General features: G+C 38.8%; 2 protein-coding genes and 2 pseudogenes across 8 annotated transcripts; all 4 read right to left on the reverse strand.

Annotated features, from left to right (window-relative positions):
- Nucleotides 1-11,448: 11,448 nt before the first annotated feature.
- On the reverse strand, nucleotides 11,449-20,034 carry AKAP5 (A-kinase anchoring protein 5). The gene is made up of 2 exons (XM_077122395.1): nucleotides 19,923-20,034; nucleotides 11,449-17,293 (listed from the first exon to the last, which is right to left on the reverse strand). The coding sequence occupies exon 2, from the start codon at nucleotides 17,061-17,063 to the stop codon at nucleotides 15,756-15,758; it is 1,308 nt and encodes a 435-aa protein (XP_076978510.1). The 5' UTR covers nucleotides 17,064-17,293; nucleotides 19,923-20,034; the 3' UTR covers nucleotides 11,449-15,755.
- Nucleotides 20,035-26,031: 5,997 nt separating this feature from the next.
- On the reverse strand, nucleotides 26,032-105,664 carry MTHFD1 (methylenetetrahydrofolate dehydrogenase, cyclohydrolase and formyltetrahydrofolate synthetase 1). 4 transcript variants are annotated; one of them, XM_077122397.1, is made up of 28 exons: nucleotides 105,513-105,664; nucleotides 95,898-95,982; nucleotides 79,601-79,660; nucleotides 78,520-78,573; nucleotides 77,477-77,613; nucleotides 76,917-77,017; nucleotides 74,981-75,117; nucleotides 68,280-68,391; nucleotides 62,146-62,273; nucleotides 61,572-61,669; nucleotides 61,215-61,388; nucleotides 60,518-60,654; nucleotides 58,896-58,942; nucleotides 58,057-58,164; nucleotides 57,851-57,925; nucleotides 54,439-54,541; nucleotides 51,356-51,432; nucleotides 50,609-50,749; nucleotides 49,134-49,202; nucleotides 48,740-48,851; nucleotides 48,504-48,643; nucleotides 46,089-46,130; nucleotides 43,727-43,827; nucleotides 37,794-37,971; nucleotides 33,425-33,532; nucleotides 32,666-32,818; nucleotides 27,699-27,792; nucleotides 26,032-26,286 (listed from the first exon to the last, which is right to left on the reverse strand). In XM_077122397.1, the coding sequence occupies exons 1-27, from the start codon at nucleotides 105,551-105,553 to the stop codon at nucleotides 27,703-27,705; spliced, it is 2,808 nt and encodes a 935-aa protein (XP_076978512.1). In that variant the 5' UTR covers nucleotides 105,554-105,664; the 3' UTR covers nucleotides 26,032-26,286; nucleotides 27,699-27,702. The 4 variants fall into 4 exon arrangements, 3 of the variants coding, with proteins under 3 accessions (XP_076978512.1, XP_076978511.1, XP_076978513.1); XM_077122396.1 differs by lacking the exon at nucleotides 105,513-105,664 and adding an exon at nucleotides 99,307-99,440; XR_013160146.1 differs by lacking the exons at nucleotides 37,794-37,971; nucleotides 105,513-105,664 and adding an exon at nucleotides 99,307-99,443.
- Nucleotides 79,667-95,884, reverse strand: LOC143651697 (ubiquitin-conjugating enzyme E2 E2 pseudogene; annotated as a pseudogene). Of its 3 annotated transcripts, none has more exons than XR_013160149.1 (3): nucleotides 94,711-95,884; nucleotides 92,011-94,468; nucleotides 79,667-91,794 (listed from the first exon to the last, which is right to left on the reverse strand). The product of XR_013160149.1 is annotated as a ubiquitin-conjugating enzyme E2 E2 pseudogene, transcript variant X3 (transcript). The 3 variants fall into 3 exon arrangements; XR_013160148.1 differs by having other exon boundaries at nucleotides 79,667-91,895; XR_013160147.1 differs by having other exon boundaries at nucleotides 79,667-94,468.
- Nucleotides 105,665-123,529: 17,865 nt separating the features above from the next.
- LOC143652719 (pre-mRNA-splicing factor SLU7 pseudogene) lies at nucleotides 123,530-124,520 on the reverse strand (annotated as a pseudogene).
- Nucleotides 124,521-131,543: the final 7,023 nt, after the last annotated feature.

The raw sequence follows: 131,543 nt of genomic DNA on the forward strand, positions 1-131,543 counted from the left end.
CCTAACCCTAACCCTAACCCTAACCCTAACCCTAACCCTAACCCTAACCCTAACCCTAACCCTAACCCTAACCCTAACCCTAACCCTAACCCTAACCCTAACCCTAACCCTAACCCTAACCCTAACCCTAACCCTAACCCTAACCCTAACCCTAACCCTAACCCTAACCCTAACCCTAACCCTAACCCTAACCCTAACCCTAACCCTAACCCTAACCCTAACCCTAACCCTAACCCTAACCCTAACCCTAACCCTAACCCTAACCCTAACCCTAACCCTAACCCTAACCCTAACCCTAACCCTAACCCTAACCCTAACCCTAACCCTAACCCTAACCCTAACCCTAACCCTAACCCTAACCCTAACCCTAACCCTAACCCTAACCCTAACCCTAACCCTAACCCTAACCCTAACCCTAACCCTAACCCTAACCCTAACCCTAACCCTAACCCTAACCCTAACCCTAACCCTAACCCTAACCCTAACCCTAACCCTAACCCTAACCCTAACCCTAACCCTAACCCTAACCCTAACCCTAACCCTAACCCTAACCCTAACCCTAACCCTAACCCTAACCCTAACCCTAACCCTAACCCTAACCCTAACCCTAACCCTAACCCTAACCCTAACCCTAACCCTAACCCTAACCCTAACCCTAACCCTAACCCTAACCCTAACCCTAACCCTAACCCTAACCCTAACCCTAACCCTAACCCTAACCCTAACCCTAACCCTAACCCTAACCCTAACCCTAACCCTAACCCTAACCCTAACCCTAACCCTAACCCTAACCCTAACCCTAACCCTAACCCTAACCCTAACCCTAACCCTAACCCTAACCCTAACCCTAACCCTAACCCTAACCCTAACCCTAACCCTAACCCTAACCCTAACCCTAACCCTAACCCTAACCCTAACCCTAACCCTAACCCTAACCCTAACCCTAACCCTAACCCTAACCCTAACCCTAACCCTAACCCTAACCCTAACCCTAACCCTAACCCTAACCCTAACCCTAACCCTAACCCTAACCCTAACCCTAACCCTAACCCTAACCCTAACCCTAACCCTAACCCTAACCCTAACCCTAACCCTAACCCTAACCCTAACCCTAACCCTAACCCTAACCCTAACCCTAACCCTAACCCTAACCCTAACCCTAACCCTAACCCTAACCCTAACCCTAACCCTAACCCTAACCCTAACCCTAACCCTAACCCTAACCCTAACCCTAACCCTAACCCTAACCCTAACCCTAACCCTAACCCTAACCCTAACCCTAACCCTAACCCTAACCCTAACCCTAACCCTAACCCTAACCCTAACCCTAACCCTAACCCTAACCCTAACCCCTAACCCCTAACCCTAACCCTAACCCTAACCCTAACCCTAACCCTAACCCTAACCCTAACCCTAACCCCTAACCCTAACCCCTAACCCCTAACCCTAACCCTAACCCTAACCCCTAACCCCTAACCCCTAACCCTAACCCCTAACCCTAACCCTAACCCTAACCCTAACCCTAACCCTAACCCCAACCGACATTAGAGAATAAACTTGAAATATGTCATTGGTAACAGAGACCATCAGGAGTTAGAAACAGGGTAAGATATTGGGTAATCGCAACTGAAGGGATACAGACTGTGCAACAGGACTAGATACAAAAACTCAAAAATGGACAGCACAATACTACGTAATTGTAATGTAATTATGTTAAAACACTGAATGAAGCTGCATCTGAGCTATAGTTTTGTTTGTTTGTTTGCTTGTTTTTTATATATATTTTTTGTATTTTTTTATTTTTTTCTCTATATTATCATTTTATTTCTTTTTCTGTTGTCTTGCTATTTCTTTTTCTAAATCGATGCAAATGTACTAAGAAATGATCATCATACATCTATGTGATGATATTAAGAATTACTGATTGCATATGTAGAATGGAATGATTTCTAAATGTTGTGTTAGTTAAATTTTTTTAATTAATAAAAAAAACAAAAAAAAACACACATTTACACACTCTTCTCATATTTTCCTGGAAACATTACTTTGCAATACTGTTTTCCATTAAAAATACATGGAAATGTGTGGAGATATTATGATTACTCAGTTTTTGAAACCAATGATGTTAATATTATTGTTAGGCTCAGCATTAGTTTTTGGGTTAATGTAGGTTTAACTTTAGTGGTAGGTTGTGGGTGAGGGTTAGGTGTAGGCTAGGGTTATGATGTGAATTATGCTTAGGGTGGGATTAAGACTGGTGTGAACTTTGGTTTGTTTTGGGTTTGTTGCTGGTTTTGAGGCTGTTGTAGGTTTACCGGTAGTGTTAGTGTTAGGTTTGGGTTAGGTTTAGGTTAATGATAGTGTTTTCTGAAGAAAGTAATTTCAGTCCAAAAGTGCATGTAAGTGAAGGGTTCCAATAAATCTCCTTGCCTTTGAAACAGGATTACTTAAGGGATTTGCATAGCAATTGTTGAGTTTCCTGTGAAAATGCTACTAGTGACTCAAGACATACATCAAAATGAATGGAGCCAGTGTGTCACTCAGTTCTCAAAACACATTTACAGATTTTTTCAACTAGAATTTGGTGAGATTTGTGGGACAATGTGGTTTTACATGAAAAATATGTATGGATGTGCATGGACCAAGTACATTACTAAGTTTCAGAAACAAATTACGTTAAGGCTAGGCTCAGTGTTAGGGTTACAGTTAGGGTTAGGCTTAGGCTTAGGGTTTGGGTTATGCTTAGGTTTAGGGTTGGGGGTCGTGTGCAGGGTTGGGGTTAAGGTTAGGGTTGGGTTTATGGTTTGTGTTGGGGATGGGGTTAAGTTTTGGGATAGGGTTTGGGTTAGGGTTGGGGTTAGGGTTAGGGTTAGGGTTAGCTGTAGGGTTAGAGTAAGGGTGAGGCTGTGGGTTGGAGTTGACTTGGGATTGATTTTGGGACTGGGTATGGAGGTTGTTATTTTTGCTGGTATTGGTTTTGGGGTTTTGGTTTGTGTTTGTGTTTGTGGTTGCGCTAGTGGTATGTTTAAGTTAAGTTGGTAAGTGTTCTCTGAAATATTGCAGTTTTAGGAAAAAACCTTATGACAGTTAATGGAACCAGTACAATTCTAAGTTTTCAAAACAGGGTTCTGTAATGGTTGGTATAGCTGCAGTTCAGTGCTCTGCAGAAATTCTGTTTTTCACCCAAAAAAAATTCCTTGAAAGTGAATGGAGCTGGTAAAGCAATGAGTTTCCAAAACATATTTACAAACTCCTCTCATATATTACGAGGAAACGTTACTTCGCAATGCTGTTTTCCATTAAAAATGCATGGAAAGGTGTCGAGATATTATTAGTACTCGGTTTTGAAACAGATTATGTTAATGTTATTCTTAGGCTCAGGGTTAGGTTTAGGGTTACTGTAGGGATAGCATTAGCATTAGGTTGTGGGTTAGGGTAAGGTTTAGATTAGGGTTAGGATTTGGATTATGCTTAGGGTGGGATTAAGATTGGTGTGAAGCTTCGGGTTGGTTTGGGTTTGTTGTTGGTTTTGAGGTTGTTGTAGTTTTAGGGGTACTGATAGTGTTATGTTTATGTTAAGGATAGTGTTCTCTGAAGAAAGTATTTTCAGTCCAAAAAGTCCACCGACTTGAATGGGTCCATCAAGTCTCTCAGCCCTCAAACTGTATTAGGTAAGGGATTTGCATAGCAATTGTGAAGTTTTCACATAAGACATACATCAAAATGAATGGAGGCAGTATATCGCTCGCTTCTCAAAACACATTCACCAATTTTTTTCATCTAGAATTGGTGAGATTTGTTTCACAATTTTTTTTTATGCTAAAAAGTACATACGGGCATGTGCGGGCCAAGTATATTACTCAGTTTCTGAACCAAATTATGTTAATGTTAGGCTCATTTTAAGGGTTAGGGCTAGGGTTAGGATTAGGGTTAGGGTTAAGGTTAGGGTTAGAGTTAGGGTTGGGGTTATGGTTAGGTTTGGTTGACGTTGGGTGTAGAGTAGGGGTTAAGTTTAGAGTCGGGCTTAGCAGCGGTGTTGGGTTTGTGGTTAGGTTTAGGGTGAGGGTTAGGGTTGGGGTTAGGCTTGGGGCTAGGGTTAGGGTTATGATGAGGGTTTGGGTTGACGTTAGGCCTGGGGTTGATTTTGGAACTGGGTTTGGAGGTTGGGATTTGTACTGGTATTTGGTCCTTTTGGGTTTCAGTTTGTGTTTGTTTTTTGTGGTTGCGTTATTGTTATGTTTAAGTTAAGTTTAAGGTAAAGGTTCTCTGAAATATTGCAGTTTCAATAAAAAATCTTACACCACTTAATGGAACCAGGCCACTTCTAAGTTTTCAAAGCAGTTTCAGGTAAAGGTTTGCAGAGCTGTAGTTGAGTGCCCGGCAGAAATGCTGTTTTTTAGTGAAAAAATTGCTTGAAACAGAATTGAGCTTTTAAATCAATGAGCTCTCAAAAGACATTTACAAACTGTTCTCATATTTTACAGGGAATCATTACTTCGGAATGCTTTTTTCCATTGAAAATGCTTGGAAATGTGTCAAGATATTATTATTACTCGGTTTTGAAACAGATGACGTTAATGTTAGTGTTAGGCTCAGGGTTAGGTTTAGGATTAATATAGGGATAGCATTAGGGTTAGGATGTGGGTCAGGGTTAGGCTTAAGTTAGGGTTAGGATTTGGATTATGCTTAGGGTGAGATTAAGATTGGTGTGAACCTTTGGATAGGTTTGGGTTTGCTGTTGTTTTTGAGGTTGTTGTAGGTTTAGGCATAGTGTTAGTGTTAGGTTTAGATTAGGTTTAGGTTAAGGATAGTGTTCTCTGAAGAAAGTACTTTCACTCCAAAATGTGCATGGAACTGAATGGATCCATTAAGACTCTGAGCCTTCAAAACAGTATTAGGTACGAATTTACATTGCAAGTGTGAGGTTTCCTGAGAAAATGCTAGTTTTCATGCAAGACATACATACATCCAAATGAATGGAGCCAGTATGTCACTCAGTTCTCAAAACACATTCACAGACTTTTTTCTACTAGAATTAGCGGAGATTTGTTTGACAATGCTCTTTTACACTTAAAATATGTATGGGAGAGTGTGGACCAAGTACATTACTCAGTTTCTGAAACAAATTATGTTAAGGCTAGGCTCAATGTTTGCGTTAGGGTTAGAGTTAGAGTTAGAGTTATGGTTGTGGTTAGGTTAGGTTTAGGTTTGGGGTTTGGTGTAGGGTTGGGGTTAAGTTTAGGGTTGGGTTTAGGGTTGGTGTTGGGACTGGTGTTAGGGTTGGGTTTAGTGTTGGGGATAGTGATAGAGCTGGGGTTAGAGATAGGTTTAGGGTTAGGGTTAGTCTCAGGTTTTGAGTTGAATTTAGGCTTGTGGTGGACTTTGGGACTGGGTTTGGAGGTTGGGATTTGTGCTGGTTTTGGTTCTTTGGGGTTTCGGTTTGTGGTTGTGGTTGCATTAGTGTCATGTTTAAGTTAACTTATGTTAAGTTTAAGGTAAAGTTTCTCTGAAATATTGCAGTTTTAATACAAAATCTTACACCAGTTAATGGAACCAGGACCATTCTAAGTTTTCACAGCAGGTTTAGGTCATGATTCACATAGGTGTAGTTGAGTGCTCTGCAGAAATTCTGTTGTTCACCAAAAAAGTTGCTTGTATGTGAATGGAGCTGGTAAATCAATGAGCTCTCAAAAGACATTTACAAACTATTCTCATATTTTACTGGGAAACATTACTTTGGAATGGTGTTTTCCATTGAAAATGCTTGGAAATGTGTTGAGATACTATTATTACTCGGTTTTGAAACAGATAACGTTAATGTTAGCGTTAGGCTCAGCATCAGGTTTAGGGTTAAAATAGGGATGGCATTAGCGTTAGGTTGTGGGTTAGGGTTAGGCTTAGGTTAGGGTTAGAATTTGGATTATACTTAGGGTGAGATTAAGATTGGTGTGAAGCTTTGAGTTGGTTTGCATTTGTTGTGGTTTTGATGTTGTTGTAGGTTTAGGGGTAGTGTTATTGTCAGGTTTAGGTTAGGTTTAGTTAAGCATAGTGTTCTCTGAAGAAAGTACTTTCATTCCAAAAAGTGCACAGAAGTGAATGGATCCATTAAATTTCTTTGCCTTCAAGAGAGTATTAGGTATGGTACTTGCAAAGCATTTGTTGAGTTTCTTGGGAAAATGCTTGTTTTTATGCAAGACATACATCAAAATGAATGGAGCCAGTGTGCTACTCAGTTTTCAAAACACATTCACAGACTTTTTTCAACTAGAACTAGCTGAGACTTGTGTGACAATGCAGCTTTACACTAAAAATATGTATGGATGTGTGTGGACCAAGTACATTACTCAGTTTTTGAAACAAACTATGTTAGGCTAGGCTCAGTGTTAGGGTTAGGGTTAGGGTTTTGGTTATGGTTATGGTTGGGTTTATGTTTGGTGTTGTTGGGATTAGGGTTAGGTTTGGGATTAGGGTTGGGGCTAGGTTCAGTGTTAAGGTTATGGTTTGGTTTAGTGTTAGGGTTAGGGTGTGGGTTTTGGTTGAAGTTAGGCTTGGAGTTCATTTTGGGTCTGTGTTTGGAGTTTGGTATTTGTGCTGGTATTAGTTCTTTGCGGTTTCGATTTGTGTTTGTGTTTGTGGTTGCGTTACTGTTATGTTTAAGTTAAGTTTAAGGTAAGGGTTCTCTGAAATATTGCAGTTTTAGTAAAAAATCTAACACCCGTTAATGGACCCAGGACAATTTTATGTTTTCACAGCATAGGTAATGGTTCGAATAGCTGTAGTTGAGTGCTCTGCAGAAATGGTGTTTTCACCAAAAAACCTGCTTAGAAGTGAATGGAGCTGGTAAATCAATGAGCTCTCAAAACACATTAACAAACTGTTCTCATATTTTACCAGGCAACATTACTTTGCAAAGCTGTTTTCCATTAATAATGCATGGAAATGTGTGGAGATATTACTATTAATTGGTTTTTGATGCAGATTATGTAAATGTGGGTGTTAGGCCCAGGGTTAGGTGAAGGGTTACTGTAGGGATAGCATTACTGTTAGGTTGTGGGTTAGGGTTAGGCTTAGGCTAGGGTTAGGATTTGGATTATGCTTAGGGTGGGATTAAGATTGGTGTGAAGCTTCAAGTTGCTTTGGGTTTGTTGTTGGTTTTGAGGTTGTTGTAGGTTTATGGGTAGTTGTTAGTGTTAGGTTTACATTAGGTTTAGGTTAAGGATAGTGTTGTCTGAAGTTAGTATTTTCAGTCCAAAATGTGCATGGAAGTGAATGGATCCATTAAGTCTCTTAGCCTTCAAAACAGTATTAGGTAGGGATTTGCATTGCAATGGTTATGTTTCCTGAGAAAATTCTACTTTCCACGTGAGACATCTATCCAAATAAATGGAGCCAGTATGTCACTCAGTTCTCAAAACACTTTCACAGACTTTTTTCAACTAGAATTAGCTGAGATTTGTTTGACAATGCTCTTTTACACTTAAAATATGTATGGACATTTGTGGACCAAGTACATTACTCAGTTTCTGAAACAAATTATATTAAGGCTAAGCTCAGTGTTTGCCTTAGGGTTGGAGTTAGGGTTAGGGTTCGGGTTGGTGTTAGGTTTAGGTTTAGGTTTGAGGTTTGGTGTACGGTTGGGGTTAGGGTTAGGGTTAGGGTTGGTGTTGGGAGTGGTGTTAGGGTTAGGCTTAGGGTTGGCATTAGGGTTGGGCCTAGGGATAGGTGTAGGGATAGGGATAGGTTTAGGGATAGGGTTAGTCTGAGGGTTTGAGTTGAATTTAGGCTGGGGGTGGATATTGGCACTGGGTTTGGAGGTTGGGATTTGTGCTGATATTGGTTATTTGGGGTTTCAATTTGTGTTTGTGGTTGTGTTACTGTTATGTTTAAGTTAAGTTTAAGGTAAGGGTTCTCTGAAATATTGCAGTTTTAATACAAACTCTTGCACCAGTTAATGGGAGCAGGACCATTCTAAGTTTTCTAAACAGTTTTAGGTAATGGTTTGCATAGCTGTAGTTGAGTGCTCTGCAGAAATGCCGTTTTTCTCCCACAAAATTGTTTGTAAGTGAATGGAGCTGGTAAGTCAATGAACTCTCAAAACACCTTTACAAACTGTTCTCATATTTTCTAGAGAACATTACTTTGCAATGCTGGTTTCCATTAAAAATGCTTGGAAATGTGTACAGATATTATTACTCGGTTTTTGAAACAGATGATGTTAATGTTATTGCTAGGCTCAGGGTTAGGTGTAGGGTTAATGTTGGGATACCATTAGTGTTAGGGTGTGGGTTTGGGTAAGGCTTCAGCTAGGTTTAGGACTTGGATTATGCTTAGGGTGGGATTAAGATTGGTGTGACGCTTCGAGTTGGTTTGGGTTTGATATTGGCTTTGAGGTTGTTGCAGATTTAAGGGTTAGGGTTAGTGCTGGTTTAGGTTAAGTTTAGCGTTCTCTGAAGAAAGTACTTTCAGTCCAAAAGTGAATGGAAGTGAATGGATCCATTACGTCTCTTAGCCTTCAAAACAGTATTAGGTAAGGGATTTGCATAGGAATTGTTGAGTTTTCTGTGAAAATGTTTGTTTTCATGCAAGACATACCTTAAAATCAATGGAGCCAGTACATCATTCAGTTCTCAAAACACATTCACACACCTTTTTTTCAACTAGAATTAGGTGCGATTTGTTTGACAATGCTGTACACTTAAATATATATGGACGTGTGTGGACCAACTGCATTACTCAGTTTCTGAAACAAATTTTGTTAAGCCTAGGCTCAATGTTAGGGTTAGGTTTAGGGTTAGGGTTGGGTTTAGGATTAGGTTTAGGGTTGAGGTTCGGTGTAGGGTTGGGCTAAGGTTAGGGTAGGGTTCAGGTTTGGTGTTGGGGCTGGGTTAGGGTTAGGGTAAAATTTTTGAATTTATTTTATTTTTCGGGGGTGGGGTGAATGGTCTAGTAGTTGAACACCTGATACTTTTTGAAGAAGGAAATACAACATTAGCAAAGGTAAAAAGGTATTTGAATACAGAAGAAAGATTCTAGGAGAATGAGTCTCATAAGTTTTCTTAAAAGGCTAGTTCTCATTACCCAATATTGCTCCTCATATAGGTATAAACTTTGATGCTTAGCTCAATAGTTCTTGTTCCCTCTTTTATCACAATATTTTAACATGTGGGAGCAGACATATAAAGGTAAGGCTCTTTTCCATTTTAAGAATCTCTTCAGTTTTGCAGATATCTCAGAGACTGGTGGCTCCACTCAGTCATCACGTATGGCTGTGCAGATTGTGCATCATGCAAACCTAGAGGGCACCACTTGTCAAATGAATGCTTCTAGGCTGTGCAGTTTGCCAGCTATGGCTCGCAACCCCGCATTTCCTTATTCTGGTTTAAGTGTTCGGTTTAAGAAGTACTTAGTTCTAATTTCTGCAGTATGCAACAGTTCTGATACAAGCAGGAACTTATATTAATCTAAAATACACAGGTGGTATAAAACAATGATTTAAAAATAAGATACAAAGTTAATACACACTACATAATAAAACCATGTGTTTGTCAAAACTTTTATAACTGTGGGTGAATTTTATTGTATGTAAATTATACCTTAATTTTTTAAAAAGATTCATATTGCCAGATAAACAGAAAAGCCCTAGACCCTAATGAACCATGATTGTCATTACTCACAATTAATCCTTCTGCAGGTTAGAAAAGACATCAGCCAGACATCAAGGGTATAGAAGAAACCCATAAAATTAACGGTAAAATTGTAAGCAAATTTACCCTGAGAACAGCAAAATTAATGATAGGTTAGTTGTTGTACGTTTGCATAAAAGATCAGAAAGGCTGTTGTTTTTGTTTTGATTTGTTTTTTTTTACCAAAATTGAGTGGAAACCAGCTGTTTTGGCATTCTGTATACTTCACCCTTACGTACAATACAAGGATAATTCTAACTGGCCATTCTGATCAGGAGTATAGAAATAGGTTTTGGATGAACCCTTTAAAGATAAATGATTATAGAGCTAAATTTCTTGTGCTGCAAATAGCTACTTCACATGAAACTTGTCTATTAATGAGGATTTTTGATTGGTTACATCATTCATACCTATGGTTTATTTAATTAGTTATGATTACTTACAGAAACAGTTCAGAGCAATACTGATAGCGGTACTGACTAGACAACCCTGTGACCTGAAGGTACAGATTTCAAAGTAGGGACCTGGCAATTAAAGTTTCCCGTACCAAGTGTACAAATGACTGCATCTACTTTTGTGTCACCTCATGCGCCCTATCTTCTAGGACCATAGAAGGCCTGGTTTTATGGTCTCAAGTATAGCTATGAAAAAGGTATAAAAGGCTTAATCCCTGCCCCATAATTACATTGTCATAAAGATTAAGATAAAGCAAAAAAATCCTGAGATTAGCCACAAGGCAGTTGGGGGTGGAAGAAATGCTAAAGCAGAAGCTGCTGGACACTGTTACCATTTGTTATAATTTGGAAATTGCAGAAACATTTTTCAGGCTGAAAGATTTTTACACTAGGAAATACCACACCATCCTCCCCTTATCTTAGTTTTCCTTAATTGTTCATGGTGCCTGCACCCAGCTTTTCTGAGGATTTTTCATGAACATGTAGCATGCTCATGTACAAACCTCTTTCCTTAGCTCAGTAACTTAAACCTCCAGTGATCACATGCTTTCAGAAAAAGAGGATGGTATGCATCCGAAGGGTTTGGAGACCTGAGACTTGAGCATTAAAGGAAGGTCTAAAAAGTAGTTGACAGAATTGCCTGTGAAGACAAGTTTTGTGAGAGGTTGTGTGCTTTTCTTCTTTTTTTTACTAGAAAGATATGATTTAGTGAAACTGAAATAATTGACTACTTCCTATGGTGTTTAATGTACATTGTTCATTTATACTACAGTGTACACTAATAAGACTTTTGCATTTTGGTTCGTTTTAGGGCTTTTGAGCACCACCAACTCTAAATTGGTCCCAGAATTTGAGTTGTACAATCTTTTGAAGAGCCCAGTTATTATCACTTGGCTTTGCTTAAGAGCAAATGGGGTTGTTAACATTAGCTGAATAAAATCAGTGACTTAATAATAACAGAACATTTGAAACACCCAGCTTCAGCAGGCTTCATCTCAATAACTTAAGCATTTTTATACCAAGATTGCTTAGTTATTTGGAAAACCACAAGGATTATTAACAAATCATAGGTTGATATAATGCAGGAAAGATAAGTACAGTAAAGATGGCACCAAAGTCAGAATTGTCCTTCAGATGTAATAAGTTCATATGAAAATGAATTCAAGGTCTAGATTTGTGTTTCTCTCTGCTGGAGGTGGACTCTTTTAGGAATGTCATTGTAAATTCTGCCCAGTGCCTGATGAACAGAGTAAAACTTTTGATAGTGCTAACTCAGTAGTTTCATCTGGGTGAGCTTTATAATTTTAGGAAATGAGCATAATATACCCACTTCTCTTGAGAAGTTTGGATAAATAATACAGCCTAAATAAAACATGAGCCAATATAACATTTATTCTGTATTAGTAATTGGTACATATATTAATTCAGCTTAAAACCTTTTTCTACAGAGTATTATTTCTTTAATATTAGCATCTGGTCCACAGTAATATAATACTACTTTTAATGAGAACTACAAAATGAAAGCTTTACTTTTGTAATAGCTCATCCACATAACATTTTTAAAGACAAGGAACTACTATAAATATGTATGCCGGCTTACTTCTGCACCTGTTCACAAATCAGGACGAATACACTCTTTTAACTGTTTAGAAACTGAATGCTTCCATTTTGTGGGTGTAGTCAGAGCACCACCTCCCCCACACCAGACAAAATTAATTGCTCTCTCCTCGTGCTCTGCTAACACTTCAGTGTCACTGATAGGGCATGATGCTGCTGCATTATCCTGCTTGCTGTTTGCCTCAGTCCATGTCTACCCTGTTGCTACCCCCTAGGATGAGCTCTTGGAAGGCAGAGAACTTGGTCCCATTATCAAACGTGTTTGGCTTGTGTTACTAATACATGTTTTTAATTCAAATTCAAGAAACACTAAATTTTATATAGCTTCCTTCTAATTAAATTTTTGTTATTAAATGAGGATCATTAAAAATTATCTTTTAAAATGTACCATAAAATATACTACTGATTAACATTTTGTATTCCATATAAGAAACTTCATGCTATACAATAAAACTTCGTAGGAATTTGAACCTAAAGAATCCCAAACCTTAAATGAGGATTTTTAAAAATGCAGAAATGGCAGGCAGAAAAGTCAAACCCTGATGTATTGTGTATCAGATGAAATTAGCAAGTTAACCTTACATATTGGAAGAAGGTTGACATTAAAAGGAGCTTTTCAAACAATGGAATTCAAAAGCCTAACAATTATTTTTACAATTCTACTGTAAACCCCTAAAAATTAATTTAACTATAAAAAAATAAGGCAACTCGAAGTTAGATAAAATTAATTTAGGACTGACTGCATACAGAAGATTTGACTGGTGACCTCTTGTAAGCCTATCTCCGAAAACCTTTAACAGGAAGGCTATGCACATATACTGGTGAAATAATCTCTTAAAAGTAATCAGAGATTTTCTAAGACTCCACTAAACAGTAGACTAATTAAGATTGTCACAGACTTGGTGCTGTCAAATAGATTAGTTTGAAAGAAAATTATGCAGACAGCTTTTCTGAAGAACTCCATTTGTGCTGCATGCTTATTATTCTTTGAGGTGGAAGAGGTGGCAGAGAACAAAATTTCTGTTTGAAAATTCTTTTGTTTTCTGCTACCTTAACTTAAATGTTACTGGGTACTATTTTTATATCCTGTGAAGTGCTTTGAAAAAAATGTTAAGTGAATAGCACTAGATAAAATAAAGGAGGAGGATTTTCATATTTGCTGGATTGTAAGAAGAAAGAGAAAGATAATATGCTGAAAAAATTCAGTAGCCAGTAAACCATCCAGCCTTAAAAATTCTGAGACCAAAGAGAAAATGAATCCTAGCTAATAAATGTTAATTAAAAGTAGCATTTATACTTTATACCACAACAAATTTAAATTAAAATTAATGTGATATTCTTAAATTCCTTTTCAAATGATCACTTTAATATCATCAAATGGATGTAAATCAAATGGATTGAATAAAAGTCTATTTATATTCATTTAATGTCTTCCTTAAAAGTTCAGATTGTTACAATAAATACCATTATAATTTTAAAAAATTCTTTATGAGAGATATCTATGCCATCTGATTCCTGTATATTTTTAAAACAACAAAACAATTTGGATCACCTTAGGAAAAAAATCACTGTAATAGGATTTGGCCATGTAGGAGATACAATCAGATTGAAACCAATTAATTTTGGATTCTTTTTTCAAACTGGAATCGTGCTTATGTAATTCACCAGATATTCTCAATAGGAAAAATTGAGGAGAAATCACTTATTTAACTAAACACCTCATCCTAAAAACAATCAATCATAATACATTCTAACAAAGAAAATATATCAAACCACAGTTAAGGTAGAAACCTAGAATGAGATAAAATGGTATTTTCTTACAAATTTCATTATACATATTTATCTGGTATCTGTTTATAAAAATCTTTAATAAATATGCCTAAATCTTCCAAAATATTTCCAAAAATTGGTAAGTGCTGTGTTTTTTGCTTGTTCATGAGACACTAACTTAACAAGGTAAGTATCTTGGCTTGCAGTAAATGAAGATAAGACTCTTCAAACATTGTAAAATGCACCAGCTTAATCAGATTTTAAAAATTGGTCACTTTAAAATAAGATATGGCATTTGCTGATTAGTTGCTGTCCAAATCCATTAGCACCACATATAGTAAAGAGAGTAATTTTAGAAAGGATGATGTAGCAGTCTTTTTTCTTCTAATGTTTAAAAATTGTACAATTAAAAGAAATTGATTCCTTGGGTCATGTGTTTTGAAAGACCCCCCCTTATTTTGCTAAATCGAAGGGCTTTGTGTTTTTAGTTTTTTGATTTTCCAAATTACATGCATGGAGATAAGCAAATTTGGAGAAAGATTTTTGCACTCCAACAAAGAATCTTGCTAATATCCATTATTTGGTTCTAACCCAAAGTGAGGATAGTTAATTCTGCTGGATGTCTCAATGTGTACTTAACATTCATAAACAAGATTCTAAACGACAAATTAGCACATACTTTCCACTGGTAATCTATAAATGATGCAAGAACTCACCCAGATCATTTAAAGTCATCTCATATACATTCCTTCCTCCAAGATGAAGCTATTTAACAAACACCTTACAAGTTGAGTAAAACTCTTCTTTACTTATCTACTTTCAAAGTGATAACACTGGCACTGTCAGGTTTGGGCAGTAGAGGTTACAATATAATAAAAACCCCAACCTGTCAGGCAGGGAAGTATGTTGTAGTATTATGGCCATTTCACACAAGTAAAGATTGAAATAAAATTACTTTTTAAAAAAAATGACAATCTTTGATGAGATCAGATGCTCCCCCTTCAATAACAACAAAAGTGCAAACAAGCCCTTTTCAGTTGTTATATTAAGTCCTTCCTCTTCTTCTTACTCTTTTCTTCTTTATAAAAGATCAGCTGGATTAAAACTCGTGATGAAAAAGTTAATTTTCAATATTCATGTAAAATTCTTTTTACTGGTCTCTCTCAAAACATAGATAGACAAAGCTAAAGAATACTGACATTTAAAATATAATGTGCTTTATGTACTTTAGTAGTACCTTTTCGCTTTCTATTCTACTGTGTACATGGCTCATTCTTGGTCACAAATGAATATTTTCACTGAACAATTATGATTCTTTAGGAATTTTGCTGCCAGTTTGGCTTTGAATTCATACTCCCCTCTTTGAGGAGAGGTTGATGGATACCGTCCTTAAAGAAGTAATCTTGCAATATGATTTGTCCGTTATCTGTGATAATTTGTCATTTGGAATGAAAAATAATATTCTCCTGTTTTTTTAGCACATGAGCCCCTGCAGAAAGGGAGATATACAGGTTTGCAGGGGCAGAAGAAAGATGGACAGGGAAAATGCACTCCCTGTTTCCATACCTTCCCACTTGGTAATTATTTGCCTGTGTGAAGGAAATCATGGGACTTGAACAAGACTAGAAAATCACTCATGTCTACTTCAATCACTCATGTCTAGTTGAAATAGGTATATTCTGCATACTCTCTGGTGAAAATGAGAAGATGCAATATTTTTTGAGGTAACTGCCTAGGAGGGTAACAACTATAAATTACATTCACAAAAAATAGTTCACCTTATTTGCCATTCTAAACAATATAGAAGAGCACTGTAAAAAAAAATCTTTTGAAAACTAAATGCAATGTTAACCAATACACCGGGTTGAACTATCAAAGGGAAAACAGAGTTTCAGACATTAGAGGACATGAAAGAGCTTTTTAAAGACCATACAGTGCTCAATAAATATATCTTCCTTCCCCAAAGCACTCCTTTCGCCACATGCTGCTTTAGCAGCTTCACGTCACTCTGAATATTACTCTGTCCTGACTTCTTCCAATTCAGAAGCATTGCATGTCATTGGTAGGGAGGCTTTATATACCAGATCTTTTCTTCAGCACTTCTGGGCTACAACTGTACCTTTAAATTCCATAGATTAATCTCTTATTTGTTACTGAATAAGAAATACCACAGATACATAAAGTAATTCATCATTAAGCTTTTTTCCTCCATGATCTGGAAATTAAGTCACTACAGGAGATTGTTTCTTTTATCGTCAGAGGCCATCTCATTAACCAGCTGTTCTACAGACAACTGGATAGCATTCTTGACAAGAGAAGAAGCTGTTTCTATTAAGAGAGTTTCGTATTGTTCTGAAGTTCTACTCCCAAAACCACTATCATTAGCAAAAACCCCTACCTGCTCATTTTCGATTGAAATTAAGAATTTTTTAGGTACATTTTTAGATTTCTTAATATCAAATTCACTGATTTCAGTGTCTGTAATAATGATAGCAATTGGCTCCATTCTTTTGCTGTCTTCTGATTTGGGTTTCTCCACATTGATCTCATTTTCTTTAAAATCCGATTCACCAGTACTCACATCAGTATCTTTTGGCTTATCCTCTTCGGCCACAATCTCTTTACTTTCATGGTCTTTCCAATTTTGTCCTCTCTCTTGGATATTGTTACCATTTTCTTCTACAATGTGTTGATCTGGAATTGCAGGTGAGGGAAGAACATCAGAAACCACTGCTAGCTGATGGTCTGTTTCTGAATTTTCAAGTGGGCTTGCTTGCTGGTGTTGAATACTTTGCTTTTCCTCAATCATCTCGTTTTCTTTTTCAAGGATGAGAGTTTCTGTTTGAATAGCAGAATGCCCAGTATGTAAACCAAGTTCTACTAAAACCACTTTCTCTCCAGGGGAAGATATATTATTACTCACATTTGATTCACTTATCTCATCACCACCTTTTTGTAAGACACATTCACTTAGGTCGCGGATTGACTTGGCTTTTGTTACCTGGACATTCAGTTGAGTCTGAGTTTTTGTATTCAAACTTTCAGCCTCTCCCTGTACTTTGATGCTGCAGTCTGAGTCTTCTACAATTTTGGAATGGTTACTTCTTTTCTCACCTCTTGAGAATTTTATGCAGGGAATGTGAAGTGTGGATTTAGCTTTTTTCTTGGAAAGATTAGTGTCCTCAGCCCTTATTTCAGGTTTTACTTTAGCCTCAAAGGGCTTTTTGTGCTTTGAAGAATCTGACCTTTTCCTCCGTGTTACAAGACGTTTGATGGAGGCCCAAGTTCCCCCAAGGGGCTCTGACTGATCAGAAGCTCTTGCTTCTGGGGGACACTTCCATGCCACCTCAGAACGTTCGGAGGCAGCTTTGGGCTTTAGTGCTTGGGCTGCTTTCTTTCTTCTCTTGAAGCAAAGCATTGATGTTTTTTCCTCTCGCCTCTCATCCTGAGGACTACCATTTCCTGATCTTTTCTCATCCTTGTTTTCTACTTGAATTTCAGAAAGTGTGGTCTCCATTTTTACATTACACTTTTTCATTCTCTAGAAAACTATATTTTCTCTTCCTCAGCAGGTTTTTATGACAAAAAAAAAGTGGACAAAACCATCACACTAACTAAAATTTCTTCCAGGTGTTTTCATTTGTTTTATTCCATAGGTGGTTTCTCTGGTATATAAATACTGCTTTCTCTATTGCTTGCAATTTCTCTCTTTAATTTCTTCATGAAAGCCCTTTACCGGATAAATTTTTGCTTTACTTAAAGATCAACCTGATGAGAGAAAAGAGAGTGGTATTTTATTTCAACCATCAGCCCCTTATCTTCTGTAGGGACTATTTCAGGTGAATGTATATGATTCTACTGGACATATTTCCCATATAACTCCCTGAAATGATTGGAGAAAGGAAATATAAAAAGATATAGAAAAAAGATAATGTGAATCTGTTTTGCTTTATTCCCCTTGTTAAAACTTTATTTCAGATTTCACTGCAAATCTGCTATCTTTTTTTCAAGCCTTAGTTGCACAGTCTTTATAAGTTATGACTTTAAATTACATGTTTTGCAAAAAAAAAAAGGTGATAAGCAAGCTAATGTAACTTTTATTACATACAATTAAGAATGTTGACATTTTGTAGTATCTTAGGGGACAGTTGGCCAGCTGAAAGCCAAAGGCTAAAGTCATAGTGCAAGTTGGGACTCTAAGACTGACTGACCAATGTTCTTTCCATTGTATCATAAGTCTTTTCTTCTAGAAGCATATGTTCTGCCAAGGAAATACTACTTCTTATGCATACTTTAAGGAAATTCAACATTACTGCCATTATCTACTCTCTCTTTTTTTTTTTTGCCATTCTCTGCTCTTAAATTCAGTTGTGTAATTTTGAAATTTTCATCTTAGTATCTGCCATTCATACTTTTCTACCATAGTGAACACATAGTTGAAGATCAGCAAAAGTTCACAATTATAATAGCTGCCATTTGTTGAGCAACTCTGTGATTAGACAGTGCTAAACTCTTTTACATACATCTCTAACCCTCATCACAATGTTGCAAAGTGAGTAGTTGGTGGTATCACCATCGACAGATGAAGAAATTGAGGCTTAGAGGTTAAAGAACTTGCCTAAGAGTATAAAACTAGTAGGTAACAGAGGTCATGTTCAAGCCAGGATTGCCTGCTTCTGAAGCCCGTGCTCTGAACCACTATGATAAACTGGGCTTAAGTTTCATGAGAAAATGAGTAATTTCAGACGCTAATCTGTGCTGGATAGAGCAGTCAAAATTTTATAATCCTCATTTAATTAACTACATTACAGCCCATCAATTCATAATTGAACCAAGACTAGGCTGAGTTCTTGCTATTTTAAAACCAAGCTTTGGAAATTCCTTATATTTTATTTTCTTGGTTCTGGAACTAAGTTAAAAAGCCAAATATAAATTGAAAGCCTATCCAATTGGCTTATTACTTATATGTAAATATAAAGCTGATTACTTATATGTAAATATAAAGGTAAAATCAATTCATGAAATGGTATAACGATACCAAAAATGGCGATATGAGGTAGGTGATCATCTAACAAAAATCATATGAACTTTAGTTATGAATGTCCTAAAATAAGGCAAGGAGCTCTTTCCTTGTTCTGTTTTTATGTAAATCTCTCACTGTTGAAGTTTTATTTGTGCAGCCCTTAATTCTATGAACTGGAGTAGGAACTGGAACCCTGAAAATCAGTTTATGATCAAAGTAAATAGTCTCTTAGTTTGGCTGTTGCATACTCCAAGCCTCTGACAAAAAGATGAAGTCATTCAACTTTGAACAATGATGGGACTAACCTCTGAACATTTTACAATGTTTGTCCTGATTAGTACTTCAATAAGCACTAGAACCTCAGCTGATTACAGTTTTATCTAATCACCTGTTGTGAGCTCTCAGCAACTGAGTGTTTTCATTAAGCAGAGGATTTATTACTCTTAGAAATATTGAAATTAATTCATGTCCAAAGACAATTTTGAGAAGCTTACTTGAATGTTTATCACAGCGAAGAAATAAAACAAGTACCCAAACAGAAAGCTAATGGAAATAAGGAAAAGAATGCAGTCTATAGACACGAAAATTCTGCAGAATGTTAGGCTGCTAATGATTTGCCCTTCACCTGCCTGCTTAGTTTTTGTTTTCTATTTATTTTGGTGGGTGGTGGGGTGGTGGTGGTGGTGCATGGTCCCGTAATCGAACCCGGGTCTCCCGCATAGAAGGCAGACAGCCAGTTTAGTTTTATGCCTCCGGTAATCTTAAAATTCTCTGTGGTCATTCCCTAATAGAATTGCAAATCTAACTGCCACAGAAAACACCGCCTTCCCTTTTCTCCTTGATCAGGAGCAAAGCGTGGAGGCAAAGAGCAATCCCTTCCTGAGGAAGGCACCGAATCTTTACTAGCTCCCTCCTGAAGGATGGACTCAAGCAATCGGGCTTGATGCTCCTTATGGCAGGAGAGACAGTGCAGGATAAAATACTCAAAAAGGAAAGTGCCGGGGGAGTGGAACAGATAACTCAGCTTTGAGCTACCTGCAAAATTATGATGACCAGGAATCCAAGACCACATTCGCCCCCCCCCCCCCCAAAAGGGGGGGGGGTCAAAGAAGTAAAAGGGCAATGGACATCCTATGCTTCTACCACCAGCGGTAACCCGAAGCGAGTAGGTGGGCAGAGCGGTCGCGGATCGCCCTGCCTGGAGATCCCGGCCGACAAACGACCTTCTTGATTCTTCCTCCCGGCCATTTAGGGGACCCAGGTTCGTGGTGTCCAGCGGGCAGCTCCCGCCCTCTCCACCACCCAGCTGGCAGCGGACTCCGACACCGCTCCGGACCCTCCTTCCTCTCGGCCTCCTCGCCTGCCTTCACTTACCGAGAGCAGCCAGCGCCTCTGGCCACCCTTGTTTCCGAGGTCGGGGGCGCTCCCAGGGCCGGGTGCCCAGATAGCCGGGAGCAGTTGTCGCGCCTGCGAGCGAGCAGTCCGCTGCAGAAGGACCGCAGCCGAGCGGCGCCCCCTCCCCAGCCGCGTGGGGGACGTGCAGCCGGCTGCGCCAATGCGCGCGAAGGGGGCGGGCGAGAGGCGGGGCCGGGGCCGGGGGTGGCCCTGTGGGTGGGAGCAATTTGGCGCAGGTGGGGGCAGGCGGAAAACCAGGGGCCCACATGCAAGCCGTTTGCCCTGCTGCGTGGGAGCAACCATCAGCACTCCCGGCTGCCGGAGCTCAGCAGGGCAAGGAGACCACTGAGAGAAACAGCGCGACAGCAGGCAGATGGAGATGGGACAATGGTCATGAGGCCCCTGTCTTCTGGGATGCAGAATTGCAAAAGGCAGTTTTAAATGATGGGCGGATATATCACAAATCTCCCCCACCCTACCCCACTCCACTCCACCTTGAATATTTACGGTATTAAAATGTAAAGTCAAGATTCAAAACTGTGCGAAGAGTGAGATCTCATTTATTTGGAGAGAAAATTACAAATAACAGTGGATACAGAAAGTGGGTTTGGGTGTAATCAAGTAACATGGTTCGTTATTAAACAAGTTCTGAGAGGCCCAAAGACACTTATTTCCCCATCTATGAGACAGGTACAGACGATGTGACTTGTGTGCCTAAGAACGATGCTTGTGGTCTCACAAGCATCTGATTCCATGCTGACAAGGTCAGAAAGGCACAAAAACACAGTCTGATCGATCTTTTAAATCTTATATACTTCCCAGAATTAGTTGAGGTAACTTCCAAATTACTCATGTTTCCCTTCAGGTCATCGCTAGGTACCTGCTCAATCTTTTCTCCTGTGGAAAGCCACAGTCCCGATCACGGCAGAGGGCACAGGCAACATCTACCTACCTGACCAACTGTCTGGTTTGTGAATTTTCTGACTTTTTACTTAAACAAGTTGTTAACCATAGTGAAAAGCCCACAGGTAATAATTTGTATATACAGAGCATTCACTTATACCCAATGAAAGATGTTGCTGTGAGAGTTTAGGGTGACCTGGTTTGGGTCTAATATTACAAGGGCATTCCTGGGGGCTGGAGCTACAGGCTCCTACTAAGATGCACCACGTTTGAGGACACTGTGTTCCAGGAAGGAAAATGCGCCTGCCACCTTCAAAGGACCCCTCCCAGTCACACCATCCAGATGAGTATCCTATTAGAATTAAGGACTACCGGTAAGCAGCTGCACTTATTTACTTTCTTCTATAGAATCACGATTTTTAGGACAGTAAATCTCAGTTATCCATTTTTGGATGTTTTTTCCAGGAATATATTTTACCCCTGTAAGAGTCTGTAGTCTCCATTGAGACTTGGTAAGGAAATAACTCTGAGGCACAAAAGCAAAGCTGAATCTAAGTTATGAAGATCTTAAATTTAAAGACAATAATTACAAAAGCTGTAAAGAATATCCATAAACATCCAGTTTAGTTGTATTTGCAAACACAAATCTGTGAGACTGTCCTTTGTATCTTCAGATGCTTGCCAATTTTGAACTTTAAACAAACCAAAAGAAATCCATGCCACCTATAACCAAATAAGATGCTATTATTATTCATTGGGAGCCAAAGTTTCTCAAATCTAGCATATCTAAGAGCTTGAAAGGGTTTCAGGAAAAAATAAGATGAGCTTATCTAGACGAGTACAGGGTAAGAATAGCTCTCATATTATGAAATAGTGGGAAATGACAGTCTTACAGGTTAAAACAATAAAGGCCACCTTAGTGACTTGTAGGTCTTATTCCACTTGATTTGCTTAAACAAAAAATTAGTGAAAAGGAACTGAAAGATAGTTTGAAGAGGCAAACTGATTTTTTAGTTGAAGGGCAAATTAAGACAGATTTCTTTAAGGTGTGTTATAAATAATTCATCTCCATCCTTCACCACAGACACATACACATACTCACACGTAGTACTATAAATAAAATACTGCACTTCAAACTGTGGTTTTTCTTTAGGATAAGACTAGAACCTGGGCGGGCCGCGGTGGCTCAGCGGGCAAAGTGCTTGCCTGCTATGCCGGAGGACCTCGGTTCGATTCCCGGCCCCAGCCCATGTAACAAAAAACGGAAAAACAAAATACAATAAAAACAAGAAAATGTTTAAAGATGTTTCCCTTTCTTCCTTCCTTCCTTCTAAAAAAAAAAAAAAAAAAAAAAAAAAAAAAAAAGACTAGAACCTGATGCCATATCTATGTTTTAAAAAACCTCATGCATGAAAGAAACCCATCATCCCTGAACTCTCTTAAATGGCAGAATATTTAAGATATTACCCATATCACTGTCTACTACTCCATTAGCAGCTTTTCATTATATAATGGGAAACAGGCTATAAATATCTCTCTCCAATTTGATGAGAAATTATCCTACCTACAGCTTGTTAATATCACCAGATGCAGTGTGCCAATAAAATAGCTTGCATATTTATCTGAACAATACACTACTGATCATATCATTTCTCCCCATCCTAATCCCTATCCACCCACTGCCTGAGCCTATAGCTGCCAAAAGTGATTTATAATTCCTTATTAATAACCCTTACATTTTAGAAAAGCTTCTGGATTTAAACCCTCTTCTCACATGCATCTTTAAATGAGACCATGGCTCTAGTCCTGCTGTGGTTTGATTTGTTCGTGGGCATCAGGGTTGCACCAGCCTACATGAGCTCAACAGTAATTCTGCTGCAATCTGCTTTACTTGACAGCACATAAATGCTGTTGTCTCTCTTTTGAATTAAGAGTGTGTATACATCTTCAATGCACAGCAACAGCTATCCAAACTACATCTCAAAGAACGTCCCATTTATTTACCAACAGGAGGAGGAAAGGTATTAGCGGCCCAGAAGGGTGACAATGGATGCACGAAGGCCAGTGATTTGGGACTCCTGGTCCCAAGGTAAAGGCGCTGGACCTTTTCTGGTGATCCAGACTGACAGGGTTACCCCTACATTCATGCCCCGGTAGACCTTTTTCTGTTTTCTGTTCTTTAAGCCCTCTTTTATTATGGAAATAGTATCTGTAAGCTTGTACTGTTGACACTTTTTTTTTTTTGGCTTTTATTAATAAGTTACTAGTTTACAGTTCTAAGGCCGAGAAAATGTCCTAATTAAAACAAGTCTATAGAAATGTCCAATCAAAGGCATCCAGGGAAAGATACCTTGGTTCAAGAAGGCCAATGAAGTTCAGGGTTTCTCTCTCAAGTGAGAAGGCACATGACGAACACAGTCAGGGTTCCTCTCTCAGCTGGAAGGGCACATGGCAAACACAACATCATCTGCTAGCTTTCTCTCCTGGCTTCCTGTTTCATGAAGCTCCTCAGGAGGCATTTTCCTTCTTTATCTCCAAAGGTTGCTGGCTGGTGGACTCTCTGCTTCTCGTGGCTATGCCATTCTGCTCTCTCAGACTCTTTCGCATTCTTCAAAATGCTTCCTCTTTTATAGGATTCCAGTAAACTAATCAAGACCTACCCAAATGGTAGGGTGGATTCATGGGTGGAATCCATGTCTCCACCTAATCTAGCTTAACAACGACTCTCGATTGAGTCACATCTCCAGGGAGATGATCTAATTGCAGTTTCAAATATACAGTACTGAATAGGGATTAGAAGAAACAGCTGCTTTTACAGAAAGGGATTAAGATTAAAACATGGCTTTTTAAGGATACATACATCCTTTCAAACCAGCACACTCATGAAAACTTACAACTTCTGTTTTAACCTCCCCATTGGGAGGTTTCAAGAAACCAGGGATAAAAAAGGGCAAAGAGTATCTATCACGGCAGGCAGTAGGGCAAGTGGGGGGTTCTAGATAAATACTAGAGATGGTGTTTACCTATCAACAATAGTCTCTCCTCCTCCTCAGGAAGAGAAAGTAGGTTTTATCCCATGTGACACCTCTTTCTTATCAGAGAAGATTGAGGAATCAATTCCCCAAAACCCATGCATTCAATATAGACTAACAGTCTCCCCTAATCTCTTTATTTCTTCCCTCTGCTTCTTCTACCTTCTATCATCCCTTCCTCCTAAAGAGATGTGAAATGGTCATAGCTTTCCACTTCTCACAAATGAGGCATCCATCTCTGTAGAACCTGGAAGGAGCTCTAGTCTAGGAAGGGCTCCGAAAGGCACTAGGATGGTAAAGAGCAGAGGCTTTGGAATCTGATAACTTGAAAACAAATCCTCATCTAGGCAGGCATTACAGTGCAATTTTGCAGTTCTACTTTCTGTAAAATAGGGATATAAACCTAATTTACAGATTTGTTCTGCTATAATTTACCTCTATGCACTTCCATTTTGAAGCTGGAGGCCACCCTTTAAGCAATCCCATTGCTAGGAATTTATCTTATTGACACTTCCACACAAGTTACAAAGATACATTTAGGAATATTCACTGCCACATTATTTGTAATAGTAAATAACATCAAACAATGTTAAGAGTGCATCAATAGAGGACTGTTTAAACACTATGCAGTCAAAACAACAAGGTGGTATCTAATTGCTGATACAGTAACATCTCCAAGGTAAACTGCCAAGCAGCAAAAGTAAGTTGTACTATTTGAATTTTTACTGAAGGCAAGTTTTACTTCTAGTTAGGAAAATCCTTGCCCCAGTAATGATGAAAAACAAATTCTGATTATTCTATTAGGATTTTGTTTATAATCTTTGGCTTATAAATTTTTATTCACCACCTCCCAATCCCTGCAATTATTCATTCCTACCAGTATGAAGGATTTAACCCCCTATAACTTTATGTGATACAAAGAGGGCTAAATCCTTTAAGATGAGGCATCTTAAACAGTTACCGTATCTGACAACAGACTGCATCTTTCATTTCTCTACAAACTCAGTCTCTGCAAATACCATTACAGGTAAGATCCTATAAGATACTTAAAAAGCTATCAAGCGTTCTAAGAAACGATCATGATGATGAATATACAACTATATGATGATATTGTTGAGTTACTGATTATATATCAAGAATGGAATGATCATATGGTAAGAATGGTTGTGTTTGTATGTTGTTATGTTTAATACATTTTTTTAAGTGAATAAAAAAAGCTATCAAACAATGAACTCTAATTTCTACACAAACAGGGCCTGGATGACATTTTGGAACAATCTCTGACAACATTATTGGGTGCTTACAACATGCCAGACACTGTGCAAAGAACTTACATGACTTGTTTGCTTAACTTCACCACCATCCTCATGAAGTGGGTACCACTAGTGCCCTTATTTCTGTGGTGAGGAAATGGAGGCAGAGAGACAGCTTGAGGCTAAAATTGGTAGAGCAGGGGCTCTGCACAAAACCCCTTTCTCATATGCCTTCCCATGCATTGCCACCATTCCCCTGGACTGTAATACCAACTGCATTACAACACTGATGTCAACCCGGGAATTTAAAGATAAAACCAAGGATACCAGAAAAACAGTGCTGTGTCAACACCAGTAATGTTTAGCATTGGCACCAGTTGGGATGTAGCATCCTCTGGAAGTTGCTAATGAAGGAGAATAAAGAGGAAAAAAAGCAAGAAAAAATGGGAAAGGAAGAATAGGGACAGAAGATAATGTACAAAGAGAGAAGGGAAAATATTCTATAGGGAGAGGTAGAGCACAGGAACATAGTAGAAGCTCAACAAATATGTGCTGAACTAAGAGTAGAAAGGGCTCCCTGAAAGTTAGGGGAGCTATGGGACTGTCCTTCTTAGGAACTTTAAACAAACGATACTTCCTAAGGGAAAAAAAATCACATAAAAAATATATTGTAAAAAGGCAAGTCCTCTTTCATACGTCCACCCCAATCCTCTCAGGAGGTCTGAATATGTGTCCTCCCGGAAACATGCAAGCACACACACATTTCCCCTTTAAAGGCAAACAATATTATATTGTATGTACTGTAACACCTACTCCCAGAGATCTGCTCGACAAATGTGCTCACACAGGATGGCCAAGACACTGCAGCATAGTCCAAAGAAGCTAAATTAAATACAGAGATAACAAAATCATCTTTTTATTCTATGGAATTTTTCTAAAGTAAACAGACATGCATGATTTTATGTTAATTTGTAGGTGACGATGAGAATTAAAAGCTTGGAGGAAGGTTTCTGGGGAAACCTCCACTGTTTACTTCAGCAGATGTTCAGAGGCAGTGGTTGACTTCTCTCACCTTCCCTGTTCTTCATTCATTCACAGTAGGCACAGAATAGACACTGGTCAAACTTTCAAAGTAGCTTCTTAAAGATGGACAATCTAGAAGGAAAAACAAACATGGAATAAATGTTTTTTCAAAGTGCTAAAACGTTTCCTCTTCCCTTCCACACTGCATTGTTATACTCTTACATTGTCAACCAACTCTTCTTGGGTCTGTCCATACACAGGTTTGAAAACTTGAAAATCATAGTTTTTACATTATGGTTACGTAAATTCTGCTCAAGACCAGGCCAATCAATAAGCTGGAATTACATTTATAATGGCACAAACTACCCACTCAAAGAGTGTTCCTCTGGCATTAAGCACACAAATTCTCTCTTTACCATCCTTATAGTTACTTAAAATGCTTACTAGTTTGCTTCCACCTGGACCTTTACTTCCTCAAACAATCCAAGAGCTTCTGTCCTGCATTATATTAATCTTCTTGATAGCCTTGTCTTTTCTGGCCCTTTTCTGGTCTTTTTCAAACCCTTCTTCCTCTTGGGGTCCAAACTGGATTTGTAGGTCTAGGTTAGCTACACAGTTGTCAGGACTCCCTTCATTACTGTCCAAATCGAGATTCAGTCTCCCCAAACTCATGCCTTCCTTCTTTCTTAGTTTAATTCCTCATTTTGCTGGAGTGCATTGCTAAACTATTTCGTAGGTAAAGATGTGAGGGTGGCAAGCCTTTGTGTACCTAAAAACATCTGAGTGCAAATACCAGGTTGACAGTCATCCTTCCCGGGAACTTGGAGGAAATCCCTCCATTATCTAAACACATCTTATTATTAATTAGAAAGGTGTTTGAGCTAACCTCATTTTTTTGTAGGCATGCCATTTGTCATCTCTGGAAAACATTTAGGCTTTTCTTGGATGTTTTTTGAAATTTCAACCAGATTTGTCTAGGGATGGATAATTTTTCACTTATTGTGATGGGCACCTGGGTACTTTTTGCCTAATCCTTGTGTTCCAAGAACCTACAGATTGGTCCTGTTTCTCTCTCTGTTCTACGTTTTGGGACATTTACTCAATTCTTGCCTTCTAGCTGTCTATTCAGAGTATATAGACCTTTAGCTGGTCCTGTCCTTCACTGTGCCTTCAACTCTGAACCCAGAGCCTCTTGGGGTTCCAGCAGAGACACTATCCCCCCCTAGAGTCCCCCAGAGTTAATCAGACAGCAACTTCTCCCCTACACCGTCAGCCTATGACAATCTGTGCTCCATTCTCCAAAAATATGTTGCAATAAGACGATTCGTTGGTTACTGTCAACTCTTATTACTGTCCCCTCTCTCTTGGGTTCCCTCCCCTACAATAGGTTTATTCCTTTTTTTGTACTTCCACTTTCATTTTGAGGATGTCTAGAAAAAAATGTTTTGAAAGCATCAGAACTTTACTTTTAATAGCTTTAGTTTGAGAAATTAAGCCCCATAATTCATAAAAAAGCTTCACGAGGAGAAAAGTAAAACTCTTACCTGTTTAAAACAGCCCATTCACCTGTTCAGTTTTAGGGTCCAAATCAATATCATAGAAACAAGGACGGGTAGGGAGTCCAGGCATTGTGCTCATCTAGGAGAGGTGAAATAGCATTACAAATGAACTTTAAGTGATCTTTTCTTCCATCTCCTCAGATAAAAAGCCCAAGTACAAGGATAGAACATCATTTTACAGCTGTCGGTAAAGGGAGCACTTTTCTCCTGTTACACATTAAAAAACCAAGTCACTCTTCGAGTAGAGGTATGAAGGAAACAGATCTGGATAGGACTAAGGTTTATCAGAATACAGGGTACAGGATGATACGGTCCAACTTCTGTGTGAGACCAAGGGGAGAGATGTTTATTCGATTTATATTTTGGGTAGTGCATTCCCTGATTTAATTTGTGTGGTCAGTTTAGTTGAACACCTTTAGTACAGAGAATCTTGAATAGGGTGTGAGATCTTGTTGGTTTGTCCAGGTTAGTATGATGTCCCAATAAATCCCAGAGTAGTTTAGGCAGTGAATAAAGAAGTATTTGCAAGGTCCCCTTGGGGGACTGGGGAAAAAGGAGGAAATATCTGACTTGCCCAATTCAATAATTTCTGATATTCTCACAAACAGTGGGGACAACCAAATCAACAGGCCAAGCCTTCGATCTTAAGGTTCACCCCTATGATATTTATTTCTCCAAAGGACAGCCTAAACCTACTCAAAATTAGGAATAAGAGTCACCCCCTGAGAACCTTTTTTGTTGCTCAGATGTGGCCTCTCTCTCTCTCAGCCAACCCAGCAGGTGAGTGCATTGCCCTCCCCAACTACATGGGACATGACTCCCAGGGGTGTAAATCTCCCTGGCAACATGGGGCAGAAATCCCAGGTTGAGCTGGGACCCAACATCAAGGGGATTGAGAAAGCCTTCTTGACCAAAAGGGGGAAGAGAGAAATGAGAGAAGGTTTCAGTGGCTGAGAGATTTCAAACAGTTAAGAGGTTCTCCTGGAGGTTATTCTTATACATGATACAGATATCCCTTTTTAGTTTATGGTGTATTGGAGTGGCTGGAGGGAAGTACCTGAAACTGTTAAACTGTGTTCCAGTAGCTTTGTTTCTTTTCTTTTTTTTAAATTTGTATTAACAAAATCAATGAACATACAATATGAATATTCTTAACATATGAACATTCCATACTTCGTATGCTCAGTGGCTCACAATATCATCACATAGTTGTACATTCATTACCATGATCATTTCTCAGAACATTTACATCACCCCAGAAAAAGAAAAACTCATACATATCAATACCCCTTAGCCCTCCCTCTCACTGACTAGTATTTCCTGCTACCCAATTTATTTTAACATTTGTTCTCCCTATTATTTATTTGTAATCCATATTTTTTACTCATCTGTCCATACCGTATATAGAAGGAGCATCAGAATAAGGTTTTCACAGTCACACAGTCACTTTGTGAAAGCTGTATCATTATACAATCATCTTAAGGAAGCATGGCTACTAGAACACAGCTCTATGGTTTCAGGCACTTCCCTCCAGCCTCTCTAATACACCTTAATCTATAAAGGGGTTATCTATATAACACGCAAGAATAATCTCAGGATAACCTCTCGACTCTATGTGAAACTCTCAGCCACAGACACTTTGTCTCATTCCTCTCTTACCCCTTTCAGTCAAGATGTTCTCAATCCCTTGATGCCGAATCTCAGCTCATTCTAGGATTTCTGTCCCACACTGCCAGGGAGGCCCACACCCCTGGGAGTCATGTCCCATGTAGAGAGGGGGACGGCATTGAGTTTGCTTGCCGTGTTGGCTGACAGATTGGCCCCAGGAGTCTTGCTTCTTGAAGACAATTGTATAAGGATATAACTTTTACAATGTGACTGTGGGATTGTGAAAATCTTGTGTCTGTTGCCCCTTTTATTCAGGATATGGACAGATGAGTAAAACAAAATATAGGTAAAGAATAAATAAATAAAAGGGGCACAAAGGGTAAAATAAATTGAGTAGCTGGAAATACTAGTGGTCAATGAGAGCTCAGGGGTATGGTATGTGTCAGTTTTTTCTTTTTATTTCTTTTTCCAGAATGATGCAAATGTTATGCAAAGTGATTATGGTGATAAATACACAACTATGTGATGATATTGTGAGCCTTTGATTATATACCATGTATGGAATGTATGTGTGTGAAGATTCGTCAATTAAAAAAAAAAAATCAAGTCACTGATCCTGATATGAACTCAAAGAGAAACCTGCAAGTCCTTCAGTAAAACCAAATGCCTGCCCTCACTAGGGTCTTCCATACTGACAGCTGCAGCAAGACAGAGCAGGAGGTGCTTCCACACTGGTCCTGCAAAAGGAGGTGGTGGGAGGCTGAGGCACCAGCCCCTCACCCCACAGCTTTCACGTCATGACACCAAAATGAGCTGCAGAATTTGTCTGCTTCCTAATTTTGTTTTAAAGAATGTTGTGTAAATGCCTGTGTCGTTTTTGCCTCTGTAACATAACATCAGGAATTAGTGTACTTTAACTTGAGTCAAGACACTTCTATACATAATCCAAATGGTTTTACAATCACTATTCTTACTAGTCTAATTTGTCATTCAAAAACTGACCTTGTAATGATTTTGAAATAAATATACACTTCTTTTCTTGATTTCAACAAGTATCTACTTAGATGGAAATCTGTCTGGCTCCTAAAAAGTGAAATAGAAACTCACTATATTTTTATCTGTAAAAATCTCTAGTATAATAAATACACATACAAGCTCCAAATCAAATTCAGATAGGAAAATTGTCTGGATGTCTAAACTTCTAATAAAACTGTCCTCTAAAAATGTTATAGAAAAGAACAGGTAATTTTCTGTAATAAAAAACACCCATGCTTTAGAAAACCTAATTCTAACGCCTGAGTATCAGTCAATATTACCCCAAAACATATTACTGGGATTGGAGGTCGGTCTCTACCATTGTACAGATAAAGAAGTGGTAGTGTGAACACAAGCAGTGGAAAGAAAAGGATTGGTCCCTAGACCTAGCAGAAAAGTCTGAAGATGCCATAATAAAGAAAAAGGGCACATACCCATCGGTGTAGCCATGCATGTATGTACAGACAGAAAACTCTTTAACGTAGTTCCCCAAATAGTGATTATATTTAGAAAGTAGGATCTTGGGTAATTTTTCCCAAAGAGGATATTTTTCCCTAAAGAATGATCATGTTGATATTCAGAGAAATTGCAAAAAATGAAAAAATTACATGCACATATACATATGAACCTAGACAGAAGACTCTGAGAAGCCACCACACTTTGAATTAATTAAATATAATACTTAAATCCTCTGAGCCCTGTTCAGGCTCCCTCAGTTAGTAGAAGGCATTAAGAACAGTGAGTGTAAAGTCATCTAGATTTTATGTGATAATGTCTTGGCCCAAGTTAAAGACAAAGGCCCCTGACATGAGATTCAGTCTAGATGAGAAATCGAGTCTCAGGCTGACCACTCTCAGATTTGCTTTCATCTTCAGTCACCCCCTGCATGCACACATCCAAAGCGCCAATACAGAGTGTAGCTACCATTCGGCTGGCAACTGCTGACAATTTGTCCAGAAAGAACAACATATATGTCTGCCTATTCAACGTGCTGAGTAAACAGTTTAACGTTACTACTAAGGGAATTTCTTAAACTCCGAAAGCCTGATGAACATCATTTTAAGGCCAAGCCTCTGGTCTCTAGAGTGGCTGAGGGAGGTCCTGGGGTGCAGGCCCATAAGCAGACCATACGAGCTCTTCATAACTGCCTCGTCAACTGTTCCGCGATGGTAGTGCCCTACCCTGACAGCCCCGGAGTCAAGCTCAGAGCTCTAATAGCTTGCTCTGGCCTAAATGGGCAGAGGTGAAATCTAGATTCGACTATGTAAGGCCACCTCCTACCACTTTCTTACTATACTGAAAGAATGTCATAGCTCTAGAAGGAGATTTATTGGTTTTTCATCGTGTGTTGGTTTGGTTTAATATTTTAATCCTATGTTGCATATATGCACAGATTCAGGATAACTGATGGACCTAAGTGGGAAATCTGGGCAAAGTGAACTCTGGCAATGTTAACTTTTGGGACAATGTTACTCCAAATTGTGATTATGTCTTAAAGCATCCTTCTACTTCCCTATTACCAACTCTTATCCCTTAATAACTCATAAATTCTATAAGATAAGAAAGCATTTGACAATGAATTTGTCTTGAAGTTTAAATAAGTCCTTTCACATTTACACAGTTCACTCACATTTAAAATGTTGGAATTCCTTACTCAATAACAAGACTTTCCTGATTTCAGGCACAGACTCTAGGCCCTTCATGGGAAGGGGTACAGCCTCTCTCCCTACCTCAGAGGGCCATAGGGAGCACCAAGTTAATCTGTGTAAGGCACTCAATAAAGGTCAGCTGTGATTATATAGCCACACCACCAGAGCCTATTAATTAGGCCCATTCTGGATTCAGTCAAGGTCATGATGTCCCTAGTAAAGAGGAATTTTTATTCATTAGAAGTAATCATGGCATCAAACTTAAATTGACACCAAAAGGGTTCACTGCAAGAGGATGAATCATAAGAGGTCTGACTCCAACTTTTTCCCCCAGCAATACACTCTGCTCATTTGGCATTTGCTTGATGGCTTCAGCAATAAATTTAAGAGTAGAAGTACAGGGGGTGCAAGGGTATTTCAGTGATAGAATTCTTGCCTGCCATGCAGGAGACCAGGTTTAATTCCTGGTCCATGCACTTCCCAAAACACCAAACAAATGAACAAACAACAAACACAAATTCCAAAAATGGTGCTGCTGTAACAGGATACTCACATGGGAAATTAATGAAATGTGACCCCACCATACAGCATACAAAAAAAAAAAAAAAAAACCAGGAGAGTACAGATGAGCAAGGTCCTCTCTCTAGCTGCAGCACTTACCGTTCCCACTAAGGGGTACAGAAAACCAGCCCCAACACTGGCACGGATGTCGCGGATGGGCAGGACAAAGCCTGTGGGGACACCCTTTTGCTCTGGGTTATGAGACAAGGACAGGTGTGTTTTGGCCATGCAGATGGGCAAACTCCCAAAGCCCTGGGCAAAGACAGAGAAGAAAGGCAAAAAAAAAAAAGAAAACTTGACAAATACAACTAAAAACATCTTGGCATCATGACTATATAGATTCTTCAATTTATTTGAAACACTAACTCTCTTTTATATCCATCTAAAAACTCACTGCCCTCCAGGTTAGTTATTATAGATCAAAAAAATTATCTCAGTTGTGTGGGGGAGATAAGGACTTATAATCATATTCCATATGCTAGTATTTTATTTTCATCTATATTATATAACTAATTGAAAATGATGGTTCGAAGTAGATGTAAGGATATAATTTAAGACAGAGCCTCAATATTTTAATAAGACATTCCATATTTCCTGAAGCTTTTTTTTTTACCTGCTCATCTACCATCTATGATAGGTACATTCTGGATTCTTCTTCAGGAAAGAATTTCAAAGCAGAAAAAGAACTTGGACAGGACCACCTAATCCAAACATAGCATCTTAGAAGAGAGAAGGCTGCCGCCCAGAGAATTAAATAAAGCAAGCAGTGAGTGTCTGGCAGGGCTGGGAGCAGAATGCAGGGATTCTGACTCTGAGGCTTGCTTCGTACAGAGTTAAAAGAGCCAACCAAACACCTGCCTGCTTTGTGTAGACTTCAGCTTTATGTTGAGCTTCGGGGAGCAATTCAATGTCGTCTGCCCCATAGATCTTCTGAGCGATGATCCTGATCTTGTCCTCGACAGGGAGCTAATGCACAGAAGAAAAGGGGGAAGATGACTGGACATATGAAGGATGCTTAACTGGAACAGGGCCCATTCCAGGCCAGCACCCTGAAAGGGCAAGAAGATGTTTTTATGTACAGATATACAAATGCTTTGAGATTTATTGAGGTAGAAATATTTTCTTATAATAACAAGCCCAGATTTTACAAGTGGAAAATGTCCCATAGGTGCAAAGTTACTATATCCATATATTTATCATTTGTTAAAAAAAAACAAAACCTTACTAGGTACATCAAAAACAACACTACTAACCACCCAAGAATAATCATTTCTTCAAAAATAAGAAATTGATGTTCTAATATTGGAGATAAGTCTCATATCAAACCAGACCTGGATACTGCTTATGAAAGGGACAGTATCTATCCATGCAACACCCTATTTGCACAGGAGAGGCAGATGCTATCTTTAACACAACATATTGAGGGTTAGTGGCTTGTTACTTAGACATCGTCATAAAAATAAAATCACCATGTGGTGGGTCCACGCAATGGAATATTTGGCCATAAGACAGAATGAAGTTCTGAGACATGCTGCAACATGGAAGAATTTTGAAAACATGCTCAGTGAAATATGTAAGACACATAAGGACAAATATTGTATGATGTCACTCAGATGTACAGAAATAGCAAATTCAGTTAGAAAGATGTAACCAGAGGCTGGGAAGAGGGGGAAAAGGAGGAGTGTGTGTTTGACGGATATGGAGTGTGTGTAAATAAAATGATAAAACAATAAAAAATAAAATAGCCCAGGTTTTAGAGAAAACACCCAGTGACATATGATCAACACATGTCGGAAGTGAAGTGAAAGGATGCTTTCCATGGCATCTGCAGCAAACAAAACTTTTCTTGCACTTGCAGCAGCAAAAGGCCAGTGGTCTAACCAGCAAGAGCCTCAGGCCCACAGGGCAAAACTTTCAGAGAAGTGGAACCCGGGTTCTTATACTGATGCAGTCTAGTTCAGGGCACTATGATTTAGAGAAAACGGCAGAGAGAGAGCCTGCCTAAAGAAAATGGGAAGGAAAGCTACCAAGGGGTAATTTGGATGAGCCAATTACTAAAATTAGGCAATATATCTGGTCCTATACTCCCCACCAACAGACAAAAAACAAAAATTGTTAGGTAATTTTTTAAAAAATTTTAACAGATTATGTTTTTTTTTAATAAGCAATAATCTATCTAAAATTTTTTTTTCTCTTTTGAACTACACAGTGACAATTTATGAATTAAGAATCAAGACCAGAAGCAGATGCTGAATAAGAAAAGGGGCAGCCTCCTGTTTGTCAACACAGAGAAAAGTTCCTGGTGGAAATGAATTGTAAGGTCTCATTACCACACTTCTTCCAGATCTCCTGAGAGCCTCTGAGGACTGCGGTTCCTGACCCAGGCAGTGTGGAGGGAGGGATTACAATGGGTATCTATACATGATCTGCATTTGTGTGCAAATTTGTATTTATAGAATTTTCTAAAAGAAGAAAAAGATTAGCTGGGTAGATTTGCAAAGCAGTCTACAAAAAAACTGTCAACAGAATGTTAACAGTATATGAGTTCTGCAAAGGCAAAGAGAATGTCAAAACTAAAAAATAATAGGGTTATTTCACTCAACGCAAGGTACATTCACTTATAGTTGCATGCTTCCCAACTTCATTCCTTCTTGCAACTCTCAAAATTCAACTGAATGTATACACCACAGTTGCTCCACCCATCCCTCTGTGTATCCTTAGGCAAGCTCCATTCATTGCAAATTGCAAATACTGCCACCATAAACGCCTGTGTGCAATTTCCTCCAAGAACAGACCTAATAATGGAGTTGCAGGATCACGTGGCCACCCTAGAGTTAGCCTCCTGTGGAACCAGCACATTGCCCACCAGACAGCTGCACCATTCTACCTCCCTACCGACACCGAAGGTACATCTCTCTCTCCACATTTTCTCTAGCACTTGTATCTTTCTGTTTATTTTTAAACAGTTTTATTCACATACCATAAAACCCATTCTAAGTAAACAATCAATGGTTCCTGATATAATCATATAGTTATGCATTCACTACCACAATCTATGTGAGGAAGGGATGTTTATTTGGTACAAAATTTTGTTTTTTGGTAGTGCATTATCTAATTTGACTTGTATGATCAGTTTATTTGAACACCATAATTACATGGAATCTTGAATAGGGGTGAAAGCTTGTTGGTTTATACAAGTAGTATGATGCCCCAACACATCCTAGAACAATCTGGGAAGAGGATAAAAAAGTATTTACCTTGGGGGACTGGAGAGACAGGAGAAAATGTGAAACTCTCCCATCTGGGGAATTCCTGATATTCTCATAAGCAGTGGGGACAGTCATTTCAATAGGCTGAACCCTTGATCTCAGGGCTCACCCCTATGAAGCTTATTCCTGCAAAGAAGAAGCTAAACTTTCTTATAATTAGGCCTAAGAGTCACTCCCAGAGAACCTCTTTTGTTGCTCAGATGTGGCCTCTCTCTAAGCCAACCTGGCAGGTGAACTCACTGCCCTCCCCACTAGATGGGATGACTTCCAGGGATGTAAATCTCCCTGGCAATGTGCGACACGACTTCCAGGGATGAGCCTGGATCCACCATTGTAGGATTGAGAAAACCTTCTTGACCAAAAAGGGGAAGAGAAATAAAACAGTTTCAGTGGCTGAGAGATTTCAAATAGAGTTGAGAGGCCATTCTGGAGGCTATTCTTATGCAGTATACAGATCTCTCTTTTCAGTTTTTGGTGTATTGGAGTAGCTAGAAGGAAATGCCTGAAACTGCTGAACTATAATCCAGTAGCCTTGACCCTTGAAAAAGATTGTGTAACAACACAGTTTTTACAGTGCGACATGTGATAATGAAAACCTTGTGACTGACATTCCCTTTAACCAGTTCATAGACAGATGAGTAAGAAAATAAAGACAAAAAATAAATAAATAATGGGGGGGTTACAGGATAGGGGGCATGTGATGTTTTGGGTATTCCTTCTATTTGTACTTTTTTTTAAAAAAAACTTTTTAAATTATGAAATATATATACAAAAAAAAGCAGTAAATTTCAAACTACATTGTAACAAATAGCTATAGAACAGATGTTAATCTGGCATGGGTTAGTGTTCAGTTTTATGTTTTCCCTTCTAGCTGCTCCAAGACACTGGAGACTAAAAGAAATACCAATATAATGATTCAGCACTGATACTCCTTTCTTAAATCCTGTCTTCTCTGTTGTAACTCCTCCTCCTTTGATCCTTCTCCCAATCTTTAGGGGTATTTGGGGTTTGCCTATTCTAACTTTTTTTTTTTTCACTTTTTTGGTGAAAAATAACATAGATATAAAAAAGCAATAAATTTCATAGCACATCACAACAATTAGTTGTAGAACATATTTCAGAGTTTGGTATGGGTCACAATTCCATAATTTAAGTTTTTTACTTCTAGCTACTCTAAGATACTAGAGACTAAAAGAAGTATCAATATGATGATTCAGCAATCATACTCATTTGTTAAATCCTACCTTCTCTGTTTCCTTTTATTATTTTGTTTATGGAGTAATGAAAATGTTCAAAAATTGATTCTAATGATGAATGCACAACTATATTATGATACTGTGAATCACTGTATTTTTTGGTTGGTTATATAGTATGTGAATATATCTCAATAAAATCACATTAAAAAATACAGTATAAACTTTATTTCCTTACTGAAGTGCTTCGGTTTCATACTTTAGGCCTCCTTTGAACTTGAGGCAGAACTGATTCAGGAAGCGAGCTTTTAAAAAGCATACTGTTTTCCTCTATCACTGCGAAGTCGTCAGAAAATTCTTCTGAACTCAATGGAGCCTCTTGTAAATTCACTGCATCATGGTTGCTGCCTTGGGTTAAAGGGTATAGTGAATTTACACTTGGTCCCAGCAGGCATTCCCATCTCTACTGGCTCTACCTCAATAGCATTTCCACCCAGAAATACCTCTCTCCCACCAGCAAGAAAGGCTGTACTGTGAGCAAACCTCTCCCAGCATTGGCTGGACCTCCTCCTGGTAAGTAAATAGAATGTGTACTGAGAAGAAGGGGATCTTGGGTTGGTAGTCCAGGCTGTGGTCATGTAACTCACCCACATGAGAACCAAACCCAGAAGGCTGAAGCTGTTGAACACAGGGCTCTAAATACAAGTAACCACAGCGATACTTCATTGTGCTCACCTTTCTTTTTGCTTATAGTTAACATCCTACCTTGAGGTCATAAAGAAGCTTGAAGTTGCTAGGTGCCTGTGCTGCTCTCTGGACAGCCTCTCCTAGGGCTAAGGCTCCTTTGCCCCCTTCTGCCCAGTGAGTGCACTTCACAGCATCAGAAGCCCCATGGTCCTTGGCAAGGTGGCAGATGAGCTCCAGCTCAGCCTCTGTATCAGTTCTATAAAGGCAACACTTGATGGTAAAGCACTGGTGATGACTGGAAAGGACAGACTCTATCTTGCTTTAGCCATTGAGGCTCAGGAATTACCCACTGATAACTGGGTCCTAATCAAGCAACACTACCTGGGTTTGCATCCTAGCTCCACAACTTACAAGCTAGGTGACTTTCTGCCAGGTACTTGATCTTTATGTGCCTCTGTTTTCACAGGGAATAATTATAGCTCTTATTTCATAGGATGTTATGAGGCTTAGATGAGTAAGTACATGTAAAGCAGTTAGACCAGTTTCTAACACATTGTAAGAAATCAATAAATGTGAGCTTTTCAAAACTTTTGCTTTCTATGCTTCTGTGGGGAGGTCATTATAACAAGGCCAAAAAGCAGTACTACAATACCTAAACAACCCACACAATTCTTTCTTGAAATAATGTTTCGGGCTGAATATGCTCAACTCTTTGTCAAGACAACATCCCACCAGACCTAGTAAAATAATGGAGCTCTGTAGGGCTATGACTTTCTGTTAACATAAAAGGCCTCAAAAACGGAGGAGTATAGGAACAGTATATGTATATGCTATTGAAGTTAAGCCGGTATCAAATGTGAATGTTATAGATTTAGGATGTTAAATTTAAGCCCAATGATAACCGCAAAGAAAACAAATGAAAAAATATAGAGAAAGGCATCAGAAGGGAATCAAAATTGTACAATATAAAGAAAAATCAAATAAATATGAAAGCAAGTATTAACCACAGAGCTAAGGGACAAAATTGTGTAGGATTTACAAAGGCCAAAGAGCAAAATGACAGAAGAAAATCCTGCATTATCCAGTAGTTACTTTAAATGTAAAGGGATTAAACTCTCCAGGCAATAGGCAAAGATTCGAAGAATGGATTAAAGAAAGATGACTCAACTACATGCTATTAACATAAGACACACCTTAATTCAATGACACAAGTAGGCTGAAAGTGAAAAAATGGGAAAAAAATATGCCATGTAAATAGTAAACAAAATATAGCTGGGAGAGCTATACTAATATAAGATAAAATAGACTCTAAGTCAAAACTATTATGAGGGACAAAGGTCACCAGAAGTTGATTCAACCAGACAACAATTATAAATACATATGTACCTAAATGCAGAGCCCCAGAATATATGAAACGAATATTAACAAATTTGAAAGAAGAAATAGACAGTTCTACATTAACAGTAACAGACATCAATATACCATTTTTAATAATGGATTAAACATCTAGACAGAAGCTAAAAAAGGAACTATAAGACTTGAACAATACTCTAAACCAACCAGACCTAATACATATATAGAACACTACACTCAACTGCAGCAGGATACATACGTATTTTTCTCAAGTGCACATGGATCCTTCTCCAGGACAGACTATACTGTAGTTCACAAAACAAGTCGCAAATTTAAAAATACTGAAATTATACAATGTAACTTCTTCAACCACAATGGAATAACACCAAATATCAATAACATAGGAAGAACAGGAAAATTCACAAGCATGTGGAAATTAACACATTCTTTAACAACCAAGGGAAGACAAAATCACACCGGAAATTAAGAAATATCTTGAGGGCAGGCCACAGTGGTTCAGCCAGCAAGAACGCTTGCCTGCCATGCCAGAGGACCCGGGTTCGATTCCCGGTGCCTGCCCATGAAAAAAAAGAAAAAAAAGAAGTATCTTGAAACAAATGAAAACAAAAACACAACAAACCAAAACTTATGCAGTGGTAAGAGGGTAATTTACAGCTCCAAATGCTTAAACATTAAAAAAGATCAAAGATCTCAAGTCAGAGACCTAACCTTGCAACTGGAGTTTCTAGAAAAAGAACAAACTAAGCCCCAAAACAAGCAGAAAGAAGGAAATAACAAAGAACAGAACAGGCATAAATTAAACAGAAAATAAAAAACACTAGAGAATCAACAAAATAAAAAGTTGGTTCTTTGAAAAGATCAGTAACATTGACAAACCTTTAGTTACACTGACAAAGAAAAAAGTAAGGATGCCAATAACTAAAGTCAGAAATGGAAGAGGGAACATTACTACCAACCCCAGAGAAATTAAAAGGAGTATAAGATGATACTATGAACAACTGTGCACCAACAAGTCAGCTAACCTAGGTGAAATGAACAAATTCCTAGAAACACACAAACCACCTATACAGACAAAAGAAGAAATAATACTGCAACAGTTCAATAATCAGCAAGGAAATTGAGCCGGTCATCAAAAACCTCCCAACAAAGAAAAGCCCAGGATCAGATATGGCTTCATTGATGACTTTTACTGAACAACCTAAGAAGAATTAACACCAATCCTGCTCAATCTCCCAAAAAATAGAAGAAGAGGAAATACCCCCTAACTTATTCTGTGAGGCTGTTTTAGTCTCCCAAAGCTACCAGAATGCGACACACAACAGAGACAGACTGGCTTTAAATAAAAAGGGATTTATTTACTTAAAAATATAGTTCTTCAGAGGAAAGGCAGCTAACTTTCACCTGAGGTTCTCTCTTACAGGGGAAGGCACAGGGTGATGTCTGCTGGCCCTCTCTCCTGGCTTCTGTGATCCAATACCTTTCCCCAGTGCAATTCTTTCCTGCATCTCCAAATGTCTGGGCTAAGTCACCAGTGCTGAGATGAGGTAAGCTGAGCTGCGTAGTCTCTGCTATGCTGAGCTCTCTTCTGATCTTTCTCTTTTAAGCCTCCTGCTAATTAAATTAAGCATCACTCACTGCAGAAGGCACTCCCCTTACACAACTGCAGATGTAATCAGCCATAGATGAGCTTCACATGCTAATGGTTCAAGTCGTGGCAAAGGAATTAGGCACCATCACCTGGCCACGGTGACACCTGAACCACTACAGAGACCAACATCTCCACACTAACACTAAAGCCAGACAAAGGTACCACAAGAAAAGAAAATTACAGGCTAATACACCTAATGAACATAGATGCAAAACCCCTCAGCAAAATAATAGCAAACTGAATCTAACATCACATTAAAAAAATTATATACCATTATCAAGTGGAATTTATCCCGGGTACGCAAGGGTGGTTCAACATTAAGAAAATCACTTAATGTAATACACCATATTAATGAAACGGAAGGAAAACCTCATGATCATCTCAACTGACACAGAAAAAATGTCTGACAAAGTCCAGAATCCTTTCTTGATAAAAACACTTGATAGAAAAGAGCATGTGTGAAAAACCCACCACTAACATCATACTCGATGGTAAAAGTCTGAAAGCTTCCCTCTAAGATGGGAAACAAGACAAGGATGCCCACTGTCACCACAGATGCCCACTGTCACCACTGTTATTCAACCTCATACTAGAAGTTCTAGCCAAAGCAATTCACCCAGAAAAATAAATACAGGCATCCAAATTAGAAAGGAAGAAGTAAAACCTACCCTATTTTCATATGGGATGATTCTATATATAGAAAATCCACAACAAAGTACTAGAGCTAATAAAGGAATTCAGCAAAGTGGTAGGGTTCAAGATCAACACTCCCAAATCAGTAATATTTCTATACACTTGTAAATGAAAAGTCTGAAGAGGAAATCAAGAAAAAAAAATCTGTTTACAATAGTGACTAAAAGGATCAAATATCTAGAAATACACTTAATCAAGGATCTAAAGGGCAAATATATGGAAAACTACAAAATACTGCCAAAAGACATCAAAGACTAAAATAATTGGAAGGATATTCCACATTCATGGATTAGAAGAGTTGATAATATTATGATGTTAATTCTACCCAAAGAGATTTACAGATTCAATGCAATCCCAATCAAAATTCTGATAGCCTTCTTTACACAAACAGAAAAGCCAATCATCAAAATTATATAGTGGGTAAGGATCCCCAAATAACTAAAAACATCCTGGAAAGGAAGAACAAAGTTGGAGGATTCACACTTCCCAATTTTAAAACTTATTACAAAACTACAGTAATCAACACAACATGGCTCTGGCACAATGACAGACATCTAGACCAATGGAATCAAACTGAGAATTCAGAAATAAACCCCTGCATTTAAGGCCAACTAATTTTTGATAAACATGCCAAGTCTACTCAATCGGGAAACAATAGTATCATCAATGAATGGTGTTGGGAGACCTGGATTCCAAATGCAAAAAGAGAATGAAGGTGGTCCCTACTTCATACCATAAACAAAAATTAACTCAAAATGGATCAAAGCTTAAGTATAAGGACGAGGACCATAAACATAAAACTCCTAGAAGAAAACAGGGAAGCATTTCAGGACCTGTGTAAGGCAATGGATTTTTACACTTTACACCCAAAGCACAAGCAACAAAAGAGAAAATTCATAAATCAGACCTCATCAAAATTAAAAACTTTAGCACATCAAGAGATTTAATCATGAAAATAAAAAGACAACCTAGAATGAGAGAAAATATTTGGGAATGACATATCCAATAAGGGTTTAATTTCCAAAATATATAAAGAAATACTGTAAGTGAACAACAAAAAGACAAACAACTCAACTAAAAACCAGGCAAAAGACTTGAATAGACACCTCTCCAAAGAAGACAATGGCCCAAAAGCACGAGAAGATGCTCAATATCATTAGCTACTAGGAAAATGCAAATCAAAACCACAACAGGATTTCATATCCACTAAAATGCCCACTAAAAATGGAAAATATCAAATGTTGCAGAGATGCGGAGAAATAAAAACACCTGTTTGCTCCTGGTGGGCATGTAAAAGGGCACAGCTGCTGGTGGGCATGTAAAAGGGTACAGCTGCTCGTGGGCATGTAAAAGGGTACAGCTGCTGTGAAACAGTTTGGTGGTTGCTCAGAGCGTTAAGTGTAGAATTACCACGTGATTCAGCACCCCTCCCCCTCTAGGTATATACTCAAGAGTCGAAATCAGGAACTCAAACAGACATGTACACATCTAAGTTCATAGTGGCATTATTCACAAATGTCAAAAGACAGAAGCGACCCAACAGTCCATCAACAGATGAATGGATAAACAAAATATGCTATACTCATATAATGGAATATTATTCATTCGTGAAAAGAAATGAAGTTATGATAAACATGCGACAACTGAGATGAACCTTGAAGGCATTATGAAGAGTGAAATAAGCCAGACACAAAAGAATATTGTATGATCTGAGATGAAATAATCTGAATAAGCAAATTCAGAGTCAGAAACGATGACACATGTTACCAGGGGCTAGAGTTGAGGTAAGGAAAGGGACGTTAATATTTAATTGGTACTGAGTTTCAATTGTGGTGAGGGGAAAATTTTGGTAATGCAATGTGGTGATGTTAATGCAACAACGTGAAGGTAATTAACAGCCACACTGAACTAATTATATGTTTAAATGTAGTTAAAGGGGAAATTTTAGGTTGTATATGTATATATTAATACGATAAAAAATTTAAAAACAACAACAAAAGAAACATCATAGGACTGTTCAATGCAGTATTCTAATGTAAGCTATAGACTATAGTTAATATTATAATAATATTCTTTCATCAACTGTAACAAAGGTGTAACACCAATTCAAAGTGTTAATTAAGAACAGGGAAAACCGTGTATGTGGGGGGATATATAGGAACTCTATTTCCTGTATGATTTTTCTATTAACCTGCAATTTCTCCAATTAAAAAAAGAGCCTCTAAAAACCAAAATGAACACTTCATTTCAAAGCCTGGGTGTTAATCCTCTCCACCTGAACTTTCCCTGTACTTACTTGAACACATTCACAGCCACCACTACAGGAACACCAAAGATTCTGGCATTTTCAATTTGTTTCTTCAAGTTACTGAAGCCTTTTTCAACCAGCTCCAGGTCCTGCAAGAACAGCAGTGACAAGTCTGTAAGACCAGAGCACAGAGCTGACACAGCTGCAGGTTCTTCTTCAAATGCACAGTGACTCCTTGAACTAGCAGCCACTCGCTGCCAGGTCAAGGAGGAAAGCATTCTCTAATGCCTTCACCTTGGCGAGAGTACGCTGTGGAGCAAGGCAGCTCCACTCCAGCCTTGTGTGGCCATGCCTGTGTCCCCTTCATCGTGAAAACATGGAAGCTGGCATGTTTTCTGTCATCACACTATAACTTAATAGCTTAACTGAGATATAAAGAGAATTAGTTGCCCTTATATAAATTATATTTCCAGGCCTCTGTCTTTAGGTTTTATATAATCATATGGCACAATGGTACAAAATGTCACTGCCAGAAATACTGACAGAAAACATGAAATATTCGTGATGCTTTCAAAGGTTTTTACTGACCTCAAACATGAACCTTTACTAGGAGCAACAGATAACGATAAATGCTATTTGTAAGATCCAAACACTATGGAATGTAAAGGAAGGAAATTAAGGAAATATAACTTTAAAGATGACTACTCCAAAACTGCTTGTAGCACTGGGAAATTGCAAACACAGATTCCCATTCAAAGGGGTCAATGAATTATGATGATATAAATACCCTCAATGAAATTTATCACACAGATGTAATGAAAATTGAGACGGATCTGTGTTAAAGTTGTAGAACTATGAAGTGTGTTTGATTCTATTTTTCCATCAACATAAGAATATCTGTGTTTACTCATGAAATGTTTTAAAATGTTCAGAAATAGACACCAAACTATTAAGAGGACTCAAATCACATAAAGTCAATGTTTAATCTTAAAACAAAGGTTATGTTTTATTGTTACCTTAAAAATACACTAAATATTTTTAAAATAAAATACAAGTCTCATGTAGATACTGGATCATGAGCAAAACCCAGTAGAAATAGTTCAATGGTGCATGGTTTGTGGATCCTATAATAATCATAAAATAGCAGAAAAATGGATAGATAAAAGAAAACAACTGGGGTCATTGTTAATGTGATGTGTGCTTTTGTTTTGTTTCCTTTAATATCTGAAAACTGAGATTAGACTTTATCTGATGTTCTGAAAAACATTGCTAATTCTTCACCTCCAGTTATATGAAAACCAAATAATATGTTAAGACTGATCAAGAACAGTTTTAAGTAAGTGGAATTTCTTAAATGACAACACCAGCTGGGCCAGTTAGGGGCAGTCACTCTAATTAGACACAGGAAAGACTGTGAGATGGCAGGGGGGCCAGAACTGTGAATTCCCCTCCTACGTGTGAGTCAGACAAATGACCATAAAAGGCAAAACACAACTTAGAAGACAGGCAGACTCAGGGCCCCAACAATTCTCTTCTAGCCCAGTTTGAAATACTTCATTTCAGTCCTCAACAGTATTGCTTGAGAATTTAAAAGCTTCAAAAAAGGGCAGAAAAATTAAATCAACAATGATAGAGGATGACTTTACCAGCTCACTGAAGAGACTGTCTCTCAGATAAAACTGGCTCTAGGTATTTTTCTTTGATAGTAAATGAAAAAACTATGAAAAGGTTGGAGCTCTAAATTGTTCTCTGGGCTCCTGCATGACACTATAAACTAAATTTGCTTGTGGAATCTTTGCCTAGAAAAATAACCAGGATCCTAAGCATATCTCAGCCTTTCAATATGGGTTTAAATTTGTAAAGGAAAAGGCGTTTTGAAAAAGGTCCCTACTTGCTTCTGAGTGAATGGTGTGTGGCAACCACCCAGCCAATGCAGGGAAGTCAATGGAAAGAAACTTCCATTAGTTTGGGGCAGGGTCCCTAAGCCATGGTACTACTGACATTTAGGGCGGGACGATTCACTGCTGTTGGGGGCTACCCTGTGCACTGCAGGATGCAGGGCCCCTAAGTTCTAGCCACTAGACGCCAGTAGCAGTTCCTCCCCCATCCTTCTGAACTGGGACAATGTAAAACGTTTCCAGACATCATTAAATGTCCCCTGGAAGCAAAATCTGCCTGTGGTTGAGAACCAATGATCTAGAGCACTGGTTTTACTGGCATCCTGTATGGGGCAATTCCATTTTGTGAGGCACTTTGTCCCCCTTTACTTTTAACACAGTTTTTCAGTATGTTGCAGGCCTGGTTCCCAGGACCATTAATGGCCCACTCATCTTCTAACGGGCTGGGTTAAGAAATGCTGATCTAGAGTGTGGAGCTTTCTAGTTCAAGGAATTAGAAAAAAGAAAGTTACCTCCTCTATGTAAGCCTTGGGTAGAGGCAGTCCAGCAGTGACCTGGAAGGAAAGGAAATAAAGTCAGAGGTATATCTTATTTACATTAGATTTTAGTATAAAATGGTGCCATGTGTTAAAGGCAACAAACATTTGCTTAGCAAATATAAAGCAGTATAAGATTGGTTCTAACCAACAAGGATTTAGGCATACGATCATCAGACAGCACAGAACAAAAATGATTGCTTTCAAAAGGTGGCAGAACTTCATGGCTTGAATTAGTGTGAAACCTGTTAAAGGAGGTGGGAAGGGAAGGATTTATGAAGGTAGAAAGGGAAAGGAATGTGTTCTAGGCAGGGGCAATAACTGCAGTGAGTATAGAACACAGCAGTGGGAGGTGGAAATAAAGGTGGCAGCCCTGCAATGGCCACCCCACAAATGTCTGCAGATAGAGCCTGTGATCTGGCCTGGAATGGCTTCACCAAGCTCATCACAAAGCCAATCCATGTCTTAGTGTGGCTGAACTGTGGTGCATGGACAGTGAAACAAAGAGGAAAAAACAGCACTCCTATCACAGCGCGTAAGGTGTCAAAAACTTAAGCCTAGAGCCCACTGTTTCAAGGTGACTAGTCCACCCCAAGTCCTGTACTATGTAGTGACTCAGACCTGCCTTGCCCATAGGAGAGGGTTAAATATGGGGGTGTGAGGAATGCTGATTTCATGGACCCTAAAGAGTTGCTACGGGCAATAGACAGTAATTAGGAGGCACTCAGTATGGCCCTCTCCATTTTCTCAGGGAGGCTATGGAAGGGCCAAGGAGAGGCAGGGCAGGAAGCAGGCACCTGGGCATCCATGCAGGGGGCATCCCATGAAGCTCCCTGTCTATGCCCAGTGTAAGAAATGGTGGTGGACAGCAGGTCTGGCTCCTTGACTGAGCCTTATGTGTAAAACCTTCCTCTCAAGGCTAGCCAGATTAAGTGGCCAGCAGCGTATTTTTCAGACCACGAGTTCACACGGGAAGAAGGAAAGGAGGTGCAATGGTGCGAAGATTGATGAGCGGGTGCGAGAGGAAGAGAAATGCTGGTTACAGTCAAAAAGTAAGAAGAAGTCCATCTTGCACTGCTAGCGGAAAAAGGAGCCCTGGGCCAGGAGTGTCTCTGCCATTTCAGAGACCACTAAAATTGGGGAGGTGTGCGAGGTTGTGTGACAGGAGCAGTTCTTAAAGTGTGGTCTAGGGCCCTAAACCTTTCAGGGAGTCCATGAGGTGAAACTATTTCCGCAACAATGCTGAGATATAATTGGCCTTTTTCACTTTCACCCTCTCATAAGCTTACAATGGACTTTTCCAAAGGTTAGGTAACATGATTTCACAATAATCAAATACAGAAGACAAGAAGTCAGTGTTTTTAATTAAGTCAAATACTGAAAAGATCTGAAAAAAATGTACAATATCTAAATTTTGTTTTGGAAAATATACTAACTTTATTAGTTACTATGTAACAACCTTCATTTCTAATACAGTAAATATCAATAGATATAATCCTTAAACAAAAGCTCTCCAGGGACCCTCAACTTTTAAGTGTAAAGGGACCCTGAGACCAAAATGCTTGAGAACTGCTATAGTAAGAAAAACCCTCATCACTACATTAAAAAACAGATTTTATTCTGTAAGTAAAAAAGGTCCTTTTCCTAATTACAATACAAGCATCTTCAGGATACAAATTTAATACTGGTTCAAATGATTTCTGAAAACTAACACCATGTCTTCACATGCAGGTGCTAGAGAAAGGCTGTAAAATGCTAGGGAAAAAAGCACATCTTATCAGTAGGAATTCAGGAAAACACACATTTCAGGCGGGTACTGAAGATAAGCCAGTGCAACCTTCTTATTCCCAAAAAACAAAGAAGCAGTTTTGAGCATCTCTGCTATTCTCCTTCACCTGCCCTAGCCGGTCTTTCCCCTCCCTCCTACCCCAGACTGTCGGTGGTCCTGCAGAGCATGGACTAATAAAAAGATGCTGACCACTGTCTCAGCTAAATGGTTCAGATGGCTAGCTGCCAGGGCCTCACTTTAGAGGGCAAACAGAATTCGAATTTAAAAAGAATAGTCTGAACATAAAAGAGTTTTTTATAGATATAGCCAAGCACATGTCCTTGGATGGATTAAGGTATTTCAAGTGATTTATTCAGAAAGGTAGGCCATGAAGCCAGTTTCAGCCCGCTGGAAATACTGAGGGTTGACAGTGCCAATGAAGGCTAAAGTGGCCACTTTAAGAGCAGTCAGACTTTAGCACCTAGTAATCATAAAGATAAGAGCAGCTTAATAAAGCAACAGGCACAAGTCATCCAACCTTCCTTTAGCCTAAAAACTCTGATAAGATTTTCTTTATCAGAAAATTCCTGATAGACAGTCTCTTCAAACTCTTGGTTCCTCACCGTGGGGCCGCCCCCGTGCATTTTAAGAGCCCTGACAGTGGCAACAAGCACCACTACATGAGGGCAGAGACCGGAATATCGACATTTGATGTTAAAAAACTTCTCCATTCCAATGTCTGCTCCAAATCCAGCTTCAGTCACTGTAAGTAAAGAAAAAAGCAAGTGTAAAAATGCCATTCCAGTACCCCTGATTTAAAAGAAAACAGTCTATTCACTGGTTTTGGAAAACTACTCACCTACAAACCCTTCAGGGCCAACAAGCTTAAGTGCAACCCGGTCTGCTATGATGGAGGAATTCCCATGTGCGATGTTGGCAAACGGTCCAGCATGAACAAACACTGGTGTGCCCTGTGGACATCAAGATGTCATGAGGGAGGCTGCCAATCCTACTTCAAAATGGGATCTCAAAGTCAAGGGCAAGGGATTTAGTTGGAATCCAAACAAGACTCACAGAGGGAAAATACAAAGCCTCCTTTTGCTATATGTCAATTATGTTCCCACTGAACTGTGAGAAAGAATGGGAAGAAAGCAATGAGCAGGTGAAGACGGTCTCTGACTTCCCAGTGTAAGTGTGCTCTCTGGTAACTCTGCTGTGAATGCGAAAACCAAGGCAGGAGTTGCTCTGCTCACCTCTAATGTCTGCATCAGATTGGGCTTGATTGCATCCTTCATGAGCACTGTCAATGCACCACTCACCCCCTACAAAACAAACATAGGGAACATCAACTCCTATCAGCAAAACAACCAACCTTCTGACACCATCTTTCCAGTCTTCTTGGGCCAAGCAGTGCCTCGACCTGAATTAGACCACCCATCCATTTTTTCTGGCTATGCTTTGAAGTTAGTTATTTTAAGCAAGAATGGTTAGAATGGAAATGACATTCACATGCAATTTTTGAAAAACATGTAACCCTGGAAACAAGCATCTCAATTAAGTTCTGTTGATGGCTGATGTGGAGAATCCAGTTTAGACTGGTTTAGAGCCAGGAAACTCTAGTTTCTAGAGTACTGAGTTATTTGTAACTTTTCTGTCTGGGTAGAAATGGCTATAAACCAAATTCAATATGTGTTCCCGAAAGCTGAAAGTGAAATATTACCCAAGAGACCCAGGAGTTCAAGACTAATATTAAATATCAGGTTTCTCTTTTAAGCAATACAACTATAAGTGAGACACACTGGTAAATAAGATAAAGCAATGATTCCCACTTATGTATAGTTCTAATGACTTTCTAAATTTCTGGATTGAAAGATAAAATTTAAAACAAATTCCTTTATACCCAGAATAACAGAAAACAGGAAATTAATTACTCCCGTTTTAAATGCCTCTGACATACCACTAATCACAGGTCACTGATGCTGGTTTGTGTCCACACAAACAGGCTTATAAAAAGTTAATCTATAAGACTCTCCTGTCACACAGCCTATCACCATGCAAACAGTTTAGAAATAACCCAGAGGTGGAGAACTAGTCTAGGAGGATCCTCAGTAGAACTAGCTAACAGAGTTGTTCCAAAAGCTACACCCACAGTTACTAGTACAAATGTGACCGCCACCAGCCTCACGATCAGAGGCTTCTGGGTAGGAAGCCAGTGCGATGGGGAGGGAATGGAGACCGACCTCACCTCATGAATTCTGTGCACATTAAAATCATATACCCAAGTTCGGAGATACTCACAGGATGAAGAAGTTGCTCAAACCATCTGAAACTTGTGGGCTATTCTGGAACAAAGTACTTTGTATAAATTTCATAGTTCAGGACTGAATGGATTAGTTAACTGCAAAGCACAGGAGAATGTCTGCCATCCATTGGTTTATAGCCATTTCTACCCAGACAGAAAAGTTACAAATAACTCAGTACTCTAGGAACTAGAGTTTCCTGGCTCTAAACCAGTCTAAACTGGATTCTCCACTTCAGCCATCAAGGGAGCTTAACTGAGATGCTTGTTTCCAGGGTTACATGTTTTTCCAAAAATTGCCTGTGAATGTCATTTCCATTCTAACCATTCTTGCTTAAAATAACTAACATCCATACCCGCTGACAGGCCTGAGGACAGTGGACATAGTGACAGACAGTACACACTAAGCCCAGTGGGCTGGGCACTCACCAGATCTTCAGCAGTGACAGGCTCACCTCCCTTACTGGATGCCACCACCATTTTGCCCAGTCTCTCTCTCATGTCTTCTAGAGAACTGGTGAGGGCCAGGACAGCCATAATTTCACTGGCCACAGAGATATCAAACTGGGCCTGTTGGAAGGGAAGAAAACCAATGGGGAAAAGTTTTTGTAAAACCAGAATACCAAATTTCGAAAGTAGTTTTTTGTATTCTAGGTTTAAATAAATAGCTTGAAGTGGTAGAAAAGAGAATACTACACAAAGAATCTAATGCAAATAACCCTCTGATAGTAAAAATTTAATTAATTATCCCAAGACCTTGAGTAGGCAATTAAAAAAAAAAATTCTAGTAGGACCAACCAGCTGTTACATCATCCTTGAGACAGCCGCTTGTAATCATGTGGTTTCCGTAATATACAAGGGAACAAGACAGAAACACCCACACTGAAGATATATTGCAAGATGGCCATCAAAAAAGAAACAATTTTTTAACATTCATGTGCAAGAGCCTTGGGACTCTCCACCTCCAGGAAAAAAGGCTGGGAGAAAAACACAGGTGACACATGGAATTTATTGCAAAAGCTGTCAGGAATGCTCAAAACTGCACACCTACTCACTTCCATTTTAAAAGAGAAAAGCAGAACACCTGGCAGTATCAAGCACACGCAAGAGAACGGAGAATAGAAGTGGCAAGGATCTAGTCCATATGACTTAATTTTCTTGGAAAGAAGCAGTTACCATGCGCGTGTGCCCTTTCTCTGTTGGAGCCTGTCCGATTGTGATCTTCCTCAGGAACCTATCATTGGTATCCAGCACTAGAGAAGGAAGGGGAGGAACAAACCAAAGGACCATACAGTTAAAAGAACTAGTAGAGTTTTCAGGCAACAAGTCTAATTTAATTATCTACTAATATTTGATTTCAGAATATGGGTTAAAATTAAGAAATGATGTTCAAATACCTTAAATGTACAGGAATCATTTTTAAACCAAAGGAATGTGAAGTGGCTTATTTCATTCCATTTAGAGAATTCGAACAATTAAGTAAAAATCTAGACTTTATTATAAAGCATAATCCCTATTATAAGAAAAACAGAGCAGGCTACATTTTTTCAAAAGGCTAAGATCTTATATTGGGATGACCGTTTGACCTTACTACCATCCTGAGAAACACAAAAACCACAAACACAGGGGCAAGCATGGATGCCTTCTGAAGTATGTAGGGTAACAGACCTGGCCTCTCCTGTAGCACAGTTAGCAAACACAATTTCCAACTCTGAGAACAGAATATATATCCAATTGTATAATTTTAGAAAACACAGCAAGGTAAACCAACCAACCATCTTAATCCCACTTCCTGGGACTAACTACTGTTAACATTTTAGTGTTTTCTCAATCCTATTTTTTTGTATGCTATACCACACAATAAAAACAAAATACAAACAAACAACAATAAAAACCATACTCTAAGCGGATCAAAGTTAAAGGCATCTTTAAGGTACTTGATAGCATGCCAAACTGTTTTCCATAGAGACTGTAACAATTACAAACACTAAAAGCAATGTCTTACAGTACTGGCTATCACTGATTAAAAAACCAGTCACATGAGTAGAACATATGGAATAAAATAAATAATAGGGGAGCAAATGTTAAAATAAATTTAGTTTGAAATGCTAACGATCAATGAAAGGGGGGTAAGGGGTATGGTATGTATAATTTTTTTTCCTGTTTTCGTTTTATTTCTTTTCCTGTTGTCTTTTTATTTCTTTTTCTGAATTCATGCAAATGTTCTAAGAAATGATCATGATGATGAATATGCAACTATGTGATGATATTGTGAATTACTGATTATATATGTAGAACGGAATGATCATATGTTAAGAATGTTTGTGTTTCTTCATATTTTTTTTTAATTTAAAAATTAATAAAAAATAAATAAAAATTTTAAAAAATCAGTCACACATATACACAGGTCTCCTCCACACCACACTTGATAAGTGAAGAATGTAATGTAATGCTGAAGAACTGCCCCTATTTTTAAAAAGATACAAAATCAAGTTCCTTGCAACTAATCTCTCTGTATAAAATAGCCAGTCAATAGGTGTGATCAATTTTTTTCCTTGTTTCCCTTACTTTCTCAGAAAGCAGAAATCAAACATAAGGCAAAGAAAAAATGAATGGGATTATAAACTTTCAAGTTGGGTCTTCAGCTTATTCCTTATAAACTATTATATCATTTGTCTAAAGCTACTGAAGCAATAGAAGAGAAACACCAGTATAGTTTTAGACATCAAGAGCGTCATCTTAATAATACCATTAGCTAGCAGCAGTTACTGAGTGTGTGAAAATCACACACACACAAATCAGTTAATGAGCTTATAGCTATACTGTACACAACTGGATGAAAATTCTTCTTCAGTAGTGATAAACAACAGACGGATGCACTGTTGATACAAAATAAAATTCTAAGTCTTGCAAAAATATGGCAGTGAAGTCAGGCAATTTACTAAATTGCTAAATATTTAAACCTTGAAGGCTACCTAACTTGTGACAAGAGAGTTTAATAAAATATTTAGGCACTAAGTGTCACCCCTAGAGAACTTCTTTTGTTGCTCAGATGTGGCCTCTCTTTAAGCCAACTTGGCAGGTGAATTCACTGCCCTTCCTCCTACGTGCGCCATGACTCCCAGGGATAGCACATCTCCCTGGCAATGTGGGACATGACTCCTAAGGATGAGCCAGGACCCAGCATCATGGGAATGTGAAAGCTGTCTTGACTAAAAGGGGAAAGAGAAAAATGAGACAAAATAAAGTCACAGTGGCTAAGAGATTTCAAACGGAGTCAAGAGGTTATCTTGGAGGTTATTCTTACATATCATACAGATATCCCTATTTAATTTATGGTGCATTGGAATGGCTAGAGGGAAGCACCTGAAACTGCTGAACTATGTTCCAATAGCCTTGATTCTTGAAGAAGACAGTTTTCATAATGTGACTGTGTGATTATGAAAACCTTGTGTATGATGCTCCTTTTATCCAGGGTATAGACAGGTGAGTAAAAAAAAAAAAAAAGAAAGTAATAAGGATAAAAATAAATAAATAGGGAGAAACAAAGGATAAAAATCGGGTAGACTGAAATACTGTGGGTCAATGAGAGGGAAGGCGTAAGAGGTATGGGAAGTATGAGTTCTTTTCTTTTAAATTTCTTTTTCTGGAATGATACAAATGTTTAAAAACTGATCATACAGAAGAATATACGACTATGTGATGATACTGTGAGCCACTGATTGTATAATATGGTTGGACTGTATGTGTGTTCTCGATAAAAATATTAAAAAACAAACAAAAATAATTAGGCACACAAAAAAATACTAATTAGGCATACTAGAGAGCTACAAACCACTAAAAATCAAATCACTTATGCCAGACGAGGGTTCTGAGAACAAAGGACATACACAATTCAAAAAGCGATTAACCACAGTTTCTCTATTTCATGAGTCCATAACTTTTTTTATAAAATGAAACTTGAAAATGTTGTTTTTGGTTTATGCATGAACTTCTTTGAAACCACCTTCATTTCAATCAGCCCTGAAAAGCCCAGCAAAATGTCAACCACTCCAACAAAAGGAGACTGAATGCAGCTATTAGCAAGAGGTACTGAGGGAGACGGCAAGAGAAACAAATAATGTCACCAACTTGGTCATACATTAACAATGAAAATACCAATACCCAAGCCTCCAAATCTCACATCTGGTGACATTTCTGGAGAGTATGGGGTGTGCAGTGTATCCAAATCAAATGGGGTATTGTATACCCTTTGGTACCTCTTTGCCAAGTTATAGTTTCTGGATCAATATCCAATCTTGCAAATTTGTTTATCTCTTCATCTGTCAGCGTAGTAGGGTCGGTCTTTTCAATGCCTAGTCTCTGAAGAAGCAGGAAAATTAAATACAAAGTAAGAAAACACTTCATTCCCATGGGACCCAAGGAGGAAGCACCCATGGCTCTGGGAATACACGGCACACCCACGGATCGGTCATGTGAGCATATGGGCAGGAATCCACCATGTATGTCTGGTAACAACTGGTGACTCTGAGAAGACCAAAAGGTCCTAAGAAGCAAGGAGCCGTCTGCCCAAGGGTCTGGGGCCCAGGTAGAACAGACAAGTCTTCTCGCTTTTTAATGGAAGAACTATTAACAAAGAATCCGTTCTTTCACCTTGTTAAGAGACTTAAAGCCTCCAGATCGCTCCAATGCCAGATAAATACCAGACTCGCCAAGAACAACAGCCAGTTTTATCCTTCTGCCCCACAATGAAGATGCCCCCTTTCAGCCATGAAGAAATCAGAAGAGCCTTCACCCACATGTCTCTCAAGACTCAGGAATTATCAAACAAGGAAGAATTATAACTGAGGAATTAAGGTTCAATGAATGATTATTATTACTGAATCATCACATAAATATTCCTTTTCTCTTTCTGGTATATTAGAGTGGAGAAAGAAAATACCTGGAAACCCTGAACTATGTAATTCAGCTGCCCTGATATCTAATAATGATTGTAAAAGCCCTTATCTTGTGCCTTTGTGATTGTAGAAGCTGTTATTCCCTTTATCGTCCTTTTCTTAAAACGACTTGTAATGCTAATGAAGAATTTTAAGTCAGCCATTAACTAGTTAAAGCCTTTATATTTGTAAGTTGTACAGCTAGACTCTACATTGAAATAACTCTGCCTCTCCTCTTTTCAATTTTTTCTATTGAAATGACAACTCTCGTCTCCTTTTCTGCTTAGAACTTGTTATTTGAAATTGTAATGACCTCATCTCCCCTTATTAAGAATCCATAAAAACCCTGAACTCCCTAAACTCAGGGAGAAAGATTTTTGACCCATCTGATCTCCTGCTACATGCCTAGTAATAAACTTTTTATCTCTCTGAAAAAAAAAAAAAAATATATATATATATATATAAAGCAAGCCAAATCAAACAAAAGCATAATAAATTAAAAAAAAAATTTTAACCTGGCTTATCTGGAAATAAGATCCCCCCCTGGGAAATACACACCATCTTAAATTCAGAAGGGAAAACTGGCTAAACCAGGGGTTATTTCCTACATACATGTACAAAAGTATCATCAGCATGCTTGTCCCTATAAACTGAACACCAGAGGCAGTTCCCTGAACTCAGTCCTAAATAAGGGTAACATCCACGAATTGCTTTAAGGTATACACAGACTTCTTAATTCATCAAACCCAAGCATATGTGCAAAACTTCTTCAGTCAGACATGTGAGCTTCTTGATCCACTTTAAATGAAATTTTAGGAAGGATAAAAAGAAGTATTAATCAATAGAAATAAATGTGAATCATTTTACATTATTTTTGTATAGTACTTTACTTCTGCTGCAGAAAAAGGGTACCTCTTTCTTCCTCATAAAAACTGGAAATTCTATTTACTTACACTGTGTACTCACATCAGATCCTGAAATGGAAAACATATTCTTTTCTTCAAGTTCATGGTAGATATGAGCAGGCCTCACTCATAAGGTCAGTCCACTCATATTGTGCCATGATTTCTTTGCCATGAGGACCCTGTTTTAGAGCCTCAGCTGTGTTTTCAGAGCTGGCCTCCACTGGCTTGCCAAACAACTCCCCAGGCCTAGAACATGGCACTGTTTACAGAACTGAGCAAAACCCTCAGTGGTTATGCTGAGAATGTGCTATTGACCACACACTCTCCATGAGCACCATGGAGCAGGCTGTGTAACACTGCAACAGAGCGTGCTGGGGACACAGCGAACAGGAGGTGCAGGTCCCTGTTTCAGCCTGTCGAGTAGTGCAGTACAGCCTTGGGCAAGTCCCTCGGTTTAGAATCTCGGAGCTTTTAAAAGAGCAGTTAGTCAGCCCCTCCTCACATCTGACAGAAAGTTAAACTAAGCTAAGGGGAGTTCAGAAGTTGCTTGATCTTCCCATGGTACTCATTGCTTTGCAGAAGACAACTCTTTTGTGAAAACAAAATGAGCTGAGGAACAACAAATTATTTAAGTTAGTTTTCTTAAAGGTTAAAAAAAAATGCATATATGTAAATAGTGAATGATAAATTAAGTAGTGCAAAAACTAAACAATTAATGTATGTGGGTAAAGAGAAACCCTGTGTATTATTCTTGTACCAGCACCAAAATATAAAATTACTAAAAATTAAAAATAAGGTGAGAGAACTAAGTTGATGATAAGCAGCAAATACTATTTATTGACTGCTTACATGTATCAAGCTGCCTAAAGAACTTATAAATAACATTTTTTTAATTACATCCTCACTAAAAGTAATATACAAACATATTTTTGAATTTTATTCTTAAAAATTCCTTGTGCTATTCCTTTATAGTCATATCCTCTCCTCACCCGTAACACCTGGTACCCACTGATCTATTCTCTATCTCTCACCTTTTTGAGAATGTCCTATAAACGGAAGCATAAAGTATACAACCCTTTGAGACTGGCTTCTTTCACTCAGCATAATGCATCTGTGATTCATCTAGGCTGTTGTGTTTAACACTCATTCATCCTTTTTTTAGAGCTGAGTAGTATTCCATTGTTCAGCTGTATCAGTTTGTTTATTCATTCATCCACTGAAGAACATTTGGGTTATTTCCAGTTTGAGGGGATATTAACAGAGCTGCTATAAACATTCATGTGCTAACTTTTTGTGCAAATCTAAGTTTTTATTTCTCTTGGGAAAATATCTAGGAGTGGGACTTACTTCTAGGTCATATGTTATAAGTGTATGTTTAATGACTATATACTCATAATAAAAATTCATATAAACATAGAAGAAACCACTTCTATGATATGTATTTTTCCAGTATTTTATCTAAGTAGGTCAAGGCATGTATTATTATACCTGTTTTACAGATGAGAAAACTGAGAGACAAGTTATATAACCAACTTGCTTGAAGATCCTAAGAGCTGCCAGGTCTCCTGGCTGCCTCCTGCACACGCTATAAGGGTAATGCCAGTTTTCTTCCTAGCTAAGGATAGGCTGGCCATACCATTCCAGGACAAGCCACTTACAATTTGTAGATACATGTGAAACCTTTACCACCTTGCTATGTATATTATGACCTTAAGGCTATGGTTATTGATGTAACATGATACAAAAGAGGCTGACTGAAGGGAATTGTTTCTTCCTTATCAATTACCAAAATGCATATAATACGAAAATTAAAGAAGGGAAAAGCTTACCAATAGCCTTCTGATTTGGATATCAGAGAACTTTCTCACTCCATTTACTGAGGGTACCAAACGATTATAGAGAGCCTTCAAGAAAGAGGAAAAGGGTTTTTAAATAGGAGAGTCACTGCCTTGTGATCTACATCACCAGCACACAAGGGATCAAAATGTCAACTGCTTAAGAAGTGTTCATGGGGTCCACAGGGCACCAGCCTTGCCTTGTCTGTCTGGGTCAGTTCATGGAATATCCGGGCATCAATGGCTGCAGCAACAAGGTTGTTAGCTGCAGTGATGGCGTGGATGTCACCAGTGAGGTGGAGATTAAACTACAAAAGAACAGAAGCCCCATCAGTCTTCCAACTTTTCTGCCCTTTTCCAACTCCCATTCTATGGTAAACAAATCAACCCCAGGACAAAGTCAATGAATGGGGTACTGGGGGCAGCCCAGCAGGCAGGCAAACATCGGCCAGAGGCAGCTCTTGAAAATAACAATTACTGACTGTTTGTCCTCAGAAGAAACTCTTCCCAAGGAACTTAAGGTCTTCCTAAATGACATGTCCAGAAGATCAACAGCAACACTGGATTACTGAAACCTGCAGTACTTTAAACAGTGAGCAAGAAGGAAACCAGAAACGCAGCAGTACAAACTCTATTTCCTTATCCATTGTTTCCATTTCTGTAGTTATTACTCTGAAATTTTTGGGTGTAATTTCTTCCCAACCTCATGGTCTATTTGATCACTTACTTAAAATCATAATTCCTACTAAAAGCCAGACTTTGAAGCCCTTGGCAGTCAAGAAATTCAGCTGCACACAGAACTATGTGATTATACTTTGAGTCACTGATTGTATACACTGGATGGATGGATGGTGTGTGAATATATTTCAAAAAAAGAATGCCTCATAAGTCTAAAAGTTAAAGATGCTTTTCCCTTAAGAGTTGCTTCTGCTGAAAAACAAGTCTCTTGTCCACAAAGAATTCAACAGAAAAGGTTAATCTCAGGGAGGGAAAAACTGTAATAAAAGGTCTGATTCAACCAAATCCCCAAATACTTTACCTCTTCCATAGGGATGACCTGAGAGTAGCCGCCTCCTGCAGCACCACCTAGAGGACAAGTCAAGAGTAAGAACTCATGTTAACCAAGCTTATCCACATGGAAATGAAATAAACCAAATCATTTGGTAGTATTTTTTATTTTTTGCATGGGCAGGCACCAGGGAATGAACCCGGGTCTCCAGCATGGCAGGCAAGAACTCTGCCTGCTGAGCCACTGTGCCCACCCTCAAATCAAGTTTTATAACATATTACTTATTTTCTACAATCGTTTTGGACAGGTTTGATCAAGCTAAAACACTTGATCTTGTTTATGCTGCAGCCTCTCAATTGAAATCTGAGCCTAAATGACAAAATCACTTCATACTACCTTTAGAAACAGGTTTTGTGATTCCTAACATTCGTTAAAAAACTCAGAGTCAGTTACATAAAGATAAACCTATTCCATTGCTACTCTCAGAAATGCTACTCTGGCATTCACACACACTAAAAACACACACACCTAACACAGAGACTGCAATTCCTCCCAAATAGGAGGCATATGTTAGAAAACAGCTTAACTGCTAGATTTTTTACAGCCCATTTGGATAATTATTCAAAGGCCAGTTAAAAAATGTTCACTTTACCAGGTTATCAGTGAGATAAATGCCAATTTGGAGTACAGATTTTTGGTTCTTTTTAGGCAAAGACCATGCAATGGGGGCAATCTGCTATAAAAAGAAAAGGAGAAGACTAGATTTAAAAGCAGAACGAGGGAAAAGATTCATCCTGACTCTGAAAGGGCATTGGTATGACAAACTAAAAAGCAGAACCAAGTCAGCACATTTGTAAAATTTAGCAAAACAACAGTCGGAAGGGCAAAGGCATACGCCACGTGAGCACGAGCAGCAACTGCTGCATGAGCAGAGCATGCACAGTCCCACCACCGAGCAAATGAGAAAGCTAACTCTAAGGGCCTATTAGTAATTAACAAAAATAACTGAAGGTGAAGCATGATTTCTGATGTGTTTTTATCCAATCAGTTGACACAACATTGTATTGATAGTATTTTTTTTAGAATTTGAAATAGTTAAAACTGCAGGCCTGCAGTACAGAGCTCAGTCTCCACTACTTAACAATGGTGCCTTGACCAAGTTACCTCTGAAGTCTATTGCCTCTACTGTAAAATGGTGACAATACTATTTTATTTTGAAGGGTAAAATCAAAATAATGTGCAAAAACTGCTCAGCATAATACCTGACACAAAGCATAAGGCTAAACATTTCTTATCTCCAGCAGGGTAAAACATCCGTGGGGTCCGTCTTTGTCTCCAGAAAGACAGATAATCAAGAGCTACGATAACCATTATTGTTACTGTGACAACTGACTATTACGGTCAAATAAAAGCACCTCCAGCTAACCCGTGACCCATCCGGGAACTTTCTATGCAGGATCAAATAGTGACAGGAGTTGGGATGGTCTGATGAGCCCTCACCAAAAGCAATAAAATAGGGGTGTGTGAGGAAGATATTCCTGGTATCTAAATGATCTGAAGGTCCTATATACAAGCATGGGTCAAGGCAAGGGAGCCAGGAAGTGATGAGAAAAAGGTGACCTCTGGTCACCCAGCACCTAGCCCACTAATACCTTTTATTCCAAAGGTTGGGCCCTGAGAAGGCTGCCGCACACATGCAAACACATTCTGCTGAAGATGGGCGCCAAGGGCTTGCACCAGCCCAATTGTGGTTGTGCTTTTCCCTTCTCCCAGAGGTGTCGGAGTTATTCTTTAAGGTGAAAGAAAAAGAAAAAAGAAAAACGTTTACTTACAGAATTAAGTTCATTCAAATCACTAAGTCAGACCTAGCAGATCCTAGAGAACGATCCAATACAGACAATAAGAAAGGCAAAAGGCCTGAAAGGGATCTTTTCCAAGAGTCTTAGTTGTAATTTCTCCAAAATTTTACGCTAAAAAAGACTATTACACATTAGCTTTTCACACTATGAGGAGCTACATATAAGGAGACCCAGACATACTTTAAACCTCTCAACTTTCAGCCTCAAAAACTAGTTTTTATAAGTAATTTAACCCAGCAATTAAAATGAATGCTCAATAGATTACTGAATTAATATACTTGGGGTTCAAAAAAGGAAATTCCATTTGAAGATCAAGTTTCAAGACCCAACTCTTCCACCTACTAGCTGGATGACCTTGAAGAATTTCCTCATCTCTGGTTTGAGGATCAAATAAAACAAAATATTTGTGAAAAATGGTAAAACCAAACTAAAGGTATCTATCACATATATGTGCTAAGTACAAATGTATCCACTGAAATAACAACCATACCCAGCCACAACAACGTATTTTCCATCAGGCTGGTGCTTCAGGCGTTCTAGGACTGACAGCAGAACTTTGGCTTTTGTTTCACCATACAATTCTAACTCTTCAGAGAGTAGACCAATTTCTCGAGCCAGGTTACTGATAGGCTTCAGTTTGCAAGATCGTGATATATCAATGTCACTTAGAAGAAGAAGAAAAATGTATGTCAATCTTTATTCACTGAATTTAATGTATCCCATGCTAGTAACATCTTCCCACCCCAAACACTGATGGTGCTTACAGGAGCACATATGCATACAGGGTACCTGCCAAATAAACACAACAATTCTACAAAATTTTAAATCTGTAAATTTTCACTTTTACCTTGGAACAGGTGTCTTGATGTTAAGGCTGTTATACTGAATCATCCACTTTCCCGGTTTAAGTTTCTCCAGGAAACGCTTTGCACTCTCTACTGTGCTCTAAACACAATGACATAAATGGAACTTATGAGAGGTGATTATTTTAATTTCTACCTCTGTTCCAAATCCCAGGTCCTTCCAGTTCAAAATACCTCATGAACTGCTTCATGATCCACCTGGAAACATGCTTCAATTCTAGGCAAGAGTCTAAAATGTTTTGGGGCTATTTGCCTCTCCCTACATCCAATGGTGTATGTAAAATAGGGCAAGCAAGCCAAACATGCTCAGCAAGGTCAGAGTGTTTGCTGTATTCTTTTCTTTGAAGTTACTGTATTCCAGAGTAAATTAGAAATGTGCCACCCCTACTTTCCTCTATTAATGTGACTGATTCTATTTCTTTGTTCTTTCAACTCCTTCCTTTCTTCAATAGATTCACACCCTTACTTAGCTTTATGACATTTCTACTCAGGTGAAAAGCAGTCACCTGAATTCTATCCACTTCTTAGATTATCACAGAAACTTTTATTGACAAGTACCTGCATTAACATCGCAACTGTCATGGGTCCAACACCCCCAGGAACAGGGGTGATGAAGCCAGCCCTCTTTTTGGCTTCTTCATATGCCACATCACCTACAACTTTTTTCGCATTTGCTTTTGTATTATCTGGTCAAAAAGGAAAAACAAAAAACACATAAAGCAAAGTCTCAAAATTGCAATCCTGGTGTCTATTTCTGAGTTAAACGATTGATTATGACAGTTTGTTTCAAAAACTAAATAGAATTTCCAGTTTCTAATCCATCTGGCCTACATTTCTTAAAAGTTCTAAGATGCCAGGAGTTTGCTGTTTTCTAAGGAGAAAATTATATTACCTGCAGAAATTCACAAGACGCTTAAATAGTTTTTTAGAACCACAAGAGAATCCTTTTGTAGTGCATCAGGTGGCAAATAAAACACTGTTTTTATTCTTAAAGTCATCTACCCAATATTTAATGAACACCATTTAAAATGCTAATCTGCCAAGGCCTACAAAGGAATTTTTTGGGTGCACAATGCTCCAACTATGTCACAGCTGCTAGATATCGTTTCTTCAGCAAATGTCAGCATTTTGTAAGCACCATGCCTGAGCCAGAGGAACAGTTCAACACTCAATTCCAAAGATAAACAGCTACTTAATGTCTGCAAAAGGCAAAGAATATAATTACACTTACCTTAAAAAGGATGTAAGAACAACTACACATCATACCAGCAAAGAATAGTTATTTAAGAGAACAAACCCAGCGATGCATCATTGCTCACTCACACAAAGACCATCCCACACTTGGCATCAGTGCACTTTCAGGAGGGCTGGGGAAACAATCTAGACTTTACAGCCCAAAGTCTCCTGAAAGCAGGACTTCTACTGTTTTTATCCTAAGGGAACATCTGAGACATACTACCACTTCTCTTTATTTGGATCTCCAAAACTGAGAAAGGAAACTTCAGGATGTAGACAAAAGGCCAGGATTAAAAGACGTGGGTTCTATGGTCAGCTCTTCTAACATCTGTACACACAGCCCCTGTGTAGTCCTTATCTGATGTCCAAAGATGTAATGGAGGATAACACTACTAGGTTGCTGAGAATCAAATGAGAAATCAAAAAACTATTCCTCAGGGCCACAGTGGCTCAGCGGCAAGAACGCTTGCCTGCCATGCCAGAGAACCTGGGTTCGATTCCCAGTGCCTGCCCATGTAAAAACAAACAAACAAACAAACAAAAAACTATTCCTCAGACATAAGGATTTCCCTTAAACACCATGGATCCATAAGATATTTTTTATGTTTGCAACTCCTTGGGATAGTTTTCCAGTTTTTAGAAGACTAAAAAGCAGCATGCTAGGACAGAACATTTCCTCTCATATCTCCCAGCCTCAAGTTTCAAAAGGCCAAGGAAATACTCTGAGGGTTTGCCCTTTGTACAGGTTTCAACAGTCTAACACTTAAGATTGCTTAAAATATGCCCTGCTCTTCTTTCTATGTACTGTTGTTAGCCATCTTACTTTCCCCATAATAGAAATCACAAACAATAACTGTATAACTAAATGTTGTAATGAGTTCAGTTTTGCTCCTTAACAATCAATAACCAAACACTATCAGGGTTCACTTGTGTGCTCTCTGATGTACGAATAGTGTTTCATGGATGGTGTGATATGGCCAGTAGAAAAAGTTACCATTTCTCAACCTAACAATATGACTTCAGGAGCCAACAAAACCTTCTGGTTATTTACTCCCAGCCCTAGAATAGCCCTTTCATTGTTTAAGTATATGTATGAATAAAACCTAAGATCTAGCAGTGAGCTGACTTCTTCACATTTAATTTGGGAACCACTAATAATAGAGGCCAGTAGATTATTAAAATGATATAGAATCCAGAAGCCACTATATTGGACAGGGTAGGGTGAGCTATCTGTTTCCTTTTAGCAAATCTTCCAAATAAAACAATGACTATTCCTTTACCCTTCTCAAATGATCACTAGTAAGCTAGGCAGGAAGAACACTTTTATACACTTCTCTGGCCAATGCTTTCTGTTCTGCAACCGACTCTTTAAAAAAAAAAACCTTTTCTGAAAAAAATATATACACCGGAATTCATTCTTAATGTGGCAAAGACTTACGATGTCATCCTTAAGTATGCTATGTAAACAATTTAAATTAAAAATGACCACAGTTGTAGGATATGATGCTTCTAAATGAACATATGCAAAGAACAGTCTTTAGGTTTCCAAGTGCACTCTGCTCTCACTAGTGATTGTGCCATCCTTGGGGAACTACAAATGCCAGTGTTGGGCCATGGTGGCTCAGCAGGCAAGAATGCTTGCCTGACATGCCAGAGGACCCAGGTTCGATTCCCGGTGCCTGCCCATGTAAAAATAATAGTAAATAAATAAATAAATAAATAAAAATGCCAGTGTTATCAGTATTTAGTTTGCCTATGCCCACAAAACAATAAAAATGAAGCTGACCAGGAGGGGAAGATATTGCTTTTATTTTATTTGTATTTTACCATCTATGTGAAAAGGCTCGGAAGTTTCATATTTGTCAATATTTCATACCTGTCTGCAAGACATAAAACCCCAATCAGATTTTTCTTCTTCCACCTTTCCTATCAAATCCAAAGAATGCCAAAAGCAGAAGTATAATACAGATGATGTAAGGTTTTAAACAGAATGAGTTTGAATGTCATATTGCAAGTACTCAAAGTGAGGAGTTGTAGGAGAGCAATTTCTTTATCATCCATTAGATAATTACACTACAAGAAAATGAGTGATCAATTATGAGTTACTGTCTTAAAAGCATGGTAGGGAGAGTGGGAGGGAGGTTAAAAACAGTGAAGACTTGACAATGACTAATGTTCCTGGCAGCTTAATGTCTGTATTTCAAATTCAAGATGGGAAGGAAGAAAAAAGATTATTCTTGTAATAACTCCTTTCGACAATTCCACAAACCTGAGTGCCTGCAAGTGGAAGGCATTAAGCTTCCAGAGACCAATGCCCATGAGGAGCTGACTTTCAGGGTGGAGAATACAGGTACACAACAAACATAAGACACACACAAAAAAGAAGCACAAAGTTCTATGGAAAAGGAAAGAGGATTTTCAAAGGCAGGGAAGACTGTCCCTGTTGAGGGGAAATCGGGCAAGGTTTGGAAGGAGGACACAGCATTTCCAGACACAGAAGCTCGAAGGAAGTGGAGGCAGGTGAAGGTCACAGGTGAACCTTATTTAATTGTGTAACCCCAGGGCCTGGCACGGTGCTTGATCCACCAAAACAGGTGCTCAATTTAAAACCATTTCTTTCTTGAATCTATGAGGCATGTATTCAGGTTGTCACTGTACTTTTCTTTCAAATTTTCTGATTTAAAAAATTCATAATGAAAGAACAGTCTGGTCCACTAATGACGCAGGCATGAAAATTACACAGGACACAGAAGACCTAAATAGATGGAAGGGCATACCGTGTTCATGGATTGGAAGACTAAATATAATTAAGATGTCAATCCTACCTAAACTGATCTACAGATTCAATGCAATACCAATCAAAATCCCAACAACTTATTTTTCAGAATTAGAAAAACCAATAAGCAAATTTATCTGGAAGGGCAGGTTGCCCCGAATTGCTAAAAACATCTTGAGGAAAAAAAACGAAGCTGGAGGTCTCGCGATGCCGGACTTTAAGGCATATTATGAAGCCACAGTGGTCAAAACAGCATGGTATTGGCATAAAGATAGATATATCGACCAATGGAATCGAATAGAGTGCTCAGATATAGACCCTCTCATCTATGGACATTTGATCTTTGATAAGGCAGTCAAGCCAACTCACCTGGGACAGAACAGTCTCTTCAATAAATGGTGCCTAGAGAACTGGATATCCATATGTAAAAGAATGAAAGAAGACCCGCATCTCACACCTTATACAAAAGTTAACTCAAAATGGATCAAAGATCTAAACATTAGGTCTAAGACCATAAAACAGTTAGAGGAAAATGTAGGGAGATATCTTATGAATCTTACAACTGGAGGTGGTTTTATGGACCTTAAACCTAAAGCAAGAGCACTGAAGAAGGAAATAAATAAATGGGAACTCCTCAAAATTAAACACTTTTGTGCATCAAAGAACTTCATCAAGAAAGTAGAAAGACAGCCTACACAATGGGAGATAATATTTGGAAATGACATATCAGATAAATGTCTAGTATCCAGAATTTATAAAGAGATTGTTCAACTCAACAACAAAAAGACAGCCAACCCAATTACAAAATGGGAAAAAGACTTGAACAGACACCTACCAGAAGAGGAAATACGGATGGCCAAGAGGCACATGAAGAGATGCTGAATGTCCCTGGCCATTAGAGAAATGCAAATCAAAACCACAATGAGATATCATCTCACACCCACCAGAATGGCCATTATCAACAAAACAGAAAATGACAAGTGCTGGAGAGGATGCGGAGAAAGAGGCACACTTATCCACTGTTGGTGGGAATGTCAAAGGGTGCAACCACTGTGGAAGGCAGTTTGGCGGTTCCTCAAAAAGCTGAATATAGAATTGCCATATGACCCAGCAATACCATTGCTAGGTATCTACTCAAAGGACTTAAGGGCAAAGACACAAACGGACATTTGCACACCAATGTTTATAGCAGCGTTATTTACAATTGCAAAGAGATGGAAACAGCCAAAATGTCCATCAACAGAAGAACGGCTAAATAAACTGTGGTATATACATATGATGGAATATTATGCAGCTTTAAGACAAGATAAACTTATGAAGCATGTAATAACATGGATGGACCTAGAGAATATTATGCTGAGTGAGTCCAGCCAAAAACTAAAGGACAAATACTGTATGGTCCCACTGATGTGAACGGACATTCGAGAATAAACTTGAAATATGTCACTGGTAACAGAGTCCAGCAGGCGTTAGAAACAGGGTAAGATAATGGATAATTGGAGCTAAAGGGATACAGACTGTGCAACAGGACTAGATACAAAAACTCAAAAATGGACAGTACAATAATACCTAATTGTAAAGTAATCATGTTAAAACACTGAATGAAGCTGCATCTGAGCTATAGGGTTTTTTTTTTACTATTATTACTACTTTTATTTCTTTTCTCTATATTAACATTTTATATCTTTTTCTGTTGTGTTGCTAGTTCCTCTAAACCGATGCAAATGTACTAAGAAACGATGATCATGCATCTATGTGATGATGTTAAGAATTACTGAGTGCATATGTAGAACAGTATGATTTCTAAATGTTGTGTTAATTTCTTTCTTTTTTTCTTTCTTTCCGTTAATAAAAAAATAAAAAAAAAAAAATTACACAGGACAAACAAAACCAGTATAGAGAAGTACAAAGTTTTCTCAAAAGTTTAATGCAGGTATTCACAAAAAAGGCTGCAGAAGTGTGCTGAAACTACAGTGTGAGGCTAAGGAGTCTGGCAAGTAATGTGGAAGGATGAGGCTCATAGGTCCACATCAAAGGCAAGCCAAGAGCATGCAGAAGTACTTGAGTGGGAATGGCTAAAGGAGGGAAGAGTAAGAAGAATTTATAATAATAGTCTGTCTGAGGGGGAAAACACTAAATGGTGACGAAAATAGAGAAAATTAATTTTCTAATATTAAAAAACTGAAAAATAGAAGGAATGATAGGGAGGGAAACTCACAGGTTTCAAACCCAGCAAGAGGAGAAATGGTGGTATCATTAACCAAAACCAAGGAGATGGGAATAACGTGAGGATGAGGAAGTCAGATACAGTTTTGTACATGAGTAAAACTGGATTTAGCCTCTCTCTCTGGAAGAAAGCCCAGGTCAAACATCTTTGTAAAGTCCCCTGAAGGACTCTCGGCAGAATGAGTCCCTCTTCGGGAATCTCATAGTACTTGGCAGCAACTCCACTAAAATATACTACCACCGTTAAAAACAGGCTCTGATGTGAGGTGGAGATGTGTTTGAGTGGCAGCTATACCACCTACTAATCACATCTACCCTTGGGCAACTCAATCTCCACACACCTTAGTACTTCAAACATACAATTAGGATGACAGAGCCTCTCTCCCAGGCTCCATTTGAAGAGCTAGACTTACCCCTCCATCAGAAACTACCTTCCTCCTTCAGAATCACTTACCTGGAATATAATTGATTCCACAGTCAATGACTATTGCTCCAGGTTTGATCCACTCCCCTTTCACCATTTCAGGCTGACCAGCTGCAACCACCAGGATATCACCTTTATTAACCTAGGGAAAGAGGATTCTGACTTGAGAAATTAAATAAGGAAACAGACTGAATTAGTCAGCCTTCTCCAGAGAAAGAACAGATAGGATATATTTTACATATGGCTCAAGCAATGACAGAGACTGGCAAGTCCAAATTTCATAGGACAGGTCACAAACTGGAAACTCCAAAGAAGGTTTCGAGGAATTCCCAGAAAAAGTGGACTGGCTGAATCAGAGACAGGAATTCTTCTTTCTTACTACTGAAGGTGATCTCCTTTGTTGATTATAGATGTAATCAGCCATAGATGCAATCAACTGACTTACGATTTAAATCCACAAAATGCCCTCACAGAAACAATCAGACCAATGCTTGCTTGGCCAAACAACTGTACACTGTAATCTAGCCAAGTTAATACCTGAAATCAACCATCAAAGTCCACCCCTAACCAACCTGGTACTCATATACAACTCCTTAAACCATACTTAATCTCTAAACAAAAACAATCATTCTATTTTCACTGACCACAATTCAACTGTCTCACATACAACTCGAAATGCATTAACCTTTTCCTAAAAGAGGACACAAGTCCTTGGGTAATATATACTCTGAAACTTGATATTTTGTAACTTAAATACTATGACATAAAAGTTAAGACAATTGATGCTACATGATAAGGAGATAAGATAGAGAAGAAAACAAAGATATTTGCTTATGCATACATACAAACATATTCATAACAAAACAAGAAAGAAGCATTCATTAACCATTACAGTCCTCAATTCTGTTTCCCTTGTGACCAGATGTCACGTTCTCGGCGTACCTTGTATTCAGAACTACGTTCTTCCACGCACATTCCATATTCCCTTAGCCCTCAGCAAGCACTCGGTGGATCATGTTGTTTTTTACCTGGCAGGGTGACCCAAACTTTCATTTCAGAAGTTTCTGGGTCATCAGTAGTTCTGCCTGGATTGGGGTGCAGTTTTCCACTGCCTTGAATGACAGGGCATGGAAGTATAATAAGATGCCCTAAAGGAATTCTTATATTCCAGGCAAATTCTTCTTTACCTCCATTGTGTAATAGCAGTCCTATTTCCCCTTGATAATTAGTATCAACCAGCCAGCCAGGATAGTAATTCCATTTTTGCCTGTTGATTCAGAGGCATGAGGCACCCACAGTGGTCAAGTGGCAGTCTTAACTTCCAGCTCAATGGAATCACTGTTGTGTCTCCAGGTAGAAGCATTCTTTCCTTTGGAACTAAGACTTATAGACCAGCAAAGCTCAAGGTTGCAGGGACAAGAAGCAAAAACTTCTCTAGTTGTTCACTAAGGGTAATAGTGACTGGAACCATTTTCATTTCCACTCTTTGATTCCTGGATTCATGAATCCTAACTACAGGAGAAACAGCACCAAAATAACACTGATTTAGAGCATACACAGCTTTCTGGAGAACACTGCCCCAAGCCTTGCAATGTTATTGTCACCCAGTTGGTGTCATTACTGAGTCTTCAAAAGGCCATTCCGAACTTCTATGTGAGACCAAAGGGAGAGATGTTTATTTGGTGCAAAATTATATTTTGGGTAGTGTATTTCCTATTTTAACTTGTATGGTCAGTTTAGTGTACTTAATGAACACCATTAAGTACATGGAATCTTGAAAAGGGTGTGAGATCTTATTGGTTTGTCCAGGTTAGTGTGATGGATATATCCCAGGTGATATATTCCAGGGTGATTTGGGTAGTGAATAAAGAAGTATTTGCAAATTCTCCTTGGGGGACTGGGGAAAAAGGAGGAAATATTCAACTTCCTCATTTGGAGAATTTCTGATGTTCTCACAACCACCGGGAACAACCAAATCATTAGGCCTAGCCTTCAATCTTGGGGTTCTCTTCTCTGAAACTTACTCCTGCAAAGGATAGGCTAAGCCAACTTAAAATTAGGCCTAAGAGTAACTCCCAGAGAACCTCTTTTGTGGCTCAGTTAGCCATCTCTCTAAGTTAACACAGCAGGTGAGCTCATTGCACTGCCCACCGCCCCCCACCATGTATGACATGACTCCCAGAGGTGTAAATCTCCCTGGCAATCTCAAAACCCAGAGAGTTGTGCAGCACGATTTTAACAGGCTCAGGCAGGAGGGTCTGAAGTGGCTCTCCTGAGCTGTGCAGACCTCATCCTGACCCCTAGAAGGGCAGAATTTAGCAGAATACGAGCACGGCTGCATGGTCACTGTGGGAGGGCTTCCTGGCATCTGTAGACCTTGAAGGGAAACTGAATTAGTTACTATCCAGTAACTCTTATTTTTCTTTAGAAGAGTCTAGACTGTTACCCCAGATGGACTCACTGTTAAAAGATAGACTACAGAACTCTGAATTCTGTAATACAAATTTGGGCACGATGATTTGTAATATAAAAAGGGCACAATGTAACTTGCAACCACATTTATAAAGTCAAGGAATTTAGACCTACAAAAATGTCTTTGAAAATGTTAGTGCTTTAGACCTTTATGCATCATATATAGTGTGTACTTGCTTGGATCCTCTAACCCTATCTCTTGTCAACCTAAGGAACTCCTACTCGTTCTTTAAGACCCAACTCAATGCCACTCACTCCTCTGTACTCCTATATTGTTTAGTATGTATCTTGTAACAATATCACAATACCATATTGTATTACAATTATTTGTTCGTTAAAAAAAACCTCCCCAGCAATGTAGGAGAGAAATCCCGGGATGAGCTGGGACCCGGCATTATGGGACTGAGAAAGTCTTCTTGACCAGAATAGGGAAGAGAGAAATGAGATAAACTCTCAGTGGCTGAGAGATTTCAGAGTTGAGAAGTTACCCTGGAGGTTATTCTTATGCATTATATAGATACCCTTTTTTAGTTTATGGTGTAGTAGATTGGCTGGAGGGAAGTACCTGAAACTGTTGAGCTATGTTCCAGTAGCCTTGCTTCTTGAAAATGACTACACAAAGATATAATGTTTACGATGAGATTGTGGTTGTGAAAACCTTGTATCTAATGCTTTCATCCAGGGTATGGACAGATCAGCAAGAAAAAAGGATAAAAAATAAATAAATAACGGTTGGGGGACAAAGGGCAAAATAAATTGGGTAGATGGAAATACTAATGGTCAATGAGAGGGAGAATGGTATGTACAAGTTTTTTCTTTTTATTTCTTTTTCTGGAGTGATGCAAATGTTCTAAAGAATTATGGTGAAGAATGCACAACCATGTAATGATATTATATGAGCTAATACTCCATTGATCACCTGATCTCTATAAAACTCCAACTCTGACTGGTGGACTACAGTGACATTTCGGGTCTCCTAGAATTAATGCCAGTTCTAAGCTCCTGTTTATATTCCCCTAAATAGGTGATCATTTCATTTTCCCCAATGCACAAGTTACCCTGGTAAAAGGCCACAGGTCCATTTGGGGAAGGCTGGGAGGAAGATTAACAGTAAAAATTTTTGGTAGCGCAGCCGGGTCCTTCCCCAAGGGTACCTGGCTTTCCCTTGATTCAAGGGGTTCTAGATCTGGAAACTGTCACAAGTCTGAGAATCGACTGAAGTGCCATGACTCTCTGATTCTGTGATTTAAGTTGGACTTTTGTTCATTTGACCCAGAATTCCTCTGCTTATACAGACCAAGTAAAAATTTCATAGATTTCCCTTCTATTTCACTTCTAGGTACCCCATAAAAAACCAGCCAACGTCATAGGTCTCTTAAAGTCAGAATATTCTGATTACTGCTTTGTCTCTGCTATTTTGGTAGCCACACCCACCTTATCTTTGGTGATTAAATGCTGCCACTTGGCTTCCTGACAACCTGGGATCTGATCATCCCCACTGTTTTAGGATCCAAGTTCGGCAGCAGCAGTTCCCACAGTAATACATATACTACAGAGAACAGCAACCACAGACCTCTTAGGGATGAGCTGCTCTCAGAGTCCTGGTGAAAGGTGTGTACTCTGGATATTCCTGGGCGGGGGCGGGGTGGGGCCAGTGGGCAGGTCTTATGTGATAAATCTACTCCAACATTCCAATCTCTCTTAGGCATTTGGATCCCCTCATCTACATTATACCAGGGTAGTTCTGGCATTCTGACCTCAGGTAATATATGCCACTTTTGGTCCATGCTTCGGCCAATACACAAACAAAATGTTAGAGCCCTTTTTAACTTCTGAGAGATGGCACTGAACCCTGAATTTCTTCTTAGTGGGCCTTTATCAACAAATTCAGCCTGATTCAACTTTATATTCCTTCCACCACTACCTTATACCCTTAATACACATTCCCCCACACATTCCCTTGATTTCTGTCTATCTTAGTTGGAAAAATCATGCAATTCTTTGGGGATATAGCACACCTTCTCATGGGTCACACTTTGTTTCACCATTTGGGGCTCACTGAGACTTTAATCTAGTTAGGGGTCTGGAAGGAAAGAAGGGTGATGGAGGTGGATTCTTACAAGCTAACTCAGGGCATTCCATTGTAGTTGTAAATGGTGAAGCAGAGTTAATCTCTTCAGCTGGAGGTGTGAGGGCCGTTTCCTCAGGGTAGGCAGTTACAAGTTCATCAGACAAAGAAGACTCAGTCTTCTTATCAGCCCATATGTACCCATTCCAATTTTTAGGATCCCATTTCTTCCCAATCAATGCCCTCACTTTAACAGCAGACAATCTGCAAGGATGGGAATTCAATTTATGTCGTAATCCAGCCATTTAATACCAAATAAGACTTGGGTCTGGTTTTCAGAAATCTCAACTTTGTAGGTAAAAGAAGCAGGTTTCTTTCAAGGCACACATCGAAACTTTCATGTCCTTCGTGCAGCACTTGACAGCTAGAAATTTGAAGCCTTGACCTCATTCTTTTCTTTAGTAACTGTATTCAGCATATTTAGGAACAACTAGCCAACATCACTACATTTTCAGCTCCACAAAACTCTGTTAAGGTATCAAATAGACTGTCATGTATAAACTTGTCTCTTTTTTTTCTTTTTCTTTTTTTTTTTTCTCAACTAGAAAGGCATATGGTGAGCATGGATAACCTTGTCTCTTATAAGCATTTGAGAAGTAGTATCTAATGGTGATATTTTGTGTATCTCTACTGGTAACTCACGCCATGAACTATCAGTGCCATCTTGATTATTAGAAAGAGAATTTTTAGTGGTTTTTAATCTAATCAGGTCAGAGAACCCAATCCCCAAAACCCCAGAACCGATTCAGAAATATCATCCTTAAGATTCTCTCTTAAGAACCACTCCTGGTAGCAAAAGCAAAATCTGTATTAGTCAGCGTTCCCCAGAGAAAGATACTGACATATATGTCAACATATATAAAGAAATTTATTATTGGAATTGGCTCATGTAACCACAGGGATTGGCAAATCTAAATCCCATAGGGCAAGCCACAATTTGGGAACTCTAATGAAGGTTTTGATGAATTCCCCCAGGAGAAGCTGGTTGGCTTTAGTAGAAATAAAAATTTTTCTTTCTGACTGTTGAAATAATCAGTTCCCCCTTTAAGGCCTTCAACTGATTGGATGAGAGTTTCTGATTGCTGAAGACAAGTTTTTTGGTTGACTGTAGATGTAATCAGCCATAGATGCAATCAATTTACTAATGACTTAAATCTATGCAATACCCTCACAGTAACAATCAGGTTCCTGGCCCAAACAACTGGACACTATAACTTAGCCAAGTTTACAGATGAAATTAACCATCACAGGGACAATGAACAAAATCTAGAAGTGGAAAGGACAACTCTGAACTCTATTAAATTCTTAGTTGCCAACATGTATTTCACAGGATATTGGGTTAAAGACTAAAAGGCAGACCTTATGTTCCCAACAGTCCTTCATATGCTATGCTGTGCTCATTCCTACATTTCAAGGAAGCTCCTCTTTCACCACGTTACCAAATGGGGAAAAGAATGAGAACCTGCAGAGTAGGGATAAGGACAGGTTTGGAGCTACAGGCTGAGGACCCTGTCCTTTGAATTAAGTAACATTTTAAGATAGCTCTGTCCTACAAACTGTGGATACTACCACCTTCCATAAAACACTGCTTGAAGATAAGAGGATTAAAAGGAGTGGGTCTCTCTCCCACGTTTAAGAGATCATGCTGTCCACATGATGTGTAAGTATGAGAATACTTCAGCTCAGGAATCTAATGCAGGGTTCAAGAACAGGCTGCTACCAAGGCACAGGACCCCTGTCCATTATCCCCTCTGGAGCACCTCCACCTCTGAGGCTGCACATGACCACTGGGAAGAACACGGGATCCGGCTGCCAGGGTTCAATCCCAGTTCCTATACGTATCATGGAGCAGACTGGTATAGAAAGTGCATAAGCAGAACTAAATCTGAATCTTAGCTCCTCTGCTTGATAGATGTGCAAACTTGGGCAAGTCTTTAATCTGAGTTTGTTTCCTCATCTTATAAAAATGAGGCAAAAGTCACAGAATTGGTATTGGGGTTAAATGAGATAATGAGCATAAAGTACAAGGCAGTGTCTGGTGCTTAAACATTAGATGTTCCCATTACGTGAAGAAAACACCCTGCACCCACTCCCACAAACAGCATCATCTTCTCTTCTGTGGACCCCTTACCTCCTCATCCAGATTGGCAGTCTTTGAGTGGCAAGTAGTCACGGTGGCATTGTTCCACAGAAGTAAGTCACGCATTGGGGCACCCACTATTTTACTGCGCCCAACCACCACTGCATGGCTTCCAGCTATCTGCACCCCTGGAAGAAAAGCCAGAATGCATCAGATTTGGGTGAAGGAAGCTGTCCTCCTTTCGTTCAAAATAGGTTCTTAGGATTCAACAGAAGCCTTCCTAAAAACATTCCTTCTTCGGTGAGAATATTCTCAACTCTAGAGTTTCAGCTACAAATTGGGACTTATACACGTGTCCTGCTTGCTGTGGGTTTTTGAGTAGCTTAAGCCAAGATCCACTATTGAGTCACTGAAGAGTAGGAAGAAAGCATACACCAAAGGAAAAAAAACCAAAAACCTAACACATAGCTAAACAGCCATATGGAAGAAGATATCAGATTAAATTACAAAGGCAAAAGTTATTACAAATAGGGTTCATGTAATTGAGGTAGAGGGAAGGGAAGGAAATTGGATTAGTATGTGTAGTTCTTTCCAAGTTCAGTAGGTATATTTAGGCAGTTCCTCATTCAAATTTCCATTTTGGCCTAGGGGCTGAGACACAAGGTTATCTGCAGAGAAGTGATAAAGCAAAGATTCAACTGTAACAGAAAGCTTTTCTTTTTGCCTACTCAGTATTCGTTCTTCTGGTAATGTATCAATGGCCTGTTCAGGACTGACTCACATATCTACTCAATGGAGATAGTTTGGGTGAGCATCCAATAGTAGACAAGTGATCATTTCATCCTTTTGGCCAATGAGATGCAATTCCATCTGTCAGGCAAAGAAATGGGGAAGACTAAAGCTGCCTGGGGTCACCAAATAAAGCATGAGAAGGAAGCCAAGTGGCCCACTAAGAAAAAAAGCAAAGATAAGGTCTGAGCCCCTCTATCCAGTCACAGCTGAAGACAGCAGACCCTTACTTAAGAGAGTTTGTGTTTAAATTTTGCCATTTCCATAAAGTTAACTTTATTAGAAAAGGATAAAGTCTTATATAAATAATGCTAACATAATGAACATCTAGGAGTAAATACCTCAAAATGTAAGACTTTCAAAGTTATCTTGTTATACTTTTCAAGATTCAGCAAAGGTCCATAAACTGGATTAGGGCAAATGGTAGTTTCATTCTCACTAAAAGGAAGTGGGAAGCCTATAGCTACTGTAGTGCATAGGATTTTAAAATCACGTTATAATACACTGTTTGCTAAATATGCTACAGAATATCAATTCAGTTTTATTGCTGAACAGTTACAGCTGCCCAAAGTTTATAGCTTGACCTTTTCTTGACAACCACAAAAATTTTCATTTACGCTTTGGGGAAAATAAGCAGGCCAACACTTTCCACTTGAAACTTGTGACCTATTTCCTTTTAACAGGACACACCTCCTTTTAAAAACAGTCTCTTCTAAAAGTATTCATGATGAAATTAAAATAACCAAAACACTGTCTAGGTAATGGAGAGTTACAGCCAAATACTCAAGGGATCCATTTCCAACCATCTGCCTGGCCCTAGAATTACCATGAAGACTTGGTGCCCATTTCAAGCATGGGGACTTTTCCCTTTATACCCACGCGTACTATCTGAATGCTTATTACTATACTGATTATCTTTTCACAAAATCAACTGCTTCAAACTCTAATTACCTTGGGTTCAAATCTTGGCTCTGCTGCTAATTAGCCAAGTTCCTTAGAAAAGTTACTTAATCTCTCTGAGACCGTTTTCTCAGCTTTTGAACAATAATAATAACTACTTCATAGGGTTAAGTGAGAATTTAGTTCCTAGTAGATACGCACTTGTGCCAATCAAGTTCATGTATTTATGGACCCCAATATACCTCTTCCATATCTATTCAAGGCTCCAAGAAATGATGTTTTGGCTTTTGTTTTTTACCTGTTTCTTTGATGAGTTCCAAGCATCCCTTAGGTGTACAAGGAATAAAACAGTCATTCAGGTCACCTCTAGCAAGTTTTCCAGCATTGATGTAAGTCAATCTAAAGCAATGAAATAGATGAAAACAAGGGGAAAATAAAGATAATTAGGTGTTTCTACTCTTAAGAAAAAAATATTGTGTGTTCCCAAAATGCAAGGGAGGAAATTTATCAAAAATAAAAGTTATGTTTATTGAAACTGAAAGACATGATCTTCTAGATTAAATGGATCCATCAAATGCCACGAACAGTGTTTGAAAAAGCACCCATACAAGTCATATCATCATGATGTTTCAGGTGGAGAAGAGTCTACAAACTTCCAGAGGAAAAAAAAAAAAAAGACAACATTAGGAAGTATATGACTAGTGGAGCAATGCCTTCTAAAATCCGAATAAAAAATATTTTTAACGTAGAATTCTTTATCTAGCTGATTTACCAATCCAGTGGGAAAAGAGAAAAAAAAATAGAAAAGCATAAAAATGAAATGATGCAACACGATAAAGAAAGCCAAGTCACACTTACCCATCCACATCCTTTTCAGGTGCAATAGCACTGAACAGTGCTTCAGTGTTAATGGGATTCTCTGAATCCAAAGGTAGCTGCACTATGAACCCATGCACAGTAGAGTCTTCATTCAGAGATTTAATGGACTTTAAAACCTAAAAATTATACCATAGACAATTTAAAGAGGTAGAGAAAAACATTCCAAGTCAAAAATCAGTTCATCCCACTTACCCCCAAGAGGTTAACTGTAGTCCTCTCAGAATGTACCCCTACTCTTGAACTCTGAGAACAACACTAACAGAATATATCTCCCAGGTGTCCAGGAGGAAATCCACCAAAAAAAAGTGCTAAGAATTTTAATAACTTATACTTAAATAATACTGTATAATACCTGTGCTGCATACACCCAAATCAAGACATAGAGTAGTACTGTCCAATAATATTTTCTGTGATGATGGGAATGTACTATAATGGGTACCTTCTAATAGAGTGGCCACAAGCCACAGATGGCTACTGAGTATTGGAATTGTGACTGGTACAACCAAGGACCTGAAATTTTAACTGTACTTCCATTTTAATTAAAGAGCCACAGAGGGCTAGGTCCTACTATATTGGACAGCACAGCTATAGAACATTTCCACAACCCCAGGAAGTTCCCTTTCCCTCCTGTTCATTTCCCTTCAATTCCCCTACTTACAGGCAACCAGTTCTAATTTAACTCCCACTATTTTGTTCTGTGTGTTCTTAATCATCATACATATGGAATATATATTTGCTTTTCTTTTACATTTGGTTTTAAAAATATCCAGAGATCAATTTTTAATGAGCATTGTAGGTGATGTGAAAGCAAATGGTGCCAAAATCACACTGTAAGTAAAACAAACGTTCATATCCTAGGACTGCAGCATTGACTCTGTGGGTATTTTCAAGATGCTTTCTGTGAAGAATTACCTGGACCTCCGTGTATGCTCAGTATATCAGTCCTTAAAGTTCCTCTAAATGAAAAACCACAGAGGAAAGCATGTCACCTACCCTGTTAATGGTCAATGTACAGCACTCACCTCAGATTCTGTGGCTGTTCTTGGTAATTTAATGTGAGTGGCTTTAATCCCAATCTGCAAAAATGAACATTTAAAACAGGCAAATGGTAGGTGAACTTGAGATACGGACCCAGTTCTTTAACAGATGACTTTTAAAATAAAACCAGGAGGCAATTCTAAAGAATTATTCTATAATTTCCAACCTACTCATCATTTACTGAAGTACAATAAAATAGGACAACTGTAAGTCCCTAGATTTCTATTCAGCTGTGAAAGAGTTAACAGACAACTGTAATTCTCTTGCTTCTTATCTGGCTCCAAAGGAACTAATGCAAATTTCAGCTGCAAACTTCCTGGAACAAAAATTTCCCTAAAGCCCCCAAACCTCCCCAAACCATGAAATTTCCCCAAACTATAAAAGCTCGTACAATGTGGGGCCCAAAACAAATTCTTAGTTAATGACAGGGAGCATAGGGTCATAAATTTAGCCATGTGTCCAAAGACAAATTTTAGTTTTATGACAATGACCCACAAATTCACTAGCGATCTCCTCCGACAAAGAAGACACCTAGTGTTCAAAGGTTACTATAGAAACCTGGCACCAGTTAAACTTTCCTATAGAACAAGCTCACCTACTCCATTGAGCACATGTCCCTCGCTTGGGCACATCCATGTTAACCTTTTTAATGTGTACTCTCTCTTCTTTTCTTTAATAAAGTTAACTACTTATTCCTATTGGCCCTCTCCTATCTAAATTCTTGTAGTGTCAAGACTAACGAACCTGGATCGGGGCTCAGCTGGCACCACTGCCAGCCGGGTACCAGTTACATTACTAATTATTTGTCTCCACTGCACTATAGCAAATTTCATGTCCACTGCAGCAAATTTCATGTCCACTGCTCCTGCTCAAATCATTGATGACAAAACATTCAAGGGTACCCCACGGGCCACAGCTCTAAGGCATCCTTTCTGACACAAAATAAACAAACTTATGTCTCTGTGGGCGACAGAAGTATTAATGAGCAGAGGCACGAAGGGCAGGAAGTAACAGACAGGCCCAGGGTGGGAGTGGGGGTGAGGGTGCCACAGGCCTAGGTTTTACCTCTTCAGCAGCCTTCAGCTTCACATTTATATAAAGATTTGAATCATCTTTGTCACCAACCTAGAATAATAAATACATGCAAATCAGACAATTAGGGAAAGGCAAAATGTACAAAAAAGCTCCTAAAATTTTAGTTTTGATAAAAAGAATGTTTAATCAGGCTACTTTACTGCAGAGAACTTTCTCTGGAGAATGCAGACACCGAATGGAGACGTGAACACAGGCGGCATCTTGGCCGTCTCCCAAACAATGTCCATCTGATTTCCACTGAAATAGCTACCTGCATCTACTTTGGAAACTCAGCCTATGCTATAAGCCTTCCATAAACATGTGGAATTTCTCCTTGCTAGCCAGTGGATACCAGAGCAACAATTATCATCAGGAAGGAAAAACACTTTAATTCAGAGAAGCAGGAACACCCAGAGGGCACATTCTGTACCCCCTCTCACTTCCCACCCCACTCCCACGCCCACTCCCCACAGGCTCAGGGACAGCAGCAGAGAAAGAAAGTCAATCAATCAGTTAAGGCATATCTAATTCTCATTAGATTCAAAAATGTGTGACACAGAAGCCAAATCCTTCGGACTACTATGCTGCCCCGTTATGTTTCTTCCATTTCTTTAATTGTAAGCCTTCTTACAGTTTTTCATGGTAAGCATTTATCTGTAAAATTTTAATTTACAAGTAAATGATTTTTACAAACTATTCCAGGATATGACATTTCTCCTTTTCAAGGCCAAAATATTCTCTTGGGATAATATGCCACAATAATTTTGGTTTCTCCTGTACCACTGTGGGAGAAGTAAAAGGATCCTTGATGTCAAAAACAACTGAAGCATGGCCCCTTTTAACAGAGGAGCAACTCTGCCATATTGATGCTGTAACCACCCACGTCACTAACAGGGCCTTAATATTAGTCTTAGTTGCCTTATATACAGACAAATCGCAGATTTGCAGGGCTAATTTGAATTTTAAGAAAGAAAGGGGCCCTTTGAGTGGAATTTGATTTTTCTATGATCATCTGCACCTCACATGAGCTGCCTCCTGTGGGGACTCCCCTAGAATTTTAGTGCCTTCTCATGTGTCTTCTCTGGTCATTTTCTTTATACATTCTTTAGCTCCACCACCCACTCCTCACTGACCTGATTACCAGATTTGATACACACAATGGGATTTTTAGATAAAAGTAGAAAAGGAGGTAGTTCTAAATACAAGATTAACATTTTCATTAATATTTATAACTACGATTACATATTTAGACTTAACTCTGAGCTGAATGGGTTTTACTGCTCACTGTCTGTTCTTTTAAACCACAACTTCTCTATTCTAGACTTTGTCTTTATTCATCTCTCGGTGGCTGAAATGCAGCTATAACCAGAAAAGGCACATGGACATTTTTCTCAGTCTATGTGAATCTGAAAATATCTTTCTGCTGCCCTCCCACAGGAAGGACCCATGTCATTGAATTTCTAGTCATAGCATTTTCAGAGACATTGTCTACAGCATCTAGTATTACAGAAGAGAAGGCCAAAGTCATTTCTTGTTGTTTCTCTATAGGTAACCATTTTCAGCCGGGAGATTTCTAAAGGAATTTTTCTAAACCTTCAAAACTACCACTACTTTTAGAAAGAAAACTTAACAGAGTCAGGAGCATATGTCAAAGTTTTACTGTTAACCTAATGCAAAGGAAAAGACCTCTAAGAAGTCAATTCAAAGATTCATTCTCAGCACAGGCACTTTATAGGGGGGAAATGGTTATACAATCATTGTTAGACTAAATGCAAAAAGAATGTCTAAAGAACTGGAGACTTTTGGCTGACCGCACCTGGGTTTTCTTGTAGAAAAATCTTAATCCCATAATGACATAAAAGAGATCAAGAAGACGCTAGACAAGCGTAAAGAGAAATGTGAACGAAAATATAGAAAAATAGCAGATATCACAGAGATGAAAGATGTCGCAGACAAAATAAAAAATATACCAGAGACATACAACAGCAGATTTGAAGAGGCAGAAGAAAGAATAAGCAGGCAGAAAGAAGACAGGACAACCAATTTTTTTTTTTTTTTAGGACAACTGATTTCAAACACACAAAGGAGCAAATGACAAAAAAAGATGGAAAAATTTGAATTGGATCTCAGGGAAATGATGGACAAGACAAAGCACACAAATATAAGAAGCATCGGTGTTCCAGGAGGAGAAGAGAAGAGTAAAGAGCTAGGAAAAGTAGTGGAGGATATAATGGGGGAAATTTTCCCAACCTTTATAAAAGACATAAATATGCAAATCTAAGAAGCCCAGTGAACTCCAAACAGAATAAATCCAAATAGGCCTACCCAGAGACACACATTAATCAGCCTGTCAAGTGTTGAAGACAAGCAGAAAATCCTGAAAGTGGCAAGAGAAAAACATTCTACTACATACAAGGGAAACCACATAAAATTGAGTTCAGACTACACAACTGGTACTATGGAGGCAAGAAAGCAATGTATGATATATTTAAGATCCTGAAAGAGAAAGACTTTCAGTCAAATTGTCCTTCAAAACTAAGTGCCAGGATGAAAGAATTATGTACCAGAAAAAAAGCCATGTTTTAACCCTGATCAATCCCTATTCAGCACCACATACTGGAAATTTGATTAGATTATCTCCAAAGAGGTGTGGTGTGCCCAAATGTGAGAATTAACCTTTGATCAAAGGGAAATGTGACTCCACCCATTCCAGGTGGGTCTTTATTAGTTTATTGGAATTCTTTAAAAGAGGAAACATTTGGAGAGAGCCAGGAGCTGACAGAGCCCACACAGCCAGAGACCTTCGGAGGTGAAGAGGGAAAAGCCCCCGAGGGAGCGTCACGAAACAAGAGGCCTGGAGAAAAGGCTAGCAGACATCACCATGTTTAGGATGTGCATTTCCAGTTGACAGAGAAACCCTGAACATCACGGGCCTTCTTGAACTAACGTATCTTTCCCTGGATGCCTTAGATTGGGCATTTCTGTAGCCTTGCTTTAATGTGGACATTTTCACAGCTTTAGAACTGTAACTTGAAACTTATTAAATTCCCCTTTGAAAAGCGATTCCATTTCTGGTATATTGCATTCTGGCAGCTTGCAAACTAGAACACTAAGGGAGAGATTAAAATTTTCACAGACAAACAAAGGATGAAAGAATATGTTAACAAGAGACCAGCTCTACAAGAAATCTAAAGGGAGTGCTGGTGAGTGAAAAAAAAAGACAGGAGAGGGAGGTCTGGAGGACAGCACAGAATCGAGGGGTACCAGTAAGGCATTCTTCTATCTTTTAAAAGATAAAAACAAAAAGAAGGAAAAGAACATACAGAATTGACAAATAAAATCCAAAGGATAAGATTGTGGATTTAAGAAACGCCTTACAATAATAACTCTGAATGCTAACAGACTAAACTTACCAATTAAAAGATACAGATAGGCAGAACAGATTAAAAAATATAACCCAGCTATATGCTGCTTACAAGGAACTCATCTTAAGACACAAATATACAAATAGATTCAAAATGAAGGGACGGAAAAAGATATTACACGTAAGCTGTAACCAAAAGAAAGAAGGAGTAGCTATACTAACATCAGCCAAAATACTTTAAATATAAAGACATCATAAGAAACAGAAGAATTAGTAAAAGATACAATTGACCAAGAAGAAATAACAATCATAAATGTCTATGCTCCCAATCAAGGAGCTTCAGAGTATATAAACAAGTGAAGGGAGCAACAGACCTTTCAACAATAATAGGAGGAAAACTCAATACACCACTCTCTTCTACTGACAGAACAGCCAGACAGAGGAGCAACAAGGAAATACAAAACTTAATCTGATAAATGAATTAGACCTAACAAACATTTAGGCCGTTATACCCCAAAACACCAGGATATACATTCTCTAGTGCTCATGGAACATTCTCCAGGACAGATCATATGCTAGGGCACAAAACAGGCCTTTATAAATTTAAAAACACTGAAGTTATTCTAAGCACTTTCTCTAATCACAATGGAGTGAAAGTAGAAATCAATAACCACCAAGAACAAGAACTTTCAAAAATACATGGAGATTAAATAACACACTCTTAAACAGTAAGTGGTCAAAGAAGAAATCAGTAGGTATCTGGAGACAAATGAAAATGAGGATACAACGTATCAGAAGTGAAAGGATGCAGCAAAGGCTGTGCTGAGAGGGAAACTGATTGCCCTACATGCTTATGTTAAAAAAAAGAAGAGTGAAAACTGAGGGCTTAACTGCTCACCTGGAGGAACTTGAGAAAGAACAGCAAACTAACCCCAAACAAAGAGAAGAAAAGTAGCAAAGATTAAAGCAGAGTTAAATGAATGGGAGAACAAAAGACAGCAGCAAGAATTAATAAAACCAAAAGTTGCTTCTTTGAGAAAATCAATAAAATTGATGGGCCACTAGCAAGGCTGACAAAACAAGAGAGAGGATGAAAATAAACAAAATCAGAAATGAGAGGAGGGTAATTACCACAGACCCTGAAGAAATAAAAAAAATCTTAAGAGGATATTATTATGAGCAACTATACACCAACAAACTAGACAACTTACATGAAATGGACAAATTCCTGCAAACACACAAACACGCTATAATGACCGAAGAAGAAATAGAAGATCTCAACAACCCAATCACAAGGAAACAGATTCAAACAGTCATCAAAAATCTTCCTACAAAGAAAAGCCCAGGGCCAGATGGCTTCACAGGGGAATTTTATCAAACATTCCAAAAAGAACTAATACTAATCCTGCTCAAATTTTTCCCAAAAAATGAGGAAAAAGAAACAATACCTAATTCATCTTATGATGCTAACATCACTTTAACACCAAAACTGGGTAAAGATGCTACAAGAAAGGAAAACTACAGGCCAATCTCCCTAATGAACATAGATGCAAAAATACTCAACAAAATACTAGCAAATTGAATCCAATAGCACATTAAAAGAATTATACACTACGACTAAGTGGGGTTTATACCTGGAATGTAAGGATAGTCCAACACAAGAAAATCAGTTAATGTAATACAGCACATTAACATATTGAAGAGAAAAATCATATGATCATCTCAATTGACGCTGAAAAAAGCATTAGATAAAACTGAACATCCTATTTGGATTAAAAAAAAACTTCAAAACGCAGGAATCAAAGGTAACTTCCTCAGCATGATAAAAGGTATACTTGAAAAACCCAGAGCCAGCATTGCACTCAATGGTGAAAGGCTGAAAGCTTTCTCCCTAAAATCAGGAACAAGACAAAGATGTCCTCTGCCCCCACTATTGCTCAACATTGTACTAAAAGTTGAAAGGCATCCAAATTGGAAAGGAAGAAATAGAACTTTCATTATTTGCAGATGACATGATACTATACTTGGAAAATTCTGAGAAATCTACAACAAAGTTACTTGAGCTAATAAACAAATTCAGGAAGGTAGCAGGTTATAAAATTAATGTCAAATACCAGTAATGTTTCTATACACAAGCAATGATCTAACCGAGGAGTCAATTAAGGAAAAAATTCTATTCAAAATATCAACTTAAACAATCAAGTATCTAGAAATAAACTTAACTAGGGATGTAAAGGACCCATACACAGATGTGCTGGTTTGAAAGGACACAGATGTGCTGGTTTGAAAGGAAGTATGCCCCCTAAGAAAAGCCATGTTTTAATATAAATCCCATTTCTTAAAGGTAGAATAATCCCTATTCAATATTGTATATTTGAAACTATAATGAGATCATTTCCCTGGTTGATGTGATTTAGTTAAGAAAGGTTGTTAAACTGGATTAGGGATGACATGTCTCCACCCATTTGAGTGGGTCTTGATTAGTTTCTGAAGTCCTATAAAAGAGGAAACATTTTGAGAGATTCAGAGATACTCAGAGAGAGCAACACTACAAAGCAGAGAGTCCACCAGCCAGCGACCTTTGGAGATGAAGAAGGAAGACACCTCCTGGGGAGCTTCATGAAATAGGAAGCCAGGAGAGAAAGCTAGCAGATGATGCCGTGTTCGCCATGTGCCCTTCCAGCTGAGAGAGAACCCCTGACTGTGTTCACCATGTGCCTTCTCACTTGAGAGAGAAACCCTGAACTTCATCGGCCTTCTTGAACCAAGGTATCTTTCCCTGGATGCCTTTGATTGGACATTTCTTTAGACTTGTTTTAATTGGGACATTTTCTCGGCCTTAGAACTGTAAACTAGCAACTCATTAAATTCCCCTTGTTAAAAGCCATTCTGTTTCTGGTATATTGCATTCTGGCAGCTAGCAAACTAGAACAACAGAGAACTAGATAACACTGTTAAAAGAATTCAAAGATCTAAATAGGTGGAAAGACATTCTATGCTCATGGATAGGAAGGCTAAATGTAATTATCAATTCTACCCAAACCGATCTACAGAATCAATACAGTACCAATCAAAATTCTATCCAACTACTTTGAAAACTCGGAAAAGCTAGTTATCAAATTAATCTGGAAGGGAAAGACACCCCTAATAGCTAAAAGCATCCTAAAAAAGAAGAATGAGGTAGAGAATTAACACTCCCCAATTTTAAAACTTATTATAAAGCCACAGTGGTCAAAACAGCATGGTACGGCACAAAGACAGAAGTACTGACCAATGAAATCGAATCAAGAGCACAGAAACAGACCACCAAATCTATGGTAAACTGATCTTTCACAAGGAACCCAAATTCATTGAACTAGGACAAACTAGTCTTTTCAATAAATGGGCATGGGAGAACTGGGTATCAATAGCCAGAAGAATGAAAGAGGACCCTTACCTTACACCCTTTATAAAAATTAACTCAAATTGGATCAAACACCTGAGCATAAGAACCAGTACCATAAAGCTCTTAGAAGAAAATGTAAGGAAATACCTTTAAGACCCAATAATAGGAGGTAGCTTCCTAAACTTTACATCCAAAGCACAAACAACAAAAGAAAAAAAAAAAAACAGATAAATGGAAACTCCTCAAAATCAAATACTTTTGTGCTCAAAAGACTCTGTCAAAAAGGTGAAGAGGCAGCCAACTCAATGGGATAAAATATTTGGAAATCACACTGTTTAAAAGTTTGATATCCTGTATACTAAAGAAGTCGTATAACTCAACAACAAAAGAACAAGCAACCCAATTATAAGTGGGATAACGACATGAATAGACATTTTACTGAAGAGCAAATACAAATGGCTAAAAAGCACATGAAAAGATGCTCATTCTCATTAGCTATAGGGGAAATGCAGATCAAGACGACAATTAGATACCACCTCATATCTATAAGAATGGCTGCTATTACCGGAGACTAGTAGAAGGGAGGAACAGGGAGTCATTTCTTAATGGGTACAGAGTTTCTGGTAGGGGCAATGAAAAAGTTTTAGTTATGGAAAGTGGCAATGGCAGCACAAAATTGTAAAAATAATTAATCCCACCTGAACTGGACACTTAAAAATGGTTAAAATGGCAAAATTATGACATATTTATATCACAATAAAAAAGAAATAAAAAAAAAGAATGGCTGCTATTAAACAAACAGGAAACTACAAACATTAGAGAGGATGTGGAGAAACTGGGACACTTATACACTGCTGGTGGGAATGTATAACAGTACGGCTGCTGTAGAAGACAGTCTGGCAGTTCCTCAGAAAACTAAGTATCGAGTTGCTCTATGACCTGGCAATACCACCATTCAGCATATACCCAGAAGAGCTGACAGCAGTGACACAGAGATTTGCATACCAATTTTCATAGAAGCACTATGCACAATTGCTACAAGACGGAGACAATCTAAGTGCCCATCAACAGACGAGTGGATTAACAAAATGTAGTATATACAGACCATGGAATATTATACAGCAGTAAAATGAAATGACGATCGGAACCACATCACAAGATGGATGAGCCTTGAGGGCATAATGCTGAGTGAAATAAGCCAGACAGAAAAGGACAGATACTGTATGACTCCACTTTTATAACCATAGTAAAAGTAAAATCAGAGGCTTATAATACAGAATATAAGGGATCCAGAGATACACAGGAGTTTGACATGGGTGAACAGTTTGCTAGTGAGGTGAAAGCAGTTCATTGGGGGGGTCTATAAGGAATATTACCATATTGAAAGTGAACATGATTGAAAGGGGTTGTATAGATGCATGTATCCCACCAATTAAAACTAGAAATATAAAAAGTTCTTGCATGAATTACTGCAAAGGTATGAATCTTACACAAAGAGTGTGTAATTTCAGGGTATAGGGGGAAAGCACTTTTAGTCGCCAGTACTTTAGAGAGCCAGAATTACAAACCTAAAATTGTGGCATTGTAACTTGTTACCAAACTCCAAAATCTGTTCTACAATTGTTGCAATGTACTTTGAAATTTATTGCTTTTATTTAAAGAGGAGTATAACAGAGAAGATAGGATTTAACAAATGAGTATGACTGCCAAATCATTATATTGATATTTCTGTTGGTCTCATGTCTTGGAGCAGCTAGAAGAAAAAACAAAAAGTTGTGGAACTGCAAACCATACTAAACTTTAAAATCTGTTCCATAACTACTTGATAAAATGTACTTGTAAACTTATTGCTTTTTTTGTGAATATGTTATATCTCACAATTTAAAAAAATGTTAAAAACAAATAAACAAAAGCATTAAAGAACATGGGACAGAGACAGTGTATGACCCAAAAAGCCTAAAATATTTACCCAGGTCTCTACAGAGAAAGTTTACCAACTCTTGCACTGAAAACATGTGGCTTCAATGTCAATGACTATAATAAAAAATAAAACCTTCTTACTACAATAAAAAGTTAAAAAAAAATAAAATCTTTAATCCCAATACATTTACCAGAAAATTATTTAAGCATTTTATCGGAAATGTTCATTTCTTCCTTGAAGATCTGTGAATTATATCACCTCAATCCCCACCACCCCTGAAAAAAAAAGCCTATTTAGTACAGATTAGGGGAATTGTTTTATATACCAGGTGTGGACAAACTGGTTCTGTAAAAGGTCAGAAATAAATATTTTAGGCTTTATGGGCAATATACTGTCATACATTTTTCCTTTAAAAAATGCCCTAAAGATGTCAAGGGTCAACAACCTGGGCAAGGTTTTAATGAGGGTCACAGTTTACCTGCTTTATAACATGAAATATCTTGGGTAGTCATCACTTCACTAATTTTCTTTCTGCTTTAGGAACCTTTTGTAGATATTCAGGCCAGTCAAATTTATTAATCTCAGCGTTTCTGCCCACTGACTTTGGAGGACTGAATGAGTCACTATATACAAAGCATTTTAAAGAGTGTCTAATAGGAAACAAGCATTAGCTATTATCATTAATAAAGTATTTTATGTGATGGGATGACAGAAACACAGCCTCATTTACCACTCACAATGAAAAGTCAAGTCTTCGTATCCTTTCCATTGTCAGTTTGGGGGAAGTTACCTGTCCATTAAAAAAAACAAAAACAAACAAAAAACATTTCAAATTTTGAATATATACTTTGGCCAGATCACGAATGTCCCTGAATGCAATGCTAAAAGAATTTGTAAAACGAAGAGGGAAAGTAAATGGGTTTTGAAATCAGAAAGACCTGGGTTTATAGCTCAGACTCAGTCCCTCACTCACTGTGGCTTTGGATATGTTACCCAACATCTGTGAGCATCAGTTACCTTGACTAAACCCATTTTGTACAGGTAGTATACAATGTAGAACAATTAGAAATATATGCAAATCATTTCAACTATAGTAGTTACTCAAGGGGATGGGCATTGTGTGGTGGGTAGATTGTGATCAGAGGTGCATTTAAAAAATTTTTATTTCACTTTTTTTGTGAAAAATAACTTAGATTAAAAAAGCAATAAATTTCCAAGTATGTCTTAACAAGTAGTTATAGAACAGATTTTAAAGTTTAGTATGGGTTACAGTTCCATGATTTTTCATTTTCTTCTAGCTGCTCCAAGACACCAGAGACAAAAAGGAGTATCAATATATTGATTCAGCAGTCATACTCATTTGTTAAATCTTATCTTCTCTATCATACTCTTCCTTCTCTTTTTTTTGTGGAAAATAACATATATACAAAAAGCCAATAAATTTCAAAGTAATTGTAATAATTAATTATAGAACAGATTTCAGAATTGGGTATGGGTTACAATGCCATAATTTTAGGTTTTTATTTGTAACTGCTTTAAAGTACTGGAGACTAAAAGAAGTATCAATATACTGATCCAGCACTCATACTTACTTGTTAAACCTGACCTTCTCTCTATAACTCTACTATCACCTCTGATCCTTCTCTCACTCCTTAGGGGTATTTGGACTACGCCCATTCTAACTTTTTCCTGGTGGAAGGGGTTATTGATAATATGGGATTGGGGGATAGAACTAGTCGATGTTCTGGAAAGGTTGGCCCCTCTGCATTTCTGGACTTATCTCGTCCAGGGACCCATCTGGAGGTTGCAGGTTTCTAGTCAGTTACCCTAGTGCATGGAACCTCTGTAGAATCTTATAAAATGACCTAGGTATTCTTTAGGATTGGCAACAATGATTTTAGTTGAGGTTTGACAAGTTATGATAGCAGCAATGTCTAACCGAAGCTTGCGTTAAGACTGACCTCCAGAGTAGCCTCTGGACTCTATTTGAACTCTCTGAGCCACTGATACCTTATTTGTTACACTTCTTTTCCCCCTTTTGGCCAGGATGGGATTGGTGATCCCACAGTGTCAGGCCAGACTCATCCCTGGGGGTCGTCTCCCACATGCCAAGGAGACTTTCACCCCTGGATGCCATGATCCATATAGGGGGGAGGGCAATAGTTTCACTTGCAGAGATAGCCTTAGAGAGAGAGAAGCCACATCTGAGCAACAAAAGAGGTCCTCTGGAGGTGACTCTTAGGCATACCAACAGATAAGCTAAGCTCCTCCATTACATATATAAGCTTCATAAGAGGAAACCTCAAGTTCAAGGGCTTGGCCCACTGATTTGGGTGTCCCTAATGTTTTGGCACAGTATCCAGGACTTCCCCGGTGGTTAAGTTTAATAGTTCCATATTGTTTCTCCCAGCCTTCAAGGAACTTTGCCAATACTTGATTCTCTGCTTAATAAACTCCGGGATATATGCAGGCATTACATTAAACTATATAGGATTAAAGGCTCTCATTCTTATACTGGGCTCCCTGTATCTGGACTGTTTAAATGATCTATCCAGATAAGCTAAATTAGATTATGTGCTATTGAAAATTTAGGCTCCAGACAAAACAAACTGTTCTTCCTTTGGTCTCAAAGAGTAGGTGAAAGTCTAAAATACTGGCACTGTCTTCTTTCCCCTATATTCCGAATTACCCTACTCCTGACCTGATCGGCTTTGTTATCTCTAAATACCATGAAAACCTGACATAGACTATTTTATCATTTATATTTTTATGTAATTTTTGAGGAATTATAGGAGTTGTATTTTCAACAAGGCAAAATTGGATTTCAAAGCATTTAAGCTATTAAAGGACAATGCCTAATAAGTATTTTATCTAAGAATATGTATTAGAAAAGTAGTCAAATGACTAATGTTTCCAGTGGTGCTAGTTTACTAAATGCCAAAATGCTTTCATGTAGTCATTTTTTTCATGTAATTCACACTGTTCCAGAAACTTTCACTTGCTCTTTATGGAAACAAATCTCATCCTCTTGCAGTCCTGTTGCAGAAGAGTTATATTTTCTCCTTGGGCGACCCCTTTTCTTTAGCAATGAACTGCTGCCAGTTGGCTTCTGCCAATGAGGGATCCAATCATTCCTACTGTATTTAAGGATCCAAGTTCAGTAAGAGCAGTTTCCATGGTAATAGCTGACCTACAGTTGGGAGAAGGGTCCAATGTAATCTCTGCAAGTTCCTTCTGAATTCTTTTAACACTAGTTAATAATTTAGCAGTTGTTCTGCTAGACATTTTTTCCACCTTTTTCTTGGGCTGAACTTGCTCTCCTTCTGGTTCTTGCTGAACACTTTCACGCTGGTCTCCGTTGGAACTTCCTCCAGTAGTGTTTGAACTGTCATCAACTCTTTGTGCCTCAGTGGACATTTTATATCCCTCAATACGGCAGCAGCCACCCTTGGCTGCTCCAGCTCCGGCTTCCGAGGCTGTCGCCTGCAGCTGTCAGAAGTGCATTTTGACAAGGGCTGCACATACAGTAAAGAGGAGAATAGAGGCATCTAGATCAGCAATCTAAGACTAGTGAGGAGACAACTGCAGCAGCCCAGAGGGAAGGTAAAGGCATGATCTAAAGTGGGAGTAAGAGGAATAATGAGGGAACAAATTCCAAGAGTTCATCAATGGGACAACAATCACTGGTAGGATGTAGAGAGTGAGAGAGAGAGCAATCCTAAAGAGATTACCTCAGATGTCTGGGTTTGGTATGTAGCAAGAGGATAGTGATAGTTACCAGGATGGGAAAGATGAGATAGCTGAGAAGATAGCACTGTGATTACAACATAATAGTAAACCTTGCATCATAGAAACATGTGAAATCTAATGGTCATATGCTAGGTGCTAGTCAAGTGCAAGGTCAAATAATCTATCACTCTTTAACTAGAAATGACCTTGGAGACCAAGAGCAGAACAGTGTTTACATAATAAAAGCACCTGCAGTAATATTTTTAAACCACAAGTTTGGGAATCAAATTTTAAAAAAAGGATTAAAAAGACCTCCTAATATTGTAAAGAAAAGGTTTACAGAAACAGATTTCTTGCCTTTGATATTTACTGTTTTTACAGCAAACAATCAACAAGAATAAGCCCAGAAACAACTGATACACCCACAACATATCCTTTGATTCTTAGTAATTTGCAAAAAAGGAAAATCCACCACAGAAGAGAACACATCAGGCACAGGACAGGCCTTCTGTGCTTTTTCTCAGCTAAGGTCTCTTGCTACCTTCAGTGTCTCTGATGAAGAAATTCTGTGCAATAATAGGGAAAAATATTTAAGTACTATTCTTTCTGAAAGTCTAGATGAACAAGTGACAGAAACTAAGCAAAGGATTAAATGGTGTTACATGTATAGAGAAAATGTGAGGTGAGAAAGCCAACATTTCCAAACAGTATTTCAAATGAAAGTTGGCAGTTTCCTATCATCTAAATCAATCATTCAAGCATCCACTCACATACCTGTTCATACAACAAACATCTATTAAATGCCTTCTACCAACTGGATGAATCTGGAGCTCAAGCAAGAAACCCTGGACAGAGATCTGAATCTCGAAGAATTTCCTCCATGAAGCAATGGACAGAGTGAGGCTACTTAGGGAAAGAATAAGGTGGAGAACAGGGATGAGGGCTGAGCCCCTGAGGCACGCACATGGTTAGATAACAGGAAATGAAGAACCACAAGCAAAGGAGAAAAGAGACAGAAGGGAACTGAGTGGTGTCCCTGACACCAGAGAGACCTAGATTTGAAAGGCAATGGGCTAAAGCTTGTATTTGGGACCAGGTCAAATTGCCTATGGCAGTGTTTCTCAAAGTGTGGTCCACACACCCTTGGGGGATCTGAGAGATCAAAACTATTTTGTTATTACTATGATGTTATTTGCCTTTCTCACTGTGATGACTTTGTAGTGATGGTACAAAAGAAATGGTGGGTAAAACTGCTGGTTCTTTAGTACAAATCAAAAAAGCAGCACCAAACCATTCTAATCACCCGTGTATAGTCTTCTGTTACTCTCATAAAAAAATCAAGTGCCATTTTCACTTAGGAATGTCCTTGATGAAGCTGTAAACACGTCTTTTTAACATTACGTGTGCAGAAGTAAGAAGCACAAGCACTTTTGCTGAATACATAAGTGTGGTAGCTGTCTCCAGGAAAAGCTCTTGTGCTTTCCTGTTGCAAGCTGAACTAGCTTGCAATTTAAAATGGAATTCATTTGTACTTCAAAGAACTGACACACAAGCAATGATTACTCAGGCTTTAGTATTTAGCAGAATTTTTCTAAAAATTAAACAAAGTAAGAATGCACTTTAAGGAAAAGAACTGACAGTTTTTGTTGTCAATGCTAAAATTTAATCATTCAAGTGAAAACCAGTATTTTTACTAACCCTGCAGACTTACAGCATCTCAGCGCTTACCTGAGACTTTTCTGATGTATATGTTGGTGATAGTAATTCCTGTGACTTTTTAAATTTCATAATGAAATGTGTTAATATTCAGTGAACCATTATTTTCCAAGTGAGGAATGTAGGCACTTATAAAACCATGCATGGGTAAAATATCCATTTAAATTGCAGTACACATCAACAGATTTTTACATAAAGCATGAAAGTTCACTGACAGTTTTAGGTTCCACATGGAACTAATCTGTAAAAACTTCTACTTATTGAGTTTTGGTATAATACCAAATAAAATGTTCAAAATTGTGCAGAAAGATAACTAAAAGATTCCTTCTTTTTTCAATTCATGATCTGTATGAGGCCAGTTTTTTTTCATGTATTTCAGTCAAAACAGCACACAATCACAGACTGAATGCAGAAGCAAATGAGAATACAGCTGTCTTCTACTAAGCCAGATAGCAGAGTTTTGCAAAACTGAAACAATGCCCCTCATCTCACTGAATTGTTTGAAAAGTTATTTTTCATATAAAATGTTAATTATGTTAACATTTGAGCTTACAGTTGGCATTTTTAAGTGAATATTTTTTAAACACCTCAGTTTTAAAAGCTCCTTGAGACCTTATATTTTTAAGAGTTTAAAGGGATTTAAAGACCAAAATTTAAGAAACACTGGCCTAGGGAAAAGGGGTCCCCAGAGACTAGCAGAGGGCCTAGAAACTCCAGTGAAAAGTTGAGTTAAAAAAGGGGAGCCTTGGGGCGGGCCGCGGTGGCTCAGCGGGCAAGAGTGCTTGCCTGCCATGCCGGAGGACCCCGGTTCGATTCCCGGCCCCAGCCCATGTAAAAAACAAACAAACAAACAAAATATAATAAAACAAGAAAATGTTTAAAGATGTTTCCCTTTCTTCCTTCCTTCCATCCTTCCTTCCTTCTCTCTGTCTTTCCTTCCTTTCCTCCCTCTCTCTTTAAAAAAAAAAAAAAAAAAAAAGGGGAGCCTTGGGCGGGCCACGGTGGCTCAGCAGGCAAGAATGCTTGCCTGAAATGCCAGAGGACCCGGGTTCGATTCCCGGTGCCTGCCCATGTGAAAAAAAAGGGGGGGGAGCCAGAACCCCCAATCTTGGGGTTTGTTCATATGAAACTTAACCCCACAAAGGACAGGTCAAGTCTACTTAAAATTAGGCCTAAGAGTCACCCCAAGGAGAAGCTATTTCGTTGCTCAGATGCAGTCTCTCTCTCCAGCCAACACAACAAGCAAATTCACCACCCTCCCCCTGTCTGCATGGGACATGACTCCCAGGGGTGTGAACCTTCCTGGCAAAGTGGGACAGAAATCCTAGAATGAGCTGAGACTCAGCATCAAAGGATTGAGAAAACCCCTAAAATGAGCTGAGACTCAGCATCAGAGGATTGAAAAAACCTTCTCAACCAAAAGGGGGAAGAGTGAAATGAGACAAAATAAAGCATCAATGGCTGAGAGATTCCAAACAGAGTCAAGATGTTATCCTGGAGATTATTCTTACGCATTAAACAGATATCACCTTGTTAGTCAAGATGTAGTGGAGAGGCTGGAGGGAACTGCCTGAAAATGTAGAGCTGTGTTCCAGTAGCCATGTTTCTTGAAGATGATTGTATAATGATATAGCTTTCACAATGTGACTGTGTGATTGTGAAAACCTTGTGTCCGATGCTCCTTTTATCTACCTTATCAACAGACGAGTAAAACATATGGAATAAAGGTGAATAATAAGGAGAACAAATGTTCAAATAAATTTAGATTGAAATGTTCGTGATCACTGAGGGGGAGGGGTAGGGAGTATGGTATGTATGAATTTTTTTCTGTTTTCTTTTTATTTCTTTTTCTGAATAGATGCAAATGTTCCAAGAAATGATCATGATGATGAATATGCGACTATGTGATGATATTGTGAATTACTGATTAGATATGTAGAATGGAATGATCAAAAGTTAGGAATGTTGGCGTTTGTTTGGTGTTTTTTGGTATATTTTAAAAAATAAAAATTTTTTTTAAAAAAAGGGGAGCCTGCCTGCAAAGAGAAATTGAAAAGGTGACGTCTCACAGAAGACAGAAAAGGGGGGTTGGGGGAAGGTCTGAAATGCTGTCTGAAGTGCTATTGAGAGAATGAATAAGGAAGACTTTAATGGAAATAGACTAACTTAATACCTGTAAAACTGCCAAACCGGGTGAGAACCCAGGTACTTGCTCCTTCATCTGTGCAACTTGATTCTTCAGTCTGTCCCTTATTTGCCTAGAGAAAAAGGAAAGGATGAAGTTAATAAGGTTTCAAGCACAAATAAATGATGTGGGTTATTAGGTACATTTCTCTTTTAAATTGAAAACACTGTTAGTGAAAAGATACCTGGTATAATACGTATCATGAACTTCTCATCAATTTTCTAGGTCTCAAGTAGACACGGATCTTTTCTATTTCCTACAGACACTGGGCCATGGGGTATGGGGCAGTCAGTTTACAAACACACCGTGAATAAATGAAAACTTGGATCAACACTACTGAAAAACTGCTGATCCTCATCTTTTTTCAGTATTTTCACTCTCCTGGTACCATCATGAAAAAAATTCAGAGGAAACAACTTGAGCTCATACCTTTTTGCCTGTTTACTTCAGTAAAATGACCACAGGGTACCCACATTAGGCCACAATAAATCAGTGAATCCCACTACAAATTCAATACGAACTTACAAACTACATTCTAATGTAAAAAAGAATTTTCTTTACAAAAGACTTTAACACAAGTATTAAAAATGTACTCCTGGGTGGGCCATGGTAGCTTAGCAGGCAGAGTTTTCACCTGCCATGCCGGAGACCTGGGTTCAATTTCTGGTGCCTGCCCATGTAAAAAAAAAAGTATTCCTCTTATGAAACAAAGATAAATCAATTTATCAACATATACAATACAGTAGGACACCAAGTCAAATTATATTGCATTACAAATAAGCATTAAAAAAATAGTCCAACCTTGTGCAGTTATGATACAGCCATGACCTTCAAGAGAATTGGTCTTTCTTAGAAAACCAGTTTCATCATTCAGCTTTCCCACCTTAATCACACTTGACATACAAATATCTATAGACATTCACAAACATCTCTTCCCTTTTCTAGTTTGGTTACTTCCAGATCCACTTCTCCAGACTATACACACTGACATACACAGGCACAGGAATCACAAGAAGCAGATTATTTGCAATAGCCTAGCAAACATATCTAAGATTTCAAAATTATTTCGAGCTAGTGACTCTGCTTTTCAAATCAATATTCTATATAACAATATAATTCAATACAAGAGTTAATAGACTGTCGAACTTTTTATACTAGGATTTAACCTGGACAGAGGCCACAACGCTGCGCTTAGACAAGAGACTGCTGCTCAGTTTCCACTAGGCTGCCACTGAAACTCTCCAGGAGCTCCAGCCTTAACTGTCCCCCTTGCATGACAATTAGATGTGATGCCTGGAGAGCAGATCTCTCCTATTCCCTCCATTCCGCCCAACATTTTATTAACACAGAAGATGCTTAAGCCCTTTAAACAGACAACACAACCAACAGACGAAGAAGCAGAAGATGTATATACATCAGTACTCTACAGAAAAGGGCTAGGTGAATGTTTCTACTGGTTCTCCTTACTCCTACCCCAACCAAATAAAACCTATGAAGTAACGTATATAAAACTGGTTCAAAGACAGTAAGAAGATCCAACAGTGAAAACAGAATACATCTGTGACTCTCAACAACTTTGGGAAATAAAGCAGGAAGCTTTCTTATTCCCATTTACAAATACAGGAACAGGCTAGATGCAGTCATATGACTTTCCCAGGGCTAGTCAACAAAAGAATAAATAACAAGTGTGAAGGCCCTGAGTGCAAAAGTCCTAAATGCAAAATAAGGTTCAAGGGATAGCAGTAAACAGATCAAGGAGATTTTGTATTATTCTGATGAGATGAGGGAGACATTAGAGGATTTTAGAAGTGCTGACATGATTGGACTCTAAATGTAGGGAGTAGTATTTTTGGATCAAAACCCAAAGATCATTTATCATGTAAATCCAGTAGGCAGTGAAGATCAGTTTGGACAAGTTTTGGCAAAACCTTTTACAGAAAATGTTTCCTTTTCTTCCTGAAACTCTAAGCACCTGCACCCAAAGCTGTACATCTCTGGCCCAGGCCTGAGGAAAGAACTTCTCATCAAGGGAAAAGAAAAAAAAAAGAAAAAGCTTCAGCAACAAAGCAAGGTTTGACTTGCCTCCCACCAGCAGATATGAGGACTACTACCTTGAAAATGACTGCCTGTGGCTCATCAGTTTGGGTGCTTTTTGATTCATCTCCTGACTGAGGAAGGGCCTCAGAATTACCCTTGATGAGAAATAAAAGTTTATAATTCCTTTTAACAATTAAGGGCCAAGCCTCATATGCAGGGAAAATGCAGTCGAGACTCTGTAACTCTTGCACAAGCAACCTGACTTCTCGTTAAAGTTCCAGAAATTGCAAAATGGAGGCAGGGGGAGGGCTGTGCTGGGTGGAATCCTGACTGATGCACTCTGAACCAGCCACTCTTCAAGCCTCAGGAGCTGCTTTTAACAATCAATCCAGGAGAGCAAACCACCCAGGACAGCAATGTGGGTGGGACATCAGAGGACAGAGTCCCAGGGTTCAGAGACGCACTTCCAACTCTCTGGCAGAGACTGTTAACATCTTCACTGCACAGAAGAGGTTAGGGTTTAGGGTTAGGGTTAGGGTTAGGGTTAGGGTTAGGGTTAGGGTTAGGGTTAGGCTGACGAACCTTCCTGAGGCCACAGAGTACTCCGCTCTCTAACCGTCTATGTCTGATGAGAGAGGAGCTCTTTCCTTTGGCTACAGAGACCCTCTTCTGTCATCCCCTTCTTCTAAAGTATCCTTTATATGTAAGAATTTGAGAATTTTGCCACGCAAAGGAGGACTCCAAGAGACGTTCTCTCATGCAACACGCAAGGGGTTTATTTTCCACACATGTGTGGGGCTCGCTGAACACGCAGGAACAGAGAGCCCCCCGCCTGAGCTTGTAAACGTTTTTTAAAAGGGGTAAGATGAGGGGGGGTGGGGGTCGAGCATGGGTCACAGGTGCTGTTTTGCAAAAAGCAGATAAGAGCAGTTTTACAACAAGCACTTTTAACAGTTTCACAGCGAGCATTTCTTGAGCATGAGTCATGGGAGTGGCTATTGCAGATAGCCGCAGTTTTACAAGTGATTTAGGCGCAAGGAGTCATGGGGGGGGCGAGAAACACATAACCGCCCTGGGAAAGTCTCGGATTGTTTATTTTCAACCTGATGGGGCCCATAATTCTTTTCTTTATAATTCTTAACTCACACCAAATGCATAGCCATGAATATAAAATGACACAAATGCTTTTGCTGGATATTTCAGAAGCTAAAATATATGTAAATAGCGAAATTAAGCAGGAAAAATTAGCTACTGTTAAGCTTTATAAAATCCCTTTTTACATATACAGGTAGAGACATAATAAGAGGATGACCACACCCCTGCTCCAAGCTCCCAACCCGACTTGAAGACAGACACTTACTTGTAATGTTCGTCCCCCGTCAAGACTTTCGCTAGTGTCATGATCGTGGTAGATGGCTGCCTGCTCTGGATTTGCCACACTCTGACTGCAACACATCCAACAGCCTAGCTGGATGGCCTATTTAAGGCCACCTCTCAGGAACCTCTCCAGCCCTTCAGCACAGGCTGCCAAGGTTAAGCCAGCTATGCCTGCCCTCTGGAATTCATTATGTAAGCAAATCTTTTTAAACCAAAAGGGCCTACAGGTATTTAATCTACAAGACCTGTCATTCACTGTGATTAGCAAATTCTTTTTATAGAAATAGGGTCTTCTGGTCCTGTAACTACATGTATAGCTTTGTTCCATCTTTATCCTTGATCACTGAGATAAATTCTAATTTTAAGGCTCAAGACTATCAGCCAATTCCCAAAGATACAGCCTAAATAAACACAAAAAGCACTTGTTTATTCATTAAGTACTTTCTAAGCACTTTATAAGACATACGTGCCAGGGATGGTTCTAAATGCTTTATAAGTAATATCTGATTAACTGACAACCTTATGAGTTAAGTGCTATTGTTACTCCAATACACAGATGGGAAAACTAGGGATCAAAGAGGTAAATTAAGCTACTCAGCTATCCAAGGAAGAGCCAGCACTGTTTCCAGGCTCTGAGGGTACCACACACATGGAGCTTACAAATATGTTCAACTTGCTCTGTATCCAACTAACAGAAACTCAGAGCACTTATTCTTGGTGGTCTGCCAAGTGGCATACCCCGTCTCCGCACAGTCCTTCTAGAAAGAACACTTAAGAAAAACACCGTCAACGAAGAGAGAAGGCTTGATGAGAGTAAATAAAAGAATGACGTCAAACAAACATCACACAAAATTTAGTAGACCCTACTTTGAAAAAGCTCACATGTGTAAGTACTGTAGTTTCTAATCTAAAAACATAGATTCTGCCAAATCAAGGTGATTCCTCTAACACTGTCTAATTTATACCCCCCTTTCTCCCTCGTATAATCTCTTTAAGGACACTACTGTTGTGGCCAGGGTGGGCTTTCACAACCAATGGTCAGTTGAACTCACTTGAAGCTCCTCTACTCAGACAGCTTCTCATGAAGCCATCACTGTTGACCCCAAGTCAGTCACCAAATAAATAAATGATGAGGTTAAAGGTTCATGGCACAGGCTGTGCCTGAAGTCCAAGTCCTTGTCCTCATGATACCAACATTGGCAGGCTCATTGCCCCACCTCCTTCAATTGCGCACATACATTATTTTTACAATGAGCACTACCTTACCTCCCCTATTTAAAATTACAACCCAAATTGCTAACCATCAGTACGAAACTCCACAAGGGCAGGGATTTGAGCTGTTTTGTCATTGCCATGCCACAAAGGCTTTGAAGAATGACTGCATATAGAAGGCATTCAGGTATTTGTGAATAAATAAATATCCAAAAAGGGAATGCACTTGTCTCTACCCTCAGACCCCAACAATTTATCAAATCCAGGCTGTAACTTCAGAATGACCTGCAAAGGAAAAATTGGGATGTTATTTCCAAAGGGAAATAATTTGGCAACTAGATTCATCAATGAAGGATCCATTTCCCCACAGCATGGAGTAGACAAAGAAGGAATCTGTAATACTGAACTCCGCCAATGCCCAGCCTTCATGTAAAGTACAAAAGGCAGAATAATAGACAACATCAGAAACAATGTTCTCGGCATAGTGGGAAGAGTGGTGAGAAGATTGCTGTAAAGGAAAAGAGAGATTTATGAAATTCCTTTTGGCAAGTATTAAATCCCTGATAAGAACGAAAAAAGCCATGTACTGAGTGCACACCTAGGTTTTAGTTGAGCCTCTCCCATTAAGCAACCTAGTAACCCTTGGCAAATCACTCACTTTTTTGGTCTGTTTCCTCATATGCAGAATGGGATTCAGGAGTGGATCAGATTTTAGAGAAATTCCAACTGTGGAACTCATGAATGGATCTACCTCTACCCCCTCTAAGGAAGAAATTTTATAATTCAAGCACTACATTTTGGGAAACATGATTAATCTGGGGGAATGAAACTGCCTAGGGTTTGCAAATTTGTCTCTAGAGAGGCCCAACAGTAAGTAGCAGCCAAGAAAGCTGACCCACAAACTTGGTATATATAAGGGACCTTATCCCAGACTCCAAGACCTCTGGTTGCAATTAAGCAACTCACTCACCTTCCTCTCAAAAATGTCCCCCACTAGCAAGAGGAAAAGTGGGAACGCCCTGCCCAGAACCATCACCTGCAGCCCAACCTGCTTAAGCTCCAAGGACCCCCTTCGTAGTTTGGATTCCCCAGTGCCACAGCCCAGGGGTCAGCCTCAGCACACAGGAGCTGGGAGAAATAAGCTACCCCCACAAGCTAGGAAGGCTTCCCCCTTTCAGGGCGCTCCCTCTCCAAGGAATTCTGAGCACTGTAAGTCAACTCTTACAGCTCTTGAAGTCAATGCCCTCTTACCGGTTGAACTGTGTGCTCCCCCGAACAAAACAAACATCTTCAAGTCCTAATTCCCAGTCTTACACCTGTGACCTTACTTGGAAATAGGGTCTTAAGGATGTTATTAGTTAAAAGGAGGTCAAAATGGCTTAGGGTGGTGGGGCCATGGCGTGTCCTTCTAAGAACAAAATAGGCTCTCTGCCCTGGGTTGCCACTGCCTCCAGCGCTTTTAGTCCCAGCAGGCTGGAGGAAAAAAAAAAAAAACGAAAAAGCTTTGAAATCTTAAAATGAACGCGAATCCTTCTCGGAGAACCTGCGGGGAGTCACTTTTGCATGCTCTGGGCCTGCCCAGCAACCACGCCGGCCGCACTGTCGCGTGGGTCTAGCGGACCGCGGCACGTCTGGGCTGCGCGCTCCCGGCCACCAGTTCTCCTCCAAGTGTCTCCGCCGTACGCCTTGCCGTCCGTCTGTCCGGCCGGCCGCGTGGCAGCCTCCGCGCCCGCTGCGCCCACCCTGCAGGCTGGCCTCCCGGCGCACCAAGTGTACGCTCTGCCCTCCCGGCTGCCAGCAGCCGCGCACGGCCCCTGCCTAGGGCTAGCGGGGGTCCGCACGGAGGAATACTTTGTTTCCCTCTTCCCGTGGCTGTTGTAATTTTAAACCTCCAGGAGCCTGAGGGCCTATATTTATACAGAAACGCGTGCTCAGAAGGCCGCTGTGGCCAGTGTTTGATTGCCTCCAGAAAAATCTGTGTAACTCGGCAGGCGATTCCCGTGGTCTAATTTTTAAAAAATCTGTAGGTTTAAACCAGCACAGCTGAAAGTTCCAAATAACCCCTCATGGATTTCAGCTTAAGATCTGAAAACTTCCTACCTTGTCCTATGAACTTCAACATCAAGAACCATAAAATGCAAACTTCATGGGTCATTTTGTATCAAAAGATCTATTATGAAGCATCTAGAATTTCTCAATGATATGGCTATATTCTCTGAGTTCTGCTATGGCCCAGTGTTAACTTTTTTTGTGTGTGTTTTGTTTCTTGTCCCCAGAAATTGGTCTTATTTGAAGTACCCAAGTCTTAAGTTTCTCAATAAAGGGAAAAAAATCTCCATTAATAAAAATGAGACAGAACTGGACAGAGGCGAGAATGCTATGCAATAACTAAGGCAGAGCAATTGAAGCGCAACCATTGTCCACAACCCACCAAGAAGCTAGGAAGAGGCAAAGGATTCTCCCCTACAAATTTCAGACTTCTAGCCTTCAGAAATGTGAAAATACATTTCTGTTGTTTCCAGCTATTCAATTTACAGCAGCCCTAGGAAACTAAGGCACTCTCCATGAGGGTCAAGGTGCCAAGGTACGGCAGTCTTAAAGAGCACATTAAAGAAAAACTTCTGTGAGTATAAAGGGGTCTTAGTTATAATGCTCCTTTATGAACTGTGTTAGTAGCAACTGGTTGTTCAACTACAAAACAGTGTAAAACAGAGGAAGGTCAACAGGCAGGGGAGAACCTTCAATACCTAGAACAGCTTTTTTTTTTTAGAAAATGCTTCCTATACCCGTGGCCAAATCACTGCTACATTCTTCAATAAAGAGAATCAGATTTAGATTTAAAGCTTTAGATAAGTGGTTCTCAACACTCAAGATGCATCAGAATCACCAAATGAGTTTTAACAAGAATACTGATTCCTGGGATTATTGCTAGGGGTTCCACTTAAATCAGTCTGCTGTGGGGACAAAGTGTTGATATTTTCAAAAGCTCCCTATGAGCGTACACTGTAAAACTACCTTGAAAAGACTGGCAATATCTACTAAAATTGACCATATATGCCCTATTACCCACAACTCAACTCTTTGACATATATCCAAATAGAAATGTATGTTTTATGTTCCACCAACAGACATACAAGAATGCTGATAGGAGTACTATTCATAATTGCCAAAACCTGGGGACCTAAATGTGAGAATAGCGGCAAATTCATATAGTAGAATACTATACAGCAATGAGAGTAAACAACTACAACTACTTGCAATAAGGAATAATCTTAAAAACACAATGTTGATTGAAAGAAGCCAGACACTAGAAAACATTATACTGCACAATTTCATTTAAGTTCAAAAAATGGGCAAAACTAATCTACAGTGTTAGAAGTCAGGATAGAGGCTACCTTTGTGTGTGATGGTGACTGGATGGGGTAACATGGAAGTTTCTGGGGTGCCAACAACACATTTCTTGTTCTGGGTGCTGGTTACACAGGTGTGTCCCGTTGTGAAAAATTCATCAAACCATATATTTAGGATAGGTGCGACAGTCTGTATGTATGCATATTTAAATAAAAAGAAATAGTAGAAACAAAGAGCTAAGTGATTTTAAGTAATCTCTAGGCAGCTATCATTGACAAAAAGACAAATTATTCATGTATTTATCAACTAATTACAGATCATTTAAACAGCTAATGTTTATTGAACATTTATTATCTGCCAGGCACAGTTCCAAATGCTTTCCAGTCAAGAACTCATTTAATTCTCTTACTAACCCTATTAACCTAGGTATAATCTTTTTTACATCTGAGAAAATTTTTGATACAAATAAATTAACTAATTAGCATAAAGACACAACTAGTAAGGAATGAAAAACAGTTCCTAGGTGTTTGGGATACAAACATTAACAGGACAACGTACTTATCTGTCCTTATGGAGCTTATCAACACACTTCAATAACTTGCTCTACAGCAACCCAAAACATACCCAGTGAGCATCTACTCTCAGTAGTCTAACTTAAACTATCTCTTCACAACCAGTCTTTCTAAAAGAAAGACTGCAGCAAGAAAAACAGCCGTAAGAAAATAGGTTTGAAGATAAGCAAACAAAAAGGTACAAACAGAAACTATGCAGTTTAGCAGGCTAAGCGGTGAAAAGCACTCAGATGTGGTATTGTAATATTCAGTCCAAAAATCTGCCCAGAGTGCATTTCACCACCACTGACTCAACTCACTCAAAAACCTCTATTCACAAAGTTAGGGATTCATCCAACAGCAGTTAAATAACTGGTGAACTCAAGTGTTCCAAGAGCGATTTTCAAGGTCACAAAGACCATACCCTTTCCACTGGAATGCTGATTTGTCAGGACTCAGAAGCCAAACCTACAAAGTGATTTTAGCCAGGATAGGCAGAGAAGTGCATGAGATAGAAGAGTTTATGGAGCGCCACTCAGCAAATGATAAAACTCGGGCGTAGAGGGAAAAGCTGCGGGCTGGAAGGAGACCTTGGCTCTTTTTGACCTTCGGTTACTAATCGACCTTGTAACCTAGCCAAGTCTTTCACTTAATTTCACATCTCCAAACTGTAGGGGAAGAGCGGGGAATGGATTTCTGAGTTTGTGACTATGTGGCACATGGCCCTCTTGCGAAGCATGAAGTCGCCAGCAGCTGCACTTTTCGGGAGCACAGTTGAGGAGAGGGCGCTTGTCGCCCAGAAGCGCGGGGGCCAGTGGGCACAGCCATCATCACACGGACCACCTGAAAACGCAGACTGCCCGGGGCCCCTTTCTTTGCTACAAAGGACGGTATGTACGTGTGACGGGATTAAGTCTGTGTCCCCCGCACCACCCGGCCCAGCTGGTGTGGCCCTGCCCCTAACAAGTGTCCCTCCCCACCCCACCGCAAAAAAAGGGTCCGTGGGGGCCTGCAGGTCCAGTCGGACACCTCGGCGGCGACCCCACACGCCCTACCAATAGTGACAACTGCTTACGCGGAGGACACCTTCCCGTTCAGGATTCCCGCCGGTGCCATGGCCTTTATTAATTCGCCGCCCACGATGGACACGAAGCTGGACGCCCTCTGCGACCACGCCTGACTGCCCTGTTCACGTGCTTAGCGACCGCCAGGGAGACCGCGGCACTGCGCCTGCGCGCCGCCAACCCAGGTTGCGAGGGGCGGAGTCGGAGGGCGGAGGGTGGGGACGGGGCTGTGATTTTCCTGGCGGAAGAGGGTAAGCGGAAGGTGGGGAGAGTGGGTGACGATTGGCTCACGGAAATGATTGGCTGGTAGAGAAAGTCGTTTCAGATCGCGCCAGTGCGGGGGGCGGGGCGGAAAGCGCTGCCAGAAAGGAGTCCAGACGCCTGGGCCTGATTCCAGCCAATCGGGGGCGAGCGGGGGTGAGCCGGGGTCGGGAGCTCGCGCGGAGAAGCTTCGCGGGCGCGGGAAACCGGCTCCCTAACCCGCTGGCGGCGTCCGGGTGCGCGTGCGTGCGTGGGGAGCTTGGGGACGGCGTGCTGCTCTGTGAGTGTTAAACCTAGGGCACCGGCTCCAACCGCCCCCGCCCGCCTGGGTTCTGATTGGGGAAGTTTGGGATGGCACGCAACTTTTTTTCCTCATTTAAAAAAATATATTTTTATTAATAAATCTTCATACACATAAAGTCAGTACGTAGTGTACAGTCGTTGGCTCACAGTATCCTCAAATTGTTGTGTATTCATCGCCATGGTCATTTTTAGAACATTTGCATCACTCCAGGATAAGAAATAGAAAGAAAAAACTTCATGCACTCCATACTCCTTACCACTCCCTGTCCTTGACCGCTAGTATTTCCGACTACCCATTTTACTCTTTATCCTCCCTGTTTTTATTTTTTAAGTCCATATTTTTTTACTCATCTGTCCATGGGCTTGATAAAAGAAGCATCAGACACAAGTTTTCCTCAATCGCAGACTCGCATTGTAAAAGGTATATAGTTACACAGATGTCTTCAAGAACCAGGGGTACTAGAACACAGCCCAGCTGTTTAATGTACTTCCCCCAGCCACTCCATTACACCATGAACTAAAAAGGGATATCTACATAATCTGTAAGAATAACTTCCAGGATAACCTCTTGACTCCTTTTGAAGTCTCTAAGCCACTGAAATTTTATTTTGTCTGGTTTCTCTCTTGATCATTTTGATCAAGAAGTCTTTCTCAATCTGATGATGCCAGGTTCCAGCTCATCCCAGGAGCTCTGTCCCACGTTGCCAGGAAGTTTTACACCCCTGGGAGTCATGGCCCACGTAGCGGGGAGGGCAGTGAATTCACCTGCAAAGTTGGCTTAGAGAGGGAGGCCACACCTGAGCGACAAGAGGTTGGGGAGTGGGGGTGACTCGCAGACATAATTGTAACTAGGCTTAGCCTATCTTTTACAGGAGTAAGTTTCATAGGGGCAGACCCTAAGATGGAGGGCTCAGCCTATTGAATTGGTTGTCCCCACTGCTTGTAAGAAATCAGGAATTCTCCACATGTGGAAGTTAGCTATGTCCTCCTTTCTCTGCAGTCCCCCAAAGGGACTTTGTAGATACTTCTTTATTCACTGCCCAAATTACTCCGGGATGTATCAGGGCATCACACTAACCTGGACAAACCAACAAGATCTCACACCCTATTCAAGATTCCATGTACTTATGGTATTCAACTAATCTGACCATACAAGTTAAATTAGGTAACGTGCTACCCAAAATATAAACTTTGCACCAAATAAACATCTCTCCCTTTAGTCTCACACAGAAGTTGAAGTTTTAAAATATGGACATCATCCTTTTACCTTGTATTCTTATAAACCTTAGTCCTATCCAGATCAGCTTCATTCATATCTCTAGTCAAAGTCTGATCCCTTTTTCAACTCTTTAAACAGTTCCTGTATGGGGTAGTGCTGACTTCCATAGCTTCAGAGCTCTAACTTTGAGTCTCACATGTCATATAAATACGCAGTTTCTTGGAACGACCAGATTATACACATATAACTCAGTATCTCAGAATTTAGAAATAACAGTTACAAATCCGGAATATATGTGGAGCCTTTATAATAAGCCCCAACCTGATAACCCATGCTCTCGACTTCAGTTCTCCAAGTTTGGATATTATAATTAGTCCATATGAATGACGCATGTTTTTTTTTCATGTGTCTCTGACATTGCATTCAACATACTGTCCTTAAGGTTCGTTCACCTAGGTGCATGCCTCACAACTTCATTCCTTCTTGCAACCACTCAGTAGTCAGTTGTATGTATACACCACAGTTCCCCCTTCCCTCCCTGAGTCGTGGTACCTATAGGCCACCTCCATCCATTGTGAATTACGAACACTGCAGCCATAAACACCAGTCCATGTGTTTGTGCACATTGTGCAAATGTCCATCTGAGTCCCCACACTCAGTTCCTCCAGGTATATATAGAGCAATGGGGTTGCAGGATTTTATGGTGTCATGGTCAGGGACATGTGTCAACTTGGCCAAGTTGTGGTACCTGTTTACCTGGTTGGGCAAGTGCTGGCCTGTCTGTTGCAATGAGGACATTTCATAGAATTAGATCATGATCATGTCAGCTGCATCCACAGCTGATTTCATTTGTAATCAGCCAAAGGGGAGTGTCTTCTGCAATGAGTGGTGCTTAATCTAATCACGGGAAGCCTTTTAAGGAGGACTCAGAGGAGACAGGTTCCATTCCTGCTTTGGCTGGTGAGCCTCTCCTGTGGAGTTCATCCAGACCATCCATCAGAGTCGTTGGCTTCACAGCCTGCCCTGTGGATTTTGGACTCTGCGTTCCTGCGGTCATGTGAGACACTTCTATAAATTTTATATTTGCAAGTGTTCTCTGTAGATTCTGTTTCTCTAGATAACCCTAACTAATACATCTGGTAACACCACCACCACCCCCTCCAAGCCTTCTGTGGAACCACCACACTGCCCTCCAAGAGGTGGCACCTCTCAGTTTCCCTACTGACAAGGAATAGGTACATCTCTTTCTCCACATTTTCTCTAGTGTTCACGTTTAACAGTTCACGTTTAAACAGTTTTAATCGCACATCACACAATCCAGTTTAAGTAAATAGACATGCCTTCACCACCATAATCTATCTGAAGACTTTTCCTTTTCTTCACCTTGAATCCATACCCTTTCCCCATGCACCACCTTCTCCCCCCTTGTTGACATTTAGTTTTGGCATAATACCTTTGTTACATTCATTGGAAGCATATTGTAGTGTTACTGTAGACTCTAGCTTGCATTGCCCCCAGCCCTTCTCCCTCAACTGTGCTCACATTCAACTGCATTCAGTGTACTTGTATTACTGGGCTACCGTCAGGTAGGATTGTACTATCCATTTCTGAATGTTTCCAATTAGTCCTGCTGCACAGTCTGTATTCCTTCAGCACCAAATGCCTGATCTCAACCCTCTTTCTATCTCCTTACTACCTGTGTTCTTAACCTTAACTCTCAAAATTCACCCAGTAATGTTAGTCATATTAGTGAGACCATACAGTATTTTAAGATCCCCTCATAAGACTCAGAAGCTCAGCCAAGGTGGAAGCCCAGTGTTTTATGCCCTGTCGTGCTAGGAGGGATGTTAGCTTTTCAACGTCGGTCAGATTCCCCCACAATAGATCTGGAATTGGGGGAACAGACCCAGGCCTGATCAATGCATTGGCTGTTGCCCAATAAGGGCAGGCACTCTCTCTGTGTAGGCTTCCTTTGGAGAAGAAATCAGATTGGGTGGTTGCAGTTCATCTACTTTTCTTAGTTCTTTTTTGTTTGGGCATGGAGAGGGGTGCCTTTGGCAGGTTGCTTTTACCTTATTTTAAAATCTGAGACTATCTTACCAGAGCCCTTTAAATGGAGTTAGAGAAATTCTCTCTCTCTCTCTCTCTCTCTCTCTCTCTCTCTCTCTCTCTCTCTCTCTCTCTCTCTTTCTCTCTCTCTCTTTTAAATTAACAGCTTTATTGAGGCATAATATACATTCCACAAAATTCATGACTTTTGAATGTATAAGTCAATGATTTTTAAATATATTTAGAGTTGTACAACCATATAATAAAATTAGAGAATTTTGGGTGGTTTTTTTTTTGTGGTAATTGTCTTTACCAGTCACAAAGGTTGCTCAAGCGGACACATTACAGGCACAATTTAAGGTAAGGACTTCTGAACACATACGTATTGTGTTGGACCTGAACAGGTGAAATTAAGGGGAGACTTGAAGTACACGTTCCTGGTAGTTGCAGGTAGTGACAGTTTGTGGCTTGTAAGACCATGATGATGTTGAGTGGCCTGAGTGACTGCATGAATGGTGTCACCATTTTCAGGGAGGGTGAGAAAAGGAACAGGTTGGGTGGCAGGGAGGCTAATTTACTTTTTGCCATGCTAAAGTTGAAGGGAGTTACAGAGAACTGAAGAAATGAATGTATATCAGTATATCAGGATAGGGGTTTTAGGGATAGAAATACAGTTGTGAGAGCCATATGTACATGAATAATATTGTGAAGACAAAAATTATAAATCTAAGAAATTATATAGCACAATGGTATTTTAATAAGAAGAAGCCTTGGGCTGAAAGACTCTTGTTGACGTGGTATCTGGGGACTCAGAGTGCTGTGCTGGGCATTACTCTTCTCAATAAGATATGGGTGAGAAAGATAAGCGTATTTACGTTCCTGAGACACCAGGGGAAAGTGAGTAAAGAATGCGGTTAGCTTAGATGGGGGGGGGAGTGGATATTTAAATCTATTTAGACTATGTTTCAAGTAATCTTGAATGGCTCCTCTTTATCATTGCGAATATGTATATATACATATACTGACTAGACAGCTTGTAAAACACGTTAGTAAGAGGAATTATGTGTATTCTTTTACTCTAGATGGATATGCTTGCTATAGGAAATTAAATTCATTCACTAAGACTATACATGAAATCACCAATCTTGTAAAAATTAAGTCTAAACTTAAAATTACAAGTCTAAACTATCTCATCAGCCTTGTCTAATTATATACATTATGTTGGCCAAAACACTCTTGTCCTCTAGTTTAAGCTTTTAATCTTTGTTTTTTGAATACCACTTGAAACAAAGGGTATTTCTACCAGATTTAAAACCAAACACGTATTTTCAAAGATGATATTAAGTGCCATGTGGAGAAAAAATGCTCAGTATAGGGGTAGAGAATTCACATAGGAATGAAATGAATGACTTCATTGGGATTGTGACATTGAAGTAAAGATCTGAAAGTGGAAAGGGAGCTAACAATGTGGACATCAAGGGAAAGGCAAGGAAATAACAAGTGCAGAGCCCTAAGGCAGGAAGTATTCTGGGGTAGCAGCAAAGATGCTAATGTGACTGAAGCAGAGGGAGAAAACAGGAGGAGATGAGGTGCCAGCAGGCAGTGCAGATGATAGAGTTTTGGAGACTATTTAAAGGACCTACTCTGAGTGATATGGGAAGGCTTTGGAGTATTTGAGCTGAGGAGTAACATGATCTCCAATATTGACCTGTGTTTTAAAAGGATCTCTGAGTGCTGTGTTGACAGTAGACTAGAGGGAAGCAAGGGTGGAAACAGGCAAAGCAGCTGGAAGGCTATTGCAATAATCCAGGCAAAAGATCATGGTGGGAGAGGTAGATGGGTTGAAGTGGTTCAGATCCTGGCTATTATGTTTTATGTAGAGCTGACAAGAACTGCTGATGGATTAGATGTAGAGTGTAAGAGAAAGAGAAAGGAAGGATTTGGTTTGAACTGGAAAGATGGAATCGCCACTTACTCAGTTGAAATAAAGTAACATTGTGGAAGGACTAGATTTGGGGGTGGGTGGGTGGGAGGTAATTCGATTTTAGATGGTTTTAGATGCTGTGGTAGTTAGATTCAGGTGTCAACTTGGCCAAGTGAAGGTGCCTATTTCTGTTGCTGTGGACATGAGCTAATGACATGTGAACCTCATCTGTTGCTGATTACATCTGCAGTTGGTTAGGAGGCATGCCTGCTGCAATGAATGATGTTTGATTTAATTGGCTGGTGTTTAAATGAGAGAGCTCAACGTAGCACAGCCCAAGCAGCTCAGCATACCTCAGCTCAGCACTCACAGCTCAGCCCAGGCCTTTGGAGATGGAGAAAGGAATCACCCCGGGGAAAGTTGTTGGAACCCAGAGACCTGAAGAGAAGGCCAGCAGAGATCACCCTGTGCCTAAGAACCTCAGTTGAAAGTTAGCTGCCTTTCCTCTGAAGAACTATATGTTAACTAAATAAATCCTCTTTTATTGAAAGCCAATCCGTCTCTGGTGTGTTGCATTCCGGCAGCTAGCAAACTACAACAGATGCCTCTTAGATATCCATGTGAAGATATGATGTTTGAAGCCAGATCCCAAGGGAATGGATGTAGGTAGAAAAGAGAACCAAGTACTGATCCCTAGGGCTCTTCAGTGTTTAGAAATCAAGTTGATGGGAAGGAACCAAGAAGGACAATTAAAAGGAAAGTCCCATGAGTTTGTAAGGAAAATAGGGAGAGCATGCTGCTTTAGAAGACAAGTGAAGAAAATGTTTCATGGATAAAAGGGAGAATAATTTTTTCAAATGTTGTGTATTGGTCAAATAAAGTGAAGACTGGGAATCAAAGATTACACTGAGAATAGAAAAATGAAATATTTTAATTTAACTGATTATCATGGCAAGCACTACAATATTATGGATCCTTTTTGCAAAAGCTACATTTTTACTTTACTTTTGAGGAGCAGTTTGATAATATCTGTCAGAAATTTAAATGTGTGCTTTCTGCTTTTATTGACCTAATAATTCTATTTCTAAGAATTTATCCTATAGTAATATTTGCACATAAATACAAAGATGTATGTATAAAACTGTTCATCACAGAATTAATTTCAGTAGGGAAAAGCATTTCTCAGTAGAAGTGGATACACACCTGAGACTCAGAGTTAGAGCACTAAAGCTATGAAAGTCAGCATTACTCCATTCAGTAACTGTTAAAAAAGCTGAAAAAGTGATCACACCTCATCTAGAGATATGAATGAAGCTGATTTGGATAGGATAAACTAAATCAGATTACTGGGTAAAGAATGATATGGCACATATTTTCAAACTTCACCCTCTGTGTGAGACCAAAGGAAAAGGTGTTTATTTGGTGCAAAATTTATACTTTGGGTAGCACATTATCTAATTTAACTTGCATGGTCAGTTTCCTTGAACACCATATTTACATGGAATCTTGAATAGAGCATGACATCTTGTCAGTTTATACAGGTTAATATGATGCCTTGATGTATCCAGAGTAATTTGGGCAGAGAACAAAAAGTATGTGCAAATTTCTCTTGGAGGACTAGGGAGAAAGGAGGAAATATTCAATTCCCCATTTGGAGAATTCGTGATTCTTGCAAGCAGTGGAGACAACCAATTTAATAGACTGAGCCCTCAATCTTGGCGCTTGCTCCTGTAAAGCTTATTCTTGCAAAGAAGCTAAACCTAGTTATAATTATGCTTAAGAGTCACCCCCAGAGAGCCTCTTTTGTTGCTCAGATGTGGTCTCTCTTTCTCTCTAAGCCAACTTGGCAGATGAACTCACTGCCCTCCCCCAGGGGTGAAGATATTCCTGGTGACATGGGACCTGGATTCCAGGGATGAGCCAGGACCCAGCCTCATGGGAATGAGAAAGACTTTTTGACCAAAATGGAGGAAAGGGAGATGAGACAAAATAAAGTCTCAGTGGCTGAGAGATTTCAAACAGTTGAGAGGTTATCCTGGAGGTTGTTCTTATGTATTATATAGATATCCGTATTTAGTTCATGGTGTATTGGAGTGGCTGGAAGAAAGTACCTGAAACTGTTGAACTGTGTTTCAGTAGACTTGATTCTTGAAGACAGTTGTGTAACTATATAGCTTTTACAATGTGACTGTGTGATTGTGAAAACCTTTTGTCTAATGCTCCTTTTATCCAGAGTATGGACAGATGAGTAAAAATAAATAAATAAATAAAGATAAAAATAAATAATAATAATAATCATAGGGGAGATAAATGGTAAAAGCTGAGTAGATTGCAATATTGTGGACCAATAAGAGGGAGGGGTAAAGGATATGAGATGTATGCGTTCTTTTTTTTCTTTTTTCTGGAGTGATGTAAATGTTCTAAAAATAATCATGGTGAAGAATATACAACTATGCGATGATATTGTGAGCCATTGATTGCATAATATAGTTGAACTGTATGTATATGGATGTCTCTCAAATAAAATATATATTTTTAAAAGTAGATGCAGCTGTTAAAGAAAAGGTAGATATAAATATATAGACCTATAAGATAGCTTTCAATGTTGTTAAGTGATAAAGGCAGATTATCTAATATAATGTATGATTCCATTTATGTTTATTTATCCAAAAAAACCTTCTCTGAGGGCACTATCAAAAGTTGTCCCCTCATTTAACTTCCATCACTATCATATCACCCTATTTTATTCACAGCACTTCTCATTATCTAAAATTAGTTTGTTTATATACTTCTTTTTCTGTCCTTTTCTACCAGAATATAAGCTCTATAAAAGACTTCCTGTCTTTTCCACATTTATATCCTCAGTCCCTAGTAGTGTCATTTTAATTTTTTTGAAGTTTTTTTGGGAGAGAAGTTGTGAGTTTACAGAACAAATCACGCATAAAATACAGGACTCCCATATACCGCCCCACCACCAACACCTTGCCTTCTGGTGGAGTACTTGTTATAATTGATAATAGCACTTTTTATAATTGTGTTTTTTTAAAAAACAGTAGTAGCCAACATTTATTGAGAGATCCTATGTTCTAGTCACTATGCGAAGCAGTTCACATGGATTACCTCATTTAAAACACCCAATACATGGGGGAAATATGTCCTATTTAAAATAGTTTCTTTAATTAGAAAAGTTGTAGGTTTAGAAAAGAGACATGTAAAAAAAATACAGCATTCCCATATGCTTCCCTATTGCTGACGTTTTGCATTGATATGTTACCTTTATTACAATTGATGAAAGAATATTAAAACAGTACTATTAACCATAGTCCACAACTTATATTATGTGTATTTTCCCCACACATTACGCTATTATTATCACCTTTATATTAGTGTCATATGTTTGTTATAGTTCATGAAAGAACATTGTTATGCTTGTACTATTAACTATAGTCCATCAGATGTTGGGTTCAATATGTTATACAGTTGTGCTTGTTTGAAGCTGTTGTGTACCCCAGAAAAGCCACATCGTTTTTCCTCATCCAGTCATGTTTCTTTTAACCCTGAGTCAATACTGTGGGGGCGAAGCTTTGGATTGTTTCCATGGAAATGTGATAAACCCAATTGTGGGTGTGGCTAGTTGACCAGATGGAGATGTGACTCTGTTCATTCCAGGTGGATCTTGATTAGTTTGCTGGAGTCCTTTAAAAGAGGAACCATTTTGGAGAAAGTTCAGGGCTGACAGAGCTGACAGACACAGACGTTTGAAAATGCTTGGTGAGCCAACAGAGAGAGCTGACAAAGTCAGAGACATTTGGAGATGCAGAAAGAAAACGCCCCCAGGGAAACTGTTTGAAACCAGAAGTCCAAGGACCAGCAGACCAGCTACGAGCTTTCACAGCTGACATAGGTGCTCTGGACCCACTGGCCTTTCTTGAGTCAAGGTATCTTTCGATAGACTTATGGTCTTAGAACTGTAAACTTGTAACAATAAATTCCCTTTTTAAAAGCCATTCTGTTTCTGGTATATTGCATTTTGGCAGATTTAACAAACCAATACAGCAGTCCTATGCTTTATCTTTTAATTTTTAATCTAAAAACATATAAAACCTAAAATTTCCCCTTTCAACCACATTCACATATATGATACAGTGCTGTTAATTACACTCACAATAATGTGCTACCATCACCACCATCTATATCTAAACCTTTACAATTAATCTAACTAGAAATTCTGTACAATTTAAGCCCCAAATCCCCTTTCTCTACCCTCAAACTATCACCTGGTAACCAATATTCTAAATTCTAACTCTATGAGTTTGCTTCTTATAATTACTTCATTTCAATAAGATCATATAATATTTGTCCTTTGTGTCTGGCTTACTTCACTCAACGTAATGTCCTCAAAGTTCATCCATGTTGTCACATGCATCAGGACTTCATCCCTTTTTTTTTTTAATTTAAAAAAATATATTTTTATTGAGAAATATCCACACACATACAGTCCAACCATATTATACAATCAATAATTGATTGTATAATCAATATCATCACATAGTTGTGTATTCCTCACCATGATCATTTCTGAACATTTGCATCACTCTGAAAAAAGAAATAAAAAAAGAAAAAAAATATATCCCATACCCCCCCTCCCTTTCATTGCCTGCACTATTTAAATCTACCTATTTTTTTTACCTTTATCTCCACCTACTACTTATAAACTTTTTTATCCTTTTTTTTTTAACACATCTGTCCATACCCTGGATAAAAGGAGCATCAGAGGGTGCACAGGTGGTTTGCTAGTAGAATGCTCGCCTTTCATGTGGGAGGCCCAGGTTCAATTACCTGGACCATGTACCAAAAAAAAAAAAGAAGAAGCATTGGACACAAGGTTTTCACAATCACCCAATCACATTGTAAACCTATATAGCTCTACAGTCTTCTTCAAGAATCAAGGCTACTGGAACACAGTTCAACAATTTCAGGTACTTCCCTCCAGGCCCTCCAATACACCAGAAACTAAAAAGGGATCTGTATATAATGCGTAAGAATAACTTCCAGGATAACATCTTGACTCTGTTTGAAATCTTTCAGCCACTGAAACTTTAGTTTGTCTAAATTTTCTCTTCCTCTTTTTTTAAAAATTTTTTAAAAATTTTAAAAAATTGCAAGAAAGAAACACAAACATTCTTAATATATGATCATTCAATTCTACATATATAATCAGTAATTCACAATATCATCACATAGTTGCATATTCATCATCATGATCATTTCTTAGAACATTTGTATCAATTCAGAAAAAGAAATAAAGAGACAACAGAAAAATAAAATGAAAACAGAAAAAAAAATTATATATACCATACCCTTACTCCTCCCTTTCATTGATCACTAACATTTCAAACTAAATTTATTTTAACATTTGTTCCCCCTATTATTTATTTTTATTCCATATGTTCTACTCATCTGTTGACAAGGTAGATAAAAGGAGCATCAGACACAAGGTTTTCACAATCACACAGTCACATTGTGAAAGCTATATCATTATACAATCATCATCAAGAAACATGGCTACTGGAACACAGCTGTACATTTTCAGACAGTTCCCTCCAGCCTCTCCATTACATCTTGAATAACAAGATGATATCTACTTAATGCACAAGAATAATCTCCAGGATAACCTCTCGGCTGTTTGGAATCTCTCAGCCATTGACACTTGTCTCATTTCACTCCTCCCCCTTTTGGTCGAGAAGGCTTTCTCAATCCCTTGATGCTGGGTCTCAGCTCATTCTAGGATTTTTCTCAATCCCTTGACTTCATCCCTTTTTATAGCTGAATAATATTCCATTGCATGGATATACCACATTTTGTTTATTCATTCATTGATGAGGCACATTTGGATTGCTTCCATCTATTGGCAATTATAAAAATACTGTTATGAACATCAGTGTGTAAATATCTATTTGATTCCCTGCTTTCGATTCTTCTAGCTATATACCTAGTAATGGGATGACCAGGTCAAAGGATAATTCTATATGTAGCTTCCTGAGGAACTGCCAAACTGTCTTCCACAGCTTCCACACCATTTTACATTCCCACCAACAATGAATGAGTGTGCCTATTTTTCCACATTCTCTCCAACACTTGTAATTTTCTTTTTTTTTAATAGTAGCCATTCTAGGTGGTATGAAATGATACCTCATTGTTATTTGGATCTGCATTTCCCTAACAGCTAGTGATACTGACCATCTTTTCATATGCTTAATAGCCATTTGTATATCCTCTTTGCAGAAATGTCTTTTCAAGTCTTTTGCCCACTTTAAAAATAGAGTTGTTTATCTTTTTATTTTGTTGAGTTGTAGGATTTCTTTTTATACTCTGGATATTAAGTCCTTACTTCATATGTGGCTTCCAAATATTTTCTCCCACTGACAAGGTTATCTTTTCACTTTCATGACATAGTCCTTTGATGTCCAAATATTTTTAACTTTGAGGAGGTCCCATTTATCTATTTTTTCTTTCATTGCTTGTGCTTTGGGTATAAAGTCTAAGAAACCATTGCCTAAAGCAAGATTCTGAAGCTGCTTCCCTACATTTTTTCTAGGAGTTTTATAGTACTGGTTCTTATATTTGATCCATTTTGAGTTAATTTTCATATATGGTATGAGATACAGGTCCTCTTTCATTCTTTTGCATGTGGATATCCTGTTCTCCCAGCACCGTTTTTTAAGAAACCATTCTTTCCCCATGAGTGAACTTGTCAACATTGTCAAAAATCAATTGACCATACCTAAGATCAGGAACAAGACAAGGATGTCCACTATCATTATTCAACATTGTGTTGGAAGTTCTAGCCAGAACAAGTAGACAAGAAAAAGAAATAAAAGGCATCAAAATTGGAAAGGAAGAAGTAAAGCTCTCACTGTTTGCAGATGACATGATACTATATGTTGAAAACCCCGAAAAATCCACAGCAAAACTACTAGAGCTAATAAATGAGTACAGCAAAGTGGCAGGTTACAAGATCAACACTCAATTATCTGTAGTGTTTCTATACACTAGTAATGAACAATCTGAGGGGGAAATCAAGAAAACAATCCATTTACAATTGCAACCAAAAGAATAAAATATTTAGGAATAAATTTAACTCAAGAAACAAAAGACCTATACGAAGAAAACTGCAGGAAATTGCTAAAAGAAATCACAGAAGACCTAAATAAATGGAAGGGCATACCGTGTTCATGGATTGGAAGACTAAATATAGTTAAGATGTCAATTCTACCTAAATTGATTTACAGATTCAATGCAATACCAATCAAAATCCCAACAACTTATTTTTCAGAAATAGAAAAAACAATAACCAAATTTATCTGGAAAGGGCAGGGTGCCCCGAATAGCTAAAAATATCCTGAGAAAGAAAAATGAAGGCAGAGGTCTCACACTACCTGGCTTTAAGGCATATTATGAAGCTACAGTGGTCAAAACAGCATGGTCCTGGCATAAAGATAGATATACTTATCAATGGAATCGAATAGAGTGTTCAGAGATAGACCCTCTCATCTATGGACAATTGATCTTTGATAAGGCAGTCAAGTCAACTCACTTGGGACAGAACAGTCTCTTCAATAAATGGTCCCTAAAGAACTGGATATCTATACACAAAAGAATGAAAGAGGTTCATATCTTACACCCTATACAAAAACTAACTCAAAATGGATCAAAGATCTAAACATTAGATCTAAGATCATAAAACTTTTAGAAGAAAATGTGGGGAAATATCTTATAAATCTTATAATAGGAGATGTTTTCCTAGATCTTACACCCAAAGCTCGAGCATTGAAGAAAGAAAGAAAGAAATGGGAACTCCTCAAAATTAAACACTTTTGTGCATCAAAGAACTCTGTCAAGAAATTAAAAGGCCTACACAATGGGAGACAATATTTGGAAACAATAAATCAGATAAGGGTCGAGTGTCCAGAATATATAAAGAGATTGTTCAACTCAACAACAAAAAAGACAGCCAACCCAATTACAAAATGGGTAAAAGACATGAACAGACACTTCTCAGAAGAGGAAATACAAATGGCCAAAAGGCACATGAAAAGATGCTCAACTTCCCTGGCTATTAGGGAAATGCAAATCAAGACCACAATGAGATATCATCTTACACCCACCAGAATGACCATTATCAATAAAACAGAAAATGACAAGTGCTGAAGAGGATGTGGAGAAAGAGGCACACTTATCCACTGTTGGTGGGAATGTAAAATGATAGAACCACTGTGGAAGGCAGTTTGGCGGTTCCTCAGGAAACTAAGTATAGAATTGCCATATGATCCGGCAATATCTTTGCTAGGTATCTACTCAGAGGACATGAGGACAAGAACACAAATGGACATTTGCACACCAATGTTTATAGCAGCATTATTTGCAATTGCCAAGAGATGGAAACAACCAAAATATCCATCAACAGACGAGTGGCTGAACAAGCTGTGGTATATACATATGATGGAATATTATGCAGCTGTAAGACAGAATAAATTTATGAAGTATGTAACAACATGGATGGACCTTGAGGATATTATGCTGAGTGGAATTAGCCAGAAACAAAAGGACAAATACTGTATGGTCTCACTGATATGAACTGGCATTAAGAACAGAGACCATCAGGAGATAAAAATAGGGTAGATATTGAGTAATTGGAGTTGAAGGGATACAGACTGTGCAACAGAACTGATTGTAAAGATGCAGAAATGGATAGCACAAAACTACCTAACTGTAATACGATAATGTTAGTACACTGAATGAAGCTGAATATGAGAATGTTAGAGGAAGGAGGGCTGGGGACACAAAAGAGCTCAGAAGGAAAGATAGACTATAAATACTGAGATGGTATAATCTAGGAAGGCCTAGAGTGTACAATGATAATGACTAAATGTGCAAATTAAAAAATGTTTTTGCCTGAGGAAGAACAAAGGAATATTGCAGGGTGTTGAAAATAGATGGTCATTCGTATTTTGAAACTTCTGCATGAGACTAAAGCAAAAAATGTTTATTTGGCACAAAATTTATAATTTGAGTAGTGCATTTCCTAACATAACTTATGTGACCAGTTTAACTGAACACCGTAAGTACACAGAACCTTGAGTAGGGCATGAGATTTTGTAGGTTTGTCCAGAGTGATGGCCCAATAAATCCCAGAGTGATTAAAACAGTGAATAAAAAAGTATTTACAAAGTCCCCAAGGGGGAGAAAGGGGGAAATTTTAACTTCCCATGTGGAGAATTCCTGATAGTCTCACATGCAGTGGGAACAACCAAATCGATAGGCTGAGCCCTCAATCTTGGAGTTTGTTCATATGAAACTTATCCCCACAAAGGGTAGGCTAAGCCTACTTAAAATTAGGCCTAAGAGTACCTCTTTTGTTGCTCAGATGTGGCCTGTCTCTCTTGGCCAATACAACAAGCAAAGTCACTGCCCTCCCCCATCTATGTGGGACATGACTCCCAGGGGTGAAAACCATCCCGGCAACATGGGACAGAAATCCTAGAATGAGCTGGGACTCAGCATCAAGGGATTGAGAAAAACTTCTCGACCAAAGGGGGGAGAAGCAAAATGAGACAAAATAAAGTGTCAATAACTGAGAGATTCCAAACAGAGTTGAGAGATTATCCTGGAGGTTATTCTTCCACATTATATAGATATCACTTTTTTAGTTAAGGTATATTGGAGAGGCTGGAGGGAAGTGCCTGAAAATGTAGAGCTGTGTTCCAGTAGCCATGTTTCTTGAAGATGATTGTATAATGATATAGCTTTCACAATGTGACTGTGTGATTGTGAAAACCTTGTGTCTGATGCTCCTTTTATCTATAGTATGGACAGATGAGTAAAACGTATGGATTAAAAATAAATAAATAATAAGGGGAACAAATGTTAAAATAAATTTAGTAGATTGAAATGCTAGTGATCAATAGAAGGGAATGGTAAGGGGTATAGAAAACAATAGGGGAAACAAAGGCTAAAATATAATGGGTAGATGGAAATATTAGCAGTCAGTGAGAGAGAGGGGTAAGAAGTATGGTATGTATGCGTTTTTTTTTCTTTTTATTTCTTTTTCTGAATTGATGCAAATGTTCTAAGAAATGATCATGGTGATGATGTCGTGAGTTTTTTATTATAAGCCAAGAATGGAATGATCATATGGTAAGAATGTTCATATTTGTATATTATTATGTTTTAAAAAATTTTTTTAATTAAAAAAAATCAATGGGCCATAGATATGAGGGCACATTTCTGAATGCTCAATTTGATTCCACTGATCAATATATCTATCTTTGTGTCAGTACCATGCTGTTTTGGCCACTGTAGCTTTGTAATATGCTTTAAAGTCAGGAAGTGTGAGACCTCCAACTTTGTTCTTCTTTTTCAAAATGTTTTTGGCTATTCAGGGTCCCTTACATTTCCAAATAAATTTGATGGTTGATTTTTAAATTTGTATAAAGTAAGTTGTTGTATTTTTTTTTCTGTGTGATGTTCTAGATGCTAACTTTATTCCAAAATGAACACAAATAAAATATAATTTTATATATTATAGAACGTTCTAAAATCAGAATAAATTAGTCCTCAGAGGGAACTGAGGCCCACAGAGGTTAGGCGACATGTTTTTTGAGTTAAAGGATCCGAAATTATCTAATACAATCTCACAGAAGCTTACCCAGGCTTCCTGGCAATCCTATGACAAACTCTTCTACCAAGTATTTGAAATAAGGCTACAAACCACTCAAAGTATTCTCAGATATATGTCTTTACTAACATTATATTGCGGTTTTACTTTCAAACTAGTCTGGATATAGATACCATATATATCTATAGTACTTGAAAAATTGATTCAGTTATTCTTCTACTAGCATTATTTCTGAGATCTGACTTAATGCAATGGTTTTTGGTAGCTTAGAAAAGTCAATGAGCAGTAAATGTCAGTGTGCTCTGTCAGAGGTGTTTCTCTCTTTTGGGGGGGGTTGGTGCATGGTCCGGAAATCAAACCCCGGTCTTCCACGTGGAAGGCAGGCGTTCTAACCATTCGACTACCCGTGCATCCTGTCAGGGGTTTTTAACAGACTGTTTTTACTGATGCCACTCTTGCTGTCTGTATTATCTGCTCCTAGTAGAGACTCGACGATCTTAGCAATCTCGGTAATCAGTTTTTTACAAGCTATCTTTACAGTTCTTTGCAGAAACCTTCAACTTCACGGTTCGCTTTTTACAAATTTTACACTTACAGCGACACCTGCTGGCCATAAAGATTAGGTACAACGGATTTTCTATAGTCTATCTGATTTAATATTCATGATAGTTACATAAAGGCAGTCATAATTAAAAACAACAAATAGTATTACAAACCACCTAATGGAGAATTTCTATATCTAAAGACTCATGTCAACTGCCATAGTGCTGATCAGTTAACACTGACTCAAGGATGAAGAAATAGTTATTTTTCCATTTAAAAACATTTTAGTTTTTAGTTCTGCATGCAAGATACAAGGAAATGTATGAAACATTAAACTTTTGTAAATAAGTTTTAAAAATTACGGCTATTCAGATTGATATTGGAGAAAAAGTGATTCACATGTTAACAGATTTCCTTTCAAGGATGAAAAGTCCAAGGTAGAATAATTTTTTCAGCTGCTGACTTTACAGGAAAATCTTAGAAAGCAAAGACAACTAGTCATAAAATAACTGAAATTATAGAGTTACATGTAATTTTTTACAGAATGAAGCCCAATTTTTAAGAAAAAGTCACTAATTTATCTTAAAATGTGTTTATGAAGGGGTTCGTTTCCTGGACCCTGCACCTCCCCCCTCCCCCTGCAAAAAATGTGTTTGTGCTGATACTAAATAAAGGGCCACAAAAATTGAGCAAATAAAGTTTGAGACTTAATAACTGTTGAGTAGAGGACACTGATAGAGACTCAAGGTCTCTTTCCACATCCCTAATACACAATAAAATGTTAATTTCCACTTAATATGTTTCCACTTTGTTTCCTTTCTTCGGTGTGGAAAGGAGTAAATTACTATGAGACTTCTGGAAGCTTTATTAAGAGTAAATTACTATGAGACTTCTAGAAGCTTTATTAAGAGTAAATTACTATGAGACTTCTGGAAGCTTTATTAAAGTCAGGCAGTAAGAAGAGCAAGTAAGGATTTTTCCACCTACAATCATCATCAAGAAACTAAAAGGAATCTATCAGTTGTGTCTTTCTAGGATATACTTTCCCTAGTTACCACTGTCCAAGGAAAGAGGCCATGGGGCCATCTGGCCTCTGACGCTTCATTCTATGGGCTTCCATATCTTCTTCAGTGGGTTCCCGTTTTTCGTGTTTGCTATTATAATGCTGCTTCCTCTTCACATCCTCCTCGTACTTAGAGCAGTCAGCCTGCTCCTGTCCTTTGATGACTATTCCATGTTTCCAGTACTCCACGGTCTACTGTCTGAGCTAAAAGTAACAGCCTGAGGGGCATCCAGGTGTTCCTCACCATGGTGCTTTTCCAGGATGCTTGCTTTCTGCTGTTCTTTGAAATTGTTTTTCACTTTGAACAACTTACATAGAAACCCTGGTTTTGTAGGATCTGCCTGAAGATGCACTTCAGACCCCTTGCCATAGGCTTCCCAAGCACACGACTGAGTCTGAGCCTTTGAAATGGTGTCTCTTGTGTACCGAACAAAGTTATCTCCCGCTTAACTTACTTTTCATCCGGATTCTTTCCTGCACTGGCATAGGGATTTTCTCTCGTGCTTCAGTTTTGGGGTCATAATAAGCAGAATTTGAATCGAAATTCTGCCAATATTTTGCAATATCTTCTTGAATCCCGAGATTCCAGACAGTAATCTCTCTTTTAGAGTCAAAATTCTGTCCAGGCATGTCAATATCATCTGCATATTTACCTTCATATTCATCTTCACTATCATTGACTTTTTCCCTCTGAGCATTTGGTTCCTCTTCTCTCCACTGGCGTTTTGGATAATTAGCCTGTTCTACTGATTTTCCTGAGGCTAATTCTTCTTGGAGCTTTTGTGCTTTCAGTGTTCATTTTGCCAGATCAAATTTCACGTATTTGTCTGCAATTTCCATGTGTTCCTCTGGGCTCCTTCCCATCGCAGTCAAACACCAGCTAAGGCTGGATGTGCTCGTCCGGAGCTAAAGCAGTACCTGCAAACTTTCTTCCATCTCACCTGAGTCTCTCAAAGTAGTCTTTCTTTTTGTGTGTCATGGACCTGTAACTGAGAAATTAGGATTTAAGGGATAATTTTGATTACTGAATCGTTATATCGATATTCCTTTTTGTTTTCTGGTGTATTGGAGTAGACAGCAGGAAATACCTAAAATCTCTAAATTGTAATCCAGCTGCCTTAATCTTTGATAGTAATTGTATAGCCTTTCTCTTCTGCCGCTGTGATTGTAAAAACCTTATGACTAACTTTCATTTTTACCCATTCATCCAGCTTTTCAACTTGAGAGTCTTGTGACCACTAAAGACAGCCCCTATTGTTTATTAATAAAAGGGTCTTGGGTCAGCCAGAACTAACCCACCCCAAGTCCAAAGTTATCTTGATAACTGAGACTGATTCTAACCAAAGTGGGCCTGCCTGACATGCACAGTAACTTAGACTTTAACCTACAAGTCATTTATACCTCATTATAATGCTAAAAATCACACCAATCATCATTTTAAGGCTGCCATTTTCTTACATACACTCTGTGACTAAGCGTGTAATCAATCTGCACATGCTCAATAATTAGATCACCTCTAATTACATCACCTGGGACCACTGGGCTTGCTATCCTAAGCCCTGCCCCTCTTTTTCTCTATTAAAACTATCAGAATTATTGCAGTTTGGAAAGACAGATTTGGGACTGATAGGCCATCTAACCTCCTGCTTTGTGCCTAGTAATAAACTTATTCTCTCTTTGAAACCCTGGTGTCTCAGTGTGCTGGTTTAAAAGGATGTATGCCCCCTAGAAAAGCCATGTTTTAATCAAAATCCCATTTCATGAAGGTAGAATAAAATCCCTATTCAATACTGTATGTTTGAAACTGTAATCAGATCATCTCCCTGGATGATGTGATTTAGTTAAGAGTGGTTGTTAAACTGGATTAGGTGACGACATGTCTCCACCTGTTTGGGTCTTGATTGGTTTATTGGAGTCCTATAAAAGGGGAAACGTTTTGGAGAATGGGCGATTCAGAGACAACAGAGCAGAATGACACAGCCACAAGAAGCAGAGTGTACCAGCCAGCGACCTTTGGAGATGAAGAAGGAAAATGCCTCCCGGGAAGCATCATGAAACAGGAAGCCAGGAGAAGAAGTGAGCAGATGATGCCAGGTTTGCCATGTGCCCTTCCAGATGAGAGAGGAACTCTGACCATGTTCACCATGTGCTTTTCCAGATGAGAGAGAAACTCTGACTGTGTTCACCATATGCCTTCTTACTTGAGAGAAACCCTGAACTTCATCGGCCTCTTGAACCAAGGTATCTTTCCCTGGATGCCTTTGATTGGACATTTCTATAGACTTGTTTTAATTTGGACATTTTCTCGGCCTTAGCACTGTAAACAAGCAACTTATTAAATTCCCCTTTTTAAAAGCCATTCTGTTTCTGGTATATTGCATTCAGGCACCTAGCAAACTAGAACACTCGGAAAGTGGTCATTTGAGTGCATTGGGCAAAAGAACCCAACCCCTCTGTCTGGTAATAGCCCCACAATTTTCACATGTTCCTTTGCAGTACTTGGTAGTTATGGAATTATCCTTTACGCCCCTCTTTTACCATTCTCCAGATAAACTGAACTGCTTTTGTTTTCTGGTTGTGGTCTCCAGTGCGCTAACATAGATCTTTTTGATTGATCACTGTACCCCCTGGCAATGAAGAAATATACTGGCGAATATGAGGGTTGATATTTTTTCCTTCACATCAACTTCCACAGCAGCATTACCCAGTTTTCACTGTTCTTCTAGTTCTTTCTTCTTTCTCCAGTCCTCTCTGCTCATCTTTTTTTGGTTCCTCCAAACTCACATCTTTGGACCCCAAGATGCTGGCAGCATTTACTACTTCCACAGCTGCAGTCAACATGGTCAGTGACCTGCTCTAATTAGTCCCTTGGTGGCAGCTGACCCAAAGCCTCCTGACAGAAACGAAGCCCATAATGTAATGGCTGTTGCAATGTTGATTGGAATTGCATTGAATCTGTAAATCATTTTCATTAGAATCGATCTATATTTAGTCTTCCAATACATGAGCACAAAATGTTCTTCCATTTATTTAGATGTTTTGTTTCTTTTACCAATGTTTTGTAGTCTTCTGTATAAAAGTCTTTTACATCCTTGATTAGATAAATTCCTAGATATTTGATTCAAGTTGCTTTTTTTAAAAAAAATCTTTTAATTGTATGATATAACATACATACAAAGCAAAGAAACTAAAAAGGAATAATTTCCAAAGCACTCTTCAACAAGTAGTTACAGGACAGATCCCAGAATTTGTCATGGGCTAACATACAGTCCTCTCAGATTTTTCCTTCTAACTGCTCCAGAATATAGGAGGCTAGAAGGAATAAATATTTATTGTCGTCATAATCTCTTTTTTTCTTTTTTTGTGAAAAGTAATATATATACAAAAAAAGCAATAAATTTCAAAGCACAGCACAACAATTAGTTGTAGAACAGATTTCAGAGTTTGATATGGATTACAGTTCCACAGTTTTAGGTTTTTATTTCTAGTTGCTCTAAGATATTGGAGACTAAAAGAAATATCAGTTTAATGATTCAGCAATCATACTCACTTGTTAAACCTTAGCTTCTCTGTATAACGCCAGCATAAACTTTGATATTGCTATCCCACTCTTTAGGGGTATTTGGACTATGCCCATTCTAAAGTTTTCATGTTGGAAGGGGCTGTCACTAATATGGGGTAGGGAGATGGCACTAGCTGATGTTCTGGAGTGGCTGGGCCCTCTAGGTTTCAGGATATATCTGGTCCAGGGACCCATCTGGAGATTGTAGGTTTCTAGAAAGTCACCCTAGTGCATGAAACCTTTGTAGAAGCTCATATGTTGCCCTAGGTGTTCATTAGGATTGACTAGAATGGTTTTGGTTGGGGTTTGGCAGGTTATGATAAGTAGCAATGTTTAAATGAAGCTTGCATAAGAGTGACCTCCAAAGTAGCCTCTCAACTCTATCTGAACTCTCTCAGCCACTGATACTTTATTAGTTACACTTCTTTTCCCCACTTTGGTCAGGATAGAATTATTGATCCCATGGTGCCAGAGCCAGACTCGTCCCTGGGACTCATCTCCCACACCGCCGGGGAGACTTTCACCCCTGAATGTCATATTCCACGTAGGGGGAAGGGCAATGATTTCACTTGCAGAGTTGGGCTTAGAGAGACTGAGGCTACGTCTGAGCAACAAAAGAGGCCATCCAGAAGTAACTCCTAGGCATTCCTACATAAACTTCACAATAGGTGTATAATATTTATGATCTTATTTCTTCTTGATGAATGGCCCTTTTATTAATATATAGTGTTCTTTGTCTTTTGTAACAGCTTTTTACTTAAATCTGTTTTATCCAATATTAGGATGATCTATCTCAGCTCTTTTTTTTTTTGGTTACTGTTTGCATGGAATATCCTTTTTCATCCTTTTACTTTCAACCTATTTGTGCCTTTGGGTTTAAACTGTGTCTCTTGTAAGCAATATATAGTTAGATCATGCTTTTTAAAATCCATTCTGTCAATTTGTGTTGTTGGATTGGGGAGTTTAAGCCATTGGCATTTAGTGCTATTACTGTAAAGACAGTCCTTACTTCAACCACTTTTCCCTTTAGTTTTTATATGCCACAGGGTTTTTTTTTTCTCTTTTCCTTTATTGTAACCTCCTTTTCTGTATTGTTGATCTTTTGTGATGTATCTGATTGATCCCTTCTTCATTTTTGTTTCTGTATATTTTTAAAATACTTTCTGGGGTTTATATTATACAACCTACATCTACAATCTACTAATTTGACAAAATAACAACTTTGCTTCAGTACAATATATGTTCTCTGCTCCTATATCCCTCTGTTTCCTTTCTTTACGTTGGTTTTGTCCCATTTGACCACTATATATTTTGCAAGCCCATTATTAGGAAATGTACCTTTTTCTTGTTCAATTGTAGTCTGACATTTCTATGCATTAAAGAGTAGAGTTGTACCTTGAGGATACAGCACTATTGTGTTTGACATTTACTCTTTTAGTTACCCTTATTAATGATCTTCAGTTCTTCAACTGCTCCAAGCCACTCTCTTGTGTCTTTTCCTTTCAACCTGCAGAACTCCCTTTAGTAATTTTTGCATGGCAAGTCTTTTGTTGATGAACTTTCTCAGTTTCTGTTTATGTATCAATATTTTGAACTCTCCCTCATTTTTGCAGGACAATTTTTCCAGATAAAGAATTTTTGGCTGGTTTTTTTTTCAATCTTTCATTATCTTAAATATACCATACTACTGCCTTCTCACCTGGAAGGTTTCTGATAAGAAATGGCACTTAATGTTATTGAGGATCCCACGTATGTGATGAATTGCTTTTCTCTTGCTGCTTTCAGAATTCTCTTTCTTGTCATTTGACATTTTCATTAGTATGTATCTCAGAGTAGGTCTATTAGAATTTGAAGTATGTCGCGCTTTTCGGACGTGTATAATTATGCCTTTCCTAACAGTTGGGCAGTTTTCAGCTATTATTTCCACAAATATACTTTCTACCCCCTTTCCATTCAGTTTGCCTTCTGGGACACCCGTGTTTGTGCACATTGTACTGTCACTCAAATCCCTGAGAAACTGCTTAATTTTTTCTATTTTATTCTTCATCTACTCTCTGACTATATGATTTCGATTGTTCTGCATTCTAATTTGCTGATTCTTTCATTTGCCTGTTTAAATTTGCTGTTGTGTGCCTCTATTGTATTTTTAATCTCTACTATTGTGCTTTCATCCCCATAATTTGTTATGTTACATTTCTTTTTGTACTTTCAACTTCTTTATATTCTTTAGCAATTTATCCATATTTTACTTCATCTCCTTGAATGTATTTAGGAGATTTATTTGAACTTCTTTAATTAGTTATTCCGAATTCTGTGTCTCCTCTGAGGTTTTAATTTTAAAATTAAAATTTTAATTTTGACTGAGCCATATCTTTCTGTTTCTTAGTATTTTTTTTCTGATGTCTAGGCATCTGATTATTTTCGTGAATGTTTTAATTTGCTAAAGCTGCCAGAATGCAATATTCCAGAAATGGATTGACTTTTATAAAGGGGATTTATTAAGTCACAAGTTACAATTCTAAGGCTGTGAAAATGTCCAAATTAAGGCACCCAACAAGAGGATACCTTTTGGAAAAAAGGCTGACATTCTCTGTCTGGGGTTTCTCTGTCATATGAGAAGGCACTTCGTGACATCTACTATCCTTCCCCCCTGGCTTCTGGTTTCAAGGAGGCTCTCTCAGCTTCTGGCATCTCCTGGGGCTTCTGGCCTCTTCTGCATCTCTAAACATCTCTATCTGCTCTCTCTGTCAGTTCTTTTTGTTGTTGTTATTGTTGCTATTTAGTCTTCTTGTTTGGAACAAAAGGTAAAGAATTCACAAATACCACCAGATAAGCACCTGTTTCAAGTTAAACAGATTCAAGCTTGCAAAATAAATAATTTAAGCAAACAGCAGCAGTTGTCAGTTGCGTCAGTTGCTACTTTCTTCCTGGGAAAGGGAGCAGGATGACTGCATCATAGGGACTTCACTGTGTTGATTATGAGAGGTGGAGCAAAAAGAAAAGTGGCCTTTTCATTACAAATCATGAAGGCAAAGGGTTGAGAAGAAATATCCACATTTCAAGAATAGGAAAAGTGTCCAGATATAAGAAGCAGGACTATCCACTCTGAGACAATATAAAGATTCTGTGCCAAGTCCTGAATTCAGAATTTTGTTTTCTTTTCAAGATGAAAAAAATATAAACGCACCTAAAGGTCAGGGGAAATGTTCTTCACTCAATGAGGAACCCCCACATGCTGACAGAATCTCTCGACTGCCCAAGGGCTGACCCATCTCCCTCCCAAGAGCTGACTTGCCACGGCAAACCACACTCCGCCATCTTTGTTGCTTCACAAGTCTCTTCTCTCTCAGCTCTTTTAGGGACTCCAGGAAAACAATTAAGACCTGCCTTGAATGGATAGGGTCACACCTCCATCTAATCAAAAGGTCCCACCCACAGTTGAGCAGGTTGCATCTCCATGGAAACAATCTAATCAAAAGGTCCCGCCCATCAATAGGTCGGCCCCCACAAAGCTGAGTTAAGATTAAGAAGGACATGGCTTTTCTGGGGTACGTAATAGTTTCAAACCAGCACAATGAGTTAACTCTGAAGGTCAATTTCTCCCTCTTGTCTAGGGTTTTCTTGTTGTTTGGCTTTATTTTATGGCTTTTCTTGGACGCTTGAGCCAACTTGTTCTAGACCTTTAGAATAGCCTGTGTTGAACTATTCAGATTTCCTCAGCTCTTCTTCATCTGATTCTTGCCCTGGATATGTGGTACAATTTTTAAGATTGTACTTCTTGAACAATTGTGTCAACTCCAGGAAAAAGCTTTCTTTCTTCTGTTCCTTCTTCAGGAATTTTGAGCTGTTTTTGTTTTTGTGTAGAGTTTTCTCCTCGGCTCCTGTGATTTGTTTAAATTCTCTCCCTCCCTCAGTGCCCTGTTTTCCTTACAGTTTTCAGTTCTGGCACCCATTTGTCTAACAACAGTTCATTTTAACCCCTTTTATATCGCCTTTTTTTAAATATGAGGCCTCACATTAAGGTATCTTTCCCTGGGGAGCCAAAAGAGGTCAGTCCAGAATGATCAGTTTTGCGTTTAGGTGGTCTAGCCAACAGAAACTGGACTGAGCGAGCATACCTCTTGCCAATCATTCCCCGCAGTCGCTCCCCACCACCCCGTGAACCCTTTGGTATGCAGCAGGGCTTAACAGCTTGTGTTCCTCCATGGGTCTCTGTAGACTTGGGTCCCAGTGCCTGGATACATGTGGGGTTCTGACTTGTCGCTTTGAATGGTTCTATAGTTTGTGTCCATGATGAGAGGGACCTGGCCTACCGCCTCTGAGTGACCCCTAAGCTGTGTGGGACTATGTGATGGGGAGGAGAAAGAACCAGGAGGTCTGACACAGAAATTTCCTACCTACTGCTTTCTTTTGCTTTGACTCAGGGTTTGTGGAGTCCTT

This window comes from Tamandua tetradactyla, chromosome 12 (assembly GCF_023851605.1).
Source record: "Tamandua tetradactyla isolate mTamTet1 chromosome 12, mTamTet1.pri, whole genome shotgun sequence".
NCBI lineage: Eukaryota > Metazoa > Chordata > Mammalia > Pilosa > Myrmecophagidae > Tamandua > Tamandua tetradactyla.

Excerpts from the sequence above, each read along its gene's own strand:
- AKAP5 (XM_077122395.1), bottom strand. The coding sequence starts at position 17,063 with ATGAAAAAGTGTAATGTAAAAATGGAGACCACACTTTCTGAAATTCAA.
- MTHFD1 (XM_077122397.1), bottom strand. The coding sequence starts at position 105,553 with ATGGCACCGGCGGGAATCCTGAACGGGAAGGTGTCCTCCGC. Across the intron at positions 78,574-79,600 it reads AGCTGAAGGCTGCTGAAGAG|ATTGGGATTAAAGCCACTCA; the intron begins GTAAAACCTAGG and ends TCATTTTTGCAG. Across the intron at positions 32,819-33,424 it reads CTGAAGTCTACACAAAGCAG|GGCTTTGGGAGTTTGCCCAT; the intron begins GCAGGTGTTTGG and ends GTCTTTGCCCAG.